This window comes from Vanellus vanellus (genome assembly GCF_965231255.1).
Source record: "Vanellus vanellus genome assembly, chromosome: 19".
Taxonomy (NCBI): domain Eukaryota; kingdom Metazoa; phylum Chordata; class Aves; order Charadriiformes; family Charadriidae; genus Vanellus; species Vanellus vanellus.
In genome coordinates this window covers 681,621-803,516 of record NC_138924.1, presented here as the reverse complement: position 1 = coordinate 803,516, position 121,896 = coordinate 681,621, and the positions used below count along the sequence as shown (strand labels likewise).

Below are 121,896 nucleotides of genomic sequence, written 5' to 3'. Positions count from 1 at the left end.
GCATCCCGCTGCCCGATGGGGAAACGTGGCTCAGCCCGAGGGGGCTCACCCCGAGCGCAGCCCTGCGGGCAGCCCCTCTCTTTTGGGCGCAGAGGCGGGCGCTCGGCCATGCCACAGGTGCTGCAGTTCTTCCTTGTGCCCCGTTGTGCCCGGCAGGACGGCGGGGATCGATGCTCTGCCCATATAAAAAGCTCTCGGGAGGTGGTTTTGGCACCCTTGATGTTTTCTGGTGCAGTGGAAGCCCTCCCCGCGCTCTCCAGGAGCATTGCCAGGTCGGAGCCCTCTGTCCCAGGGGTCTTTTTTGAGGCCACCCCCCTTGTGCTGCAAAGCAGAGTGGGCTGTGCCCATCCCTGAGCCTCTGTCCCCTGTTCTCAGAGGTGGCTTGCGTTGGGAACACAGTCATTAGGCTTCAGTGTTAACAGTGACATGACTGGGGCACAGTTCTGTTGGGGTCTGGCACAATGGTGGCTGAAAGATGCCACTGGCTGACTCTGTGCCATGGTGGCTCTGGACCCAGTGGCTAGCAAGCCCCCTTTCCCACTGGCCCCAGGGCAGCAGAGGGGACTCAGGGAGACTTTGGGTGAGACCACCCCTGTCCTCTTCCTCCTCCACTCCCACCAGCACAGCTCTCAGGCCCACGCGGCGCCGGGTAGATGGGAGCCAGGCGGGCACGGCTGGGCAGTGGGCGGCTGTCTGCCCCCGGCACAGAGCGGGCGCCGGTGGGAGTTCGTCCCCTTTAAACACGGCGCAGGCCGAAGGCAGCCGGCCTGGCCGCCACTTCCCCTGCGCGCAGCGAGCGCCGTGACCGCAGGCGAGGAGGGGAAGTTGCTGCAAGGCGCGATAAGAAATATCAGCGCTTTCGCAGCGCCCGGGCTGCACCGCCCGACAAGGGCCCTTCCCCCTGCCCGTGGGCCGGCGGCGCTGCCGCCCCCCGAGCCCCCCGCTCCCGCTGCCCTGCGCTGGCCGATACTGGGAGAGTTACTGGAAACGCAACAGCTCGTGTGCCGCGGGGAGTCGCGGTCCCGGGGGGTGGCGGCGGCGGCGGCAACGCGCCCTCGGTGCTCAGTACAGAGCAAAGGCTGGGTGGCACCCATGGGTGCACGGGGGTGCTGCGGGCGTCCGACCCGCATCTGGGTGCCCCGGGACGAGGGGAGGGAAGAGCCCGGGGGAGCGGTGCCACGGTGGGAGACGGTTTGGGTTGGGGAGTAGCAGCACCAGCACCCCGGGGGGGTCCATCAGCAAGTCCCCAGGTGACATCGAGCAGGGTGCGGAGAGGGGCCTGGGGAGCGCTGGGGACCAGATGCTCTCACGAGGTCCCCGGGAGAGGAAACGCAGCTATTTCAGCCTCCCCCAACCCCCCCCAAAAAAAGCCTCTGTGCTCTCAGCCCTTTGGGAGCTATTTTAGCCGGGCGTGCTGAGCGGAGCAGCACCAGCGACGGGGGGCCGAGGGCTGGGGTAGAAATTCTCGCAGCCTCGTTTGCCAGTCGGTAAAATTAGCCAATGGCCGGGGGATGCGGTAAGTTCATCATCAGTTGGAGACTTTCAGACGTCCTCGTCTGAGCCCGAGGAACCAGATCTGCTGATTTCCTCCTTTCCGAGAGGCAGCGCAGGCGGCGGCGGGTGGCCGTGGATGGCAGAAGGAAACCAGCTCGGGACACCCAAAATGTCATGTCCCCCCATCCGTGCTGGGCCAAGGAAAGAGGAAGCATCGCCTCCCCCACTTCCCTGCCGGGACGGCGCCTGCGGCCCTCCCGCACGGCTCCTCAGCACCCGGCGGGATGCAGGCAGCAGCGCGCTGCTGCACAGCCCTGTTTCGGGAGGGCACTGCTCCTTCCCCGCTGTGGTCCCCGCAGCGTCCCCCGGCACCGGCCACGTGCTTCGCCCTCCCCCTGACATCTTTCCCTCCACCGGCTCCGGTGCGGTCTCGCTCAGCTGCCTCTGTTAGGAAACACATCTTCATCTCGTTTTGCGACACGGTTAGAGTTAAACGGACTTTTTCTCTCCAAAACTTGTGATAGTCTGTAAATGGCCGAGTGAGGCCTAGCTCCTCACCGCCACCCCCTGCCGCCCGGCACTCTGTACGCCCCAGGGGACGGCTTGTCGTCGGAGCAAGGCACGCTGCAAGAAACGTGGTCTCGACCCCAGAGCACGGGGAAAAGTCCCTCAGCAGCACCTCTGGGACCAAAGCTCCCCCTGTCTGCCCCCAAAAAGGCTCCTCAGCTTCACTGTAAGAGCGCAATTGCCCTGTGCCACTCTGCCCCCCCCCCCCCCCATGATGGCACCCACCGCCGCTGGGGACCGTCCCACAGCACTGAGATGGCCGACAGTGCTGGGCGCTGTCTCCACAGGGGTCTTTGGATCAAGAACTATCTGCTCACTACATTTCAGGTGTCCCCAGGAGGGCTCATTCGGGGACCCCAGGAGGCACCTGGCCCAGCCCAGCTCCACGTGGGACCAGCTGCGCACGTGGTGGCCTCCGCTGCCGGCAAGGAGCTGCTCACCACATGGCTCCGGCGAGGCAGAGGGATGCTCTCCTGCGTGGGAGCTGCATCAGCCGCCAAACGGTCCCTGTGGAGACATCACCCATGGCTGCTTAGATTTCCCTGATGAATTTCTCACCGGCCGCAGGGAGCGCGATGTCCCCAGCCTGGTGCCCACAAGGGATGGAGATGGGCATGGGACCAGCGATGGGAGCCAGGCCAGCCCTCTAGGGGCTGGAGGGGGCTGGTTGAGCAGGCAGATGGGCTCTCTCCAGCCTTTCTTTGTTTTGGTTGTTTTTTTTTTTTCCTGGTGAAACTCCCTGAGTAGTTCAACCTTGGTTTGGAAAGAGTTTTCCGACCAACTCCCTCTCCGCCATTGTCCCTTCTACCCGCTGCCATCAGCGCACGTGCTGCCCAGGTCAAATCACTGTGCCACTGCTCGGTTATTTTTGACTTTGCTCTCCCCCTGCCTTCTGCAAACCTCACCAGTAGGTTGGTCTTTTTTTTTTTTCTTTTTTTTTTTTCTCACATTTCCATCCAGTTTATCGATGTAAAGAGTGAATCACTTTGGCCTAAAGAAGAGCCTTTTGCAGAGCCGCATGAAAACCACGGCACAGAGCGACGTGGTCTCATTTACAGTCACTTTTGGGGGTTCAGCTCATAGTTTTTAATCTAGTTTGACGGGCAGTTTCACCCGGCGCTGGGGCAGGGCGTGTTTCCAGCACGCAGCGCGGTGCTGGCCGTGCAAACGGCTGTGCTGTCCCCGCGGCTGCTCCAGCCCCGCTGCCATCGGGCAGAGACGGCCATTGCGACCCGGGCCTGCCAACCCTGCAAACCCGGCTTTCGGCTTTCTTCCCGGGGGCCTCACGTCCCGCTCAGCCGTTACAGCTGCCCGGGGCCGGGGGAAGTCTGGTGTTGCAGAGCGCCGAGCGGGTGGGAGGCTCCAGGAGGTCTCTTGGGCAACTCGTTTCCTAAAGAGCAGGTTTAGGCCTTGCAGCCCACTGGCACCCGCGTCCCCGCCGGCTTCACCCCTACCACCGGGCAGCACCCCAAATCCTGCAGACCCCCCCGCCACGGCCTGCCGGCCCCTCCTTAAGCTCTCTCCATGGTCAGGAACATCTCACTCCTGTGCAGGTCCCACCACCAGGACGGGGCGAGGGGACACGGTGGAGGCGCGCAGCCATCCTGGCCCCCACACAGCCTTGGGGGCGGGGGGGTGGAGGGGTGGATTCAGTTACTGTCACCCTGTGCAAACAGCCCTTTTTTTTTTTTCTTAATTCTTTCTTTTTTTTTTTTTTTTTTTTTTTTTTTTTTGGCACAAACATGTTTGTCGCTCTCAGCAGCGAAGCCCAGGAGAGCGTAACCGGCTGTGCTCTGCAACGGCCCCCGGTGCTTCCGGCGCTCGGCGGTGGCCGCCCCTCGCCTCACGGCTGGGCCGGCTGTGGTCGGGCTGCGGGGTGGCGCTGGGTGGGACTGTGCACCGTTATCTCCTCAGCAGCTACGGCTCTTCCTGTGGTCGGGGCCACGTGGGCAGGATGGGGTTAAAAGCGGCCCCGCTCCCCGCAGGGGCTCATTGCTCCCCGGCCACCACCATCACCCCATCCAGCACCCGGCACTCAGCACGCGCCAACGGCACCCGGCATGGGCCACCGGCATCTGGCATGCACCACCAGCACCCAGCATGGGCCACCATCATGCAGCATGGGCCATCGGCACCCAGAGTGGGCCACCATCACCCAGCGCGGGTCACCATCACGTGGCGTGGGCCATCAGCACCCAGCATGGGCCACCCACGCCCCAACTCGGTAATGGGGGGACCCATCTGAGGCACCCACATGGCGCTCGAGGAGCAGCATGGGGTCTCCTGGGGTGCCGGCGGCTGCGGCCCCAATCCCACCGCGATGGGGGCAGTGGGTGCCGGGGGCTGATGGCAGGTAAGGGAGTGCCCCCCCTCATGCCGGGGAGCGGGGCGCAGCGGGGCGGCGCGGGGGGAGGAGGCGCTGCGCTGGCGGGCGGGTGGAGGCGGAAAGTGCCCGAAGCAGAAGTGCCACCCAGGGGGGTTTTGGTGGCAGCGGGGACAGGACCGGGTGGACGTGGAGGCTGGCGGGGCAGGTGAGGTGAGGCTGGCGGGGCTGGGGTCTGCGTGGCCTTGGGCGTGGGGACGTCCGGGTGACCCCCACCATGTGGCCCGCCGTGCCATGGGGGTATGGAAAGGGTCTCCGTGTGGCTGGCAGATGGGGTGAGGTGGGGTCCCATGGGGAGCCCCAGGCCACGGAGCTCCTGTGGCTTCAGCAGCAGGGGGATGGGACAAGGGGGTCTTCGGTAAAGGGTGGGGGGATGAAGTGGGGTTCCTCCACGGGAACATTTTAAGGGTGATGGGGATGGGGTTTGCCAGAGGATCCCCACCATGGGGACAAGGGGAAAGAGTCCTCTGTGACCAGAGTGGCATTTAGCTGAGGTCTCCACCATGGGGACAAGGCAACGCAAGGGGTCCCCGTCACACGGCTAGAATTTGCCACAGACTCCCCACCACGGGGACAAGGCAAAGGAGTCCTCTGTGATCAGGGTGTCGTTTAGGTGGGGTTCCCTCATGGGGACATGGCAAGGGGGGGCCTCTGTGACGCAGATGGGATTTGAGGGACAATGATGGAGTTTGAGGCGAGATCTCACCCTTGGGATCCAGGCGAGAGGGTCTTCTGAGACCAGGATGGGGTTTGAAGGGCAATGAGGGAGTTCAAGGTGGGATCTCCCCGATGGGGACAAGGCAAGGGGGTCCTCTGTGAGTAGGACGGGGTATCCCCCCATGCGGGCCAAACAAACACATACTCTGTGCCCAGGATGAGGTCTAAGAAGGGACAATGGGGTTTGAGGTGGGGTCTCCATCAGCAGGGTCAATGTAATTGGGTTCCCTGTGACCAGGATGGGGTCTGAGGTTGGGTGCTCCACTTTGGAGACAAGCCAAAGCGGTCTCCTATGATGAGGATGAAGTATTAGGTGGAGACCCTCCTTGGGGGACAAGCTTGATCCTATGACCAGAATGGGCTCTGCGGTGGGGTCCTTCCTTTGGGGACAAGTCAAAGCTGACCTCTATGACCTGGATTGGGTATTAGGTGGCTTCCTGGCTTTGGGGACAAGGCGAGGATGTCCCTTGTGCCCAGGATAGGGCTCGAGATGAGATGATGGTGTATGAGGTAGGGTCTCACCCATGGGGACAAGGTGAGGATGTCCCCTGTGCCCAGGATGGGGGTTTAGGGGAGACGAGAGAGCACAAGGCAGGATCTCCCCCGTGGTGACGAGGATGTCCCCCATGCCTGGCACGGCTCCCCGAGGGGGCGGTGATGCTGGCAGAGGTTCTCTGACCCCAGGGCAAGACCAGCCCTGCAATTTGTGCCCCTGGCCATGCTGGTGCCGAAGGTGGCCCCATGGCCGGGCCACGTGGGGTGCGGGAGGTGGCCCCGCGCGGGTGGAAGCGAGCACTTCGCCGGAGGAGAACAACTGCCGGACACCGACTGAGAGACAGTGCAGTCACCCATAAAGTAGAAAGCACTACTAAACAGCACTGCAGGGTGTAGTGTTTCCTACTTTATGGATGAGTGTACTGTGGGCTACGGAGAAGAGAGCACCGCTGCGACCCACGTGCCCATCAGAAGTTGCGCGCGGTCCGAGAGCAGAGGGTGCCCGGCTCACGGGAGGGTGCCCGCGCTCGGCCACACATCCCATGGGCACCGCCACCCTCCCCAGGCTGCCGATGTTCTGCTCGTCCCCGCTGTCCCTCTGGCACCTGGGGACCGGCCACGTGGGGAAGAGTGGACGCGTGGCTCAGTGCCCCACGTGCGCGGCGGAGGGGCCCACGCTGGGAGGCCAGGTAGGTAGCAAAGACCCCAATTCCCATTTCCTCTCGCCCTCCATCTTCATTTTCCGCGTGGCGAAGCCCTGGGAAGAGCTGGGCAGTGGCAGCCACGTGCAATGGGGGGAGAGGTGGGAGGCGGAGGGGGGGTCCCGGGTGGCTTTGTGCTGCCGAATGATGGCTGGGTGCCGCGGGGCGAGGGGGCTGCTAAATAAAACTCTGTCAGCATTGACTCGTGGACTTTTTTATTCTATTCCTGGGAAATGCAAAACCGGGGAAGAGACACTTGCCGTGCCCAGGGCCGCGGGCAGCGAGGTTCCCCCACAGTGGCACCACGAGCTTGCGTGCTGCTGGACTCCATGTTTAAAGCCCTGGGGGAACCGTGGGGGGACCATGGGTGGGGGTGGTGGAAATAGCTCCAGAGGAACTGGCAAATCTCAGCCCATTGACAGGGGGGGTCTCACATTCTGTCCCCCAAAGCTCACCGGCAAAGCTGCTGTGTCCTGCGGCAGCCCTGGCCATGGTCATGAGGCCACGTGGAGCAAAGAGACCCTCCTGTGGTCCCACCAGCCACACACCCCTGGCCTGTCCCTAACTGGGGGGGTGTCTAAAACCAACCCAGCTTCCAGGGATGCAAGAGGAGGGTCCCTGTTCCCCAAACATCAGCTCCTGAACCCCTCCAGGCACCTTCACCCTTGGCTTTGACTCCCCATCTCCTGCCCGTGGGAGAGGGCATCTAAAAATAGTAGTAAAAACTATATTAAAAATGCACATTTTTTTTTCCTTTTTTTTTTTTTGAGCCCACCTGTTAATGGAAAGTTTCGTCATTTTGTAAAACTTCTTGTGCTGGGCTCAGGAGCGTTGGTGGGTGTTTCGATTGAGTTTGGGGTATTTTTCTTTCACTTTGACCCCTCCCCGGGCTGGCCAGAAAGGACTGGGGTGTTTTGCTTCTCTTCGCTGTCTCGGCTTTCCCACGTTCCCTGGTTTTGTGACTGTTCGAAGGGGATGCGGAAGGAAAAAAAAAAAAAAAAAAATCAAATCAAAACTGTCGTCATGGTCACAAGGAGGCAAGTTTTTAAACAGTAAAAATGAAAAAGGGGATTAAAAAAAACCCTCAAGCAGTCAGCGCAAACCGCCCCGAGCAGCTTTCGCTTTGCTGCGCGCTGGAAGGGAAAAGCAAACCCAATTTTTTAACATGCAAAAGTTTTGAAAGTTCACCCCCAAATAATGAATATTCAAGTGTTAGGAAGGATAAATACCGAATGGTTTTGGTCAAGGACTATTGCGGTTACGAACATTACAGCCACTCAGCCTTCACTGCCGGGAGAGACGTTTGGAAACTTGTTTCTTGCTGAGAGCAGCAAAACAGAAACTGGTATTTTTTTCTTTTTTTCTTTTTTTTTTTTTTTTTTTTATAAAAAACAACAAAACAAGGAGCCCATTTTTGAGTGCCCTCCCTCTGTCCTGAATGCATTTTGACAGGTTCCCACAAAGAAACGTGGCCTCTCCCTATTGGGGTAAGCTCCTGGTCTCCAAAGGACCTCAGCTGGTTCATCCTTGCCCCTGTTGGACGCCAAAGGGCGGGCGGGCGGCGCGGTCCCCCGTCCCTCTGCACACCCCGAAAGGCCCTGAGCAGGGCAGGGGCTGGGGCCGGGACCCCTCTGGGTGCTGTGGAGGGTGCGGGTGCCCATCCCAGGGCTGTTGGGGGGGGGGCTCTGGGGAGGGCTGTAGGCACCGACAGCCGCCCGGCCAGGATCTGCTGGTGTCCAGGGTAAGAGCCAGTCTCTCCCGCACCAGCCCCGGTGCATGTAATGGTGTTTCCACCCCACGTTGTGCCTGGCCACCATGTCTGGGGCTGCACCGTGACCCCCAGCAGGGCCGGCACATCACATCCGCTTTTCTTCCCGGGGTTCGGTCCCCACACTGCTCCACGGCATGGTCCCACCAGCGGCCGTGTGCTGCTGGGGGTGGCAGGATCGGGGGGAAGAGCGAAGTGTGGGCAACATGGCCACTCGCATCTCCTCCTCTGGGACGTGCCAGAGCAAACCTTGGCCACGGGGTGGGTGCAGGGAGGTGGGAAGTGGGAGCTGATGGACTCCCCTGGGAGAGCAGGTGCCCACTGGTGTCACTGCGTGTTCCTGCTGTCACCCTCATGCACCGAGGCAGGAGGGGCCGTCTCGCTGATGCCATCCCCTGGGATCTGCCAGAAAGAAGGTGGAAAGGGGTTGCCACCCACCCACCGGTCACCTCAATCTGGAGGTGCCCGTGAGTGCTGATCCATGTCACCGTCTTCTCCATTATCACCCATTTTTCATTGTTTGCTGTATATCATCACCTCTTTTCCCCCAGCCTGTGGTTTCCCCTGTTGTGGGAGAGCTTCAAGGGTCTCCCTGGGGAGTGCTTTGGCGCATCTCCTCTATAGGGAGCACAGCCCCACAGCAGATCCCTGGTCACCTGGAGGACCCTCGTAGCTCTCCTGAAGAATTCATTGACTTTTAGCTCAGACACCCCCTGAACCACAGAGTCTTTGTTTAATAGCCCAGATGAATTCCTCTTCACTCCTTTCCAAGGGTGGTCTGCAGCCATGGCTTACTCAGCCAGATAAATAGCTGTAGACTGGCCAAGGTGTGAAAGATCATCTCCAGCTTCCCACCTTCAAGGGCCCAGGAGACATTCTCTCCCCGGGGCTGGTGGTGGGAGGTGTGTGGACATCCCATCCCGGGCCTTCAGTGAAGGCTGTGGGAGATCCAAAATTGAGCCCAGGTTGGCCCAGGAGGTTGCCCCCATCCCCTCGTCCTCCAGGGTAGCAGGTCCTGGGAGTGCCATGGAGCCACGTCGGTCTGGCGCCGGTGCGTGGGAGAAGCAGAAAGCTGCCCAGGGGGCCGTGGTGGTGGCACGTCCCAGAGGAGATGAGCAGAGACCGTGAGCAGCACACAGCAGTGGAAGCACAAGACAGGACGTGCCGGAGCAGGGTTTCCAAGGAGGCTGCGCTGTGAGCGGCGTGCGCGCCGCTCGCAACCGCGCGATCTTATCAGTGCTGCATTTCCCTTCCCACTGCTGGCTCTTGCCTCCTGCTAATTAAACGCGCTTGTTCTGTCTTGTCAGCGAGCTGTGAAGTTCCTGGGCCTCGTTCCACGCCTGTGCAGCACCCGGAGATCCTGCCCGGTGTCTCCCTGGGGGGGTGGAAACAGTCATGGGCAGGGACCGGGGGGATCCCAGCAGTGGGAGGTGGTGGAACTCATTCTGAGCTGTTCCTGGAGGGGAAGGAGACACTTGAGTTGGTGTTTTGAAGGTACACAAGTACCAGAAAATGCAGGAAGGTGGGATCAATTGTCTGGAATCTTCCCTCTGGTCTGTTGGCTGCATTCGCTGCTCGTCACCAGTTTGGTGCTTCTCCCCCACCCCCCATGCACATGTACTCCTTAAAGAGTGATGGCTCGGAGATCTGGGACTTGGGTGGGACGGCAGGCTCCTGCGCACTGCGAGACTGTCAGACCCGGTGGTGACCCCCCACAGCGCAGGACTCCATCTAAGTGGGTCATCTGCACCCTTTGCAGTCGGCGGTGAGCAATAACTGTCTTAGCGGTGATTTGCCTTGCGCCGTCTCCGCTCAGGCAGAGGTGACACATAGCCAAAGGCATCCGTTTCAAGAGCTGACACATCTGCACCGCACACATCTGGATGTGCTGACAAAGCTCTCAAAGGAGGTGCTCACAAAGCGGTGTCTGAAAGCGGCACGGAAGACCCCCTGTGTGGTACCTCCCTGGAGCAGGAGGCCTGGATCAGGCTCTCCTGAGCAGGAGCTGTGACCACAAAGGGAACAACGCACTGTGAAATGCCAAACGCTGTCCCCAGCCCCAGCAGTGGGACTGGGAGTTGCTGCTTCACCCAAGGATGGGGGAGGCAGGATCTGGCCCCAGCAGCTCAGCAGTGGTAGGAGGCCTGTGCCACCCCTCTTGGTTTTGGGGTCATCAAACCTGGCCCTGCAGTGGGTCAAGCTTTGAACGGGGCTGGGGAGCAAGGACGTCCCCCAGATGTCCCCCAGGGTGGCCTGGTGGCTTTCCCCAGAGCACCGTGCAGCCTGATGAATGAGATGATCTTCCTCACAGATGCAGGGAGTGGGCAGAGAGAGACAGAACGCGCGTCCGCCTGCTCTGCGTGTGCTCGGAGACGCCGGTGCCCCTCTTCGCTGTAGCGTTGTGCTGCGGGCGTCCGTCTCCCTGCAGCGTATTTTGAGCAACCCGGGCTGGCGGGAGGTGTCCCTGCCCATGGCAGGGGGCTCGGAGCGAGATGATCTTCAAGTTCCTTTCCAACCCGAACCATTCTATGATTCTGTATCACCACCACCCCCCCCCCCCCTCTGCTCACACCACCCTCTGCCTCTTGCCCACCCCAAGCCCTTACCCTGGGCACGCCGCAGCCTGCGTTTTGGGCAGCGGGTTGTCTCCAGTGGGTCGTGTGGATGGGGGGCTGAGGTTTTGCTGGCCCCCCAATGTGCAAGCATCCCCCGGGGCAGAGCCGAGCTGCCCCTTGGTGTGCCCATCGGTCATGCGAGCGGGAGGGAAGGGGGCAAAAACCCGCTGGCTACTCCGGGAGCAGCCTCGCTCGCCCTGCGCCGGGTGCTGACCCCCCCCCCCCCCCCCCCTCCCCGGTGGGCTGCGGGGGACCGCGGGGCTCCGATGGACCCTGACCCCGGGGTGCGAAGGGGTGATGCTTCCCCCCCCCCCCCCGCCCCGCTGCCGCATCCCCCCCCCCCCCCGCCTCATCAATAGGCAGCAACCCCCATTCCCGCACCGTTGCCATGGAAACCGGCGGAGCCGCCGCTATTGGCGGCCCGGGGGCGCGGCGCGGTGTCCCCCCCCCCCCCCCCGGGGGTGCACGGCCCCGGCTTAATATTGATGACTCGGCAGCGTCTGCGCCGGGGGCTGCCCGAAGCCACGGTGAGGGGCCGGCAGCTCCCTCGGCCCCTCCGCTACGGCATCCCGGCCCGGGCGGGCGGCGGGCATGGAGCCGGGGGCGGCGGGGGGCTGAGGGCAGCGGGCAGCAGCCTTTGTAGGGGGTGGAGGGAGGGAGGGAAGGAGGGAGGGAGGGAAGGAGGGAGGGAGGGAGCGGGGGGGGGGGGGGGGGGGGGGCGGCAGCCGCCCTCCCGCCGAGCCGGCGGATCCAGGCGGGGATGGAGCCTCCCCCGGCGCAGGGATGCTGCTGCCGCCGCTGCCGCCGCCTCCGTCCCCGCCGGGAGGGAGCGCGGCCCGGGTTGCTCCCTCCGCCGCGGCTCTGATGCCTTCGGGGTTCCCTTGCCGGTTGCCGCTACCACGGGGAGCCCTCGCCGCTACCGGGTGAGCCCGACGCCCCCCACCAGCCATGCAGGAGCCGCAGCGGGGGGTGCCCAGCGCCGACCCGCCGCAGCGGGCAGCGGGGCAGAGCGGTGCCCCGGTAGCGGGCCACGCCGTCCCCGCCACCTCCGCCTGCCCGGAGCTGGACACGCGTGAAGGCGTGGGGGGTGACGGCGACAGGGTGAGCTGCCAGCTGTCCCCAGGGCCGGAGGGGACCGGAGCATGCCAGGCCCAGGAAGAGTCCCCAGGGACCCTCCGTGGCCCTCCTCCGGACCCCCAGCGGGTTCGGTCCGCACCGGAGCTCGTTAGGCCGCTGCGAGCGATGGACGGGCTCGGACGTGACCGGACAGACAGACCTCCCCAGGTAAGGCGGCTGCCGGGGTGCGGTTGCTGGCAGGAGGGTGCGTTTTGGGAGGAGAGGCGTCAGGGAAGATGTCACCTTGGTACGAGACGGGCATGGGAAATAGCTGCGCTCGGCCATGGCTGAGCCACCCACAAAACCTCCCCCGTGGGGCCGGGAGCTGCCAGAGCCGCCGTCACGCACGGGCATGCGAGAGAAGGAGCTGCTGCCCTTCCGCAGGGATTTCCAGCTGCCTCTCCCTTGGCTGGTGCCGGAGCTGGGTCGGGGTCTCGCCAGACCCCTGACGGGGCCAGCGCTGGGCAGAGCCCACCTGGTGCAGACACAGCCCCCGCACCAGCAAAGGCTGAGCCGTCCCTGCGGCGTCTCCTCGCTCCGGCAGTGTCAATGGCTCTGCAGGTAGTGGTGGGGACATGATTCACTGCCACCCCCTTCCAGAGGGTCCCCTCTGCACCCAGGGCAGCCCCGGAGGGCTTCGGCACCTGCACTGCAGGGGGAACCCATCCCTGCAGACAGCACTGGGGCACCTCGAGGTAACACAATGCCCGGCCCCTTTGCACAGCTCTAAAAACAGCCCAAAAGACTCCCTCAGAGTCTCACCTCCTCGATCCAGGCCACGAAAAGTTCATCAGCTTATCCTGCTTAGGACAGCTTGTCCTCCTTTCCCATGGGTAAAATCAGGCACCTTCCTGGGATCCCCTGGGGTCTGGGGTAGCTCCGCGGTGCTTTTAAAACAGGGGAGGAATAAGCTCTTGGCCTGTTCGTCTTGTGTACGAGGGAGAAGAGCTGAGCAGTGCTGCTCAGGGTTTAGGAGGAGGTTTTTGAGCCAAGCCTGCGCTGCGCTCCTGCGCCCGGCTGGAGAGCAGCCTGGAGCAGCCCACGGCAGAAACGGAGCCGCTGGAATCCCACCGAGAGAGAGAAAATGGTTTCACTGTAGCACAGTTTCTTATGTGTCTTTTAGGAAGGGCTGTTGATGGTGGTGCTTAGGGAAACACCACATTTAACCATCCACTCCTCGGTCTGCCCCTGCCCACAGCCCCTGGCTGTTCCAGAAGCATCCCAGCCCAAAAAAAGGGGCGGCAGAGTGGGAAGCATTTCTGCTCCCACCCCCACCCCCCTTTCCACCCATCCTGAGAGTCAAATTGGTTGCGCCAAACTTACTGTCCTCTCTCCAGAATTGGCTGGCGAGGGAGGGGGTGGGCGCCCTGTCTTGGTGGGGGACCCAGGTGGGACGGCTGGGAGCGGCAGGGGGGCAGGTTGCTGCAGCAAAGGGGAGTTTGTGGGTGCTCCAGCACCCAAACAGCATCTTGTGGGGTGGAGGCCATGCACCCAGCTCCAGCTGATCCCTGCAGTGGGTTCCCCGTGAACCATCTGGGCACACGGGTGGTGGTGGAGGGGGTGAGGACCCCGCTCGGTTTCTTGCAGTGGGGACTGCTGAGCAACCTGCCATTCTGCTTCCCTCGGCCCTTGGGCTGCTTTGAGCGCTTCCCCATGATCCTGGAGGCTCCCGGCTTGGTGTGGGACTAATATTTCCCTTCCCACTCCCATGGGGCTGTGGCAGCACCATGGCAGTATCGTTACGTACCAGTATACAGGGGCAGCATCACGGTGGTACTTGGTGGTACTGATGGTGCCATGATGGTATCAGAGCAATGGTACTGTGGCACCTGGTGGTACTGTGCTGTACTGTGACAGTGCCATAGTAGTGCCGTGGTGTTACTGTGGTGGTACTGGTGGTACCATCCTTAACATTGATGTTGATCCACAGAAAGGCTAACTTGTCTTTTCCTGGGGAAAAAAAAAAAAAAAAAATCCATCATTTCTTCCTGAAGTCAAGTGTCTTTAGTGAAGCGAAAGGCTTCCAGTTCAGAGCCCGGAGGGAGCTCAGCGCTGCTGTCCCTGGCAGAGCAAGCGCCGGTGCTGCCGGGCTGCGGAAGCCACATCCCCAAACCCACTTCCTCGGGAGCAAGGTGCCGTGTTACCGCTGGGGACGAGGGGACGCTAACATAGCTCCCCTCCAAAAGCACGGCTCTTCCTGGCCAGGCTGGGACGAGCACCACCGCGTGTCCTGCTGCCGGAGCTGGGCTTCCCTTGGGACATCTGTCCTTGGGATGTCAGCGCTGCATTATGCAAACAGGACGGCTGCCTCCAGGGAGTGATCTCCTAGTGCGGGGAAAAGCCTCCTGAGGGCTCGTCGCTGACAGGGTTGATTAAAGACGTTGATTTTATGATGAAGCTCTTGCCGTGCGTCCCAGCCTCCCCCACTATTGCTCTGCCATTCCCTCGGGGACACTCTCTGGGCAGATGTTAAGACTGTCTGTAGGTCAAGTTAATCTCAGTTTCGTTGCTGAGTGCAGAGGGTGGAGAGTTGTTGCCTTTCTCCCATTTGGGAGCTGGAAAGGGATCGCTGGAGTTAGAGAGGTGGGTTGGGGGGACACACCTGGACCCTCCTGCCCAGCCCCTTGCCCCGAGCAGGGCTGTCTCCAGAGCGGGAGGATGTTGCTCAGGGCCTGACCAGGCGAGGGTGGAATATCTCCTAGGGCTGGGATCCCACCACGCTGTCCTGAAGCTGCAGCACTCTCGTAAAGAGGAATGTTCTCCGTAAGTCTGGTGGGAAATTCCCTTGTTGCGACTTGTGCCCGTGTCTTCCCACCCGTTTGCTGTGTGCCTCGGCATCCTGCAACCCCAGGGTTTCCGAGCTCCTCCGCAGAGGAACGTGTCCCACCGTGTTACCACTGAATAATGCTACCTGGGGGCTTGCTGTCATAAACGTATTCTTGGTCCTGGGTCTTTGAAATCGCTCTGGTTTTGCCTTCCAAAATTTCTGCGTGGACACGGGAGGGAAGAAGTTACTTTCCTGCTGAGAATCTCCAGGCACTGCAGGTGTAGGATCCCAATCAGAATAATGAGAATCAGAGAAGGAGAAAAACGCTGCCTGTGTAGGAAGAATGGGGTTAAAGTGGCACAGACACAGCCTGGCTGGAAATTAGAAAGTTCCCATAATGCTGTCAGACGGATTTTAGAGCACTTCCCACAAGGGCTCAGTTGTCTGCATCTCTCTTATGGGATGCTGCTCCAATGGGATCTGCTTTGGACCTGGAAACCCGGGGTGGCTTGAGGATGGGTTGCTGAAGTGAAGGATCTCTCCTGATCCCCTAAATTGGTCGAGGGGAGAGGGGCAAAGTCATTCAATTTTGGCATATTCCCTGCACCCTTCACTCCCAGGATCACTCGCCCCCCCCCTCCCCCCCCTCCCCAGCTGCACTTATAGAAGGGATAAGCTCAGCAGCTGACCACGTCCCTGTTCGGGCATCCCATGAGCTGCACAAGGAAGCAGCCCAGCGAGGGTGCTCGGGGTTGGCTGTCGTGACTATTTCTTAATCTCAAGAGGTTGCTTTGGATCTGAATTTCTTAAACGCCAAGCCTCAGCTTCCCCTGAGGTCAGATGGAGCTGAGGATATTCATTAACCCTGTAAAACCCAAATGAAAACGCTTAAACCAAGGAGCCCCCCAGTCAGTAGGAATTTAAATATCCACAAAAGAACCAGTTGCTCCCAGTGGGTCTTGATAACACAAAGCATAGATACAGCAAGAATCATAAAATGCTGGTAAAGGTCCTCCATGCCAAGTGTTCAGGCCAAGCTGCATTTGACAACAAGCTCAGTGCCTTCTGCAGGAATTTGTGGCATTCTGAGAGCTTCAGATTTTCCATTGGCAAAGACGGAAAACTTAATTTAATGTCTGAGGGTGCGTAGAGCTGTACCCTTGACTAGAAAGAGTAGGTCAGCAGAATAAAAGATGGCACTAGGGTGAGAAAGTCTTCCTGGGCAATGAAGCCAGTTCTGGCTGTTACAGACACCATTTCCTACAATCCCAATTAGCAAAAGATCATACTCCATCTTGCTCAAAATCCGAGTAAATTAATTTTTCTTGTCTTGGCGACGCTCAGCCTCATGCAAATACCTTAAGTGCTGTTTCCGGCAAGCCCTACGACTGTACGGCCAACCTCAGAGAGCCGCCTGCCACAAAGAGCCGGTGCGACTTTATTTGTAGGAATGAATGGAAGAAAACACAAAGTGAGACTGTACGGAGGGGAAGGTAATTTTCGTTTTAACAGTCTTTCTTAGTAAGCTCCTACTCCATACAAAGACATGTCCAAATGGCTTGGCCAGGTCACTTGTGTGGGACATGGAGGACGAGGGACACCAGCCATTGCCTCCTCACCATGTCCTTGGCCCCTCTGGACTGGTGACGACGTTTTGGGACGGGGCTGTCACACCATCTGGGTGTTGGCCATCGCTACACCGTGATCTTTCGCCTTAGCATCTTTCTTGTTTCACCCTCTCAAAATTTTTGGTGAGCGGACTTGCCAATGCCTTCGCTTCCTCGTTTTGGGTGTCCTATGGCTGTCGTCTTCCTTCCCGCTGGAATAACATGAAGGGAACGGGCATGTGCGATGCCGGCAGCCTTGTTGCCCTCCTGCTGCTGCTGCGAGCGCAGGCTTCCTGCATCCCAGCCATCTGCTTAGCAGTTCTGGGAAAATACCCTTTTGGGCATCGGTTTGTAAGTCTTGTGCTGCTCTTGCCGTTCACACTTCTTTGCTGACCACTGAGCAGCACCTCTGGCTCTCACGAGTGGTGCAAGGGGATGATTTTTTTCCCTCCATCTCTTAGCTACTTGTTAAAGCCATTGGAGATTTGGGGCTTCTCATTCCAGGACAAAATCCTATAATTGCCCCAAATGAGTTCTTGCTTTACCGAGGGGTGCAAGGAACGCCATTTCCGACGCCTGGGCAATTAGAACAGGTTTTAGGTCAACGTGACCCAAGCAGAAAAGGTGCTCTTGGCCCCTGGGAAACTGCAAGTAATTTGGAAAACAGGTAGAGGCGGGGGAGAACTGTGGAGCGGATATCTGGGCAAAAGCTGAGCTGTGCCTACAAAATCTGCCGGCCCAGCTCCCTGCCGTATCTCCCAAGGTAGAAGAGAACACGTGTCTCTTCAGAGCTGACCATGGTAGGTACCCCAGTCTCCCCGCTCAATCAAACCAAACTGGTGAGACCACAAATACAGTTGCTGAGGCTCTGACATGGGAAGGACCCCCAGCGTTGACTTTTCAAGCCATGATCGCGTTAGAGGGCAGTGCCGCCTCTATGGGCAGGGGATTTACTGAGCTGCAGCTCGGTGGCTTTCCAGGGTGAAGCCCTGACACAGCCCGGGGCCACTCGCTGTGGACAGGCACTTTGTTCCCAAGCGCATCCGTCAGTACCAAAGTCTCACTCCTTTCTCGGGAGTGTTTCTTTGGATTAGGGTTTCTGTTACAAGAAAGATGAGATATCAGGGAACAATCGTCCCCACTCCAGCCATCAAAATACCAAACCTGGAAAGAGCTAAATTTTATCATTCTTGCCCAGGTTTTTTTTGTGTGTGTGTATGTTTTGGTTGGTTTTTTTTTTTTCTGTTTTGTTTTGTTTTGTTTTTCATGCTTACAAGCTTAGAATTATCTATCACATGGCATCCAGAAAGAGAGTCCAGATGCTCCCTGAAGACCTCGGGGCTGCCTGTTGCCTGAGCCTGCAGCGCTGGGACCTGACCTTTGGTCAGACCTGAACAACAAAAAGCCCCAACAATTTCTATAGGGAGCCAATACCCACGTCTTGGCTCAAATGATTGGCAACGGGCATGAGTATGCAAGAAGCAGAGGTTGCGAAGTCTTTCTGTGTTTGCACCAAAGATGTTAACACGTTTACTTCCCACTTCTTCTACGTTTTGCGTTTTTCTAGTGGAAATACTGTTGCTTGAGCCCACTTCTCTGCAGATTCAAGGACTTGCTCAGCAGCCCCCCAAAAAATCTCCAGTGGGGGAAACAGGAGGCTTGGCTGTCTTGGCTCCTGATGGGGCGCCTGAATTTTACAACCAAACTGGGGTTTACGGTCTATAGCCTGGTTTTCATAGATTTCCAAGCCACGCGATGAAACAGGGATGCCGTTAGTGTCCCCTGACTGTGGTGGGGACAGAGCACAGTCCTGCTCCACCGGAGTGGGGCTACGCCAAATCTTTCTGGAAGCTGATAAGAGACAAGGGAGAAGCTGATAGATCAGTGTTAAAGCTGTTGGTAGAACGGGCTTTGGACGTGTTTCTCGTCCTACGAAACGCAGACATCTTTCACACAAGGTGGGAAAAGACCCTCCAGGGAACAGAGGGGTGCCCAGGGGTCACAGAGTGACCCGAGGCAGGAAGGTGATGTTGTTGTCGTGCGTGAGGAGGAGTTTGCTTGGCACAGCCAAGGTCATCTGGTAACCAAGATAGATCACGTCCCAGCAAGCATCAGCTGCGGCTTCTGGCTGAATGCGTCCTGGGTGTGCAAAACGATTCGCGTTTAACGTGGAGGGAGGTCGGGTCACAGCTGGAGAAAGCCTGTTCCGGGGCCACGCACGCCTTGTCGTGCTCCTGCTTTAGGCAGGTAAGGGCAGCTGGAAGGAGTACGGCTTAGAGGTCTCCGTACCGCGCTGGAGAGCGGGGCGAGGAGCAGATGGAGCACTGACGGCACCAGCAGTTGTTCGGCCAGATGAGCACCTCCACCCCGAGCAGGACCTTTCCCATGCGAGGGTCCCCGCTGGGTCCATCCCCAAGACCCACTTGCTGTGGGTCTGCGCTGGGCTCTGTGCCGGCCTTGGGGGAAAGGAAAGGGTTTCTCCAAATCTTCCGTCCCTCTCAACTGGCTGCCCCGGTTTATGTCTGATTGTGAAAGATGAAGACGCGCGCGCGCAGTACGTCAGGAGGGGTTCAGAGCCGCCTTTCCAGCAGCCGGGTGGTATGTCAGTGTCATTTTCTCTCGTCTGCTTGCAAAACCTCTTGTATTTTGGATTTGCTGTTAAAGATGAGAAATCGTGCCGCATTGCACGCTGGACCCGGCTGCAGCCTCAGATTTTGGAGCGCTGACGCTGTGCCTCTGCCCTGGGAGTTTATTTTCCACTCACATTCCTCCTTGTCTCAGTTTTGCAGGAACATTAATTTCTCCCTGGTTGGGGAGGCTGGAGAAGCTGAGCTCATCAAAGGACAGCCAAGCCAGGGTGATCAGGGCTACCGAGCTGATTTTTCTCCTCCTGGAGTGACTGGGTTTGTTTTCCTGGGATCAATGATGGTGCTTTCATAAGAGGCTTTAAAGATAGAGAGGACCCAAATTCGTGAGACTCCAATTTTAGCTGCATATCTCATTTTAAACACACTGTGAGGAACAAATGCAGAGCTGGCAGTGGTCAGAGGGTGTGCAGGAGAGGACGCCTGGGGAAAGCGTAAGGAGGAGCGAATATAGAGCGAATGTTCCCCTGAATATCCTCTTAATATCTTGCAATTTGTGGCTCCAGCACTCCCCATGCTGGAGGCAGTATCTTTGAAGTTAATAGCCTCGGATGGATTTTTTCTTCCGTGAATTTGTTACATGGGGTGATAAAAATCAGATAAATGAGGAAATGGCATAAATACGGGCAAGTAGTAGGCTGGAAGAGGGATGGGCAGCAGGAGAAAATGCTGACTCATGGAAATGGGAATTTGGCACCGCGCAGGGTGAGGAGCTGGTGGGGAAGTGCCATGGAGTCAACGGAAGAACAGAGATGTTTGTGTCTGAAACCAGGAACCCCAGGGCAAAATGAGGGAAGCAGAGCAAGGACACAGACCGCCTCTCAAAGGAGTGGCAGAGTAACCGCGACTGCATCCGAGTCTTACTTCTCCCGTACCTTTAACAAAAATATCCCCTTTTCCCCCCGCTGGGATGATGCTCGCCGCGGCGCGGGGCGGGCTGGCTGTGCCGGCAGCGGGGGGGGTTTTGCTCTCGCTCACTGACCGAACAGGAGGTGATGCTATTTTTGTCTTGCTTTTGACACGCAGAGAGGGCACTGCAGAAGAGCAGCCTGTGGAAAATAACTTTGTTCCGTGAGGGAGCCGATTCCCTTGAAACTGGATGGAAGGGGAGAAAATGGATTGGCAGTGACAGGTTTCATTTCCAAGTGGTGCGGATCGAGAAGTTAAGGAAACTGATTACCAAAGTCGGCTGGAACGAACAGCTAAAGGGCTTTGACATGGTGGAGGCTTGGTGACAACGATTTCAAAGGAAGGAGGAGCGGTGGGTTTAATATATCCAAGGTAGCAGGAGAGCGGGTGTAGTTTCACCTCGAAATAGGTCTGCAAAGTGTTTGCAAAGGGGGCGGTGGTTTTCAGAGACGGCTTTTGCGAAGCACACCCAGCAGCTGGACCCTTATCTGCTGCAGATGGGGAAGTCACTGCAGGGACATCCTGAAATTGTCTACGTTTTATAGGTCTTGAAATCGCGTGTGTTTTAAAATCGGCCGTGAGACCGCCCGTTTCCAAAGGCCACCTGAGACCTCCCGCTCACGGGGCCACCTGGTAAATTCCTCCTCCCCGTCTGGCTCTCCGCAGGGATTTTAAAACCAGGCTGAGCTTAGACTTTGGCATGTTCCCCGGGGCTGGCGTGGGGGAAGCCCTCTCGGCCGGTCGGTGCCAGGCCGTGCCGCGAGGCTCCGGCAGCCCGAGCCGCATTGCAGAGCAGCCGCTGCCGGCAGCGTCTGTCGTCCTCGCCGCGGTTTGATTTACTGTCCCCCAAATGGCTTCCTGCAAGTTTTCCGCAGGACTTTAAAGACTGAGCTGGATGCCGGGTGCTCCAGGGGGATTTTTGGCTGTGTGACCCATTTAGCAGCCCGGCTGGGCACCTCTCCCGGCGAAGGCTGCTGCAGCTCGCCGCTGCTTTTTTGAAGTTTCCGGGTGAAAAAGCAGCAGCTTTCTCGCAGCTGCCACGCTGAGGCTTTTCTTTCTTTGCTCGTTCTCAACGCATCCTGGAGAAGCTGTATTTTGGGCTCTACCTGTCAAAAGAGGCGACAGATGACGACGGTTTGCCTCTAACGGGAGGCTTCAAAGCTGCGTGCCTGCTGCGCAGGGGAGCCGCGGTCTGCTCTCCGCCCTCAGCATCCCTGCTGCTCTCCTCCTGCCTTGCTCTGCTTTTAGAAAATTCCCTCCATCCCCCTCCCCGCGGCCAAAGAACATGTCGCTTGCGTTAATTTTTTTAGAGGCCAAGGATGCGCCTGACCCGGGGGAGGTGACTGCCCGGAGACCCTCCCTGCCGCCCCGCGGCGTCAGCTCTGCCTCGGCTCCAGCTCGCTGAAAGCCTCCCTCACCCAGAGATGCTTTTGGATTTTGGCTCCTGCCAGCAATTCTGCTTGTCTTTATCAAGAAGAGTCGCTTCAGGGGCAGCCTCGGTGCCTCTTCTCCCTCAGGATTTCTTCAGCTCCCTTCGAAAAGCAGCGGCAGTGGAGGCCATGAGCGTGGCCTGCAGCGAGGCTGCACCGCGCAGCGCGGGAACCTCGAGGAACAGCGGAGCGGTTAATAAATTAAAAGCTATTTCATTATAGGAAATGAATGTTTAATGAGCGTGGGATGACGTCTAGACAGTCCTTCAGTTCCAGGTTCTACGTGGTCTTGGAGGAGGGTTCAGCCGACGCAGCCGGCGCTGGCGGGAAGGTTTAGCAAAGCTTTCCCAGGCAGTGAGGTCCCTGCGTGGGACAGACGTCCTGGCACGGCAAGGGTCTCCTGTCGCCATGTCTTCTCGCTGCAGATGCCCCTTGTGCCTCTCTGGGCAAAGCCCCAGGGAGCTGCGGCCGCAGTGGGACGTGCTGGCAGGGGGGAGGCTTGGCTGCATGCCTGGCCCCAGCCCGGAGCACACAGCCACGCTCTCCTGCTCCGCGACACCTCGCCCGGGGGTCTGGCAACACCCAGGGAACTGGAAAGGTCTCGGCGTGGTATAGCACATCCCAACCTCTGCCACGTTGTGGGCTCTGGAGTCCTGGCAAGAAACCTGAGCTGAACTGGGGACAGCCCGGTGGGATAAGGGTGAGCGGTTGTGAGTCTTTACATCCTGCCCCGATGAAGATGGTGTTTTATAGCTACAGAAAAGGGGTTTTAAATACAGAAATTTGGACGTAAGTCCCCAAAAGGTCCCCCGGCCATGCTGGAGGTGCTAATCGTTCCCTGCAGAAACCCAGTGCTGACAGCGTCAGAAGTCCTGCCTGCCTGCCGGAGAGAGGCAGGAGCACATCAGCTCCTCCGCAAAGGCTCTCCAGCTCCTGTCCCAAGCGCAGAGGTCGCCGGCTGAGGTTGCGTGACCTGTGTCAGTGCATACAAGCACAGACAAGAAGCTCGAGGCCTCTTGGCTGCCACAAGAAAATGAAAATAACGCATTTTGACTTCATCCCAGGGGATGCCTGCTCGGCTCTGGGGATGGCGGCAGTGAACCAGCCCGAGGCGCTGCCATGCAGGGCAGTGGAGATGCTGGTGGGACCCCCACCCGCGTCCCCACCCTGCTCTGTCCCCCCATCAGCGTCCCCTGCGTGGGTGCCCAGCCTGGGGAAGTGCTTTGCTGTCCCTGGAGCTGGCGACGGGGGAAATATTCTCTGGCACACCTCGCTGTCCCTGCAGAGCTGCAGGAGTGGCACCAGTGCTGCAGGATCTGGCACTGGGTCTCTGGGCCCACAGCACTGCACCGGGCAGGGTGTGTGGGTCCCAGGGGACCTTCTTGGCTTCCCCCAGGCTGCTGAGTTTGGGGAGCTCCTTGGTTCCTGGGGCTGCCCCGACCACCCCTGGGATCAGCCCCGAGTGGCCGGAGAGCGGGAGGGGGCACCCGGGTGCCTGGGGGCCGCAGCAGTAACTGCGCCTTTGTGCCCGGGGGAGAAAAACAAAAAGAAGAGAGGAAAATTAATATATTTTTGCTTTGCCACCAGTGGAAAGCAGTACAATCTCTTCCCATGGGACATTTCCCTCCAGCTGCCTCAAACCCTGGGATTTCTGCAGGGCGGACAACTACAAACCGCTCTGCCCAAAGCCTGTCAACTCGTGGCACCTACCATTCCCTCCCGGTGGCTCAGAGGGCTGGGGGGACCTGGGGACACTGCCTGAGGCCAGTAGGGAGGGCTGGGTGTTATCTTTTGAGGGTGGTTTTTTTTTGATTTCCAATGTCTTTCAGCTGTGCTTTCCCTCCCCACTCTGCCATTTCCATACAGGCATGAGGGGTTGTGAGAGCTGTGGCATGAGCATGGCAGCCACACCAGGGGATTCGGTGGACTTGGTGGCACTGGTCTGCTGTCCTTTTTCTCCAATGGCCGTGACGGAGAAGCCAAAATACAATATTGGGTAAAGGTGTAGTGAGTTTTAGCCAGTCTCAGACCTCCTAGAGCATCGCGACACCTGAGCGCTGTGAGCTGCCTGTCTGACTTCTTGCTACCGAGAAAGCTTAGGCAGCATTTCTTTGGTAGCCAAGGGATGTTTCCACTCGTAGCCTTGGCTTGCGAACTGCAAGAGCAGAGCTGTGCCACCGGGAAGGTCGTAGCCGGTCAGCGGCACCAGCAAAGGCTTCGTGGGTGCTGGGCGCGGGTCCCGCAAGACCTGCCTGGCTGCTGGGAAAACATCTGGCCACATCTTCCCAAAGTGCGTGGCGTGCTGCTGCCACATGGCAGCTGTGAAGCAATAGCTTGGCTACGAGCTTTGCTAACGCGCAAAAATACTTTCTTGGGAGCTTGCTTCGGCAGCGAGCCTGCGGCGAGCAGCTCTGAGCAGGAAGCAGTAACCACAAAGCTATATATACAGCTCCCGGCAGAGCTGCTGCTGCTGCTGCTGCTGCTGCTTTTGATGTGACAAAATTAAGGTGGTGTTTTGCAAAGAAATCCGGCATGTCGCCTTCTTCCGGAGCTGAGGCTGACAGAGAGAGGGCAGAGCCCGGGGCCGGGCTCCCGGGCCAAGCTGGGGGAGCCGGCATGGGGAAGCAGGCGAGGAGTTCTTGTCGCCTCCGAAAGCCGTGCGGTGCTGGAGGCTCCGGTGTCCCGGAGCCATGGGGAAAAGCCCACGTGTCTGGGGTGTCATGGCTTGTGCTCTGCCCACCTGGCTCTTAAGCTGGTTTAGATGGTACCATAGCAAAATGCAAGGGGCTGGGCACCACGCGAGGGTCTGGGCAAGTCGAAAGCAACTTTAAAGCTATGGAGGCGGTAGCTGTCACCCACAGGTGATGTAGCCCAGCCCTGAAAGCCACTCGTCCCCCAAAGGACAGGCAGCCCCTCATCACCTCCGCATGCCACCGTGCCCCTTCCCTGCCCGCCCCTGCCAGCCTCCCCGCGCAGCCAGGCTGGGCTCGCCACGGCGCCAGGGCGGGTGGGCAGCTGCGGTGGGTCCCTCGCCCCGGGCAGGTGAAGTCTTGCCTTTCCTCTCCTGCACTGTTTTGCAGAGTGGGGCTGACTACGGCTTCCTCGTGAGCCAGAACACGAAGCTCCTGAGTGCGCTGGAGGACCTGCGGCACCGCTGCTCCAGCCTGGCCGAGGAGAACAGCTTGCTGGTGAGCAGAGGATGGCCCCGGCTGGGTGCTGGTATGGCATGCTCCATGGGGGGGAGTCATAGAATCATAGAATGGTTTAGGTTGGAAGGAATCATCTGGTTCCAGCCCCCCTGCAGGGACACCTCCCACCAGCCCAGGTTGCTCCAAGCCCTGTCCAACCTGGCCTTGAACACCTCCAGGGATGGGGCAGCCACAGCTTCTCGGGGCAACCTGCGCCAGGGGCTCAGCACCCACATAGGGAAAAATTTCTTCCTTATCTCTCATCTCAGTCTCCCCTCTTTCATTGTAAAACCATTCCCCCCTCATCCCATGACTCCCCTCCCGGATCCAGAGTCCCTCCCCAGCTCTCCTGGAGCCCCTTTAGGCACTGGAAGGGGCTTTAAGCTCTCCCTGGAGCCTTCTCCTCTCCAGGCTGAACCCTCCAACTCTCCCAGCCTGTCCTCCCAGCAGAGGGGCTCCAAACCTTGGAGCATCTTCATGGCCTCCTCTGGACCTGCTCCAACAGGTCCATGGCCTCTTTATGTTTGGGGTCCCAGCTGGGGCGAGCTGCCATCTGCTGCCATCTCCAAGAGATGCTGGCACATGGGATCAGCTGGGCAGAGCTAGGGCTGAGGAAGGAGTTGGGGGGGGAAGAGGGCCTGGGTGTTTGGGTGCCCTGGGTGCCTTTGCACTGCACCCATCGTTGGCTCGAGCAGGACCCCTTCCTCGTGATGCGGAGCGGACCAGGCCATCTCTGCCATCTTTGCCTGGTGCCATTTGCCTGCTGGAAACCATGAGAGGCTTTAACGCAGCCGCCCGTGAGAGCAGGCAGAGAGCAAGGCAGCGGCGAGCTGACAGCAGGGGAGGGGGAAGTCGCTCTTGTTTCCTCTTTAATTGGAAAAAGCAGAAACACTGATTCACTCAGCCTCGGCTTTGGGTGACAGCGCAGCACTGCCCCCTGCTCCTACGGGAGCTCAGCACCCGGCTGCTCCCCAGCTGCACCCCCGGCACCCAAAGCCAAGCCAGGCGGCCGCAGCCTGGACCACCCATTCTGCCCCGCTCCCCCATCCCTGGCTGCTCAGGCCCGTGGTGGGCAGCCAGGACCTCGGGAAATACGAAGAGGGGATGTTCCCCTCCTGCATCCTCCCTGGAGAGCATCAGCCCCTCGTGCAGCCCCGCCGCGTGGGGATGTGGCCACCCCGGGCCCCTGAAAATTTGATTGCTCAGCATTTGAGATTTATATCACCAAATTCAAAGCGCATATTTTAGATAATTTTCTTACACTAAAAGCATAAATCCAGAATGACCTGCACGCTCTGGGGTTACCCCTTATCTGTCATCTGGATTTTAGCGAAGCAGTACCGTGTAAGCTCTCATCAAATCTTACTCTCAAAAATCAGCCTCAGTCTTCCGGCTGAGGAAAAGCGGTGAAAGCAGCAAGCGCCCATGGTGGGATCTCACAGGGGTAGGGAGGAAAATAATTGGAAGGATCAGTGGACCTGACATTTTTGCTGATGTGAAAAGACAGAGCAACACATCTGGGTACGACCTTGAGAGAACGAGCCATCGGCAAGCGGCAGCTTATCGAAACGGACAGATAACAAATAAAAGGGGATTAAGAGTGAACAGAATCAATAGGACGAAAAAGGAAATTTGCCTTGCAAACATCATAAAGTCCTTCACCGCTTTCTTCCCCATTCCCCCCAACTCAGTCTTCGGTGTCATGAGAAAAAGGACAACTGCGAAGCTTGCAGTGGTAGCGCAGCACAAACCCGCAGCGATATGTTGAGCCCTGTAACCCCAGGGAAATCAACTGGGAAGACTTTGGAAGAGAAAGCCCAAAGGATGGGCGGCCAGGGTAGAGTGATGCTGGAGATGCAGCGAGTCCCAGCCGGCAAAGGCAGAGCCTCCAACGAGCGAGTTGGGGCTGGAGCGGGACCATGTGGGGTGGCCTGGGGTGGGGTGAGGGGCATCTCATGGGGAATGAGAGGTCACAGTAATAAAAATACCAGAAAAAATACAGGTTTCGGGGACTGGAGAGGCAACAAGAGCAGAGGCGGGTGTTCAATGGTTGGGATAGTCGTAGGAGAACAGGCTGGGAAAAGCCCTCTGGGCACAGAGTAGGTCAGGTTTCCCCTAACGGCCCCGGTGTGCAGCTTCGAGGAGAAGCAGGGGCTTCACCTCCAACCCCTCCTTCTGTTATCTAGCGCAGGAGCTGCTTCCCCCAGACGGAGGAGAAGGTGAAGCACCTGAAGAGGAAGAACGCGGAGCTGGCGGTGATTGCCAAGCGCCTGGAGGAGAGAGCCCGGAAACTCCAGGAGGCAAACCTCAAAGTGGTGAGCGCCGGGGGCTTGCCGCTGCTGGGACGCTGAGCTGGGAGAGCACCTCGGCACCGGGACTTCTCGCTCGCTACTGCTATTCAGCTAGAAAGGCCTTTTCTTTCCCCTTTCCCTAAACCTACAGCAAACACGGTGTGCACATCAGCAGCAGGGCAAGAATCACGAAACCCGGCCCATCGCCAGCTTCTTCTGCCCCTGCCTGGGGAAGATGGCTTTGAGCCATTCCCTCCGGCTCGGTTTCTTGCTGTAAAATGTGCTGACCTACCGTCAGATGTTAGTTTAAGGTAATTAGCTCAGCTTTCCCTGGGCAAGTCATGAAAATACTTCATCTGATTTCACCGAAAAGAAACAGGAAGTATTTGAATAAGGAGTGCGGTAAGGCAAAACAGGAAGGGGTGAGAGACTCTGCTCTGCCCCATCCACACCTCGCTTGCGTTGCTGCCCAAACCGCGTGGTTTTTGCTTTCTCCGGCCCAACAGCAGCTTGTTGCAAAGCCTGACAGGGTGCAGGAGTGGTGGGAGGCGGCTGTAGGATGCGGGATCCTGGGCACAAGCCCTCGCGTGAGCTGCCTACAGGTGGATTGCAGAGGAGTAAGGCAAAAACTTTCTTCCGTTGGAAGGATGCCGGGGATTGCGCGGGGGAATTCAAGCCCTTTAGGCTAGAAAGGGGGAAGTGAAAGCGTTGCTGAAGAGAAGGTAGGGGGTTTTCCTGGCAGTGCCTGCCCTCTCTGTCCCCAGGCACCACGCCGCCCGTCTGTCACGGGGTTTTGGTACTTGCAGGGCAACAGTTGCTGCCAGATGGACTTGTCAGATACTATGTTAAGAGAAACCATTTGATATACATCCAACAGCTATGCAGACCCTCCAGCAACTCCACAAATACTGTTTTATTTTTTTCCTGAGTGAAACATTGGGGTGGTGACAGTTTAAGACCTGTGCGAGCCCTGGGAGAACCGACTTGCCTGGCTCCTGGGCTGGCCCAGGTCTCCCAACAGCAGAAAGTGCTTGGACGGCTGAAGCTTGTGGAGGGTGGGCTGGAGGCAGGAGCAGGCAGCTGCCTGCCCAGAGAAGGGGCCCTAAGGAGCTGGGGTTGATCTGGCAGTGGTTACCTTCAGTGCTGGGTACACAGGTCCCATGGAGCCAGGGCCCGGCATGCAGCTTCTGTGCGTGGGTGAGATGCTCGGCAAGACCTGGGGAGGAAAAGTTTGCACAGAGGATGCCATGTTCCTGATCAGGCAGAGCCCCCCCCCCGCCACATTGTCAGGCTTTGTGCAGGCGGCGATAGCTGGAGAGGGAGAGGCAGGGTTTGACTAGATGTGGCCTCACTGCCTAGAGGGTTGGGATGAGCAGGGGTTGAGATCTGCCCCTTCGTCCAGCTCGGCGGTGCTGGTACCCACTGGGAGAGCCGGCCCCAGGGATGCGGGCACGTGCTGAGAGCCGGCATCCCAGGGAGACTGCGGCCAGGCAGCCTCGGCTCCTGCCTGGTGTCTCTGCCCAGAGCCCGTGCCCAGCCGGCTGCCTGTCCCCGTCTGCCCTGCTCCCCCTGGGGCACGCTGCCGTCCGTCCCCACCGGTGCTCTTCCCTCCCTCGCAAGGAAGCACGTGAAGCTGAACTGCTTCTCCTGCTGAACACCTCCCAGTCCTCCCCTGGCTGTGCTGGCCCTTGCTGGGCTCTCTCTTGCCTGTATCTTCCACCCATCTGTCCTGAAGCCCACAGGAGCTCCACTTTTCTTCCTGGTTCGGCCACCTCCATCCTTGCTCCCATGCTTATCTTTCCTGCTATCCTCCCCTCCTCGTCTCTGCTGCCTTATCCTGTCTTTCCACCTTCATCCTGTTTTTCTCTCCTCCCCCCACCCACTGTTGCCCTGCCTGCAGCCCCCCCATGCTGACCATTGGCCTCGTCTGCTGAGCACCTTCTCCTTCCCACCTCTTCTCTGAGCCGCTTCTCCATCCAGCCCCTCCTCTTTCCTCCCGCTTTTCCATAGATCCGGCCCAGACCTCTTCTTGTCTGTCCTTTGGGGCTAGGCTGCATTTTGTGACAGTGCTCCCTGTTGGGGCGATGGGGTGGTGGATAACGAACATGAACGCATGTGGCTTTCTCCCTTGCTTCTCTCTCTGGTGTAGGTAACTGCTCCGGTGCCTCTGAAGGGTTCCAGCCTGGAGCTGTGCAAAAAAGCCTTTGCCCGCCAGCGTGCCAAGGACCTTACGGAGCAAGCCAGTGCTCTCCTGGCAAAAGACAAGCAGATTGAAGCTCTGCAGCAGGAGTGCCGGGAGCTGCAGGCTAAACTCTTCGCAGGGAAGGTGAGACACTTTCTGGGACATCCCTCGGTGGCTGGGGACAAGCAGGGCAACAGCAGTGATGGGAACCAGGCTCCAGGAAGCGGTGTGAGGGCAATTAGTTCCACGTGCAGGCAGAAAACAGAGGGTATTTGATGTGTGAGCCGGATGGGGGACATTGGGTGAGTGTGTGGCAGAGACGGTGTCCTAACCCCTCCAGAACAGTTTTCTAGGGGTCACCTTGGTCGTCCCTCTGTGAATTCATGTGTCTGAGCTGCCATTTTCAGCAGTGACTAAAACTCTGCCCCTGGAAAGCCCCAAGAAGCCACAGATACAGGATGCCTTTTCACAGTGCTGAACTCAAGCAAGATGTAGAAGCAGGACCTCCTTTTCAAGTGTTTCTTTGGAAAGTAAACCAGCTGAGCACATTCCCAAGAACCAGTCTAAATCCCATGTCTTGAGCTGCGGCTTTCTGAGCGCTCACAGCCACCACAAGACTGGTGATGACTAGGTGCATCCTTGTACGACTATGACTAAGGGTACAAAACATTAGACAAGGGTGGGCGTTCATGAAAGCATCCACAATGCTGATGCCTGCACCTGGGCTGGTGACCAACGTTGCCATCAGCACCAGCACGGGACTTGCCGATAGAAACGGTGGGATAAAAGGGATAATTCAGCTCATCCTGAGACAGATATCTAAAACTGGTCAGACACGTCACTCCCTGAAAGCATTTCTCTGCGATGACTCTGAAAGGACTCTCTGCGGACATCTGAAGCTAGGTGAAATGATTGCCCGCTCAAGGTGACAAAAGCAACCTGTTCTGGGCATATCAGATACATCTTTTGTTCACGAGATGGACATTTTCAGTTTAGGTCAGTTAATAAACTCTCACGAGAAGCTCAGTAACGCTGGGGCTCGCACTACGCTCCCCGTTTTGCTAATGCAGGTGTGGTCAAGTGCAACTTTATGTTCCTGCACCCAGCTGAGCTCAATGAATACTTACATTTCTACCCTACTTACATGATATTTAGCTGACAAATACTTCCTTGCTGAAAGCAGCTTTATTTCTGTCCCTGAGCTCCCCATGTGTTCATTTTAAATATAGGTTTGAAGGTAGATTCTCAGACTTTCCCTAACGTAGATCTAGTCAGAACAAGAACCAGCGGGTGTTGTTTGCTCTTTGGACAGAGCTGCCTCGCTGATCCCTTCTGGCATTAAGCCACAGGAGAAAGCGACCCAGGTCGCTACTTTATCAGCAAGAAGAAATTTCCTTCCCATTCCCTTGATTTCTCACTGCAGGCCCACCCAGAAGGGGGAACAGACCCTTTCCAAAGCACTCGGATTTTCACAGCAGAGCGTGCTGGGCAACCTGAATCTGCCAGGGGCAGGAGAGTGACAAATTGTAGAGGAATGTGACAAAAGCGGGTGAGCAAGATTCGTTATTGGCCAAGGAAATACACACGGCTGCAATACTCAGGGTTGATGAATTCAGCTGCTGCCTTGCTAGGGCACGGGTGGCCACCCTGGCTCGGGAGGCGAGACCGTCTGTTTGTGTAACGGCCGAGGCCCCGGTGACTGGGGGCACCGACACGCGAGCCCGGAATCCGCAGAGAAGAGAGCAAGAGGGGAAATCATTCTGTCTGATCTTGGTTTTCCCATTTCTCTTCCAAGCAAGCTGCTCATTAAATTTTAATTTTCAGCTAGTTAAAATTCAAAATTCGGCTAATCTGTCTGCAGCATGCAAAATGCATTATGCCAATGAAGGGGTTTATATGCAGAGATATTATGTGCACGCTCAGAGTTTGTAACCAAATCAATTTTAATCTAGGGTATTTAAATCGGCACAAATTTTTCAGTAGCTACGAAATGGATCCGCTCGGTTCCTTTCCAGCGGCAGGAGGGACACCCTGCGCGCTGGGCTGCAAAAGCAATGGCCTTGTTTCGCAAAGTCAGGGCTCCGAGGATGGGATAAAGTGATTTCCTGAGATCACGCTCCTGGTGATGGGCTTCCAACCAAACCCCAGCTCCAGCTAAAACCAGGCTGCAGTTTCTTGCAGCAAGGATTCTTGGAAGCGGGGGATTGCGGGGAACAGCAAGGCAGCTGCAGGGGATGTGTATAAGAAAGACTGTGAGTGGAGGACAGAGTTTTTTTTTCTACTCCCTTGTTCCCCCAGGCTTCAGAGGCTGTCTGTTGGGACTAGCTGCCTATTTTTTGGTGGGGGAAGGGAGATTTTATACAGAGACATAGCCAATTTTGTTTAAAGAACTACTGCCCTGATAGCCTGAACACGGGTCTGGCACAGAGGAGGCCCAGCTGCTCACTTCTTAAATCTGTAATCACTTCCCATCAACGCTGCCTCAGTTTCCCCCTTGTAGCATGAGAATAACCATGATTTTCGACATAAACTGTATTTATAAAGCACGTGCTATTTTTAGGGCGAGTAAGAAGTGAATGGGGAAGCAGATTAAATTTGTCCTGGATACCAATTATGCATTGAATTCACTGGCTTAGGAGCTTTCCAGGGGAACGAGCAACGTCTCCTCCAGCAGCATATTTGTAAAGACAGGTTTTCATAACCAGCTTTTGTACGTATGCATGGACATGCAGGTACGTGTTTCTTCAGCTTCTTGAAATCTGAAAACCTTTGAAGAACTAAAGAAGCTGGTGACATTTTCTCACTGTTTTTGTGAGAGTAAGATTGCACTGGATTCCTTCAAAAGCTGCTACTTTTGGGTCCGGAGTGGATGGGAGTGACCAGTTGTGCTAAAGATAGGAGCCCATCCACACGTACTCTCTCTGAAAGAGGCTAGACATCAAGAATGTTTGAAAAACAAACATTATCCCGGGCGAGAACTGAACAAGTCCCAGATGTTCTTCATTCTTTCCAGCATTTAAAGCCCTAACCACCACAGGGCTGCAGAGAATGCCAGCACCCACACCAAGGAGGTAAACCAGCGACGGCTCTCGTTTGGCTGCGAAATGAAATTATATTATCCTCACACGCTCTCTGCTGGCAAGCACTGAGAAAGCACACTCTTAGAAAAGCCCTTTTGCTTTGCGCTGCTGCAGAAGCATTACTGGCTAGTTTTTATCTGTGGGAGAAACAACATATTTGCATAAGGGATGCGAAGTGACTGTTTTGGAGGCTTTGGAGACCCAGGAAACAAATCTTTGTCTGCCATATTACCTGTTTTTTGCCGGTGTCTCTTCAGTAAGGCTTTTGGAGTTTGCATGTTAAATCACCACCCTGACCCGTTCCACCTTTTAGAGCTTGTCAGTGACACCGTGTCATGTTTGCGTTTCCCGCAGGATGACCCTCGCTGCCTGAACGTCATTGAGTTCGACCGCCTGTTGCGGGAATCCCAGCGAGAGGTGCTACGGCTGCAGAGACAGATTGCACTGAAGAATTTCAAGGAGTGTCTACGTTCCTCTAAAACCAGTTCAGGCGGCGCTTTGCCAAGTGCTGCCATGCACTTGGGACCACCCGCACCAAGGCTAAATACCTGCATCACTGGTCCACCTCTACCGCAGGAGGCCCGCTTGGGAGACCCGGCATCGCTAGGAGGGGAAGCACACAGGGAGGTGAGACAAGTGGGTCAGCAATCTGAAAGTTTTGCTATTTAATTACTCAATTAATTGCTGTTCTTAGGTAACTTTCTTGAAGCACGTGAGCACTGCGATTTGCTTCTGCTGCAAACAGGTGCTGTGCTGGTGGCTAAAATGGCCGATTCAAGTGCCAGGTCTCACCAGTTGAGGGGGAACGTGGATGCTGTGGGCTCGGTCCTTCTTGTCTTCCCTGGCATGGGTTTCTTGTGCTGCAGTTTCGTATAGAATCATAGACTCATAGAATGGTCTGGGTTGGAAGGGACCTTAAAGATCATCTAGTTCCACCCGACCGCCATGGGCAGGGACACCTCCCCCCAGCCCAGGTTGCTCCAAGCCCCATCCAACCTGGCCTTGAACCCCTCCAGGGATGGGGCAGCCACAGCTTCTCTGGGCAACCTGCGCCAGAGTGTCTCACTGCCATCACAGGGAAGAATTTCTTCCTCATCTCTCATCTCAGTCTCCCCTCTTTCAGTGTAAAACTGTTCCCCCTCATCCCACCGCTTCCCTCCCTGATCCAGAGTCCCTCCCCAGCTCTCCTGGAGCCCCTTTAGGGCCTGGAAGGGGCTCTAAGTTCTCCCCGGAGCCTTCCCTTCTCCAGGGTTCCCAGGTTTTCCAGCCTGGGAAAGCAGGCAACACCTCTTTTTGCCCTCTTTTACTGAAAACACACATTTTTGCTGTTTGCCACCATTCGGACGCTGGTTCCCAGCAGGTGAGGGATGAGCACCCGTGTCCACGGTGGCGGTGGCCGGCAGGCCTGCTGCTCCGTCCCCATCCCCATCCCCATCCCCATCCCCACCCTCACCGCCCGCCGGGGACGGGCCCGGCCCCCGCAGGGCTCTAGGTCCGGCCCCCACCAGGGCGAGCCCCCGAGGCCGTGCTGAGGAGCGGGGCCGCGGCCTGGCCGCCTCCGGGCCCCGGCCGCCCCTCCGCGGCCGCAGTGGTACGGCCCGGCACATCCCGGCCGCCTCAGGGCGCCGCCTCCCCGCTGGCGGTCCGCGCAGCCGGCAGGTAAGGCCGGGCCCTCCCGCGGGGACCCGGGCCGGGCCGGGCCGGGCAGGGGGCGGCTGCGGCACCGCCTCCGCCGGGGGCCGGGGCGGGCGGGCCCGAAGCACCGCCGGGGAGCGCCTCTCTCGCCGCGGGGCCGGGCCGCTCCTCGGGCCGCCGGCCCAGGCCCGGCCCGCCGGGGCCTCCGCTGCCTGCGGGGTCGGGCAGCGGGGCTTTCCCTCAGCGCTCGGGGGCCGAAGCCGCGGCGGGAGGGCCGGGGCCGGCCGAGGGGCTCAGCCCGCCCGGGAGGGGGGGAGGGGGGCGAGGTGTGGGCCAGTGCCGGTGGGCGCCGCCGGCGAGGGCGCAGCGGGGCCGGGCCGGGGGCGAGGGGCCGGCGGAGGCCTCCGGGCTGCCCGCGGGGGGTGCGTGAGGCCGGGGCTGCGGTGTCCCGGTGCCCCCCAGCTCCGGCGGCCTGGGGGTGTCCCGTGGGGTGCGTGGGCGCCTGGGGGCTCTGTGCGGTGGGGGTCTGTCTGGAGGGGGTTCACCCGGTTTATGATCAGAATTTTCGGTACCCGCGGTGTCCTGGGGCAGAATTTTGTGTCTGTAGGCGGTGTGAGGACAGGCTGCTTGCCTTCCCTCTGATACCTCACCAGCTGCTCTCGTTTATTGCTCCCCGACTCTGATAGATGTATTGGGTATTCATTCATTCCTTGTTCATCCCTTCCAAGTCGCTCATGAGTTTATAGGCCTCTCTCCTTCAGCTGTTAGTTTTTTTTTTTTTTTTAATTTCGTTCTAGCCTCCTCCATTATTCAATGTTAATCATCTTTGTCTCCTTCCTTTGTACATTTTCTCTGTCATTTTTGTGTTGGGGGAAGCAGTGCTGCCCGCAGTATCCCAGATGCTGTGTCATTGATTTATATGGTGGCATAATGAAGTTTTCTCTCCCTTTCCCAATAGATCTCTTTGCCTTTTTGTCTGAGCACTGTGTTCTATTAAAACGTCATTTGTCTGACGGCTCTATGTAATCTCTCAGTGTCATGAGGCCCTCTTCACCATTTGTCTCTTCGCTACATGGAGAGCACAGATCCTGCTGCCTCTCTTTTAGTCCTCTCATTTTTACTAGATACTTACCCCAAAGAAAACCTTTACCCTCATCCCATGGTGGCTCAGTGTCTGCAGAAGCCTTTTAGAGCACCATAGCTGAACGTGTTCAGAGCACCCAAGCAGATTGTACCTGCTGGATCTCCCTCACCCATTTGCTTGCTGACACCTTAGAAAGACTCTTAATAGATTTGTGAGTGTGGGTTTTTTCCCCCCAGTGTATGTTTGGCGTTTTTTTAAGTATCTGCCTAATCTTTGTTGCATTTTATATCAAGTTGCCTGGAACAGGTGTCAAGTGTACTGGTCTGTGTTTCCCCAGATCTCCACTGGAATACTCTTAAAACTTGACATTTGCCAGCTTCCAGTTATTTTGTATTAAGGTGATGTCAGAGAAGTGACACACTGCACGTCCTGATTCAGTTACTGCTAAAGCGAGAGATTCAGTTCATGCCAAAGAGGGTTTTTGAACCCTTGGGTGAATATCGTCTAATCTTGGTGATTTGTTACTGTTTATTTTATTGGCTTCCACAGTTCTTCATATAGACAGTTCAGTTTGAGAGACATCCTCAGCGCAGTTCTTCATCGTTTGAGATCTCTGCCCTGGTGGCCCCTCAGCCCCTAGATTCCTCCATGGTGAGGAGGGACGCACAGACAGATGCTCTGCCCTTATCTTCCTCAAATGGCCCTTCCATACCTTAGTTTTCAATTGACCCTGCAGATTCTGTCAGACAAGAATGTGTATTATGGTCTTTCTCATGGATGCTCTTTATTTCTCTGATTCAGGAGAGTCGGACCTCGTTGTCACAAGATTTTCTGGCTGATAAATAGCAACAACACGAAGCCCAACAGCAGTAGTGAAGGGGGAGCAAGGAGGCTGTTGCCAGTCTCTTAGCAGAAACCTGTAGCTGAGAACACCCAGGGCTCCACAGGCTCTGTTCATGTGGGCACAGTGGTGCCATGCTGAGGATGAAGTTGGCGTCTTGGGGCACTAACCCAGTTATTGCAATTAATAGAAATTACTTTGCTCTTCTATCCTGCTCCCCAGCACAGCATGTCTGTGCAGTATTCCCTGGCTTTCAAAGGACTTCCTCAGAGTATAAAGAGCAAGCTGCTCCTCTAAGTGTCCTTGGAAAATCCCATTTCTCTCTTCTCCTTCTGATTTCCCTACTTCTTTATTTAGGGTTTTGGGGTGATGCTTATCTCTGTAATGACAAATCATAATTTAGTAGGGATTTCTTTCAGTGGTGGTGCTGGCTTAAACAGCCTCCTGTTCGCCACTGCTTGTTCCCGCTGCCCTTTCAGTTGTGTCAGTGCAATTCATGTTGAGCAGTGGGATGTCACAGATCTGAGTTAAAAACAACCTAGCAAACCCAGCCTTCCTCCCCCCTTGTCCCGAAACCTGCATCGGTTTCCTGGTCCAGCTCTGCCTGACATTGCACAGCTGAAGGAATGGGCCACAGTTAGGTGGAAAATGCTGTAGCACTTCTTTTGGGGTAGGATTGTGGTGATGCTTCCTGGGTGCCAAGGGCAGAGCTTTCTAGAAAGTCTACAACGTTTTTAATTTACTGTGTTGCGTGCTTTATACTTTCTGGTCATTTGCCAAAGTACAGGTACTTCTGTGCCTGCTGTCTGTTCGACTTGAGCTGGTACAGCCTGGGCTCTCGGCAGGGTCTCTGCCAGCGTCGGTGCACACCACGGGTAGCGCTGGGGGTGGAAAGCAGCTGTTGTACGGTGATTTTTAACTGTATGGTTGAACAGATTCCTTGCACCTGGCTCATTCATTGAGCATCTTCCAGTCCCTGCTGTGAATGAGGTGGCACAGCTCCAGGTCACAGCTTTCTTCGTGATGTGTGCCAGTCTCGTTTATCAGTTGTTTAATGCAGTGATGAGTCTGGGTTCTGCGGAAAAATAACAGTGTATGAGCCTGTGGCTGCGGGCATGTCTTTGTTCTTGGGGGGAAATTAGGTCCATGTGGGCAAATTTATAATTTTGTAATTTTTGTAAGTTGTCTGTAATTAGGAGTGTTGTCACTGTGTTTAGCTTTTCGCTGGGAAATTATCACAAACAAGCAAATTTGTCTTGCATATCTATTTGCAAGGGAGCATGACTTGTGAAGTATAGTGCATGGTACTTGTGCAGTGGATATCTAACCTTAGCTGGTGTCCGCTAGCGTTCCTTGGGACCTAATTTCATTAAATTTGACTAAAATGTAACATTTTCAGTTTGCAAGGAAGCATAATTTTGGAGGGGAGGTATGAAATATAGAGTTGAAACTTAGTATGTGCCAGGTAGTTTAAAAAAACACAAGTCTCGGAAACATTTACACGTGGATATTCCAGAGTTAAATACTGGTTTCACGGCATGTCTGGAAGCTCCCGAGGGCTGGAGCTCGTGCCCTACTGTGACTTGGGTGGAGGATCTCAAGATTTCCAGCTGCCACTTGGTTCTTGGGACTGCGAGGTTCCCATGTGAACCTTATTCCATGGATGGTAGGGAATCCCTCAACCACACTGCAGGGTGGTGGTTTCAGGATTTACCTTGTAGCAGAAAATCTGAAAACCTTGATAGCCTGGGCTTGAGTGTGGTCTCTTACAGTTTTCTGGCTTTCAGCAGTGGAGCCATGAATATAGACGTAGTTAAAACCAGGGTTTTGAGCCTAAAATAGGTAAAAGAAATGTTGCTTAGGTATATTGCTTAGATGCTGTCCTAATGGCTGACTGTAAAGGGAACTCAGACTAAGTAACGTAGACCCCGCAGCACCATAGGTGTTCAAAGTGAAATGAGATGTTCTACTGCTGACGAGAGGTCAACCGAAGGTTAAAAGCTGAGATGGAGTCACAAAATCCTGCTGCTTGCTCACTGTACAAGTTGGCTTTGATGATCCTAAAGATCTCTTGTCCCTAAAATCTATTTATTGAAATAAATTTCAATAAATTTCAATTCGATGTTTAAGATATTATCAAAGCCCTCTTTCTTCTGCTTACCTCAGGCCTTGCCCTGCTGACAGGGGTTACTCTAGGGAGACAATGTCAAGCCAAACATCAGTTTAGAGTACAAATTAAAGGTGTATTTGTCTGTAGCCCAAATTAAAAGGCATTTTGTTAAACTTGTGTACAAACATGTATGGAAAAGTACCACCTTTCATCTGGTTTGATGGTGGCACATAAGCCATAGCACTGCCATTTCAGTGCTTCTCAGCTACCAGCTGAGGTGGGATGCTCCATTTCTTGGTATTTTCTCTTGGCTCTTCCCTACCTTTAGATTCTAACATCTTCACTGATTTCTGCTTTCTGCTGTCTGTGAGTCTTTTGTTCTCCCTTCTGGCCATCTTCCATCTTCTTTCTGTTGCTTTGGAGAAGGCCATGAAAGGTGTTGCCGATGCCTCTCACTGAAACCTTAGGTGAGGCACGAATGGGTGCTCAAACCCGAGAGCTTTCTGGAGCCCACTATTGCATGGGGGTGCTTTAGTCAAACTGGGTTGGTTGACCCTGGGCTCCAGAAGACTCCCAGCACAGGTCTCTTGTGGCTGAGAGATCCTTGGCGTGGTGTCTGCCTGTCTCCATGTCCAGTTGGGCAGTTCAGAGATCAGGGGTTTTTATGTGGAGTGTTGCTCTCCCAAGGGGGACTGCCAGGAAACCTTCTTCCTCCTTGGTGTACACGGTGTGTTCTGTGGTCCCCTGAGCTCTCTAACATCTCGCTTGCTTTCCAGGTGGAACCAGGTGTGCAGCCGCTGGGACCTGCCTCTGAAGGACATGAAAATTTCCCTCCCAAAAATGCAATAACAGACCAAGAGAGCAGCCAACAGATACAGCAGCTGGTGAGTTGTGACCCTGGTTTTGGGTTAAGGAGTGCTGTGCGTTTTCTTGGGGGTTTCACCTGTGGAATCCATGGGGAGACTTTGGGGACTGAAGTCTAATTTTTAAGTGCAGCTGCTGTGCAAAAGTGGGGAGCTCGGGGAGTCAGTGGGAAAACACAGGCCGTCTGCATGGAGTGCGTTGCTGGGTGGCAGCTCCAGGCTGGTGGGGGAATGAGAGGGAAACACACCAATAGATTCTGCACTGTGTTTGGTTTAGTCTTATTTGAAGCAGGAACAGATATGACTGACCTGGGACAGATGTTATGTGAGGAATATGTCCCTTGTGAATTACTGCGGCAAACAAGGACAGTTCACAGTGAGGTTTAGCAGTTCTTAACTATCTGGGGAAGCAAGAGTGGTAGCAAGTAACTACAGGTAAAGGTACCTAACCAGAGCACGTCTGCATTCTGCTAGGTGACATTTGGATTAGAATAGGAGCTCAGCTAGCACAGCTAATATTTCAAGCTGAGTATTTTGCACAGCTCTGTCTTTTTGCCCCCCACATCCTGTCCTCCATCCTATTTTGTACAAACAGGACTAGTCTGTGCAAAGGGGAAATAGAGAACTGTTTCCGGAAGATGAAAGGCTTGGGGCAGAGAGGAATAGCTGTTTCATTTGAAAAGTTTTTTGGTTTTACTACCTTATAAAAAAAACTCCCTTGGTTTCTATATTGTTTGTTTGTCACAAAGATATTTTCTTAAGAAAATAAAAGTAGCTAATACAGCATTGGATCTGAGAAGCTGGGCTTGAGTTTCTTATGCATTGTAAGAATGCGGACTTGCTGATCTACTTATGCTTGTTTCGCCCAGGAATTTGAACTCAAGAAAAAGCGCAAAAAATGTGAAAACCTTGAGCATGAAGTGAGGAAAAAGCATAAAAGATGCAAAGAACTGGTAAGTGTTCTTGTTGCCTACTGTTGTGAGCATAACGGTAGAAGAGGATCTAGGTTGTTGTGTACCTCTCGGATTCTCTTCATTAAATCTTAATAATGAATCACCACTCTTTCTCTTAATTTGAACAGTGTCACAAATTTGGGGTTCCAGCCCTTGAGGCTGGAATTGTTTATTTAGTCTTTCAGGTAGCTCTGGGTTGACTATCGCTACATAAATCGCTGGATGAAAGTCCATGGGCTTTGCTAGTTTGAGGAGATGCTTCCCATTTTTAACATGCACTCCAGACAAGTGTCAAAAGATTTCTGCATCTTGAAGTGGTAATTACACAAACCCACAGTGATTTTCTTGTGCTTATTTGTTGGATGAAATCTTGCCGATGTTTAATTTCATGGGGGTTTAGCAGGTCATATCATTTCTCCCTTCTGTTTCTACTTTGCTGAGCAGCGCTGGTGGCATTAGTGACTGTGACAACGTATAGTTTCAGCAAAGGGTGCTTACCTTCTGAATAGGTGTTTTATGTCTTGCTCAAATCTCAGTTCAGGTCAGTTCTAGTGCATAGCTCAGACTCTTACACAGTTCATAGTGCATAGCTCAGCCTCGTTGTCTGGGTTAGAATGGAATGTTTAAGGCATAAGTTGGTCATTGTATGTTGTTAGACAGAAGCTTTTCAAGGTCAAGCAGGGACCAACTCACCTTGAATTACTGGGGCTGAGACTCTGCGCACACAGGGAATTAGCTCTTGGGATAGCCAGAAAATATTTAATGATCCATAAAACACTGGGACGGGGAAATGCATGTGTGTCTTTGTGGAGTCATGTGTGATCATGGAACAGTTAAATTTCTCTAATGCAGTACAAAGTTGGTGCAGATGGACTGGACCTGACAAATTCGGTCAGTGTCTCTCCGTATGTCCGTGGCCTCCTGCCTGCTCGGAGACAATATTCTCTAAGGCAGAGTGATATCTGGCTCATGTTGCTTTCTTAACTGCAGACTGAATCCCGGTTTCAGACTAGAGTCAGCCCTTTAAAACTCTTGAGTTTGCAGTCTAGAACTCTCTGTAGCATCATTCTTCCAAATAATTTTTCTTCCTTAACTGAAATTTGTCAAGAAGACTCTGTGAACCGACAGTGAAACTTGATGAATTGTTGTAGGTGGAGGTTGAGTTCTGGACAGCAGTATATAAATAATGTGACACTGGAACTGTGAAGTAGACAAGGAAACGTTTCTCTCATTCTGGGTTTAGAGGCTGCGTAAATGGGAAAAGAAACTTAACAGAACATCTGGCACAGCGTTGGTATCTGCTTGAGGAGTGCTGCACGCTGTTGCATTCCACCCCTCCAGCAGCATCCTGCACCGTCAGTCAACAGATGCAGCAGCGCCGCTCTGCAGATTAATTTGGGGGAGTTAGTCCGAGGGCCCCGGTGTAGTAATGCCTGTTGTTTCTGGACAGGAGATCCAGCTGCAGGAGGTACAAAGTGAAAATGCACGACTGGCCGAAGAGAACTTGCAGCTGAACGAGAAGGCTGGATGGGCAGGACAGGTAAAAAGCAGCATCTTTGTTTCTCAGATGGAGCATTAGCGTCTCTAAAATTTTGCTGAGAAGAACTTGCTAGCGTGCTAGGTTTTCAGGTTGCCAACTGAGTAATGGTCATATGCCCATCTATGTACCTCTCTGTCCTGTGTACCCCATGGTAACTGCAAGCAGAGCGGTTAACTGCCCTCTTTTTAGGACAAAGTTTCCCGAGACTTGAGTGAGATGCTTGGTCCTTACTTAAGTTCATACCTGATTTACCTGCGGTAACTTGTTAATGAGTTTATAACCAAAGACGGACAGTGGTTGGTGGGGAGCAGCGTGCACTGGTCAGAGCGATGGTAGAACAGAACACATCGCTGCAAGCGGTGCAAGGATATGGTGTATTCAAAAGTCCTCGGTCACGTCTGACATTTGTTTGTTGTCTTCAAAGAGGGGGTTTGGTGGCTGATGATGGGGTAGGGTCACCCCTGCAATTCAGAGCTGCCCTTGCCAGGTGGAAAACCCAAAAGCTTCAGGTCTTGGGATAAAGGCAGGATAGTTGCATTGTTCAGTTTGCCGAGCGGATTTCAGGGGCGGGTGGCTGCAGCTCAGAGAGTTATGTTCTAGGAACATGTTGTTGTGTCTGAGAATGGTGGAAGAATTTGTACTCCAATGAAATGGAGTACAAATGGTTTCCAATGGCTTCTGTTTCCAGCTCCTTCTCTGGACAAATGTAATGCACAAGAGTTAAAGTCACTTGTCTGTCCCATATGTCAATGTTGCCACCATGAATAAGGCTGTTTAATAATTGTTTGTTCTAAGTGGGAATGTTCGTCTTTGCTTGATAATCTGCATTGCTAATAGTTATCAGGCCACAGTGCACTCTAGAACCAAAATGCGTTGCTGCAACGTCCTGTAGCAAGGGGAGGAAGTAAACGTGATTTCAGCGGGCTACCGTGTCTTTCTGTACTGTTCTCTGTGTTTAATCCTACCGTCTGGGTTTAAAAAGGCTTGTAGACCTTTGTGCTTTTTTCGTATCTCTTTGGTATGTATCCTGTTCATATCCCAGTCCCTTCCTCCTTGCAAATGAGAAGGAAAGATGAGTCTAGTGGGAGAAGCAATATGTGCAAATCAAGTGCTGATCACATTGAGGACTGACATAAATGCACATGTATTTGTTTTGAGTGAAATCCCGAGGGAGAGGAGGTTCGTGATTTTGGTATCATTACAAGTAGAAAGCAGGTCTGCAAAATAACCTATTGAGATACAGAAATAAATTGCCGTTATTTATACAATAAATACCTATGGCTACTTGTGCTAATTGAAAATCCTTTCTCTTCAGGTTGAATCTGAGAATGCTGACCTGAAATTGCAGGTTGTTTTGGTTACCAAGGAACGGGATTCAGTAATTCAGACGAATCAAGGACTCCAAACCAAGCTGGAGAATCTAGAGCAGGTGCTGAAGGTCAGTAGGATCCACACGGCTGGAGGGACTGTCCAGACACTTAGTGCTGCTTTTGGATGGCACATGTTGCCTCTTTGCTTTTTTTGTCCATTCTTTTGTCTCTGTGCTTCTGCTGGGAATTCTACTTCTGCGGGATCCTGGAACACGGCCTTCCAAAGTGGGCAGAGATGTTTTAGAAAGGCTGCTGCAGGGATTTGGGTGGGAGGGGAAATAAGGTGGCCATCACTGATTTAAGGATTTTCTTTGACTGTTGCTCTGGCTTGTGGTAAGAGTTTCTTACTTTCTCTTCGGTTTAATGATGACATGAAATAGAGGCCATGTTTTGACTTCATGGCCCATGATAAGACCCAGGACAGTATTTCAGTAATGTCGCCCTTCAGCTGTCTGTGAATTGTTCTGCAGCACATGAGAAATGTGGCTGAGCGAAGGCAGCAGCTGGAAGTGGAGCACAAGGAAGCGCTGCTAGTGCTGCAGGAGAAGCAAGAAGAAGTCAGACGGCTGCAGCAGGTATGCGGCGTGTGGGAGAATGGACACTTTGCTCTCTGAATCCTGGGAAAGTCATGAGACTTCTGCTCCTTGTTTCCTTGGAAGTGTGGTGTATGGAGGAGGTATATGTGAGCTTACAGAATAAAGTAAACCAGGGAAGGGTGTCTTGTGTCTAAGCGAACTCTGGTACCTGAGCAAAGTTGAAGGGCTTTTCTCATGGCTGGCAGTTCTGATCTCTCTCTGCTCTTTGTCCAAAGACACTTTCAGTCTGTGCAGTGTTTTAAATCTATGATGGTCTGTCAGGGTGATGATGGTAGTAGAGGTGAACTTAGGTAGGTTGCTTTCTTATTTACTCCATTTCTTATTTCTTCTTAGGCACAGGCAGAAGCAAAAAGAGAACATGAAGGAGCAGTACAGCTTCTAGAGGTAAGACAGAAGAAAGCAAGATGGATTAGTGGCTGCAGATTTGATATCTTTTGTTCTTAATGTCAGTCATCTTGATGCTCTGGCTTTTGTTGGTTCTTGAGCAAAATGCTTTAATGTTGATCGGATGCAACATATTGCTGCCGTGAGCCAGTATCAGTTGTGCTGGCAGAGTAGTCTCTGGGGTCAAAGTTTTCAGGGATTAAATCCTGGCCTGCTTAGTCCTCAGATAGCTTCCTTCATTCAGATTGTGCCCAACAACTCTTTCAGGGATGCTTTAAGTAACCAAACTCAGATCTGCCTGTGCCGTTTTCCAGGGTCATCTGCAAGGAGGAAGAAGACTTGTGTCCACGTGATTTGAAATTTCTTTTGTGTATATGTGCTCTATGCTTTTTATTAGGGGGAAAAGAAGGATAAATGTGACCTTTGCCTGAGCATAAGAAGTGATGAAGTTTGAGGCAGCTCCCTTGTCCCATTTGCTGGGGACCAGCTGTGCGAGTGCTCTGCCATCTACACAGAACACTCTTTGCTGTGGTGGCAGACAGCTTAACGGGGCAGCCTGGCAGATGTGATGGTTTGCATTTTCTCAGTGTTTATCAGAATGACTTTGGAGACATCCTTGGCAGTGGATTCCTGGAGTTGCAAAGGCAAAGCACCAAACCCTGGAACTTGATGTGGTGATTTAGTGGCTGCCGGAGAGTTGGGTTAGGTGTGATGGCAAATGGGGCAGCTTTTGCCCTCTCAATTCACTGAGGTTTTCTGAGTACTAAAACATCTGAGACCGAGCTGAATGCCTCACTGTAGAACACCTGGGCAGTGAGCTCTCATGCTAATGATGCCATGGCCTTGTCTGTAGTGGTGACACACAGTCAGAGGTGACCTGTGTCCACAGCTCTGTGGCTGTTAGGGGTCTAGGAGAGTTGAGTGAGTTGGTAAGCGTCCTTGATGGAGGAGATTCCTCCATGGCCGCATATAGCGTGTGCTTTGAAGGGGACCTGACCTGTATCTGAACTGTAGAGCCTGAGAGTGCTGGGCTCTTACTGGATGGGATTGAAATTGTTGCAGGCTGGGTGAATGTTGTGGAGAGGCGACATGTATTGCCCCATTGCCATGTCCTGTCTGAGACATCTGCTTTGGGCTGCAGAGACAGGATCAGAGCTGATGTGGGTGCTGCTCTTGCGTCAGTTGGTATTTAGCTGGCTTCTTAGCAGCCTTTAAGGAAAGGGAGGTTTGACGCTTGCCAAATGTTTTCTGATCTAATTAATTGAAGGACTGGAGAAGCTACTTAGGTTTAAACTAGACATCTGCATGTGCGAAAGAAGAAAGGGACAGTCATTTTGTTCTGTGTTTGAGAGGCTGGTTGTGTTCTTCTGCAAGGGCCTCATCAGGTAAATATTCGTGCTTTCATGTTACTGGTACAGAGATGCTTTATAAGTCAATTATACCAGGTGGAATAAAGAAAGAGAAATTGTCATTAAGAGCTATGTGGTGCAACAGTCGTTTAGATGACTTAACTATAATCGTAGTCATTCGGAAACATCAGTGTAGGGCAAAATTAGGGCGCCTGGGATGCCTACACTGCGTATTGTCATTTTTACGTGTTTGAATTGCTTCTGGATGTAATACTAATGAAGAATGGGTGGTCTGTTTCCCTGTTGGAAGCATTCAGTCATATGATTGTCCTAAGTGGAGTCTCCTTCCTTGGAGATGTTCAAAATTTAACTAGACAAAGCTCTTGGCCTCCTGCTCTAGCTGACCCTGCTTTGAGCTGGGGGAGTTGGACCAGGTGATCTCCAGAGCTGCCTTCCGATCTCAGCTATTCCGTAGTTCTGTGACACGGCAGTGATGGGGGTGAGCAGAGGTATGGGATGGTTTCGATGTGCAGAAATGCTGTGCATAGAAGGACTGTCTCAGCTTAGAAAGAAAACCATGAGGGTTATTGTAATGGGAATGAAGGAGTTCAGTAGTGGTTCCAAAGTACATGAGACAAGATTCTCAACTGCCTTTTGCACTGCATAGATGCAGCCTGATTTCAGGAATCCACTGTAGAATTTTGTTGGGAAATATGGTGAATAGAGCTTACCTTTGCTTGTTTTCCCTGACTGAGGAGCAAGGTGCGTGACTGAGCAGGCAGTTACCTGCTTGAAATCATGCCAAAGCCAGGTTCTGAGCTGCGCCTTGACTCCCAGCACTCCTTGGGCTCAGCCCCGGGGAAAGGTCTGGTCACAAAGTGTCCGTTGTGGTGATTTCATGGGTGGTTGCAGTGTGTTGGGAAAAGAGAGCTTGAACTGACGCTCAAAAGTGTATTGTGATTTGGAGGCCCTCAAAAAGTGCACGGTTATCTTATTCATGCCTTTGTTATGTGGGATTTGGCTTCTGTTTAGCAAGCAGTGCTTCTAGGAATGAGGTGGGAATCTCAGTGTGGAACAATGCAGACACTGTAAGTTGGTAAGAAAACAATACGTCATGCAAACCGAGGGTTGGGTTATCTTTGGCAGATCGTTGGTTTTTGGCTGGTGTAACTGCTGATGTGGTTTTATATCTCTTTTTGCTTTTCTTCTTGCTACCAGAGTACTTTGGATTGCATGCAGGTACTGCTATAATCCTGTCAAACAGGACGTTTTTCTCCTCTGTCCTGACTTTGACAGTTGCTTGCTATTCTTGTTTTAACTATACTCTGGAAAAGATTGCAAGAGTGTCACCTCCAAGAAATAAATGTAATTGAAGGAGCTACCACTATGAATTTAATTGAGCAGCTGCTTTTCTGTTTAAATGCTTTGCTTTCTCAAACAATTAGAATTAGGAGCTTTATTTTTTTGGCATTTCCAGATTTTTAGAATTGCCCAACTGTGCACCTTCTCCACGTGTCACGTACGTTTGAAGGTCTTCTGGGAACTACTTGCAGTCCAAGAGCAAAGTGTTTCCTTCAAAACCTAAAAGCAGTGGCGATCTCATCACAAGTGAAAGTGTTGTGGAGAAAAAGACAGGTCCTGCTGACTTTGTAGTTGGTTGGAAGATGGGAAGCAGAGATTGTGCTTTCTGTTTTCACAGCAGAGGTAGTAACTAATGAAGTTATAGCCTGGAAGCTGTGCTAGCCGGGCTGTTCATAAATGGTTTGGAAAGAAGGCTTATGTGGAAGCGATGGGGTTTGTAGCTGATAGAAAACTGCTTTCAACATTCATCTTCAGCTCTGACTGCAAAGAGTTGTGAGAAGATCTCATGAGTAAATGACAGGTAACGCTGACTGTGCAAAGGCATGCACGTGGAGGGGAAGCAGCCCTGACTAAATGTGCACAGTGCGGGGCTCTGAATTACCTGTTGTGACGGGAAATGCAATGTTTGAGGTAGGGTGATTTATTTTATTTTTTTTTAAATCTCAGCTTAATTCACAAGTACGGTCAAAAAGGCAAGTACAGTGTTGGGAACTGATAGAAAAGGAATTGGGAATAGCCCAAGGACATTATTAGGGTAAGCCCGCATCCTGTACAATATCACCCACATCTATGTGGAGTTATGGATATTCCTTTAATCCTTAGCCCTGCTTTGAGCAGGAGTTTGGTCTGCAGACCTGTTGAGTTCCCTTCTAGCAAAATTGTGATTCTCTGATCTCAAAAACATATAGCAGAAGATACGGAGAAAGGTAACAAGGGACATGTGGATGGGGAACGTCATCTGTAGAAGTGTAATAGAGCAGCCAAGAAGGAGAGTGTCTAAGAGGTCAGGGCTGAGCTGGTGGTGGTTTGGTCTAGATAGGTGTGGAAAATCAGAAGTTCCTAAATTGGTGGTTAAACTGACCCCACCAAGCTCTGCTCCCTGCTCTTGCAGCCTCTTCTGGTAATCATGCTACTCAATCTCGGTTGGTGTGTGGCTCCTCTTTCTACCCCTTTTGGGTTGGGCATAGACACAAAAGTCTCTTCTGTGTCTGGGGCTCGATTCCTGCTGGTTCCCTGAAGCTCCTGGCCATGTCCTTAGGCTCCTCTTCCTTATCCCCCTGCCTCCTAGCACTGCCCTGGAAACTTGCTGCTTGCCCAGCTGTGTGTGAACCTCTGCAAGTAGTCTGCTAGAAGTCCATATTGTATATGATGTGGCAGTAATACTTACGGGATGTTTGTATGGTTTTTTTTTTAATAGCACAATATCTAAAAGGTACCTAAGTAATTAGGTATCTCAGAATTAAACTGTGGATTATCCAGGCTATTGGCTTGGCTACTAGTATAAATGGATTAAACTGTGATTAATGAATTTACAGAACCAAGGTACTATTATGATGCTATTAAACACAATATCCAGATGCGTCCGCTGGCTCAGGTGTCCAGGCAAGATGGGAAAACCCTCTCTGGTCCTGCAGTCGTCCTGTGCCTGTCCCTTGTCATAGGCTGCGTCCCAGGGTGAGATCAGGGACAGATGTTGGTCTAGAGGAATCCCTACTTTGATCCAGTGCAACTGTTTTTACTGTTTATGGTTTCTTGTCTGTATTAAGATATAATGTGTAGGGGAGGAGTATTTATGTGAAAAATCTTAACTGTAAGTAAATTTGAACCCTTATGATTGCAGAGGAATCCTGTACGACACAACTTGGTGAACAGGGAGTTGGCTCTGAGCAAGTGGAGAATGCAGATGCTTCTGGAAGTTGCCCATGGCACTTGATACTCTCAGTTCAGAGACAGTTACTTCTTCCCAGACTTCAGAGATTTCACCAGGCTTCCCTTAAAGACTGAGAGCTCCTCGCTAGTTGTGAAGGAAACAAGTGATAAACTGGCATGTTTAAAACAAATATGCCATAATAAAATCCAAATGCACGCACACTCAGAAGTTGGTAGGGAGCGGGCTAGAAAGACTTTTGCAGTACTCTGAGACCAGAATGAAAGCTTTTTCCAGGTCAGATATGTTATTTTTAGAGCTGCCTAAAAATCAGACTTTCTGTCTCACAGAATATTTCCAGGCATAATTTACTCTTTTTTTTTTTTTTTTTTTGAGTTGGAAGGAGAAAAAGACACTTCAAAAACATTTTGTAGAATGGAAAATTTTGAAGAGCACAATGCAGTCATCTGTTTTGATGCATCTTACCTACGCGAAATGATGAGAAGAGTGACTACAAAGCCTGGTGTGATCTCAGCCCAAAGAGAAAAGAGAGAACAAATGTCATCTCTTGCAAGGCAGAGCCTGCGCCTCAGCCAGATACACTAATGCCAAATTAAATATTTTCTGCATTAACTCAGTTCAAGAACTGCTGATTAGACAATATGTTCCCATCCAGCACTAATGCTTTTTGTTTACTTGTTACCTGAAGTACATGAGCAGGTTCTACACAGGGTATCTGTCTAGGAAGCCAGAGTAAGCTGCTGCACGGTGGAAAAATGAGAAGAGGGAAAGGAGCAGTTGTGTTCTCCTGGGAATTGATATGCCTACAACAATGGAGTATGTGGGGATGTGTAAGGACAGCCAGGATTCAGCAATATTCTGGAAGGGGAAGATCTAGAGGTGGTAGAAAGAGAATACTAGAAAATACAAATGGTTCTCTGGTAGGAATGTGTCCTTCCCTCTCCATAGTATTTCCCCAAGGCTCCCCTGCAGCTCATCTTCCTGAGATATGGCTTACTTGTACTCAGCATGCATTTTCCTGGAGCCAGTCATCCTTGTAGAACCTGGTGGCAAAGCGTGTGAGCTGCCCACAGCAAAGAAATGTTCTGCAGCACGGGCCAGGGTGCCGATGCCCTCTGCCTGTGCTGGGGTGCTTGGAGGAACCAAGATCTGGAGGCACAATCAGGAGTCCCGCCCAGAGTGGTGGGGAGGCCAGAGTAAGGCTTTGGGAGCTTTCTGGAGCCTCTGGAGTGATGGACAAGAGGAAGCATTGGGAGAGCATTTCCTTTTGGAGATGTGGTTTTAATGCTCCAATAAACTGACAAAGCGTTTTCAGTCTTTTTCTTTTCAAGGCTTATTTATCTTTGACTTATCTCATCTGGTCTTGTGCAGGGCCTGGATAGGGTATTGAAGTTCAAACACGGTATTTCAGGGATAATTCCTAATTGAGCTTGCAGTCAGTCTCCTCATAGATGATGAGTCTCAGGTTTTCAAAGATACTGTACGTGCGGAGCTGCCAGTTCCTATTGACGCTTCCTGGGCAGGGCACACATTTAGGTTCTTGGAGTCTGAGACCCACTGAAAAGACGCAGCAAAGGCAAATGCTGCGTTTGGAGCCTCATTAGTGTTTTTGTTATGGGTTTGTGCCTCATGCTGTGTCTCTCCTGTCAGGCCCGGGTGAAAGATCTAGAAGACCAATGTCGCAGTCAAACAGAGCAGTTCAGCCTCCTGTCTCAGGAACTCAAACAATTCCGGCTTCAAACAGGAAAAATCGACCTTCTCACCTCTACGCTGGTGACTTCTGAGCTTCCTCTTGCTCTGTGCAGCTCTACCCCACAGCCCCATTGGGAGAAGGGTAATTACTGGAGATACCAACGGGTTTATTGACAGATGAGTTGTTATTTGTGTAAATGGAAAGGTGTAAAGGAAATAATGCAAGCGTTTAGTTAACTTTTGGGATCTCTTGTCTCTCTCTCTGTCTCTTGAACCTTGGGTTCATTTTGTAGTCATAAAGAGAACTTGGCATTTCTCTGACCAGAGAGAGCCCGGGGTGTCCAGTCTGTTGCACTGTTAAATGAGTCACATTTTTAGAGGCTTGAGCTACTCTGAAGGGTGTTTGCTTGCTGTGATGCTCACTGCTGATCTTGTAGTCTGCCTGTGGCTAAAAGTAACGGACAGATTATTTTATTGCAGAATCGACTGTTCCTGGATTGCTCACTCACCAGGGCCCAAAGAAGGTTCACAATGAAGAGACTGATGAGTTGGAGTCATCACAGCGGGCGCCTGATGCCACTCTTGGCTCCCCAGTTGCTGCTACCAGTTCTCAGAAGCAAGGCAAGAAAGTGGAATCTCAGTCAAACTCTTCAAAATCAGAATCCATGCAGAACAGTCCAAAATCGTGCCCAACTCCAGAGGTCAGTATGGGAGTCCTCTCTGCGGCCCGTGCTTTCTAGTCGCAAGGGAATAAATGCATTGCTGTGAGCACCAGTAATGTTGCATTTATTCCCTCCTGGCTGCCTGAAGAAAATGGGGGGGAGAACAAGAGAAAAGCTGGAGGAAAAAATTGAAAAGGCCTTGGATGCCTGTCTGTAATGCTCATTTGAACGTAGTGCTGTGCTCCAGGAAGGAAACAACTGGCTAGACAGAGTGCTGGGAGCTTGGAGAAGGAGTGGGGTGGGGAGGTCGATTGGTGGGAAGTGTGGGAAAGGTCTTGCTAAGTTTCCTTGTGACATATCAGCTGCTGTTAAAACACACAGAGGCTACAAACTGTTATTTTTAACGTGCTGAAGAACTGTGTCCAGACTATTTTTGGCCTTGAGCTGTGGATGAGGAGCTCAAACTTCTTTGGTGGTGTTTTTAGGTATTAAAATTTTACTTGGTGAAACAAACCATGAAAAGATGCAGAGTTTGTGGTAGCAGAGGGATGAAATTAATAGGCTTTGCTATTTTTTTTGTGTCACCAAGGTCTCATGGACACTTGTTGCTTCTCCCCAGGTGCTCTGACATAGTGTTGTAGGGTTCACTTAAGTATTCTTTCATACTTTCTGCTGTATATCACTTGATGTGACAATTTAGGGTAAAGTAGAGCTGCGAATGTGTTGAACGTGATGGCATGGGAGGCAGCTTTTGCTCTTTTGATCCACTGATGTTTCCTGGGTGCTAAAACCTTTGAGGCCCCATGGAATGCCTCATTGTACGTGTGGAGGACACTGAAGCCTTGAGCTACCGAAGCCGGGGCACTAACGAAGGGATGCTGCTGTGGCAGGCAGTGTCCGCTGCTGTGCAAGAGCACTGAGGAGCTGTCATGTTCAGAGGCAAAGTGAAGGTCACACCCGGGAAGGAACAGATACGTGACAATTCTCTAGAGGGAAAAATTACTGGTTTTTAGTTCAAGAGAAAGCTTGGAAGTCACGGTGTCTCCATGGCCAGTAGTGCCTACAGAGGTCAGCGTGGGAACCCTGGAAAAGAGCCAATGTCTAGACCATTTAGCTTCAGCAACATATCATTATGGGAACACTCCAGGGTGTTCGTCAGGCTACTAAAAGCTACTCCATTTGGGTCTACCTTTGGATGTTACAGGGTGCAGGTGTTCGTTACTCTAGCACGTGATTCAAGATTGCGTTACGAGGAGTACGCTACATTGAAAAAGTGCTCTGAACTCTTTCAGACATTAACTTCAGCAGTTCCTATACTAGAAAAAATACCTACTTTGTATTCTGGTGCCTGTGATGGGTCTTCATCAATAATACATTTCCCTTGAGGTCTGCTTTAAAAAGGCAGCTTGAATTGGCACCGTTTCAAACAAACACAAAGGAAGTGCATTTCCTCAGAAAGTATGATTGCATTACATAACTCATTGCCACTGGATGTAAAATTCCAAAATGTCAATGGGATCAAAAAGACCGAGACAAATTTCTCGAAGGTACTCCTGCCAGTAGCCACCAAATGCGTTCAGGTGCAGCCTTCAGCTTAGGAAGTCCCTAAGTGGCTTATTGCTAGAAGCTGAGAGGCTGTACCAGGATGAGGAGAGTTTCATGCTTGCGCTGTCTCTTGTACGCTTTCCTGCAGCATATGCTACTGGCTGTTATCCCAGCCAGCTGTTTGGACTAGGTAGAGCTTTGGTTGGAACTTGTAGGACCTTCTAATATTCTGAAAGTACAAAACATTATATCGAAGTATTTACAGGTGATGGAGGGGAACTGCTGGAACAAAAACTCTTAGAGGCTTAGACATCTAACAGAGCTGTAAGGTCTCCTTCGTTCACATTACCGTTTGTGTTGCACACAGGAACAACTGCCATTTAGAGACAGCAAGAAATGAATGTACTGAATTATGGAGATGTGGGGTGGGAGGGCCCTCCAGAGCCTTTAGTCCAGGCTCCTACTCAAGTGGGACTGTCGCCAACGCTAGATCAGTGTGGCCATGGCTTTGCCTAGCTGAGGCTCTAAGTTCTTCAAGAACAGAGATTCCCCTCCTGAGTGGGAACCTGTCCCACGGTTGCATCACCGACCTGGGCAAGCAGTTTTTCCTAATGTCTGACTGGAACCCCTGAAGCTGCAACTTGGAGCGATTGCCTCTTATTACTACTTCTTCACCTTAAAAGTCATTCTTCCACATGGTTCTTAGCCCAGTGGCCAAACTGGCACCATACGTGAGCTCAGAGGACTTGTTCACTGATGTTCAAACCCTTTGTTCCTTTACTCTGATTTGGGCCTTATTGTATCCCTCATCTTTAATGTTTTTAGGTGGACACTGCAAGTGAAATGGAAGAACTGGATGTTGACAGCATCTCTCTAATGCCAGAGCCCGGCAGCCAAGGCCCTGCAAAGCTCCAGGTGTTCTTAGCTCGATACAGGTACTGGTCATTTCTTGTGGTCTATGAGGTTCGACAGGTTATCTCACAGCTGCCTGGTTTACCCAGTTCTCTACCATTAACCACTCCCTGTTGGGTTGGGTGTTGGGTTAAACCATGGATCTTATTCCTCTGTGCGATTTTTTTTTTTTTTTTTTTTGGACCTATTCTTTCCTGTACAAGCAAATCCAGCGTGCTTGGCTTAACAAAAACATAGTAAGCTCATCTGTTGTTCAGTGAACAGCACTGTGTGAAACTTTTAGTTACTTATTTAAGGTGCTATTGGACGGAAAATTGAGTTTGAATTGACGCATTCCTTGAAATATCTGATTTCTCCAGGATAGTCCAAGAAATTTTTCTCCAAGAAAATTTTATTCCAGCAATTAAGAAAATTTCAGCCCAGAAATTCCAAACTGAATTTTTTGACCAAAATGATTCTGGTTGTAATTTTAGAAGAAAAAAAATGCACAGAATAAACCCAGATTTTTCTGGTAACCGTTGGAGTCCACCGAGCAATAGCGACTACCTATTACAGTTCAGAGAATATATCCTTCAGCTGTTAAGTCTGCGGATTGGGATGATTCTGTGCTTGTGAGGAGCACATCAAGTGTGATCTGTGTCTTCATGTCAGAGTCTCGGGCCCATAAGGTCTCGCTCAGCTTATAGAGAGCATAACATTCCTTTGGCATGTTGAAATCCCTTTTAAAGACTAAAGAGCAGGAATTAGCAGGGCATGCTCACAAAGATAAAGGGTTTTTATCAGGCATTTTCCTGTGATAGGCCATCTGATTAGCTCAAGGATCCCTGGATAGGCAGGTTAGAACTACCTGGAGTCCAAATCCTATCACCAGTGTATTTATCGTTTTCACGCTAGTAGAGCTTTTGGATTGCTGTTTATAATGTGGAGTTATAGCACTGAGAGTTGTGTAACTTGGATCCTGATGGTTGGATAATTAGGAAGAAAAAGGCCAGAAACCTTTTCTTCACTCATGTAACTTTCTTCTTGCACAAATCAGCTCATTCTTAGGGTTTTAAACATAAGACTTTTGAAATTCTGCACTGTGCTTGTCCATGACAGCTGTATGGCTGATAAAGTGTACCTTAAATGTTTGGGGCATTTTCCATGTTTTGGGTTTTTTTTTTTTTTTTTTTTTTTCCCCCAAAAAACTATTAAGTACATGAAATGTAGAGAGCTATCTACACAAAATAGTTAAGAGCGCAGGTGAATTTAAGGATGTCTATTTTAGAAATGCGAAGTCCTGCAACTTATCTGCTTGGTACACTCGGAAACGCAGGAGGCACGCAGGTAATTCAAATCTTTTTTTAAACGCTTTCTTGAGTCACTCTGATCTGTTCCTTCTGACGTCACAAGACATCTGTTCCGCTACTCAGAAAATTATTCCTAGCTGCTATTTGAACATGAAGCAATATGTTATTAGTTATATATAAAACCATAAACTAAAGTCTTGACCTTTGTCTGTGGAATTTGCTGTTTGGAAAAACGGGATGCAGTCCCAGTGAACTGTAAGCTGATGTAACATCACAGCTTGAATGTGTTGCTGTGAAAGTTCCTATATATAGTAAGTCTTTGTATTGTAAATATTTCAGCTACAATCCTTTTGATGGACCTAATGAAAATCCAGAGGCAGAGCTTCCGCTGACTGCTGGAGAATATATTTACATCTATGGAGACATGGATGAAGATGGCTTCTTTGAAGGTGTGTTTCAGTAGAATGAAATGTGAGTGAACTGCTGTGGAGAGTTGATCTCTTTTGAAAAAACAAGAGCGGAATTTAGTGAATCCTGAAACCTCGGGATAAAGTTTTTCTGCCCAGAGTTAGTTTGTTAGAGGGAAGAGCAGACTCTGTTGAAAAAGGGTTTATTTATGTCATGATTAAATTAAGTCTAAAACATGAAACCCTGGTTTAGTGAGTTGAGTGGGAATTTTGCCACTGCTTTCAGCAGAGCTCCAGGTTTCATCCACATATGGTTCCTCCCTAGCTATGGAGAGGAGCACATTCAGCCCTGGGCACCTTCTGCAGATGGTCTGTTTCCCTCTTTCCAGTGACTGCATAGTGAGCCAGAGACCGTAGGCAGTCGATGGCCCTGATTATCTCTTGCTCTTTTGGCAGAGTAGGGTATAAGCTAAGCAGCCGAAACTACAGTCGTTATCCTATTTGGTGTCGTACAGTGTGTTTCTCTTTTGGCACCTTTGAAAACATGATCCTGGTTGACTAATAGGCAGATGGAACTGAAACCAAGAATTGTGGACTGTAAATTTGTAATGATGTTTCTTTGTGGAGTTGCCATACTTAATGGGATGAAGGATCCTGATTTACTGAGGTGCTTTGCAAGAGCTGAGGCAAATGCATGCTATGTTGCACTGCTTGCTCTTTGACTGTTCTGGCTCTTTCTTTCTATTTCCAAGCTTCTCGTGTATTTATTTATTTGTTTGTTCGTTTATTGTTTAAAGAATAAAAAGGTTATTCTTTACTAATGCTTTCCCTGCTTTCAATTGATTTGCTCTAGGTAGAGTTTGAAAGGGGAAAGTAAGTGCAATCCCTATGCACTGCTCATTTGACCTTTGGTTTGATGGTTCTTGCATGTACCAAGAGTGCTGGGGTATCAGTCATCCCCGTGGGTCCTTTTGGGACATCTTTATTACAGAAGCTAGTGTAACAAAGGAGGGAAATAAAAAGAAGGTGAGCTGAATACAGAGCTGGAAAGATGGACTTTCTTGAGGAAGTACTACAAACCCCAAATCTGTATGGCTGGGAGAAGACGTAAAGTCATCAATCTGCATAGTTTGGGAAGGCTAGAAAGAGAGACTTAAGTTAGTGAAAGAGCTGTGATGAGGAAAACCCCTTAAGCTAATTACGCAAAACACTTTTCTAGTTAGTTGGCTCCGGAATGTGTGGAGCAGTGATTCTTCTTACTGTGGCCATTAGGATCTAAGTAGGGCAGCCTTAGGAAATGCAGGAAACTTTGCTAGGAATAACGTCCCAGAGGTTTTTCTTCATTGCTGGCTGCAGTGCAGTTATGACCTAGCGTAGATATCGTCACATTGTCTTCAGAGATGGGTTGGAAGCTGAACAGTAGGTGCAGTGGTAACAGGTTTCCTGTTTTTTGTTTAGGGGAGCTGATGGATGGCCGGCGAGGGCTGGTCCCCTCCAATTTTGTTGAGCGAGTTTCAGATGATGACCTCATGACGTTTCTGCCTTCGGAGCTGAATGATCTCACCCATAGTTCATACCAGGAGAAAAGTTTTGTCAGTGCAAGCACCAGCAGTGGAGATAAGAGTGATTTCTCCATTGAAGAGAGTAGTATCAGTCCGTTGGCCAGTAGAGCAGAAGGAGACCAGGAGGAGCCCGTTAGTCATACAGCAGTGCCTTACCCAAGAAAATTGACTTTGATCAAGCAGCTTGCCAGAAGCATAGTTGTAGGCTGGGAACCACCACTTTTGCCAGCTGGCTGCCCAGACATACAAAGCTACAACATCTATGTGGATGAAGAACTACGTCAAAATGTGAAGAGTGGCTTTCAGACCAAAGCAGTGATTGAGAAGCTGGATTTAAAGGCAAAGGCTTACCGTGTATCCGTGCAGACTGTGACAGAGCGAGGCAGTTCTGATAAACTGCGATGCACGTTCTTTGTGGGGCAAGATTTTTGTGTGGCACCAAGCATGTTGAAAGTCAGAAGCGTCACTGCCACGTCAGCAGAGCTCACGTGGCTTCCCTGCAACAGCAATTACAACCACGCAGTGTATCTCAATGGGGAGGAATGTGACATAACAAAACCCGGGGTCTACTGGTACACCTTCCGCAACCTGCAGCCCAGCACTCAGTATGTTGCCAAGCTGGAGGCCCGGCCCTTGAAAACACCTTGGGAAGAGGTCCCAGAGGGGCAGGAGCAGAACTCAACTGTGATACACTTCACTACCCCGCTAGCAGGTATCAGAGCAGTTGTGCCCATTGCCACCGTGCATGGAGTGCTTGGAGCAGTGCGCTCCGTGGTTACTTTGCTATGAAGCCTTGGGGTGAAGGGAAGCAAGGTTTATTAGGTCCAAAAGCCTGAGATGCTGTCCTGTTTTGTCTTAATGTTTTTCTTCCTTTATTTTAAAAAATTATTCTCTCTTTTGTTTTCTTTCATTTGCTCTGGGAAGACATCCCCTTTGCTGATTTGAACAGCATGCCTCTCAGGGCATGGAAGATCTGGTTTGCCATGACCTTGCTCTAAGGGTTGCTGCATCTTGGCCTCTGCTACCTTTGCAAAGTTCTGTTTTCTGTGCATTAAAGCTGTCACAGAACAGGAGTGCCTTATTTTCTCTGGTTCTGTCTATCATTTCCCAAGACTAGCCTGGCTATTCTAGTGTGGTTCTGCAGTAGCAAGTCTGGTGTGAGAGTTTCCTCTTTGATTCAAACCAGGGTTTAGTTTAGCTTTAGGCTAAGAGGAAAATCTGTTTGGTCTCTCCTAGGCACACCTGATGCTCCTTTGGATGTCCAGGTAGAAGCTGGTCCCTCGCCAGGTATCCTCGTTATCAGCTGGTTACCTGTCACCATTGATGCTGAAGGATCTTCCAATGGAGTTCGAGTCACCGGTTATGCTGTGTATGCAGATGGACAGAAGGTATTGTGCTGACGCTGGGCAAGGCTGATGTTTGTGCGGGGGTGGCTGACGGCCGGCGCAGGGGTAGCGGGCAGTCGCAGAGCCTTGAGACCTGGAAAGCAGCTGGTGACCCTTCAGCCATGGGATGAATATTAATGTCAAGTGAGGCGCTGCTGTGACCTAGCCAGGACTGGGCAGTACTGTGTGTATTTGTGAGAGGTAATGACAAAAGAAGGCAAGGCTGTGCTCTCAAAGGCAAGGAAACGTTTGTTTTTTTTTAACCTGGAGAGGACTTTTCTAATTAATACGTCATTAGCATGGTGGATGGGGGCCAACTCGGCTGCAGGTTGGTAGCTGATCCAGGCTTGTGGGATCCTAAGTTGGAGACGCAGTAACAGCAGGACGCAACGACTGTGGTTAAACGGTGTTTCATGCTCTTTCAGCAGGGAGATTCTTTGTTCCTCGTTAGAGTGCTTAGTTTGTTAATTTGCTTCTAAGCTCTTCCTTGCTGTTGACTATCTTTCCTGTATATTTTTAATGCTGGTAGTACAGTGTCTTCCTTCTGCCGTGTGTCTGGTGCATCCACCTGAAACACCAGTGGGAAGAGGTGTAATGACACTGCCTCACCGCAGTGGTGACAATAAGCCTTGGGAAAGCTACCGAATAAGCTAATCACTGTCAGTGGCGTTATATCCAGAAGTTGTGGTTTGTTTAAAATTAAGAGCAATAAAAAAATGCCACTTTTCAAAAACAAATCTTCCCTGGCTCTCTATGTAGGAAATGGACAGTGACAAAAAATGGAGAAGGTAGAAAATATGGAAAAATCAAAAATATGTGATAAAATATGGAGAAATATGGAAAACGCTTCAAAAAGTAAGCATGCCATGAGGAGGGAGTGACGGTCCTTGGCCTGGAAAGGAATGATATCCGAGGAGGGATAATGCTCAAGCTGTTTGTTTTGACTGATGCACACCAAAAAAGACATCCGTCCAGATTTTTGATGCGTTCTTGATATAACTAAGCTAAGAACGTTTCTGTGGCGGGACCATTCAGTAGCAAAACAGGCCAATTAGTGTCAGCCTCCTCTGTCTCACCCTATGCGCTAGCTTGATCCTTGGGAAGCAATGATCTCGATGAGCAATGAGTCCACAGGGCACGGACAGAGAGAAGTACACAACCTTGCCACCACTTGGGGCTTGTCTCTGGGCTATGAGGAGCGAGGTGTAGTTTTCTCTCCCTTTCACCCCACAGACTGATATGAATACTGGTAAAGAACCTCCAAGGATATTCTGTATGAAAAGTGGCTTGCAGTCTTCTGCACACATGATGTTGTGCCATTGGCCGTGGGAGAGGCAAACCACGGCTGCTTAAAGGAGCGCAGTGCAAAACAGTGATGCTGTGTTGGATAATTGCTCTTTTATCACGGAAATGCTTTTTCCTCTACACAGGTCAAAAAAGGAGGAGTCTGGGAAGGGAGATGAAAGGGAGGCCAAAAAAAGGGATGGCCTTTTTAAGCTCAGGGAACAAGGAGAGTTAAAACCTGGAGTAGAAGGGAATATAGTCTTATTTTATATAACGTCCAGTTTCTCAAATGGTTATGGTAACAATTTCTCTTTACTATTCCTTCTTCCGTGATATTGTGCAGAAGGGTGGGAATCCTGCATCCCTGCTGTCAAGAGCTTTGGGCACAGTTGTTAACTTTGGGTTCAGGAATTGTCGTACTCAGAAGGGCTGAGTTGTGCACAATAAATAATTGCTCCCTGTTTTTTTGCTTGCAGGCAATAGAAGTTACTTCTCCAACAGCTGGGAGTGTCCTGGTGGACTTGTCCCAGCTTCAGATGTTCCAGGTGTGCCGGGAGGTTTCTGTGAGAACGATGTCTCTGTACGGGGAGTCAGTGGATTCAGTTCCAGCCCAGATTTCCTCAGTGTTGCTGCGAGCCTCTCACCGCTCTTCACCTTCAGATTCTGCTGTTTCTACCACTTTTACCTCTAGACTGCCCCGTGGAGAACCCAGGGGCTCTCTGCCTGCACGCAGCCCACCTACACACCAAACATCTGCGCTCCTGCTTCGACAAAAAGTTCCCACTGATAGTTCAGATGCCAAATTGACTGATCTCTCCTCCAGCCGTGATGGCTCAGCGCGATCTCTGCCAGAGAAAGCCTCTTCGCCACCACACCTCTCCTCTCCCAGTGCTTCCTTGGTGCAGGTTCTAGGCACTTCCCCACAGGGATCAGATGCTGCACGAGACAAGAAATGCCTGACTGTGCCTCCTCAGCAAACTGGCAGCACAGTGCTCCCCAGTGAGGCCACGGAGCCTGTCCCTTCAAGGGAAGCAGAATTGCAAGGCCTGGGCGAAGGGACGGAGGTGCAGGTAAGTGCTTCCGTCTCCCAGTGCCGTGTGTACTGGGAAGGAGAATGGATCATTTTAGGGAATGGCACGCAAAGCCACTGACTAGCTTTCTCTTTCTGTGGCACACTGTTGCCTTTGGGCCATGGCTCAATGGTTGGCAAACCAGCAGGGAGCATTGGCTGCTGTTGTGGACCTGGAGGAGCAGGTGAAGCTCACCGCTTGATCGCACGTGTGCAAGCAGAGCAGAAATAGAGCCAGGAAAGCAAGAATTCATCAGAGATTGAAGGTGAAAAGGATGTTCCCACTGATGACGATGTCAATGTTACTCTGGCATCGCTGTCCTCTCTGACTTGAAGGGGTCTTCTCCAGTCTAGTGGGCTTATGCAAAGCAGAGTAGGCACTATAGCATGAGGGGGAACCTTAGTGGACTGGACAGCAAGGTAGACATGTCTGGAGAAGAACTGGCAAGCTGTCGTGACATTGGGTATTTGGAGTCCTGTAGGGTGGGTGAGTACTTACAGGGCTTTTTTAGGGCAGTGGTGAGGGTATCGGACTAGATGATCTTTGGAGGTTCCTTCCAACCTAAACTATTCTATGATTCTATGATGTCAGAGAGCCCAACAGGAAAACAGGTGAATGATCTCTAAGATGCTTGCTCCGTGACAGGAGGAAAGTGGATCTTGTTGGTGTGTGATGTATTATATCAGGAAAAAGGATCTTTTTCCCATTGTGACCTTTGACATCGGAGATCTCAAGGGAGTGCTTCAAACTGTCGAATTCAGCATGATTGCATTAATCATGGCAGCATGAACTTGCAAAGCTCAGGGTTAGACAAAAGCAAGGATGACTTCTGATAATTGCTGGAGCATAGGCAGCTGTGTGGGCCCAGGACCATAGACCAGGGAAATACACAGAAGTATTGAGATGTTGAGTCCAAAATTCCAATCATCATTCTTCAACCTCTGGTAATTTGCTGCTTATGGTACCTCAGGTCAATTGTTGTGATTCATTTGCCCACATTTAGATGTCTAGTGTAGATGGCTACACATGGGTGGGTCACTTTGCCTCCTTTGTAGTCAGTGGAGTGAAATGGGTGCTTCCAGGATGCAAATCATCCTTCTTGCTCGACATGTGTGTCTTTGCTTGGCTGTCAACAAAGAGAAACAGGGCAGAAGGATCCTAGCTGTTAGATTAAATATGAGATCTAGACCTCTCTGGCTTTTTTTCTGAGCCCAGGGGACATTTAGAAGCTAGGCGCTGCAGTGTCTAATCTCCCTCCTGTGAATATTTTCAAAGTATACCTGGTATGTCAGGACAAGGTTGTGCTCCATTGCAAAATACAGTGCAGGCTGCCTCATTTTAGAGTGAGGGTTAGAGAAAGGGGTGGTTGATGAAGGCTCACCTGCTTTCCCCTCCTTATTCCTGGGGTTCCACTCCTCCGTCTCCCAGAGGTTTTCTTAAAAACCAGGCTGAACTGACTGAAAAACAGACCAAAATTTAAAATTTCTGTAATCCAACTAGGTGACCTAACCATGAGTCTGTGCAGTTGCACTCTCTGTGTATACTATTCTTCATTAATTCCCCATTTCTTCACAGCCCTTACCAGCTCCAAGAAGTACTGGGGTGGTGTCCTCAGCTCCAGCTAACCTGCAAGCTGGTGTGTAGGACATTCCTCTGGCACACGAGAGTGGGAACTGGTCTCTTTGTATAGGTTGGGCTCTTCTTGCAGTTCTAAAACCAGTTATTGTTAACGCACTCCTGTGACTATTGTGAACCACGTGTGGTGGCCAGAACCACAGCAGTGGAAAGACCATGTGTCTACTTGCAGCTAACGGCAGGGAGGGGTTTGTTCCAGAGCTGGCCAGCCTTCCCAGGTGCAGGTTGCCTGCGAAAATCTTTGTATGCCAATGGTGCAGAATGCATGGTGTTTCTCTGAAAGTTTTGGGAGGTAAGGTTCCCATTTTGGTTCCCAAGTGGTGGATGACATCTCTCCCAGGTTTCATTGTTTGCAATGATCATTTTTGGGTTGTTTCTCAGATGGAGCAATCTGTAACCAAATCGCCAGAGCTGGAAAGCCCTTCTAACAGTAGTCTGAAGATACGTATGGAGACCTGCCATGCGTGCTCTGTGGAAGAGTTACCGAAAGGTCCCAATGCTGAAAGAGAGAAAGAGGAAAAGGAGAAGCACTTGAACCCAGAGCCTCTGCCCTCCCCCGGCCAGGCTGAGGTGACAGAGGGCACCTCCCGAGACGCCAGCGCAGGTGGGAGCAGCTGCCAGGAGTTCCTGAGGTTGTCCCCTGGCAAGGAGGCGATGAAAGAAATGTCCAGAGTGAAAAGAGAGGTTTGTTTAACCTTGGTGTCTCTGCCCATGGAGGGATGCGGATTGTATTTGGCGCCCTTAAGCTTTATAACCTCACGCAGTACTGTTCTTCTGCAGGCTATAAAGCGTGTCTGCCAGTTCGGTGTGTCTGTGTGTGTACACACGTGCCGATCGCTGCATTGGGTGCTGCCCAGTTTATTTCCTGCCATGCTTAGCTGCGTGTGTGCTAGAGAAAGGTAAAATGCTACTTTATTGCTGAAATAGGTGCCTGAGAGGACTGAGGAAGTCTGTTTTGTCTTTCAATAGCAAGAAGAAAAGATGTCTGAAATGGGAAGACGACAGCTGACCCTTTTTGCTGAGCACAACCGTAGTTCTGACCTTTCAGATATTTTGGAAGAAGAGGAAGAAGATGAGCTGTCTTCAGAAGCTCTGGAAGAGAAGAAATGGGACCAGAGAGAGCCATGTTACCGGGAAAATGGGGAAAAGGTAACCTGTCGCGGAGTAATGCTTGCGGGGAGCGCCAGTGCAGCCATCCCATGTCATCAGCTCACAGGAGGAGGTGCCGGTCTGGGCCCAGTGCTCTCAACAGTGCTTGGCTACGTGTCTGCCTGCTCCGCTTGTACTCCCAGTGTTGTCTTCAGCTAGTGAAACTGCAAGTTCTGTGTGAGAGGGAAGGGTGATTACATGTAATGAACGTACCCGGGGTTTAATTAGTTGGAAAAACACACAGTGTAACGTGAACTTTAGAACCCAGGGTTAAAAATCAATCCTATTGATCAAGTTTTTAACAGAGATATAAACAGTGAGCACATAGGAATCTGTGAAGTCCACCCATCTGTTGGTCCTGTGCCAACCCACCTTCTCTCCCAAGGCAAACCAGACGTGTAATATTTTGAGGCCTCAGTCCTGCAAGCACTCCTGAACGTGAATAACTTAGGGCAGGTTATTTTGCTCGGGCCTTGGTGCTCTGGGTAGGGATGGATGGCTTGTAGGAGCGGGGCCGTGGATTTGCAGTTCACGTGTTGCAAGTGAGGAAGTACTGGTTGAGTTGAACTGTGAGCGATCATGTTAATTCATGTTACAAGTTCGGAAAGTAAAGCTAGTTAGTGCGTTTGATGCATCTGTGACAGGTAACGTGCTTAAAACAGCATGACTGGAAAGCGGTGTGTAATCATACGAGTTATGGCAGTTGAGATGAATGTGCATGAAGGAAAGTATTGAGGTTGAATGAGAAATTAGAAAGATTTGCAGGAAATATGGTGTGCCCATATAGCAAGAAAGCGCCCTCATTTTTTTGTGTGTGTGTGACCAAGGAACACCTGTGGTTCGTTGATGCTGACCTGTGTGGCTGCTAGGCTGCAGCACGGATGGGATGGCTCTGGTGAGCTTAAATGGTCAGTACCAGACAGTGCGATGGTTCTGGAATAAATTTTCTGCCGCTCCTTTTCTCCTTCTGAAGGGGGTTCTGCTTCCCAGGTGGGGAGGTTGGACCTGCAGCGCAGCCTGTCAGGAGCCGCAGGCGAGCCTGGTGGCTGGAGATGCTGGGGCTGCCTGGGAAGGAGTTGTTGAAAGAGCTTCCAGTTGTTGGGATTGCACTGGAACAAAATGGAAGAAAACCAGTTTCCCTGGAAAGAGAAAAGAGGAAATAAGAACAGTCAAGAATGCCATTCTTTGTCTCTTTTTCCTGTATGCTTATTGGCCTGAATGTTTGGGGGTTTTTTGTTGTTTGTTGTTGTTTTTTTTTTTTTTCTGAAAAAGAAACGGCAAAACCCCACGCACATCCTGTTGAGTTGAGCAAAGTGGTGCTTCTTGACCTGATAAAGTGATTGTTTTCCGTTCTGGCAGTGACAAATCTAGGGTGTGAGCATGACAAGTTGCTGAATGGGGAGAGGGCATCAGGGGCAGGAAGCTTCAGGGCACAGAGCTCCCAACACTGCCTTGCAGAGTGAAGGAAGATGGTGACTGAAGCGGGCCAGGTCCCAGCAGGGCTCTTCTCTAGGATTCTGCGTATTTAGTAACATTTTGGGATATCTCAAGACTCCTCGGTCAACTCTTTCAGGATTTGAGGGATGAAAGAATGGAGGTGTGCTGCTTTTAAAATGTTTAACCTCAAATAAGTTGTTTAATTTCTGAAGCCATTTATTCTATTAAAACTCAAAAGTGAAAGCCACAACTTTGTAAACAGCTAAAATAAGTCTACTGGACTTATTTTATGGCTGCATTTATACATTCTGCATATTCGTAATTGGCGCTAACAAGGTAGGAGCCTAGAGCACATGTCCGTAAAGAGAATTTGAGGAAGCTGAGCTTGTTTGGTCTGGCAAAGAGGAGGCTAGCGGGAGATCTTGTAGCTGTCTACAACTATTTGAAGGATGGTTAAAAGGATGAAAGAGACGAAGTTTTCTAGTTCGTGGCAGATGATGTAAAAAGAGGCAGCAGTCACGAGTTGTTATTTGGGAGGTTCATGTGGAGATGAATACAAACTTCTTTCCAGATGGGTGGTGCAGCCTTGGGAGAGGTCCCCAGAGAAGTGAGGATCTCCATTCTTTGGTGTTTTCAAGCCTCAGCTAAGCAGAGACGCTGATTTACTGTTGACAACAGTCCTGCTGCAGTTAGGAGATTGAACTGGAGACCTCTGGAGGCCCTTTCAACCAATTCTAAATATAATTCAAGACCAGCTTTTGCTTGGAAAAAGTTATGGATGTTGGAATAATCAATAAGCAGCTTATACTGCTTTCCCTCCCCTCCCCCCTGCGGTTCAGTTTTTAATTATCTCCGAGCAGGCCTGCTCATGCCTGTAGCTTAAAACGTCAATAGCTACATATGCTTTGTAAACTATTGTAAATGTTTTTAGAACACGTCGTGATAAAAATTGTCAGGCAAATTGAACAAGAGACCTTGAGAGGTATCTTCCAACCTAAATTACACTGTGCATCTGGGATTCTACCTTTTTATTTTAGTATAAATGTAGTAAAAGACAAAACATAAATTCTACAGTTGGTCCAAGACAAATTTTAAAAATCATCAGTGTTTTCCCAGAAGTTATATGTAACCTGGTAGGCTTTTACCCAGCTGCAAGTGAAATACAAGTCTGTGTGACCCCTTTTGAGGTGAAGGGTTTTCATGTGTGTTTGTGGCAGCTCTGTTCAGCTGGATTTGCAGACAGTAAACTGGTGTGGAGCTGGACCTTGACAGATGATGGGAAGGGCCTAGGGAAGGTCCTCCCGTAGCAGCCACATCTCCAAGAGGTGTCTTGCTGCACAGGGTCACTTCCTTCTGTTCAGTGTGAGGGAGGACTGTAGGTCCTCGTGCTGTAAGACTCATCCCTGGGGAGGGGGGAACCCAACCAGCTCCTAACGTGCAGTCAGTGGCCGTTGAGGAACTGTGCCTCTTCTGCCCTGCCATCCCAGACTTGGGATGCTGAAGCTGTGGGGGGAATCAAGTGGGCAGGATGAATGGTGCTGCAGATTGTTGTGTGTGTAGAGGCAGAGGCTGGGAGGGAGCTCTTCCATGCATTGGCCTTTCTCGCTTTCCGCTGCATTGCTAGTTCATCCGATTGTCTTTTGCCAGAAGACCCATTGCTCTCTTTTGCTTCCTACCCTTGCTTCGCTGCAGACCACCGTCGCCGCTCCATACTGCTGTGCTGGGAGGGAATCAGCTGTAACTTTGCCTCTCTTTTTAATGTTTATTTCCTCTCTTCTTTTTTTTTTTTTCTTTGCTTGTCCTGGCTGTGGCTTTTCTCGGGGGCTGGGTACAGATGGATCTTTGTGATACTGACAGCGATGAGGAGATTCTGGAGAGGATACTAGAGCTTCCACTTCAGAAGAACCACAGCAAGAAATTGTTTAGCATTCCTGAAGTGACTGAGGATGAGGATGAAGATGAGGATGAGAAGTGTGTTGTGGAGGAAAAGGCAGACCCTCAAGACTCCTTGGAAACACTTACCTACCATTCAGGAAAGACAGAGAAGCCTCTCAACATCAAGGAGCCATTTCTAAAGGCAGATGGGAGTAATACCTCCACAGATCTATCTGCTCAGACTCCGCGGGAGGAGCACGGTGTTCAGGAGAGCAGAGGGGATGCTGACCATGTGAATCCCGCCTTTGGCCAGCTGGCCTGGAGTCAGAAGAAGGCAAACTGGAACTGGGGCTACCAGGAGAATGATTCAAAGTCTGGGATTGGGGCAAGTCCTGCTTGGAGCAAGAAGAAGGGAAATAATTATCGAGAGAAGATCCGGAGTCGGTCTGAGATGGGTAGGAAGAGACAGAACGATTTAACGGAGCACTGCAGTCGTCTGCTGGGCAACTGCAGCCAGATGGGAGGCGGGTTATACAGAGCTCCTAGCCTCAGGGAAGAGCTGAATGTTGTGAGCAGTGCTGGTGGTAAGGAGGGGTTTGATATGTACAGTCGTGCCAGACAAGGCACCTTACGGAAAACCCACAGGAAAGTGGCAGTTTCAGGGCTTGCAGAACCTGCTGTGATGGCAACACACTGCTCCAGCACCAGGAGCCTGGAAATAGACATTGAATATGACTCAGAAGACGATCAGGATTCGACCTGTGCATCGCCCCCTGAGAGCAGGCTGTGGTCAGAAAGGTCCCAGAGCTGCCAGGGGGACTGGAGTGATTGCTCCAATCAATCTGAGGTTGCCCACATGGATGGCAGAAGAGACCTGACCAGACTGGACATGATGGAAGAGCAGAATATGGAGTGGGCTGGGTCTCCAAGCAGACGCCTGCAATTCTTCTGCCAGGAGAAGGAAGCACTGAGATGTGAGAGCAGTTCTGAGGAGCAGGGCTGGGAGCTGGACTGTAAGTCACCTGGCTGGAGAAGGAGGCTCGAACATCCTTCGAAGGGGATACGTAGCACCTCCTTGCACAAAAGGGTTGGGTGACTTTTCCTATTCTGGCTTTGAAGCAGCTTGCAGTGGCGTTAGCTTCCCTCTGCTTCCCTGGCCTGCCTGTATCTTGCTTTGTTCAGTGTTGTCCAGAGAAAGGACCCTCCTCTAGGATTGTCTGGAAGAATATCTGAGAGATTCTGTAGTTCTGTGCTGCTCCGTGGCTTTTCTTGTATTAGCTGCTTCTGCTTTTCCTGCTAACTGACCGAGTGTCACCGATGCAGTATTCCTTTTCGCACTGGGTCTTCCTCCCCACGGCAGGAGGCTGTGGGACCCAAATGAAAATCCCTGGTGAAATAAGCTGATTTGTGAAAGCTTTGTGTAGATGATGACCGTGATGTCATTGCCTCCCCTCGAAATGCCCTTTCCTGCATCCTCACGCTCACCCAGGGGATCGTCACTGGTGCCTGGCAGGGTGCCTGCCTGTATTTAGTTTTGTTTGCCAACTCCGTTGGTATTTTCAGCTCTAGTGTCCCCGAAGAGGAATGTTGCATTTGGATGCGCTGCTCTTTGTGGAGTGCATTTGGGCTGAGCGCTGTGCAGGCGAGTGGGAAGGCAGAGGCTGCTACTAACTCTCTGGTGGTTCCTGTTGCAGGCGTCCGGTAATAAAGACCCTAGGGGCCAGGAGCTGCCCGGCACGGCCGCCTGGCAGGCTCCCAGCAGAAGAGGGAACAAGAGCGTAAGAAGAAGCCAAATGCAGAAACCTTTGCTCTCTAGCCCAGGTGAGTGGCAAGGAGGAGAGAGCTGGGCAGCGGCAGGGAGGGAGGCTGTTGGAGGGGCAGGGGAGAGGCTGGTAGGCAGTATTTGAGCCGTGCAGGGCTATGGCAGGGGAATGGTGCTGACGTCCTCTCTGCTGTGTCCCCTGTCTGCGCACAGGTCCTCCGAGGAGCACCGCTTCAGAAACCTCTGGTAAAGATGATGGCATTAGGATATTTGTGGCTCTCTTTGACTACGATCCCGTTTCTATGTCTCCTAACCCCGATGCAGCGGAAGAGGAGCTCCCATTTAAGGAGGGACAGATCCTGAAAGTAAGAGCACACCCTAGTGAATGTCTCCTACTCTGTATGGATCCATCTGACGTTCCAGGGACAGCATAAACCTTGGCAGGCAGAGCTTCCTTCATCTGGGGCGTTTTCTTGGCTTCCCTTTCTCCTTTCTCTGCGCATCTCAGTCCCTGGCCTGTCTTTTCCCCTGCAGGTATGTGGAGACAAGGACGCTGATGGCTTTTACAGGGGTGAATGTGCAGGAAGGGAGGGGTACATTCCCTGCAACATGGTATCAGAAGTCCAGGTGGAGAATAATGAAATCAAGAAGCAGCTCCTAAAGCAGGGGTTCCTGCCTGCCGACACACCGATGGAGAGCATAGGTACTGTATCTTCTCTTTATGTGTGTGCTGTGCTATTGTCAGCGTGTTTCTTCGCTGAAATGCGGAAAGCTCAGTCGTGCTATCGAGCTGTGTGGCCAGTGCAGCCCCCCTAGGGCTGGTCGCCAGGACCTGAAGGCTTGTTTAGTGGCTGCTGCCGTAGCAGGCAGGGAGGTCTCGAGGGATGAGGGAGGCAGGTGTTCTGAGGTCTCAGTTTGTACCTGACTCTACAGCAGCGCAGCGCTGCCCGAGGCTGCATTTCCAGCTGCTGAGGCTGCTCCTGTGCTTGAGGTGTTATGTCTGTGAACTCAGCACGGAGTGTGAGCACGGCTGATCCTCGCTAGAAAAGGGGAAACAAAAAAGTAAGAAGAGCAGCTGAAGGATGTGAAGAAGAGCTTTCACTTCTGTGTTCTTTCCCCTGTTTTGCGAGTCTTCAGTTGAACCCATAGGGGTGACCCTGCTCTTGGGTGGGAGAATCTGTGACTTGGGAATGGAGAAAGATGGGGAGAAACTTGTGGGGAGGGGGAAGGAAGGGTGTGAGACAGCAAGGTGGGCAGCCAGGAGTGTATAAGGAGCAGACCTGGTCCTTGGGCTGCTCCTTACTCACTCCCTGAAGCGCGTTGTTCCATGCTTTATGTATTGCAGAGACTTTCCTCTTTTTTCCCACTCGTGCACACAGAGGAGAGGAACCTTCCCTGGGACGTGCAGCCATCACAGCTCGGGCTGAGTTAGGCTGCAGTTCAGTGGCTCTGAGCTGCCCCGAGACTGCTGTCAACACACTGGTGTCCCAGTGCCTGTCCCTTTTCCCTCCCATCTCTCATCCTGCACCTCTCAGTGTGCTCTCTGCTACCAGTGGCAATTGTTTGACCTGCTCCATTTGTTGAGACAAGAGGAAGTTCTTGTTTTGGCTGGCCACTGTTTCCCCACCAGTTCAGCATGGTAAACCACCACAAGTGTGGGCCTGATGGCTGCTCAGAGAGGTTAAGGTAAACCCTGACATTGGCTGAGCTGTTCCACTGCCTCTCACAGGCAGTGGAGGAAAAACAATAAAAGAAAAAAAAAAAAAAAAAAAAAAGAGGAGGGATCAAACATCTTTCCATTTCTCTGCGGTGAGACCCAGTATCCAGCCCCAGAAGCAAAGGGGCTGCTGCTCCCCAGCTCTTAAATGTGGGTCTCTGGAACGTTGATCCTGAGGAGCGCAGGGGTCAAAGGAACCTGTTGCTTTTACTTTGTGGCTGTGTGATTTTTTTGGTAGGTGTTTGTCCTTTGGCCTCTCATGTCTAGGGAGAGAAGAGAGTTGAGTAAGGCTTTTTTCACACTTAGGACATTTATAGTGTTTCTCCTGCATGTATCCTCTGGTGCCCAGAGATGGCTGGATGCCTGTGGTGGCCTTTGTCTCTATGGGGATAGAATCATGGAGGCATAGAATCACAGAGTGGTTTAGGTTGGAAAGGACCTTGAAGATCATCTCTTTCCAACCCCCTGCCATAGGCAGGGACCCCTCCCACCAGCCCAGGTTGCTCATATTCCCATCCAGCCTGGCCTTGAACACCTCCAGGGATGGAGCTTCCACGATGTCTCTGGGCAAACTGTTCCAGTGCCTCACCACCCTCAAAGTGAAAAATTTCTTCCTAATATTTAATCTAAATCTCCCCTCTTCCAGTTTAAAGCCATTCCCCCTTGTCCTGTCACTACATGCCCTTGTAAAAAGTCCCTCCCCAGCTCTCCTGGAGCCCCTTTAGGTACTGGAAGGCCGCAGTAAGGTCTCCCCGGAGCGTTCTCTTCTCCAGGGAACAACCCCAACTCTCAGCCTGACTTTCTGCCCCCTGCCCCACTGCATACTCTCAGAAGAATAAAGGGACTTAATAGCTCTGAGACTTGATGAAACGTAGTGGGTTTGAAGGTTTTCAGGAGGACGGTGCTAGTGGAAAAGACATACCTCGTGCGTGCATGCAGAGAGTAAACCTTGTTTCCTTAGGCAGCTGTTCCCTGCTGCCATAAACCCATGTTACAGCCTCGTAACTAAGAAAATGCCTTGGAGGGGTTGGTCTGGGAACTCCTTCTGCAGGATCATCTGCGGACTCGTCCAGTGCTGACCCTGCTAAGTGCAGAAGCTTTACCTAGAGACCTGCCCAGATCCCTTCCCACCTGAGTGAGTTGATGGGGTGCACTTCACCTGGCGTTTTTCAGGTGTTAATGGTACAAGGTTTTATTTTATCCTTATGATGCTGCTTCTGAAAGATAAAGTGCAGCAAAGTTTGTCCGATGTGCAGTGTGGTATGGCTAATGGGCATAAATACAATGTGGATTTCTGTGTATTTGGGATGTGGATCATGCCTCATCTGAGTCCACATACGAGAAATGGAGATTTGGGCTTTGCCCATAGAAATCACGGTGTCTGCTTCCCAGGGGAAGCATGTCATGCTACTCTGTTGCTTGTTCACTCTTCAAGATGCTTTGCACTTTCCATTCACTGTCTGTTTCTCTTGTCTATTTATTTGCTTTTTTGGATTTTTATTAAGGAAATGGCACATTTTCTCCACCTCCACGCCGCCAAACCGTCCCTCCTCCAAAACCCAGACGCTCCAAGAAAGGTCTGTGTCACCCACTGCTTCCTCTTTGATTTTTGCGATAGGATTACAAACTGCATTGAATTTTTACTACTTGCTTACAGGACCCTCAGATGTTTGTCTCTGTACGACTGCTAGGAAGTGGAAAGAGAGCCCATCCCTGTGCTGGTGTTAAGTTTTTAACAACAGTGGTGTCTTTTATAGTTTTGGAGCTTGACCTCTGCTTCCTGTTACGTCCCTGAGTCATGGTTACTGGCGTAGACTTTGAGTTGCATGAACAGTTTGCTTCTGTTGTTTGCTGCCTTGGTCTTTGTTCTTTTTATGGTCGTTTGTCAGTTGTGTCGTGTGGTCACTGTTGAAAGATGAACTCTCAGTGATGAGACGTTTTCTTCCCTCAGCAGGGCTGGATAAACAGGAGAAGTACAAGTCTCATCCAGGTGAGAATTGCTCTTTCTTACTATGAGAAGAGGGTTGGTACATTTGCACGATCGTAATACAGACACATTTTGCAGTCAAGACCTGGTGCAGGATCCTGCAGTGCTCCTTTAGAGCACTGGAAGAAAATGGTCATTCTCAGGAAAGAAGAGGTTTAGTTCTTTTATTTAGTAGTGGGTGCAGTGGTTTTTGACTAAACAGGGGGTGTTTGAATGTGGAAGGCATGCATGGTTGTGCTTTGGATGAGCAGGGAAATCTCTTACTCCTCTGATGCTGCAGTCCTTAAAATCCAAGGTCACTTGAGGGGGTGCTCGCACAATCATCTGTTGATGTCCAGAGAGGCCAAGCCTGCAAGCCCCTTGCTAACCCATCCAATGTTGACCCGAAGCCACAATTAAATGCGTAAGATGAAGGATTGGACAATGTGTGTTTTCTGTAACACCAGACTTCACTTTTGTAGACTCAGAGCAGGTCTGTAAGTAATGGGGCTGAGCAGGCATGTGGTTGTGAAAATGCAGCGTGTTCCCTGGACGATGAGGCCCCTTTGTGCTGAGCTCTGTGCTGCTGTGGCTGGGCTGCCAGCCGATGCTGTCCAGGGCTCTTGCTGTTCCCCTGGCACTTGGAGGATAAAATTTTTAGCTCGATAGCAGAGCATTGCGTGGAATGATTGGAAATGTCCGTTTGAGACATTGTGAAGAGACTGCTGCCCTCTGTGTGTGTTATGTGTGTGTGTGTATAAATAGGAACCATAAAATAAAATATTCCTGTATATATAGGCAGGACACCAGGATGCTGGAATGAGGGCATCTCCCCAGTTCTGTGCTTGTGAAGGTGATACAGGAGATCAGAAAACTGCTTTACCTGGGGCCTCTTCCCAATCGATTTCCATTCAATTTCCCCCTCGTATTCTGTTTGCTCAGTCCATTCCAAGAACAGTGAAGGAGTTGCTGTGATTTGGGATTTGTCTTAGAACTTCCAGCTCAGGATATTTTGCTTTATTTTTGTCCTGCAGGCCAGAAGCATCAGGATGTTGAAGCTGAACTGCTGACCCCTCGAAGTATGGTGGCTGTCTTTGACTATAACCCTAAGGAGAGCTCTCCAAATGCAGACGTAGAGGTAACAACCACCTGCTCACTCCTCTTATAGGTTTTTTTTTCCTCTCTCTTTTCACTTCTGTCCCAGGACACTTAGAGTTTTGGTCAAAACCAAGATGATTATAGCTTGGTAATATAACTGCTAAAAGGGGTTGGCTGAAGTCATAAAATGTAGTTTGCTGATAAGTTCTCTCATGCATTCTCTGATAACAGTGTTCAGTTATCTGTGAAGCATATGAAGCAACATACCCCTAATGATTTTCAATATGTGTCTCAAGCGAAACTATGTGAGCATCTCGCGGCCTCGTAGCATCCTCTAGTGCTTAGACAGGATTTAGCAGTTCTGGGGCGGGAGGAAGCAGCACCTGCTGTCAGCAACTGATCCAGAGCACCCACCTGCTTAAGAGTGTGAATGGACTTCTGATACTTCAGGTGAGCACGTCTTGGAGCAAGTCTTTTGTGTTACCTACCTACGTAGGTCTTTGTACAAGCAAGAAGACTTAGTTCCAATTTAATGGAGTCGTCCTCTTTTCAGGCAATCCCTACATATAATCCAAACAGTATTTTTGTGGATAAGTCTGTTTCAGGTGGAAAGATTGCAATGCAGAATCCTTTCTGCAAAAAAAAAAAAAAACCAACCAAAACTTTCTAAATTAGAACATGCTCTGTTCTCTGTTCCTCCATGGCAGTGTTAGTCTGCCTTGAGCAAACATAAACATGGGGTTTACATCCAGAAAGGAGTGTATGGCCAAGAGATTGCACAGTTCGGGTAATGCTTGCCTCCCAAACTGGGTGTCTCATGAGCAACAGCCTGCTTCTGAGGACAGAATGTTTTAGGGATGGTGGATTAGCTTGGGAGAGATACAGTGAGAGATGTATCAACCAGCATCTGTAGGTACTCATACATCTGGCCAAAGAACACTTTTGAGCCTTTGTCAACAAGATGAGTATTTTTTGCAGTGATTTGGTATTCCTAGAGCCCTCCCTGTGAACAGAGGTCCAACTATTGAAAGGAGCTGGTGCAGTTCTGTTGCATTGTTGGAGGTGCGCCCCATTCCCACTGCCAGAAAATTTGGTTGCCTGTTTTGCTAGAAGGGTGCAGTGCTGTTTGTGAACTTGCACCAAGACGTTAGGATCAGCTGTGCTGTTCCATATGTCTGAGTGAAGTTCCTTACAAGTGTCTTTCTGCTAGAACAAAATAATTCACAGCCAACAGGAGAAACCTGCAGCCTCCAGAGATAAATTGAGTACTAGGGATGTAATAAGGTAAATATATTAAAGTTAGTTCCTTTCCAGCTAATGCTCTGTGAAGTGCATATAAAGCCCGTGTGTCTTGGGTGGGACATGGCCTGTTTGGAGACTCCACTTTTTCTATCTTAGAGCAGCTAGCAGCTTTTTTTTTTTTTTTTTTGCTGTAACCTGGCAGTTTCTTCCACTAGAAGAGACTACTTAGACCTTTGTCCTTCAGTCTTGTGCTCCATGGAGCACATGCTGGGGTGGCTGACAGGACAGATGGATCTGACGGTGAAGGGTCACGTGTTTTGTGCAGTAATGTTCTGTTTCCAGGTCATATCTTCCCGTTCGTACACATTCCTGCTAGTGACTAATCCCTGAGCGTTGCATACAGAACAGGCTCATCCAAAGGAGCAGGATTTAGTACTTATATTTAAAGAAACAAAAGGTATTTCTCATGCTTGTTCAGCTTGTTCTCAACATACCTTTCCAGAACAGGTGGTAGATAATATTCTGAAGCCTTTCAAAGTTGGTTTAAGAAACAGGCTTTGCTCTTGTCTTAATTTATGAAATGCTTCCTTAGCACCGAATACCACAGTTGCTCACTTTGGTTGCTCTTCTGTGTCCTGGTCCTGCAAGTCTTAAGACAGTGGCCTACCCCCCTCGTGGTGAGATTGTGCAAGAAGCTCTGGGTGACCTTGTGTTTCTGCTGAGTGATTCCAGGCAGTGCTTCTCCTGTGACCATTGGTCTCTTGCTCTTTGCAGGCTGAACTGACTTTCAGTGCAGGGGACATTATCACTGTGTTTGGGTCCATGGACGATGATGGATTCTATTATGTAAGTTACAGGGGTTGGGAAGGTCCTGTGGCTACATCTGAAATCGTGGGAGTCCATCTAGTGGCAGGAGAACAGAAATCAGGGAACAAAATATTCTGCTTTTGGAAAAAAGTAATTCCATATCTGCTTAGTGCAGGGCAGATTGTTTCTGGCAGTCCATGCTCCTCCTGTAAACCCAATATCCAAATGGTTCTGTTTGTCTTGGCATAACTTGACTGCAGGTTTCCTAAAGCCTAAGATGCATTTTTCTGTACATACATCAGCTGAATCAGCATCTGCTATAAGCTGATTTGTCTCCAAGCACTCAGACATGTGGTCTCATCCAGGGCAGGAGGCTGACATGGTAACAGATGAATAAAAATGCATGATGACCCCCGACCGGCCACACTTAGTGTATCAACTTCAACAAGCACTGCTATCTGTTTAATTTACTGGGGACTATGCCTGCCAGCGAGCTGTGTGCTGGACACGATCCTTGGCCCTTGCATCCACCTCTTCCTGCACAGAAAGCAGTGTAACACATCAAAGTTGAGGTTCAGCTCCAGGTATGGTCTGGAGGGGATCATTGTGCATGTTTTGTTTGACCTCTCTTTTAGTGTTGGCCAAACAACATTGCTGGGGTGCTTTTTGTCTCACCCAACCACCTGCTCTCGGACTGGAGACAACTTTTTAAGAATACAGCCAAACTTGGTTTGCAGCTCTGGACCTTAGCGAGCACAGAGACAATACCTAGAGGCATTACCTAGTACCTCATTCTTTAAAAAAATAAATAAATACCAGAGTGAATCAAATGCCTTTAGAAAGCCTGTGGCACAGTCGTGTTCCAGTTGCGTCTGGGGTAGCAGTGGAAATTTTTTGAGTTTGTAGAAGTGAGCTGTTGCTGGAAGACATTTGTCATGGCTTGCTGCCACTTTTTCTTCCTTTACTCTCCTCTGTGTTTTTGCACTCTGAATTGTCCCACAACTAAGCCAGAATGTGAGTCATGAAATTTGCTGAGGATCCTTCCAACATGAGTGTGTTCCTGGGTTTCTCTCAGACCACAGCCTAACCATCTCTGCACGGGATGGCTCCTCTATTTGTTATTTCTCCATCAGCCAGGAAACCTGATGTGAGAAATGAACGTTGATCTTGCAGGGAGAGTTGAACCAACAGAGAGGGCTTGTCCCATCTAACTTCTTGGAAGCTGTAACTTCGGATGGAGGCATGGTTGAGGAAATTCATTCGAAAGATAAAGAAGCTTTTCCACTGAGTGCTGAGAGCCAGGTAAGATTGTGTGACTCTGCATAGTACAGACATGCAGACTGTGATGTGGCTGGAGATCGGGCGTTGCACCGCATGCAGCATCTGATGGAATCATTTGAATTATTGCATGCGGCTTGGTTCATCCCATGGGAGACGCTCGAAAGTTTAGAGGGGAGTGCTAGCAGCTTGAAGAGCACCTATGGTGCAAAAAAGAGACACAAAGCAACAACATGCACTGGGGCCTCAGTCTCATTATGGTCAGGTGAGCAAAGAGCATCCCAGGTCCTATCAGCAAATTCTTTAGATCCACAGAAAGGTCAATGGTGAAATCCTGCTGCAAGCAAAGCAGTTCGACCTCAGACACATGAAATTCCTCAGATGTGCTCATATCCATGCCAAAGAGTTCTGGAGTTACTGACACCCAGACACCAATGCTCTTCCACCCATCCTGAGTTAGATATATCTTAATCCAGTCTGAGGTGCTTCCAAATAAAGTCAAAACACGTTGTGGAGTTTCCCAAACAGATCCGTGGGATGGATCCTAAGGCTTTGAAAGCATCCCACGGATGCAGGGAATTCAAAGGTTGAGCTAACTCCTTGCATTATGTTGCTGATACTCTTGAAACAAATGCTTAAGTGGGAGATTTAGGTCATCTGCCAGATTCAGTCAGTCCTCAGTGGGTGAGGCCAAAAGTGTAGTGCCTCCCTGGTCACTCCTGGACCTCATATGCTGTGCCATTCTAGAGAGTGGGAGGCAGGGAGAGAGACAGCTTGGTCCCAGCTCACATGTGCTCAACCTTCCATTCTTCTTGGGAGGTTATTGGCACTGTGAAGTGGTGCCAGACACTTAAAAGTGTAAGAGCAGGGCCAGGCTGGTTTTGAGCCAGTCCTTAAGGAAGTATGTGGCCCTGAATCCTCCACTGGTGCCACCCTAGCTTTCCTGCTCTCTGCGGCCTTTCTTGTCCTATTTTTTGTGCTCAGCTCTTCCTTTTCTCTGTACCCACCTCCCATCTCTATCTTCGAATGCTGCCTGATGTCCCATAGGCTTCACCTGCAGCCCCTTCTCTTGCTTCCAGGCAGTTCAGGCTTTGTGGGCACAGGCTCTGCACTACCGCCTTGGTGCCTTCTTATGAAGAGCAGGTGGCAGGCCTGACTCAGAAATAAGGTTTGTGGTAGCTTGCTGGATCATCTTCTAAACTCAGAAGTTGTCTGGGTCCCTTTGTGCTTACCTGCTTAGCATACTCAGTCCCGTTCCTCCCAGCCCATACGTGCTGGTCCATGCTGGGGAATCACTGGTTAATAAGCTGTTCCTGCCAGGGTTTAAGAACCCTGAGGTTACACGGGTCTAACTTTCCCAGGGGGAAACAAGCGTTCAGAGTGGGTTCCCTTCTTTAGTTTCTGTCTCAAAATGATTTACTCTTTCCAAATCACTCATCTGTTGGAATAGAGGGTGCCAAAGGAGATGTGAACCAGTAAAATTAATACAGGTTGAATTCTGAAGGGTTTGGCTTAGCTAATGGTGTTTTATTAAGGGCGAGTAAAAGAGAGTAACTTGGCTGATAAATAGGGTAACATATGCAACAAACCCACCCTTATTTCCAGTATTCCTGTTTGTGTCCCCCTCTTCTGTTTTACTGGTGAGGAAACTGTGAAGCCAGTTTGACCTGCCGTGTCCCAGGCTTTGTCGCAGACCTCACAGGGTAACAAGGTCCTGTCTGCTCTGCTGCTCAGCTGGCGGCACGAGCTGATCCCGCTTGCTGCCCTGCAGCTTGTGGCTGCTCCGCTTTCCTCTCCGCTTTCTCCTGGTGCTGGGTTCAGCAGTGGGTGACTGTTCCCCTGGTCACAGCAGTTTGGCCCAGATATCCCTGCATGCTCAAGGCTGTAAGCTTTTTTCCTAGGGTTCATGACACCTTTTTTTTTTTTTTTTTCAACAGAAGTACCCTTCAAATGTGATAAAAACAACCCATATAAAATAGACGTGCTTTTTTTTTTTTTTTGACAGAAATGCCTTTCAAATGTGATAAAACCAACCCATGTAATATAGTTATATTTCAGACTTGCCTGTCCTACAGAGCTTTCCATTTGTCTCTGCTTCTCTCTGCCAGAGATCCAACAGAGCCTTGCCTTGGCTCTGGCTTTGGGTCCACAGAGCAGGAAGCTGTTGCCTTAGGGTCGGGATCGATTTGCTAGTTCTGGTACTCGGCTGATCCATGGGCTGCTCTTCTTTGTAGTCTGAAGTCTGGGGACTTGGAAAATTCAGTGGTGATTAAGCCAATTTTATATCAGTGGGAATCCACATTAACTGTCTAGTCCTGACTTTGTGTTGGCTGCTTCTGTGTAGTGACAGACTGCCTCCTGTCCTGCTGCCTCCCTGCTTCGCCTGCCCCGGGGGGGTTCTGGCTTAGCGCTCTACCTGTGTGCACTCCTGCCTCCTGCTTGCGCTTTGCAATCCAGATCTATCTAACCAGCTTCCAAATATGTTTGCCCTCTTTTAAAAGCAGTACGTTTTACCCTGCTTGTACCCAAGATTGTATTACATGCATACATTTATATACACACATATGTTACATACATGCATTTGAGTATGTGTAGTGATTACCGAGGAGAGACAGAACCTGACCCCACTGAGTTTTTGGCTCTGTCGCAGCAATCGCAGCATCCCTACCTATGGGCAGAACACCTGATGGGTAAGGCAGAAGGAAGACCTCCTCCTGTAAGACGCACATATTCTAAGGGCCATCCCAGAGCTGGAATGAACTCTCACAGTGATACAGCCGTGCCTGGGGCTTTCCAAACTCCACCAACACACTCACTCCGCACACTTGAGGAACTTGCTTGTTGAAGTGTGTTGTTGGCGTATACAACACAAACAGAAACACCTTTGCAGCCGCTATTCGGGATGTGGGGAGAGGGGGGTATGCAAAAAATCACCAAAGGCAAAAGATGCGCGGCAGCTTCTAGAGAAGTGTTGTTTGAATATTCTGAAAGAGAACGTGGCAAACCAGACTCCCATCAAATCTGCCAGTCCCAGCCTGACCTCACACGTCAGGGGGCACGCGTATGCACCACGGTATCACGGCAGAGCTTTGGACTTGTATTAAAGGTAGTTCCAATCTTAACAGAAGCTTCTCCAGCATGATCGTGAGTGATTTTTTTTAAATCGCTTGTAACTTCTTGGATTTGGTGTTTTCACCCTCTCTGTTCTTCACACCTCTCTTCTCTTCACTGCTACACCGAAGGCCTGAGAATAAGGCCAATTTACTTTCCAAATTGAACTGGGGAAGGTGGATCATTTTGAATTATTTCTGAGTAAATTTTAAAATGCTGGCAACTGAAAAAGGTGAAGCGGTTTAACTTTCAAACTGACAACATTTGGGGATTAGACTAAGCAATAAAAAATACAGCACGAAGAGGAGTATCCAAGAAGTTACGATCACAAGTTAGGGCCCTGAAACACTCATGTTCACCAACTTAGAGCAGTTGCTTTAATGCTGCGGCTGTCGAATATTTTTGCCTCAGTAATATGCGGTTTCTGTCAAAGACTGATTGTAAAGCACCTTCAGAAAGTGTTTGATTCTAATTTCATGTATTTATTTCTGCCCGTATTATGCACCCGTGACGGTTCTTTTCTTCAGAGAATGAGGAAGAGAAGAGTCCAGTGATAGATATGAATGATACATAGAGAGAGAGAGCAACCATGTAAGTTTGTATGAGAAGACCTCTTCAATCTCCCACCCAGCCTAGCGTATTAAAGGGTCCTGCACCTGCACTTCACTCCTTTTCTTGCTTGTAGTTTGACAGGCTGGTCTGGGGTTCTGCTAGCAAGTCCAGCTTCAAATCCTCTGGTGGCAGACCTTTACCTGCCAGATTGGTTCTGTATTAAAGACAGGCCGTGATCTGGGCGGCACCTGAAGTGCAATTGTTTGGAACAATTATCTGGTGGTTTTGGGAACCGTGGTGGGACTGTGCTGGATGTTGAGGTTCGGAAAAGACCTGCTTTGTAATTCAGCCTGGCTGTTGTACCACTGTTCAAGCACGTCAACAGCCAAAGCTTCGTTTAGCTTACGCAGGATCTCGCTCAGGCTGAGCACACCCCATGTTCAGCCTGTGGGTTTTTTTTTCTTCTTGATTTTGCCCTTTCCTGAGTATACTCCTGAAAAATCCTCGCACACCGTCAACTTAAGAAAGTACTAACGTTTAGTCCCTAAAACCAACCTTGTGTGGATAATTGTTCTGTCTGATAGCATGTAAAGAAACAATTCTGGGGCTGGGGGGGGGGGGGGAGACCCCTGTTTTGGGGGGCAGTGGGAGGAGATCTGTGTTTTTCTTAATTTCAAACATTGTTTTCCTGAAATTGCACAACTGAAGAATACCTGAGACAGCACTGAAAACCGCCACCTGAAAATTAACATGACTCTTCTGTTTATCAACAGTAGTAGCTTTTATCAGGATCTTGACAGAGCAATTTTTCCTTCATGTTTCCCTTGGGGAAGAAACCCTAATTTTAGTATCATTTGTCTCTTACCAGATGAATCTGTGAACTTGTTCTGTTGCTTTTTCTGCCACATACAGACCTCTGAGAATATCTCCCCATGCTTGTGTGTGAGAGTGCCTCTGTGTGTGGAAATCTGCCCGGGCATCGTATACCACAGCTGGGAATCAGCAGGACTTTCGGCCACAAAGACAGGAAACTTCCTATTAACTGTTGGATATTTGATAATGACGTTGATACTGTGGTATCCTTGTTACAGTAAATAATTGTGACACTTGCGAGTAGGCCAACGTACCTGCCTCTCATTTTGCGTGCAGTCTTTCGTGCATAGCTCTACAGGAGAAATTCTCTACGGTTTGTTGGGCCACTTCAGAACTGCCCTAAAAATGTCCCAATTCAGCCAGAAAAATGGTTTCCAGTGGCTTGTGGGCACCAAGCCTCTGCTGCCCTGACTTCACATCGCTTTACGCCCTTTGGGGCTGCAGAGCCAGAGAGCCCAAGGCTGGGGCTCCACAGGGGAGATCACTCGCTGCATGTTGGTGAGAGCCCTTCTGATGTTACCCCGGTGCTTTTGTACATTTTATCGATTCTTCGTTGCGCAATGCATAAGTAGTTTCTGGAGCAGAACCCCGGGATTCTTACTTTTGCACGCAGCTAACCCAGTAGGCTACCAAGTTAATCCTCATCTGGCTTACTTTTTCTCGTTGCCTCCATAAATCTTGCGTTACCGGCTGAAAATGGTTCGTCTAGATTCATTCAGATTTATTTCCAGACTTCTCAGACCTGGCCGGTGCTTGGGCCATCAACACCAAGCGTGCGCCTTGCGCCTGCGTGCTGCCAGGCGATACAGAGATTGCAGCTGATGCTGCAGCATTAGTTGGAGGAGTGGAGCTTGCAGGCAGAGCGCAGCTTTCACAAGGGCCGGGCTGTGCCATCGAGCCCTCTGCAGCATGTCCTTGGCAGTAGCTGGCTTTTCAACACAGCGCTGTATATCTGGAGAGTCATAGAAGTACCTCCGAAAGTGCGCGGAACAAGATTTCCAGGTGAAAATAGAGCGCGAGTTCAGGAAAAATCAGCCGCTGAATTGTTTACTGTAATGAAGAGGCGTGGAGAGGAGTTACGTCTCTGTCCCTGTAGCCAGGAGACCTTAAGTTCAGGTAAGAGAGAGTCTGATGGCACTGTCACCTGAGACAGTTTAAAGTGATTGCTGCAAGACAGTAGTTGACTCTCAACTTTCTGGAGTTGAGAGGGGTCATATATTCACACCAAGACAGAGCTCCCTAAAAGTCCTTTGCTCCTGTCTGCTCAGAACTGACTTTGTAGGTATTGCATATACTGAGTGTGACTCTTGAGAAGAGGTTTCTGCTCAGCTTGTACCAGAGGTGCTTTCTTCCCGCAGCAGAGCGAAGCGACTGGAATGCAGCAGCATAACTTCAGCCTGTGAGGGGAGGGGAGATCACAGCCGCTTTTTGTGCTCTTCGTCACACAGGAGGTGGGGTGCTGAAACAGCAGTGGGGTGCTAGAGCAGTGCTGCAGGAAACTTTAACTAAACTAACCCACAGCACATAAAGTATGGTTGTGCTCTACCTACGGCAGTAACGTTATGTCTGTGCATCTGCTTGACTCGGCAGCTTTCCCCAGGCAGAGGGGGGGACCGGGACCGGGACCAGAGCGCATCCGCTGCGATGATCGCTGCCAGTGAACTGCAAGCGGCTGCTGTGATTCTCCCACATTTCCTGTGCAGGGCTAATGTCTTTGCTCTTCAGTAATGCTTCCTCCCCAGGCAGAGCATCCTGCTGCCGCTGTTACTAAATCTTCCCTGTTGGAGCTGTGGCTGCTTACAGATCCTTAAGAGACGTGCGCTCGACTCTCCCTGACTTAGTGGGACGCGAGCAGAGAGATGACGAGAGCATGATGTTTCATGCTCTTCCTTGGCACAGCTCCAGCCTCTGTCATGTTCTGTTTTGGGGAATGCCAAGATGGGATGTACAGCTGGGAGCCTGGAAGATGCTGGTTTGTGAAAGCTGTGTGGAAGAGAAGGCAGTGGGACAAGTGCTCTCCTACACGTCAGAAACCCAGAGCCTCTTTCCTGGTGAGCTTTGCGGCTTCTTGGGAAAGCTTGCCCTGCCAGAGCAGAAATGGTCACTGTCCGGACACCTAAACCCAGCGAGAGGAGATCATGGAAAGAAAGCTGCTATTGGGAACTGACCTCCCATTAGTATTTTGTGAAGAGGAAACAGAGCCCGGGATTAGGGCGCTTTCTGATTTCCGATAGCCCTTTCCAAAAGGAGCAGCATACAGTACATCATTTGGGACTGTGGATCCCAATTAAGACTCTCAAATGCTCAGGTGACTTAGGAACGCACGTCAGTTGCTGTGTGCCACTTGATCCAGGACTTCTCCATGTACTGTTCCATCATGAGCTTTTTCTCCATTATTGTTGCCACTGCAGAGCATCAGATTTTGCTTTCTGCCCCTCTTGTGACCAGATCTGATGCTGAGCAGCTTTGTGAGACTCCACATCTCTCTTCTTACCATGACCGACCGTGGCCACTGTTGCAGAAGCCTCTCGTCTTAGTGAGCCTCCTCGAACTTCTGCAGGTTTTGCACAGCCCTTGTTCTTACTAGGTTGGGTTTTTCTTAACGCCTTCTGTCCCGGAGTGTGCTGGGAGCCCCGCAGGCTGCCCCAGCCCAGGCAGCCAGCAGGCGTATGTGACTGCAGCAGTATCTACCCATCCCTGCTCTCAGGAGGTGCTTCATTTACAGCGTCTTCAGCTTTCACCAGGTCCTCAGTGGGGCTTTTCTGCTGTCCTATTCTTAGCCCAAACAAATTTCGGCATGTCTGAACTCAGGCAGGATCTGGGTAGTGGGTACAAAAAAAGTTTAAATCCACTGGAAACGTCCTAACTGGATCTGCAAGTGCATAGAGCTGAGCCCTGCAGGGCGAGGGACAGACTGGCGGGGAGAGGGCAGGGTTCTCTGGCTGGGGTTTGTGTTGGCGTGATGTCCTTCATCAGCTCTAACTTCTGCTATTTTCTTTTGTTTTCTCTTTTTCCTCCTCAGTTAAATCCAGATGGGTCTGTTGATCAAAGCGACTCCTCACCGACTCCTCCTACTCTACCGCCTTCCTGCCTTGTCATGGGCGAGCAGTGTCCAGAGCAGGCATCACTGGCTGTTCTCAAATGCAGTGATGTACCTGGTCAGAGTAAAAAGAAGAGAGGCTTCTTCTCCAAAGGAAAAAAGCTCTTCAAAAAACTTGGGTCCAGTAAGAAAAATTAACAAGGGATTTATTGTTCTATAAAGACTGACCGTGCAGTCCACACAGGGACTGAAAATTCAGGAGAAGCCCTCTGCAATAAGCTGATTAGAGTATTTTCATAGGGAAAAAGTGTACGTTGAATAGAGAAAACTCTTCAGTGGGTGTGTGAGCTGTGGTCTCTGCTGAGAGCCCAGCCGTGGGCGCCCACGCAGCGTGGGCAGTGACTCTGAACACAGTGTCATGGCACTGGGGCGTGTGAGGCCTCAGCTCTAGGATACAGCTACCTCCGCAGTAGTGTGTCCTGCTCCATGCAGCCCTCGATGCACCCGGTTCCCTGTAAATATTTTAATTTAAAAATTATATTTGGCTGTAAGTTAGCTAAATGGCTTTTCCCAGCAAAGCCCCGGCCCTTTAGGAAGATATCCCTTGTACTACACCCCCTGGTATTTCTCTGGTCCAAAGGAGGTTGTGTCAACTCCTTCACTTCCCGCAAAGAAAATTTGCACTTTTCTGTTCCCATGAATCCCCTTTGCTGTCTCTGGGCTGACGAGTGAGTTATTTGTACTGTAAACCTGTAAATACGCAGCTGTGCCTAGGAGCATCCCACACTGCCTCAGTCATGTTTCAGCACGAGGGTTCCCACGGAGGAAAGAGCGATACCCTGAAGGGGGTCCATACTTCTGCCTATAGGGTGAGCTGCTGGAAGCGGCTCTTGGCTGGTTCACCTTGACCACACGCTGGCTGGGGACTCCGCCTTATTTATCTATCTATCTATCTATCTATTTATTTAATTTATTTATTTATTTTTCGTCTGCCTCTTTCACAGTTTTGTTTGGCTGTTTCAGTGGGCTGCTCCCGAGTTGGGGCATTTGGAGAGCAGAGCTGGGGATGGAGAGTTTGCAGCTATTTTCATACGAGATGATGTGTTCCCTGAGTTAAGACACATCCCTTTCTAAGCCACGGAGAGTTTTGTACTACATGGTTTCTATCCTTTTCAGTGTTTCTTTCTTTGCATGTTTCAGTGGGGTACTTGTTTTGAGAAGGGCAGTTACGTGAGGTACGTGAATGATGCCAGCACAGTGTCCACGAGTGTTGGTGATACGGTATGTTTTTATTTAATATCAAATTTTATTATAATAAAGTCTATTTTCACAAAAATACATTTTCCTTAAAAAAGCAAAAGATTCAGTGATGCTTCTTCGGGGGGCAGGGGGGAAGGTGATACCCATCGCTTGCACCTTGAGGATGCTCCACAGCACTTCATATAGGAGCCCACCTTTCCTGCGGTTGTGGTGCGAGCTACCTGCTCTGGGAGTGAAAAAATCTTTGCCTCTCCCGTTTCAGAGACCTAATCCTGGAGGAGAAAGCGCCGAGGCGCGGATACATGCTGTTATACTGCGCCTGAGCACGGTTATACCATGTCCAGACCTCAGCTGGACATGCGCGTAGCCCTGCTGCACTGCCCGGGTGGCTTCAGGCAGCGTTAGTCCCTGGATCTGGGCACTGGACCCCTTCACTGTGGGTGCCACTGAGCCCGGGGGGACCTTCCCACCGTCCTCTTCTCTGCTCTTTGGTGCTCCTGGGTATGAAGTGAAGGGCAGGAAGCTGAAGTGGCTGTCCTGATCCCTTCTGCAGAGGGATTGCAGGTCAGCAGGAGGGGTGCCTGAGGCTGCCAGGAGCAGCCGGGCCATACAGCTACGCTTACGCTTCCCTCTTGTGAAAGCAGCATCGGGTATGGTGGCTACATCCAGACCGCAGTGTTCCATTCCCCCATGATTTCATTTTTAGAATAGAGCAAAAGTTAAGAGGTGAACGATGAGTTTTGTTAGAAGTACGGCTTTTACTTTTTAAGTTTCAGGTGCTTTGGTGTTTTCCATTTTTTAATCGGCTCCTCCACAGCGAGCCACGCTCAAGCTGGGCTGGGAGCAGATACCTGTGGAGACAATCTGCGTATCCCTTGCAGATGTTGGCTTCTTTTCATGCTGTGCTGACCGGGCAGGTTGGCTGGGGTACACCAACTCTGCAGTTACTGTGTCTTCTGACACAGCCACTGCTGTGCTCGGGTGACAGACTGAAACGATAATCTGCTTTGTCAGAACAAGTGGCCCCAGTAGAGACCAGCTTCACCATGATGATCTTGTAGGTGGAATCCACAGTCCACTTGCAGGCTTCCTAAACGTCTGGTGCAACTTCCAGAGAGTCCGTGCACATCTTGTGCCAGCGGTGAGTGGTCCTGTCCAGCCAGCAGGACCTGTCCAAGCACCGCCAGCAGCTGCTCAGAGGTTGTTGCAAGGGTCTTCTCCCATGTTTCTTACCCAAGAGATGAACTGCCTCCTGCCAGGAGCCCTGAATCAGGGCTGTGCCTAGAGAAGAGGCTTTGCTGCCTCTGTGTCTCCCAGTTTGGGTTGCTCCGGGGACTGCTGCCCTGTGCAAAAGTCTAAATGTGTATCATCAAAAATGCCATTGTTATTGGTGTTGATTGTTGTAGTGCCACCATGGCAGACACATGAGTCTTGGGCTACTCCATGTCCAATCCTCCTGTGTGGACCTGCCCTAGTGGCTCAGTTCTGCCGGGCCTCAACCCTGTGTGGTCTCTGATCTGGCAAGAGAGGGGTGGAGATGCTGGAGACAGACTGAACTTTCCTCCACTCTTGCTAGGAGTTGCCGGTTTTCTGCCTGTTTGCCTAGAAAATGTCTGGAACTGAGCAAAGCTGCTGTCTGTGGCAGCTGACCCCAAGAAAGGAGAAGAACACGGGTGGTTTTCCCCTCTCATCCATCTGGAACAGTTCAGCTGGATGACATTCTTTACATGCTTCAATATACTTTGGCTAAAATAAGGGAAAAATCAGGAACACACCAAAGCTTTGAGGTCAGACCACAGGTCTTGGCTCTGTACTTTCCTTTTACGACTCATCGAGTAGTTGATGCCTCGTAGTCCCATCAGTGGAAACGTGGCACTTGGAACTGGGATCTGCGGGGTTACGTGGGCTCTGCGAAGGCCACTGCTGCCTAAATGTCAGGTCAGTTGTGTGGAGTGGCAGTCTGTACCTTGGTCCTCTGGGAATTCAGCCAAGGTGGCAAAAGTCACTGTGGGCTTTTCTGGGGATTTTGCAGGATTCCCCTGAGAGGGGGGACTCGGTTGGGAAGCTGCTGCACCTTAGAGGGAGACGTTCCAGGAGGATCGTGTTAGTGCAGTGAACCACTGTCTCCTATGGCGGGCAGGAGTCGGGGCAAGGACGGACTGAAAGTTTGGAATGAAGGTGGGGCAGCTATGAATGCTGGAAGGAGTTTCCATGGCTTCTGAAGGACACTTAAGCGATGAAAGTCACCAGTGACCCAGTAATTTATCTTCAGCTTGCCCTGCTGCGGAGGAAGTTGGTTGCCGTCCTAACTGAATTTACCAGCTGGAGTTTCCTAAGCGAGTTGTTTAAGGTCTTTTGAAAGAAACTGTCGTTGCTTTTATCAGTTCATCGGAGGATGAGCTGAAGAACAAAACCTCTTGGAAGAAAAGCAGCGGCTGTAACGTTTGGGGTCTGCCCAGAGCCAGAGGCCGGGTCTGCAGGATGGCTCCCTCGCTCCTGGTGCTCCCTTCCTCCCTCCTCAGCTGAGCCCCTGTGACCAGAAGGTGCACCTTGTCTCTCCGCTCCCCCGGCACGTCCTGGGCTGTCTCCCGGCAAATTTTGCTGTGATAGACACAGATTCTCATCGTTTAGCAAAGTCACCCAAATTCAGTTTGTTCCCCAACACCAGACAGGCTTTACAGCAAAGCTGGGAGAAGTCTTCTCGAGAAAGGTTTAAGACCTTCAGGCTTTGGTAGCTAAATGCAAAAGGCTACAAGAAACAAAAAAATAAGGTAAAATGCAAATATAATCTAGATGCAAATATAATCTAGATAATCTAGAAAATAACCTAGTTGGGGGTGTTCAGCCTGGAGAAGAGAAGGCTCCGGGGAGAACTTAGAGCCCCTTCCAGGCCCTAAAGGGGCTCCAGGAGAGCTGGGGAGGGACTCTGGATCCGGGAGGGGAGCCATGGGATGAGGGGGGAATGGTTTTACACTGAAAGAGGGGAGACTGAGATGAGAGATAAGGAAGAAATTCTTCCCAGTGAGGGCGGTGAGCCCCTGGCGCAGGTTGCCCCGAGAAGCTGTGGCGGCCCCATCCCTGGAGGTGCTCAAGGCCAGGTTGGACGGGGCTTGGAGCAACCTGGGCTGGGGGGAGGTGTCCCTGCCCAGGGCACGGGGGTGGGACTGGATGACCTTTAAGGTCCCTTCCAACCCAAACCATTCTGTGATTCTATGTTCTGCTTTACACCCTCTGCTTTCATTGCTGTGCTGTGTCCCAGATGTTGATGGCACGTCTCTTCTCTGAGGCGCAGTTGCTTGTGTCGATGTATTCTTGTTTCCTTTCTCTGGAGGAGCAGCACATGGTCTCTGCCGCTGAAGGTGGGGGAGCACGAGCGCTTGGCACTTGCACTGACGCTCAGCAGAAGGCTCACCAGGTACACGGCCTTTCCCACACACGAGGAGGGTCACGGTCTCTGGGGAAAGGGACAAAGCATCTCTCAAAACCTCCCGCTTTCATGGTTTCTGAAGCAGTTTTGAGAGCAGTTAAGTAAGTTCCTAATTGTGAAACGCAATTATCAGCACAGATACGCAGTAACTGCCTCGCTGGCCTTTGAATAATCCTTATCCTCTTCTAACCGGTGAGCTGCCTGCTGCAGCAGGGGGAAGCTCGCAGATAATGGCTTCGAAAGTCTGCCGGCTCGGCCCCTTTGCACAAGAGCGGTGCTGTGCCCACCGTTGTGCAAGTGATGGTGGTGGTGGTGGTGGTGGTGACAGCTCGGGCGGATACGCTGCTTCTGCCTGGGACACGCTGAGCTCCCGGCATCACCGAAAGGTGTGGGGTGGGGGCACCTCCTGAGCTGCCGGTCACCCCCTGCCCACAGCAGGGCTGCTGCGAAGGCCGGGGGAGGTTGCGCAGGGTCTTGTTGAAGCGAGCGCTGTCTCCGAGGATCCCAGCCCTTTTCTGGGCACCGTCCCACCACTCCACCACTCTCGGGGCGGGGGTTTCTTACGTCTAACGGGAGTTTTCTTTGCAGCATCACGTGCCCGTTGCCTCTCGTCCTTTCCCTGTGTACTTCAGAAGAGGCTCTGGCTCTCTCTGCTCTACAGCCCTCCCAGGAGATGGTTGAAACCAAGAGTGAGGTTTCTGTTACAGAAGGAAAAGCACAATTGCAGTGTGCGATTAGTTGGGAGCGAGCTGAGGAGCTGGTGAGCAGCTCCTTTGCTTCTCCATCCACCAGCGTGTTCAAGCGCATCATTGGCCCAACCCAGCAGCGTCCCAGTGCCCTGCTCATCGGCCCAGCTCTAACACGGCGAGGACGTGTCCCTCAGCGGATTTGCCCCCAGGCAGGGAGAGGGGCTTTGGCCACATCTGGAGTATTGTGTTCAGTTCTGGGCTCCCCAGGTCAAGAAGGACGGGGAACTGCTGGAGAGGGTCCAGCAAAGGGCTACAGAGATGATGAGGGGACTGGAGCATCTTTCTCATGAGGAAAGGCTGAGGGACATGGGGCTGTTCAGTCTGGAGAAGACTGAGGGGGGATCTCATCAACGCTTATAAATCCCCAAAGGGAGGGTGCCGGGGGGATGGGAACAGTCTTTTTCCACTGGTGCCCAGTGACAGGACAAGAGGGAACGGGCACAAACTTCACCATAGGAAGTTCCATCTCAACCTGAGGAGGGACTTCTCTCCTGTGGGGGCGGCAGAGCACTGGCACAGCTGCCCAGAGAGGGGGGGAGTCTCCCCCTCCGGAGCCATTCCAAACCCGCCTGGACATGTCCTGTGCCACTGCTGGAGGTGCCCCTGCTCTGGGGGGGGTGGCACTGGGGGAGCTCCAGAGGGCCCTTCCAGCCCACACCAGTCTGGGATTCTGTAGGAGGTGGGGGGCTGTGTCAGATGAGCTCCCAGCACAGCAGCGGTTTGGGCAAGGGTGAGACCCTGCCTAAGCTGCCCTGTGCTCAAGACCAGCAGCTGGAGGTTGGTGAAGCCTCTTCAAACCATGATCCTGGTGCCTCCTCCTGCTGCTCCTGTCTATGCAGGGAAGTGCGCAAGGAACAGCATTCGTGGACCCTTCCTGAGCACCACAGGGACCGTGGGGTACGGTGGGTCAGGGAAGTGAGATGGGGAGCGCTGAGCAGAGCAGGCACTTTGTAGAGCTGATGCCTCCACAGGTGGATACGAGGACATAATTTTTGACCTTTAAGACCAGCAAAGGATGAAGAGCACTGTGGGAGAAGGAACCCCATCCCTGTAAGACATCCCCAAAAGGAGTCAAGATTCTCAGACCATGGCAAAGCGCTGCCTTGCATCTCGCCCCCCAAAAAACCCCTGGGGAAACTCTGTGTGAGCCTCAGGCTGCGTATCCAGGGGGGTGCACAGGAGGGTCCCTGCCAGGGGACTGGGGTGGGAGGTGGGTGCTGCGCTGCCTTGGCACCTGTGGGGGAGTTTCCAAGCCTCGTGGGTCAGCCCCACGGCCGCCTGCCCACTGCAGATAACGCTCTGCTGCAGATAAAAGCGCAGGCGTGGAGGGGGCGGTGGTGAGGACAGCAGAAGATGGCAGGTGAGAGCCTGGCCCGTGGCACGCTTGCTTCTGCTTTCGTGGAGCACTTGTTTCTGTACCGTGGGTGGGGGCCGGGGGTCCTGGGGCCATGTTTGGAGCATCCAGCTGAGGTCGGAGCTTCCCACTGCTTGTGTGATGGCTCCCCTCACCTTGGACCAGGGACGGCAGAGCCACTGTCCACCCGGCACTGGGCGCAGCGGGAGCATGGCGAGGATGTGGCTGGACCACATTGCTGCTGTCGCTGGGGGCTTCTTCTCCATAGGGAATGGGTTTAGCTTGGGATTTTAGGGTGGTGTCTGGGCTACCTTGGCCGGCAGCTCCACGGTGGGGGCTAAGCAACGCGTAGTAGGCTCAGCTCACAGCTCTGCGCTCATCCTGATCGAGCTGGTCTCTTTGGAGCCACCTTGGGAGGTGAGTGGGTCAACTTTGGGCAAAACCACCCCAAAATGTCCAATGTGTCGAGGACCTTCCATGCTGCCCTGGCTGATCCCTTTTGCCCTCTAGCCCTTCTAACCCCAGGCACCAACTCTCCCTGCACGCTCGGTGTTGCTGCTCGGGCTCCCTGGCCGGCTGCCTGCCTGCAGCGCTGGCAGCGTGTTCGGGCCCCCGTTCCCTTTTGTGTTGCCCCCACACTCCCAAAGCAGCGTGCTCCCACCACCGCCTGCGGTCCCCAGGGCAGGAGGCAGCTCCCACTCCACGTGCCGCTGCAAGGACATCCCAGGCAGCGCGCTCGCTCTTGGGGAGCGTTGCATTGGGAAAGGGACACCTCATGAGCTCCCCGACACGTGCCACCAGCCACGTGGGCACTGACCTTTCCAATACATGGCGAGATCCACAGACTCTTGGTTTTCTTCACTTCTTGCATTTCTTTGCAGGGATGAAGGCAAAAATCTTCCTGGAGTTGCTGGTGATCCTCAGCCTGTTCCAGGCGTCTGTATCTTCCTCCTATGGTATTGTCCTTTCCTCAGGTTTTGCAGATCAGGGGCTTTTCTGAGCAGGAGATAAAGTTCAGTCTAGAAGAGCCTGAATTATTCTATTGTAGGCAGCAAAGTCTTGAAGAGGTGCCAGGAGGAGCATAGTCAGTTTGTATCTACTGTGGCAGCAATCCTGGCTGTTTCACGTTTTTATCAGTTAACGTCCCATCTGATTTCTTAAAAGCACGTTCCAGGAGAGGTCTGTTCTCAGAACCGCTCCATCCCCACGGTCCAACGATCGCCCTCCCCGCACGCCGGGCAAAGCGGCGAGCGCAGCCTCTCGCTGGGGGCTGCAGCACCAGGCAGCGCCCCGACTCCATTCGTGATGGATTTTATGGAGGCTGAAAATGGAACTCTCCTCTTCTCGGGGCAGGGAGGGCTGGTTCCTGCTCTCAAAGCCAGGCATGAACTATTGTCTCTTAAGGGAACTCGCTTCAGCTGCTGCAGCGTTTGGCGAATTGGAGCTACCAGGGGCTGTGGAGTTTGGGGATGGGGCAGCCGCTCGGCTCTCTTCCAGCCCTGAACCGCTGCTCCAAAATGTATAGAGACTGCCGCCTGTTAATTTACAATGTAAAATCCTTATGGAAAGCACATGCCTGACTTTTCGTTTGTCTCAAATGGTGGTCCAGGCAATAATTTTTCTCACCAAGATTGTCCAAGAGATGAACTCTGGGTTGATCAGGGAAGATATTTTAAAGAATCCGGGGAGAACTTGGAGATATTTATCCCCTCTGTGCCAATTTTTGAAGATTTCTTCTTCCCTTTAAGCTGTAGGAAAATGCTGTCACTCAGAGTAGCCCACCAGGGGCTGTCCCCTCCTGTTCTGTGACCCGCCGCCAGCAGAGGATAGGGACGCAGTTCATTTTTGGGAGCTCCCCCGAGTGGGGAGGGGAGCAGTGAGGGTGACAGGAGGCTGCAGGATGGACTGGGGGAAGCAGTGGGGAAATAGGGCTGTGTGTCCTTCTGCCTTGAGGTGCAGGGGGATACAGACGGGCTCTGGCCAGCTGGTGCCGTGGGGAAGGACCCAAACTCACCATAGGTGTATTGGCAATGTGGCTATAGCCAACCTTGGATAAAAAGTGGGGGAGTACAGACAGTGATGAGAAAAAACAGCAGACGAAGGCTCTTAATGCTTGTTACGGCAGCCAGCGGTATCTGCAGGCTCTCTGAAGGCAGCTATGGCTGGAGGCGTAGCAATAAGATGAATCACATTAATTGGGGCTGCAAAATATCTTGAAGAAATAGCAAGTGCTCCCCTGCGAAACGGCAGGAGGGATGATGCCCGCATCTCTCACGGTGGCTATTTGAAGCCTCCGCTGATGGAGGTGATGCCCTTTCCATGCCCGGGAGTGACTCTCTCAGACTCCCCTGAGGAATACACGCACGGACAGCTGTCTCTCTAGAGAGCGAGCAGCAGCAATTACTTCCAGCACTGCTGTGCCGATATCCCGGGGCGCTGGAAGCACAAAGCGAACCCCACAGCGGCACAGGGATGCTCCCGGGTGGGAGACAGCTCTCACCTCCGCTCTTCCCTTTCCCTTACCGAGATCTGCCAGAGGAGCTGTTGGACGCGTCCCTCCTGAGCAGCGTGGACGAGGCCAAGCGGATGGTGGATGCTGCTTACAAGCGCACACGCGACCGGTGAGAGTCGGGGCTGGGCTCGGCCGTGGGCGTAGGCTGCGTGCCCTGCTCGCACTGCAGCACCGACGGCTTTTCCTCTGCGCTCTGGCAGAGCGGACAAGGGCGTGAGGTCCTCTGGGAGCACAATGGGCTGTAATCCAGCATTTTGCTTGCTTCCCCCCCTCCCCGCCCTCTTTTCACACCCTGTCTCCCATCTTTTGGGTCACTAAGAGCTGTAACTCTGCCCTCCACGCATGCCGTCCCTCCCAGCTCAGCACTGCTTGGCTCTGTCCACCCCTCGGGGACACTCCGAGGAGGACTGGAGCCAGGTCAGGTTCCTGCTGATTTCTAGTGGTTCCCTCCCTACCAGGGAGCAAACCGCTGTAGGCTGCAGTGAGGACATTTCATGGGATCCAACAGGAGAACCCAGCTTTTGCCACTGTGGTTTGGGAGCGTACGGCTTCCTACCAGCCCAAACTCATCCTCCTTCAGTAGCCATCCTCTGAAACCCCTTGCTGGCTGAGGCGCCCCTTCATCTGAGAGGAGGCTCCAGCAGCATTAAGACAGGGTGACTTCGAGACGTTTGGGGACCTCTGGACGGAGGCTGGCACCTGCAGATATTGATGAGCTGGATAACAGCTGGGTGAGGTGTGGTTGCCTCAAGGATGTAAAGACCTAAGATTTGTCTTCTGGCAGGTGGAAGTGGGCAATTTAAGAGATTTCCCTCCTGGAACTCACTCTGCTCCTCTGCCGAGACCAGGAGCCGCTGTGGTTTCTTCCAGCTACCGTGCAGGGAGGCAGATAACTCTGCCTTTGTTTGCAATTCAGGCTCGTAACACACCAGGAGAGCTCTCCCGACACCCGGCGTGTAACCTGCAGGAGTCTTGGCTTTGCCCCATTTCAGTTCTGCAGATTTGGTTTTATTCTCCTTTACAGCATAAAGGACCACCTGCAGAACCGTGCCTTGACCCCAACAGAGCTTCTGGGATATTTCAAACAGCCGGTGGCGGGGACTCGGGCTGCCGTCCGGGCTGCAGATTACATGGAAACCACCCTGGCCCTCCTCAAGGAGAAGCTGAGATGGGCTGTGAGAGGGGACTTCAATGTCACAGGTAGAGATCTCCCTTTGCAGGGGGGAAGGCAGAGGAGGATGGTGCGGGGCTTGGTCACAGGGGCTTTGTGGGGATGAAAGGGGGTTACGATGGGCCACGACTCAAATCCCTCCCACGTGACTGCGGTGAGGCAAAGCTGAGTTATTTTTCTGTGCTCTCTTTCCATCTTAAAAAAAAATATTTGAGGGTTCGCCAGTTAATGGAAGTGCTTTGTGCACTTCCCTGGTTCTCTCCGCAATATAGTGGTTAACGTACCAATGGGTCGAAGCTTGCAAGACTTTGCTAGATAATATTCTTTTGCTTGAGCAGGGGATGAGCAAACACAGAGGATGTGACTCACAATAGCTCAACCCCAAGGTAAGCAGTTTTTCTGCCAGACTTCAGCTGGCGATAGTCAAAGTCACTGCCAGACTGTTCTGTGTCGGGAACAGGATGCTCTGAGAAAGGCACAAATAGAGAATGAGATCAGAACAATGTGAAAGGACATTTCAAGGAGCACTGTCCTCCATGAGGTGGCAGTCCTGGTCTCCCGGCAAGACCAGTTTGCTGAGAGCAGAAGACAAATTAGGGGCGGTAAGAGAAACAGCTCAGGGAGGCACTGGGAGGGCTCCTGCCCCGTAAAGATGGACTCATGGGGATCCCCAGCACTACAGCAAAGCACTGGCAGGCCAAGACACATGTCATGGGATGCTCCAGTGTCGCTCCAGCACGGGGTGTGCGGGAAGAGGGGCTGACAACGCTCAGCTCCTGCCTCTGCATCCAGCACCGATGCTCCAGCACTGCTCCAGACACTTGCTGGACCATCCGGCTGCCACCTCTCACCTGCTTGCCCAGGAGGCCACAATGGCTTATTGAACCATGCTGTGACCCAAACTGTTGGTGGCAGCAGTGACTAGGAAACCTCCAAGGGACTTAGGACATGCTGTGCTGGCGGCAACAGCCAGGAAGGTTTTGCTGGTTGAGCTCAGCCGCTTATCTCCCGTGCACAGGGAAATCTGCTCGGTGGAAATGCAAAGCCAACGTCCCCTTGTGCTGCCCAGCCGCCCGGTGGATTCTTCTCCAGGCAGCTCAGAGGGTGGTGATACACGCTGGTGGCTGCTTCACAGGGGGGAAAACTTGTAACACACCACTAAGGTGACTGTAGCTGTTAGCAATTTATGGTGGAGATAAAAAGGGGAGAGAGAGGAAGGAAAAAGGATTGCTAATGCTAGAAAATCATTCTGCTGCTGCACAGGCCTAACATGTAGTTATAAATAAGATTTCACCACAACTTTGTTGGCTTTAATGCTTTCCAAACCAGAAAAAGCAATCATCTGCTGCTCTTGAGAGCATCCTCAGCACAGCTTTGAGCAGGAATACCCTAAATGGCAGCCCCTTGTGCTCTTCTGGACCATACTGTGATAAGAAACCATCTCCAGGGTACAAGAAGGAAAGCTTTTTCCTGATCCTGGGGGCCAGCGCAGACCCAGTGGGGCCGGTATGTTCCTGCATGTTTATTCCCTGTTGTTACCTGGCAGACTTGCTGACACCGGCTCAACTGGGGATGATTTTCAAGGCAAGTGGATGTGACCAGCAGGATAAGAAAATAAATTGTGATGTTTCTCACTTCTACCGAACGATCACTGGCGAGTGCAACAACAGGTGAGGGGTCTGCGTCAACAGGAGGGTGGATGGATGGGTCCTCCATCGGTAGAACTAGACCCACGTCCCCAAGGATGATCCATGCAGGATGCCTTCTTTAGGGTTTCACACCCCACAGTGTTGTTTCCTAAATGTGTGGGGATTTTAATTACAGTCTTGCTTCGAGGGTTCTTGGTGTTGTACCCAAACTAACTCTTTGGCCCGAGTACGAATAGCTCTGCGCTGGGGACTGATCCTGCAGCCCGGGGTCTCTGCCATCAGGCTGCATCTTTCTGCTTTCTCCTGGGCTGTGTCTGGCTCTGCCCCTTTGCAGCGTCTCAAAGTGCTTTCCTGACCCAAACCCACCCTGTGGCATGATCTCGCCGTCTCCGTGTCCTTCGATGTGCCTCAGAAGAAACCCAGGCACACGGGCTGGGAGAGAGCGCCTTGTGCATGTCCCATGGTTGGGCAAATGGAGGGGTATGACAGTAATGTGGGACATAAGAACTGTTTCTCCGTGTATCCGGAGCTTTCCCAGTGTAATGAAAGAGAAGCTGTGCTAGAGTAGGGTGTTTTAAAAGGGACAATATAGGAACATTCCCCATCCCTCCCCTATTTCCAAGAACCTGGTAGGCAGAGCATCTTCTGGGAGCACCTGCAGCACAGGAAGGGGTTCAGGCAGGTCTGCCTGCCCTGGGGATGCTTTAGACTCCAGGTATCTCTACAAGAAGTACCTGCCTCCTTCCGTTTTCAGACAGCAGTGTCCTCATTCAGGAGGGCGATCTGGATAAGGACAGGTCCATCACACCTGAACCAGACCCTGAAGCCCTGGAGGAGGTGGGCTCAGCTGAGCCCTGTGCTCAGTGTCCTTCCATTGCTTGGCTCTAGGCAGCGTTACACCCACGGGGTATGACAGGCAGCCAGAGAACACATCTTATACATGCACTCCAAAATTAAATATATATCAGTCTAATTAGGGCTTCAATGGTCTAATCAAACTATAATAATCACTTAGTCCAATTACAGCATAGTAACACTCCCAATCCAAGTCGCCCCATTTGTATTAAAGATCACTGGTAATACCGCTAAATGAATGGGCATAAGTCTATGCCCCTTTTCTCTGACGTTAAGCTTTCACCTTTGTTTTCCACCAACGGTCTGGGGTTAAGGGCCCTTCTTCAGGCTGGATGACACCAGGAGTCACCAGCAACCTGAGCTCTTGCCCGGGAGAAGCTGAATCTTGGTCTGAATTATGAGTATTGTTGTTATTATTATTAAACCTGTTATTATTATTAAACCTGTTATTATTATTAAACCTTATTGATAGCACCAAATCCACAGGGCTGCAGCAGCTCCCCAACCACTGTACATCACCGTGTGGTCCCATTCCAAGGTTCCTGTCTCTCTCCACATCCAGGAGGTCTTGGCCCTGCCGTGATCCTAATGACAATACTAGTTTGCTGTTCTTCCATTCACTCTGACAGGAGAAACCCATCGCTAGGAGCTTCAAACAGAGCCCTGGTCAGATGGTTGCCAGCAGAATATGAGGATGGCGTGTCGCTCCCCCGCGGGTGGACAGAAGGAAAGCGTTTCTCTGGATTCCGCGTTCCACTGGTATTGTTTTAACAGTCATCTGAAAACGCAGGATCAGGGCTAAGGGATTGCCAGTCCTTGGACAGATGACAGGTGTCAAAGTGCGTGTCCACCGACTGGCGTGGTGGTGATCAGGAGGAGCAAGTTAAATTCACCAATTTCACGTTGATCATATGAGAATCCCCAGGGTGATCTAACAGAAATGTTTTCTAATGCCCATGCTTTCAGGAAAAGCAAAGGATAATCGATCTGATTAGTGCAGAAGCACGTGATAAAGAAAGAATTACAAAATGTGTTCTTTTAAAATTAAGTGCACTTAAGCCAAAGTAATTTGCTCAGCTGTTTTGGTTTGCGGAAGTTGGTCATCTCCTGAAAAGCAATATGGCAGAGGATAAAATGAACAAGTGAATCCCCAGAATAAAAAAATATCCAGCTAGAAATTCTGTGCATGGGTCCGCGGGTGGGGTGATCTGTGGGGTGCTTGTGGCTCTCAGGGCGCCTGGATGGGAGCTGGGACGCTGTGGTGTGGTTTCTGGTTTCTTGGGCTTGGTGCAACAACAGCACTAATGAGGAGCTCTGCGATTTTCTGAGTTGTGTGACTTACATTCATGTTTTCATGGTATTTGCTAACTCTGCTCTACAGCAGGGCTTGAGCAGAGTTTTGACCACTTTTTCTGTAATAATACATGAAAGAAGAACTGGCAGGTGAATTATGGTGGATGGGGAAGGGATGAGAAGAGAAAAGGGCTTTGGGAGAGTGTCCTGCTGGAAGGAGTTCACTGAGATAACTCAGAAATTCCCAAGGACTATTTTTTTCCACACTTTATTTCAAATGGGTCTTTTAAAATGTTTTGCCTCCCTTTCCCAGGCTATTCAGTATGGCTCGCTCTTAGTTTCTTCCCTATGTCCATCAAGGGTTATTCTTGGCCTAGAGGCTCAGAAACCTGGCTAGAGCCAGAAAAATCAGTGCTCAGCAAAGGGGCACTCAGTAATGCCTTCCAACTCAGACAGAGATTTGGTGTTGTTTTTTTTTTCTGTGAAGTATAAGGGATACCTTGTGAATTTTTGCTGGTGACCCTACGAACTGATGCACCCATTCGTACAAGTCATTTCCTAACGTACATGTTCTGCCTTCATCCCCTGCAGGTTCGAAAAGTGTCAAACGAGATTGTCCGCTTCCCCCCTGAGCAGCTCAAGATGGACCAGCAGAGATCACTCATGTTCATGCAGTGGGGCCAGTTTATTGACCACGACCTGGATTTCAGCCCAGACACCCCAGCCAGGGTCACCTTCAGTGGCAAGGAGGACTGTGACACCAGCTGTGTCAAGCAGCCCCCTTGCTTTCCCATCGAGGTACAGCCAGCCTTCTTCTTGCAGGGGAGAGGGTATCTATTTTCCTACCAGGAGATGTTGGTGGCTCTCCTGGTCCTTGGCCATGGAGGGACACCTTTCGAGAGCAGGCCAAAGGGGTCAAACCGTCTCTGTAAGGTGGCGGTGCTGGGTCCCAGGGGCTGTCCCCAGATGCCAGGCACGGTCACAGCCTGTCTTTCCCCTGTTTCCAAACATTTACCTTTCTCCATCAAAGATACGGCTTTGCTTTGGAGGTATGGTGCAAAGGCAACATGGGTGATGCCTGGTTTATAGTAAATGTGGCAGAGGCAGGAGCTGGTGGCTGTCAAGACCCCAGCAAATCCATGATGGTTATAAGCTCAGTAGTGCAAGAGGCAAGGAAGTGACAACTGTGACAGGGACAACAGTGAAGGGATGGAGCATCACTGAATATTTGCCCAACATGCATTTGAGAATGCAGGCAGGGTCACAAGTTCTGGATGACAACTGTCCACAATGTAGATATGGACACTAGACTCCAACATGAGATAGGAACACCTAAGCTTTAAAGATTCAATCCCTTATGTATATATTCAGGGGGAAAAGTGTAGGTATCTATGATCCGTAGGACTTTATGGTAATTAAGGCATCTCCAGGCTTTCATCCATATTTGGGACTTGGACTCCTGAAATAGCATCTCTGCTGTCAATCTGACCCTTCAGGTCTGGGATTTATGACTGATCTCCACCCTCTCTAGCACAGGAACTGTCTTTGACATGGCTCCTCCCTGTCTTTTCTTATGGCTGTAGTATCACAGTGCAGTTTCTGCACCCCTGAACTGGTGAAGAATTATTCCTTTATGTTCCTGCAGATCCCACCCAATGACCCACGAATTAAAAACACGAAAGATTGCCTTCCTTTCTTCCGCTCAGCTCCTGCTTGCACCAGCGGCAGAGCAATTCGAGATCAGATCAATGCGCTCACCTCCTTTCTTGATGGCAGCGTGGTGTACGGCAGTGAAGTGCCTTTGGCCAACAAACTGAGGGATCAGACCAACCAGCTGGGCTTGCTGGCTGTGAACCGGAATTTCACTGATAATGGGAAGGCATATATGCCCTTTGACAGCATGCAGAAGGACCCCTGCCTTAAAACCGGCGGGGGAGCTAAAATCCCTTGCTTTCTTGCAGGTAAGTTGAGTGCTGGCGCCCCTCACCCCGAAATCCAGAGCAAACAATTCCACCAGCTCCAGTTCATTTCTTTAATTGTTTTCCTTATTTAAGTAGAAAATAGAGCGTAGCAAAACATTGTGAAAGACTGAGGCAGGCTGTGCTAGGTAGGAGAAAGGTCTTCACTGTCTCCAAGTCTTCTTTGTGACTATATGCCTGGAGTGAAGGCGTCCCATCTGTGCTCAGCAGTGCTGGTGTAGGGCCCGGAGAGCACATGGGGCTGCCTGGAGGTGCCATGATGGAGCCGAGCAAACCCAGCAACGTCAGACTGGCCTGAAGGCAATGGCTTCTCCGTACTTGTCCTTTGGTGGCTGTCTCTTCCATCAGGATGGGTACAGGTGTGTTGATGCTGGGCTGGGTCACCTCCATGAAACTTTTTGCCTGTGCTGCTGCACATCAGTGCGTCTGCTGCGCTGCGAGAGGAGCTCAGATCCCAGCTGGACTGAGAATGAGGCTAGCCACAGACCAAGGTGACCTTTTAAGACATGTCCCCACCATGGAGAAGGCTGGGCGTGTACTGGCAGAACACCAGCCAGGACATCAGCACAGGCCTTCAGTCCATCAAGACAGCCTCTTGGCTCCATTTATCCTTTGTCACGCTTTTGGTATTCTCTTGACCACTCTTTCAGCCCAAAGTAAGCCCTTTTGTCCTGGGCACAGCCCCCCAAGGCCATGCCTCCCCTCCAGTCAAAACACTGCACAGCCACTGCAACCTTCCCATCTGCTACTGTTTGCTGTCTTCTCCAGTGTCCAGCACACAGAGACAAACTAGCTGACCCCCTGAGCATTCCTCCCTTCTCCCTGGCTTCTGCTAGTGAGGACCTGAATGTTGCCACAAGCCTGTGGGAGCCCGGAGAGGGATGTTTCTGATGCACCTTATGAATTTGTCTGTCTCTCCCTCGTCCTTTTTTTTTGGCCAGCAGCACCTCCTGGCTAACTCCTGCCGGCTCTGGCCACACTGGGCTGCTCATGGCACTGCCAGAGAAAGCTTGAGGGCACAACAGATCTCATCTGCTGCGGAGCTGATTTCTGTTCCCTTGGACCCCTACATATCTGGCCCAAACTCCTCTGAACAACATCCCCATGGTCATTGGACACCATCAGGACCTGGCGGTGGGACCAGTGGGAGAGCTCTGCTTGGTGTCATCCTCCAGCGCCCTCCTTTTAAGCTCTTGGTGTTTTATGTTTCCTGCAGCCTCTCACACCTCTCCATTTGTCCCATCCGTTGTTCTGTGTCTTCAGCTGCTTCCAAAGTTCTGTGCAGGTCTCTCCTTGGTGAGGACCACGCAGGACCCATGGCCAAAGGCTGGTGCCCAGTGAGGAGCAGAATGGGCAGGCATACGGGATGCTTCCCAGGGTGGGCTCCCAGCCCCCAGGACTCTGCAGCTAAGGGCTGCTGGAGCAGTCGCTGTTCCATAGCTGGGCACAGAGCCACCAATGAATTTATAGTGAACAGTTCAGGCTGGCTCAGAAACTCCTTTGAAAATTCAGTGTCTTATTTGTGGCTTTTCCGGTCCCTGAGAGCTGGGGAAATTTTATGCGTGCAGTTGCCTAACAGGGTTCAGTGATTTCCTTGCTGGAGCTCTGTTGGAAGCCCTGGGTGGATGCATTCTGCTCGAGGAAACCTCACAGTGCTTCTTTTGTTTCTTCTTCCGCAGTCTCTTACAGAAAGCCTTTGACAGTAAATGAAAAGGGCTCTGTGCTGAATGCAAGAGCAAATCCCTCTATTTACTATGGGACTAGGGGACTAAATACGACATATTTACTTTTCTATGAGTGCCTTTTTATACTCTCATCACCTGCTTGCTCTTCGGTTTCCTGCCCTAGATATTTGAAGAAGGATTGAATATTTCATAGTGATGCCGTTTGTAATTTATTCCTTCAAGTTGTGACTCATTTTGCTCCTACTTTTACTCACCAGAGAGCTTGATTGTGACTGTCATCTTGCTTTGGCAATAGTTTCAGCTGGTTTGAAGGATGCCTTGGAACTTACAGGACTCCCTTGGCCATCCTGACTTCCCTCTGCACATTTTCATTTCTCTTTTGAGCTGTGAGACTGTCTCTCTGATATGGGAACCTGGAGAACTCCTACTTGTATTTATCTTCTTAAGTTAATGCTCCTATCCCTTATTTGAAAAAAACCCTCACCATCTCTCCGCGATGCTAAGTGCAGCGATGGTGGCATCTTGGCTTTTGCTGCTTCAGCAGAAATTTGGCTTTTCACTGGTGCTCTCCAACCCTTGGAGCTCAGACCCTGGTTTTCTTCTCCTCCCGTGTGTTTCTGACCCATCTTCTTCATGATGCAGATATCGAGACATCTAAACATTTCTCTGTGCATGCTTCCCAACGTGACATTCGCCTCCTTCCAGTAGGAAGCAGCCAAGCACGGGCAGGTCGCTGACAGTACAAGTCCACTCACTTGTCATACTTCTAGGTGATTCTCGAGCAAACGAGATGCTGGAGCTGACGTGCATGCACACACTCTTTGTGCGGGAGCACAACCGCCTGGCTAGAGAGCTGAAGACACTAAATCCCCACTGGAATGGAGAGCAGCTCTACCAGGAGGCACGGAAGATCCTGGGAGCCATGATCCAGGTACCAGTGACCGTGTCGTGTGTCCCTGCTCTGCTGCCTTGTCTTGCAGTCTCACAGAATTAGCACGATGGGTTTTATTAGTGTGAGGTGTCCAAAGGGTGCAATATTTTGGGGTGCAAATGACCAAATTATTTTCACCAACCCCTTTAGCCCAAAACAAAGTCACCCAGGAATACCTGAAATAACAAACAGGGGGGTCTCCCTGAATCTTGGATGGCCCCTACTGTTAAATTTCCAAATTGCTTGATGGGTTTTTAGCTGCACAGTTTTGTTTGAGAAGCAAAAAGTCACAGGAAAAGTTTTTCTAACCAGTGTTTGGCACGGGATAAAAATGGTATTGGAGATTTGGATTAAAATTCCTCTAGCTTGTGAGCCTCCTCCTCTCAAGAAGCCCCATGTGCTGGTGGGTGCAACCAGCCATGGCATTCCTCTGTCTTTACCACTATGGGGCAAAGATCCCCTGGGGACTGTGCTGCACCACAGACTTCAGCCTGGATGAGATCCTAAGGTCACAGAAATATTTCTGTACTTGGAAGGGACCTCTCAAGGTCCAGACTCTGGTTTGGAGCAGGACCAGCTTCAAAGCCAGACGAGGTTTCACAGCCAACAGAAAAGGCCAACAACTCCTATGAGAGAAGACATGGAGTTTCCAAAGGCAGTGCTTATCATACCTAACTGGAAACCTGTCTTCTGAGTTGGCTCAACAAACAAACAAACAAACAAAAACCAGGAACATCAAAACGTTTTAAGTTTTTCAATCTGTCATTTTAAATATTATAGTCTTGTTGAATAAACATGTTGGGTAAGCCAATGTGGAGACACTCAAACAATTGTACTAAAAGCGTTGTCTCCATCACCCCATTTAGATCAATGGTTTCATCTTCTTGCAGTTTTTAGACAATGAAGACATGTTCCCCTACTGACAAAGAATTTGATTTTTAAAATTAAATTGTGCAGCCTCCTCAACATCCCAAAGAGACATGAGACCAGGGTTGGAAACCTGTACTATGGGAGGACTAACACAGCTGTTCGTGGGTGGTGATATCATCTGTGCCAACACTGTTGACTTTTTCTTTGTCATCTGAAGCACGCAGGGCGGGAGGGAGGAGGAAATGCAGTTCTACCTGGCTGATGGGAATAGCTTCTACCTACAGGACACGGAGGGAATGTTTGGAAGGATTTGGCAGGCTTTCACCTTGCTGTGACCTGCCAAGCTGTTGAGGCAGGAAGGAGCATGTCTGGGGACACCCCAGTGCCAAGTCCTGAGCACCAACAGGCAGAGGATCCTGGTGCACAGGTGGAAGGTGTGCGTAGGTCAGGTACAAGCAGTGTCTGTGCTTCCTGATGTTCCTGGAACAGATATGTCCACTTTGCATTTTCATGCAAATCACTGCACGTTCATGCAAATCTCATCACTGCTAGACAGTGCAGAGATCCCACCACGCATGGCTGGAGAAACCAGGAGCCCAGGCTGTGGCCTGCAGTGCCTGTGTCTGTGCCCAGAGCAGCACTGCCTGTGCAGTGGCCAGGTGCAGAAGATGCTTTGAACCAAGGCCATGGAGCTGAAGAAACAAAAATGTCATTTAACAGTGCCAGAAATGATCCTCACTGGGCTGCCAGAGCAGCTGGGTGAAGGTCTGATGAGGTGAAAGAAAGGTTGGCCCTGGGGAGTCTCTCTGCTCGGCAGCTGTGCTAGCAAAATCTCCTACATAATTCCCATCGAAGAAGTTCAGTGTGACAGCTCGTGTAGTCTGAGACACGAACAATGACTTTGCTTCAAAGGAAATTGATGGCCAAGAAATTAAGGATTCGTACTTCCCTTGTTTCCCCTTAGATTATAACCTACAGGGACTACCTGCCTCTTCTGTTGGGAACCAGTTTCCAGAGACTGATTCCTCGATACCGGGGTTACAATGAGTCTGCGGATCCTCGGATATCCAATGTCTTCACCCTGGCTTTTCGTTTTGCTCATGCTTCGGTTCCCCCAACTGTTGACCGCTTAAATGAAAATTATAAGCCCATAGGTCCCAAAATGCTACTCAGAAACACCTTCTTCGCTGTCTGGAGGATCATTAATGAAGGTAAACCTTTCTTGCACCTCTGCAGTGTACACTTATTTCATTCAGCCTTTTGTGCCCTCTCTGGATGAGCTTCTGCTTCAAGCCAAACTTAAAAGCAGTTTGCATTAAATGTATTAAATGATCTTTACCACCAGCCAGAGTTTTCCCCAATGTAGCTGTTCTCTGCAGTCTGGTGCGGCCCATCTTATTATGAAGCGCGCAGTCTGATTGCTTAATTGCTGTAGACTCTAAGAACGTTATCCAAAGTATTTTCTTTTTAATTCTTTGAGTGCGGGAAAATTAATTCTCATGTAGTAGAAGCTTATAATTAAACATGAGCTGCCTTCAGCTCTCCGGAGCCTCTTACACACCCTTGCCACCCTGCCCTGCTCACCGGTCCCTGTGTAACCATTGCAGGTGGTATTGACCCCTTTCTCCGGAGCCTGATGGCTAATCAGGCCAAGCTGATGACACAGCAGCAAATGGTCGTGGATGAGCTCCGGGATCGGATGTTTGAGCAGGTTGAAAGGATCGGGTTTGATTTACCCGCGCTGAACATGCAGCGTAGCAGAGATCATGGCCTCCCAGGTAAGTTGGCTGTGTCAGCAGCGCTTCCAAAGGTAAACAAGTCGAAACGAGGTGCTCTTGTGATTGAACATCGAGAAACATCTCCAGCCCACGCTTGGCTGAAATTAGTCTTTCCCAAACCTTTTCATAATTGCTGTACGATCATAGGTAAGCGGATAGGAGGTTGAGTGACAAAGTCAGAGCCTGGCTGGAGCAGGAGGAGACACGTGGAGACACACGGCCAGAGGAGCACGGGGCATTGCACAGACCAGAGTCAAGGGTTCAGTAACCGGCTCATTTGTATTGCTGTTCAAATGGCAAAATTGGGAAAGTAGCTCAGCAACAAGTTTGCAGGAGTGGCATTAGGGCCAAAAATCCCCTGTGGCTTCTCTCCAAGTGTCTGCAGTGGTCCAGCCCAGCCACACGCGACTGGACGAGCAGATCGCAATATATGAGAAAAATCTCCTTGTAATCTCTCTATAAAGACTGTGTCCCAGAAAAAAAAAAGCACGTCAGAACCACTCTCAGGGCTCTGCCAGATACAAAACCAGTGTAATGGCGTTGCAGGATGGTCTTGAGAAATAGATTGTTGATAGGACTTTACACCCGGCTCATGGGTGGGTCGTTGCCTAACAGTGTTATTAGGCTGATGTAAGCGCCTGGAGCTGCCGTGTCAGTAACGTCCCGGGAGATGCAACAGGGCTCACTTTGAAACTGTGATGAAAAATGTTCTGGATTCACAGGTTTTCAGACAGAGGCTTAGCAATGCATCCAGGTGCATGGTCGGGTCACAGGATTGCTCTGCCTTTGCTGCAACAGAAGGTTGTGATTTTTTTCCACGTTTTGTTTCGGAGCACTGTTGTGCAGAACCTGATCTGAATCACAAATCCTGAATCTATAGCTTTGACTGCTGATCTGCGGCGGTGGAACTGACGTGTATTTCTAGTGCGAATTTGTGTTTAGCTCCTAGCCTTTGGGTCTCAGCCCACCCCCGAGTGCCACTGTACTCCTTGATGTCAGGCAGCCTATAGTGCCCTGTCCACCAAGATGCAGAATTATGCACCCGTTGTGGTCCAGTGGTCTGTTTGCAGTACAGAAAAATTAGTTCAGCTGGCAAACTCCAGTGGTCCTCTCCTACCTGAAGTAACCCGGGCTACGTAGAGTTCTCTTTGCAGTGTGAGACGGCTTGTCCCTGTGGGACAGGGACACAAGCGAGACCAGCTGTGGGGAAGTATTTGGCCACTATCCTGTTGTACAGAATAAAGTAGCATCAACTTCTTCTCCAAATTCACTTTCAATGTAGGCAAGATCAATGAGTTTTGGGAGGACCCGTCTCCTGTGCGTCTATCCGAAGGTATCTGAGACTGTGTGCTCCCTGAGCTCCCTTAGGGTTCCTGGGTCACAGTGAAGATGGGGCAGCCATTAGGCATGTGCAAACCCTTCACCTGAGCGAGTCACAACACGTGGAGGTGCAAGTGCCTGAACATAGGTCTCCTTTGCTGTTTGTCATGCCCCGAGGTCACTCCTCTGTCTCTCTGCTGCAGCTTCAGCAGGGCTTGGGTCTCCCCTAGTTCCTTAGTCACATCACCAGGAGGTTGTTTCAGACACACCATGGCTTTGGAGCCCTGTGCACAGGCACCTGCATTGCTGCTGAGCGGAACAGCAAAACGGCACTGGGAGGTGATAGAGCAACTCCCGCTAGCAGAGATCACTTGCAAAGACATGGTCCTTCCACAAACAGCACTGAAATGCCCGGCAGAGCCAGGATGAACTGGCTCTGGAGGAGTGGAAAGTCAATGGCATTAACAGAAGTATAGAAAAATTTAGAAAAGTGTTTTAAAGATATTGGGAACCTACCTGTGCCCTAGCTCTGGGAAAAGAGAGGAAAAAACTTTTCCAGGAGGGGAAAACACATTACTGACCTCTGTCTGCTCTGATACCCAACTCCTTCCAGGTTATAACTCCTGGAGACAATTCTGTGGGCTCTCACAACCTTCCGAATTGGAGTCACTTGCTCAAGTGTTGAGGAATCGTGTTCTGGCAGAGAAGTTCATACAGCTGTATGGGACGCCAAAGAATATTGATATTTGGATTGGGGCACTTGCAGAGCCCTTTGTGAATGGAGGCAGAGTTGGACCTCTCATGGCTTGTCTCATTGGCACCCAGTTCAGGAATGTTCGTGATGGAGACAGGTGAGAGAGCAGCTGGGTGTACAAACTCCAAAGAACAGGAGGAGACTGGAGTTTATGCGGATTTCCTCATGTAGATTTGGGAACTGTTTCAACTGGTTTGGAGTCTTTTTTTCATTACTCTTCCAATTGTTCTTTTCCGTTTCTGGTGATGTTCTTATTCCCTGTGTAGATCTATCATGGTTGAGATCCTAGGCTCAGCTACCTTCCCAGCCAAGTATTTTCACCCTCAGCTTGTTCCCTACTTGTCCAAATGGGATTGCCCTTCTCCTCCCTCAGATAAGTGGTTTCAAGGAGGTCCATGTTACTGTCTGTCCAAGCAGCAGCTCACTCCAGCAAAAGGAAATACATAAATACCTTAACAAGAAAAACAGGTACAGCTCTAAAGGTAGGACAACCAGGATGGTTTGACTTCACCAATTAGAACAAAAGCTGTCAGGTTTAATCAGCCTAAATGGCTTGCACTGACAGTAGATGCTCAGCATCTCTTGATGCGGTGGTTCATGCTCTGGGTAGTTTCGGAAATTTGCCTGCAGACCAAGGGATGTTGCTGAAAGACTAACAGACTTTCAGGCTTTGCAGAGAGTAAAAGAAGTTAATTGTTCTCTCTTGGTTAAGCCCCATCTCAGCCTAAGCTGCTTCCCCGGCACTGGCAGCATCCCTGGCCCTTCTCTGTGGGACTGCTCCTTCCGGGCTGCTGTGCCCTGCAAAAGTCAAACATCTGTCCACCTTCCCATCTCCTGAGTTCGCAATACACAGCTTTGCACCACTGCAGTGGCTTATGCTCTTGTCAAGGGTCTTAGAGATGATATTTTACTAGTTCTCCTTTCCATCCCAGTTGTGAGCTGGAACCCTGCGGTCTGACACGTGGCTGTGTTCGGGCTTCACTGGCACCAGGAGATGGGTGGGTTGGGGTTTGCTTGCCAGCCAAAATCATTTGAGCAGTGCTGTGCTTTCAGTGTACCTGAAGTTGTCCTCTTCTTTGAATTTGCTCAGGGGCGTCAGGTGCAGAAGTGAATTATGTGCCCCGTTTTAAGCTGCACTTCTGAAGCAAGGTCCTGCACTAGCTAGCAACACCACCTGAAAATGGGATCATGACCAGTGTTTCTGGGAAACTTTTCTGCCTAGAAAGACTTACTATGAGCTTATGAGCTCAAAACCCAGTATGGGGAGCTTAAAATCTACTGCAAACAGTCCACTGCACATCTAGAAATCCTATCCTTATGGCAGGAGACAAAACGCCTTTTTTTTTTTTTTTAAGACATTAATTATATGGCTGGTTCCAGCATGGCAATCGTGTGGATGTAACCACAGTCGGCACTCAGTATGTGCTGACTTTTGTATTCGAAAGAAGGTGCTTGTGCCCCATTTGAGGGAACACAGGGAAAGGCTTTAATTCAATTGTATCTTGATTATATATCCATGGCAGAAAAGCAATTTAAATTATCCAGCTGGTGAGTCAGGACTTTTAAATAACAGAATATTTAAATAACAGAAATTTAAATTTGTTCTTGGCAAAAGAAATGTGTTACTGGTGTTAATGGGAAATAATGTTGCAGGAGCCTTGACCGTGAAGAAGCCAGAAGTAAAAAAACCTGTTGTGTCATCTTTTTTCTCCTGCAGGTTTTGGTGGGAGAACAATGGGGTTTTCACTTCTCAGCAGCGTTGCGCACTGGCCAAAATCTCCTTGTCACGAATAATATGTGACAACACCCGCATCATTAAAGTACCAAGGCATATCTTCAAGGCCAACAGATACCCTTCTGACTTTGTGAGCTGCAACCAGATCCCAAAGCTGGACCTCAGAGCCTGGAAGTCGAAGGGGACCGAGGAGGTTCCAGAGCGAGGTATAAGCTTCAAACAGCAGACAGTGCCTGCCTGCAAACACGTGGGGTAGCCAGACCCCGAGGCTCTAAAACAGAGCTGCCTCACACAGGTCTGAACATATGCGTCGGGTACATATCTAGCACACGTTTCCATACTCCATTTCATCAGGTCCACTGTGAGTAGCTCCTCCAAGCACGCAGATGTTCCAGCATCGGCATAGCGAGACCAAGCTAAGGGCATCACTCTGGGAGTTTTCTGATGAATGGACTTTTCAGTTTGGCTCTTCGCTGTCGATGCTGGTGCTTTTCTGCATGGGAAGTGATGCTCGGACCGGGCAGGCTAGTCTTTCTGTCTAGATGGCTGGTCTGTCTTTTGGGCAGCTCTGAGCAGGCTGTAAGCACATCCTGGTCAGGCCAAAAGCAGCTCTGTGCTTGAATAGAGATTCCCACTTTATGGAAGAGATCGTGGAGTTTGACTTCTGCTAGAAAAGTTTTTGCATATATTTACAGTATTTCCCTCAGCTGCCTTCAGGATTTGTAAAGTTCTTGAGGTTTAATGCTTTTCTTCAGAAGTGCTCTCTGAAATCTCTGGGAAGTAGATGTAGGCAAGAGTGGCTCTCCCCTGGGAAAGGTGGGCTGCTTCAGTGCCTTAAACCATGCCTTTTCCTAACAAAACACTGCCTTTCCTTTGCTCTGACGGTCAGGCCCTACTGTGGTCTTATGGCGATGTCCAGGCTGTGAGAAGGAAAAAATCTCTGCAATCTAACAACAGTCATTAGCAGCTCTGACAACTGCGTCTGCTGTCAGCTCCCACTTTCCACGAGGATGGTTCGTTATATTCTCCGTGGGGCTATGGGGTTATCAGCTTGACAGTGTGGCTGGGTACAACCATAAATGCCATCTTCATGGTGCCAGAAAAAGTGAGACCTGTAGGATATAGTAGTCAAGGAGGGATCCCCACAGGTCTTTAGAGCAATAAAGACTAATACCAGAGTTATTGGTCCCTCTTTTCCGGCTTAATCTGTGCAAATAAATCACACAAGTTAACAGGGAACTATGGCATATCCTTTACTCTTTTGTTAACACTTTGCTTTTTATGCCCTGTAGAAGAAGCATCTGGTGACTTCTAATGCTGAATATTGAGGATTCCCCAGAAGTCTGGACTTGGGAAGCTACGGAGATGGATCTATTTTTTTTTTTTTTTACTGTATGTATGCTTTTATTGCCTGAAATGTTTGGGCATGATTGCTGTCGTTTGCTCAGTTTAGTTTGCATGAAGCTTTTTCAGTGAGATGGAGTCCAGCGATAAAAGACCTTCATGAAAAGATGTCCCAAACCCATGCAAATCACTCAACATCACAAAACAAAGCAAAATGAGTTATCCAGAGACTGACTCCCAATCAAATCAACTGCTGGCTTAGGCAATTTCACTTACACTGGGTTTCAGTAAGGTTTACTGTCAAAACCATGGTTTGGACCCTCCTTTCAAAGTTTCCAACCTGCATAGAAAGAGACTGGGCCATTGGAATGACTGCTTGTTCTTGCTCTCCACTTTTTGTTGTTGTTGTTGTTTAAAAGAAGGACGTATACTTTAGTTTCCAGAGAAAATCTACTAATTTCATAGTACCCGTGAGTGAAGCACCAATAGCTGTAATGCACCCCAAATAGACTTGTTTAAAATGTCCTGTTTCAGGTTTTGCTTGAACATGGAGTGAAGAAATTGTTCACGTGGAAGAAAGATGTTCTTTCATCATTTTTTGCCCTTAGTCCAGAATGCCTAAAGCATCACATAGTGTGATGGAAAACTGTGACAAGTTACTCCTGCAGCCTGGCATGAGCCGAGTGACTTATCCCTGGGCTGTGGAGGTGGTGGGATGTGTCCTGCAAAGATAAGAACAGTCATAAAGCACAAGAAAGTTAAAGCTAATGTAGTCTTACTTCAACCTTGTTCCCTTAATATCTTTTCTTGAAAGGGAGCAAAATGGCTTTCTCCTTCCTCTGTAGTTTGTTGTGTTACTGCTATCAATCAATAAATTGCAATTTTGAGCTGAGGCCAGAATGTTCCTTGCACTTTGTGAAAGGTGCAGTAACCACAGGTGAGTGGAGGATGGTGGTAGGTTTTGTATGGGGATGTTGGACACAGAATATTCAAGAACCTGTGTATTTTTAACGAAAGAAGATATTTCTTGCTGAAGTCTCTGACCCATACTCCCGTGTTGTGTGGCACTATGAAATATTCCCCCAAGAAAGGGGCTGGTGCAGGATTTAGTTCCAACAAATATTTGACAATAATCTCCTTCTCATTGCCCCCGAAATGCAAAGAGTCCCTGTGAGATCCTCAGAGAAAAAAAACAGGCATAGATATTGACTTCTGCCAGCACTTGCCCAGGGTGGAGGGGCGATGCTGGGGCTATGTAACACCCCAGGGGTGTAGATGATAAACATAAGCCTGGACACGTTTTGAAGGCAGAAAGCGTGCAAGCTTGCCCTAGGAGTGGGCTGAAGCCCACTGTTTCTTGGGTGAGTTCTTGGTGCTGAGAGATGGAAGGGCTTAGGCAACAGCTTTGATGGGTGTGAGATGCCTGAACAACATGGGGGATGCGTGGCTCAGTCTCTCTAGCTTTCGTTTTCTAGTATTAGTTGTCTGATGTCTGCACCTCCAACTTCTGTTCAGCCCCTTGGGGACAGAGGCGGTGTCACTCATTACCTTCGGACTGCAGCAATTAACTTAAGGGGGAGAAAATGACCGTCTCGAAATCTTTCTGTGTGCGCTAAGCACAGAGGACCTCTTTTTCCAATTTTAGCTGAAAAGGCTGGAATTTGGAAAATTTAATCTAGTTTATCGGCTTGATTGCTTAACCAAACCCGTGAAATGCATGTGCAGCAGGATGGGGGCTGCTGCAACAGGACTGCCCGGGGCATGCCTTCCCTGGCTGTGGAGCCACTGAGATGGGGAATACATCCTGCAGGAGGTGGGACGGGATTGTTTGCCCTCCTCAGCCTCTGCTGCGGATTTCAGAAACGCAGCTCTCCCTCCCAGCTCTGTCAGGGCCTCTCATTCACTTTCTTTCCCACCTGCAGCCTCCCCAGCTGTTTCAGCTCTGGGGATGGATGTCCATCCTGAGTCCATCTTGCTCAGGACCTTCTCCCAGTGATGACTACACCTCACTGGAGTGGAGGTCTACCAAGGTGGTCAGTGAGCTGGAGCACAAGGTGTATGAAGAAAGGCTGAGGATGCTGGATTTGCTCAGTCTGGAGAAGAGAAGAGCAGAAGGGGGTGATTTCAGTCGTCAGCTTCCTAGTGAGTAGCTATGAAGCCAGACGCTTCTCAGAGATGTACAGTGAAAGGCTGAGAGGTAGTAGACACAGGTTGCAACAAAGGAAATTCCCATTAGACAACATTATTTCCCATGATAGTGGTGCAATGCAGACACAGGGACCAGAGAGCTAATGGGATCTCCATCCTTGGAAATTCTCCAAACTTGCCTAGACAAGGCCCCAAGCAAGCTAATCTGGTTTTGAAGTTAACCCTACTCTAAGTAGCTGATTGGACCGCAGACCTCCAGGAGTCCCTTCCCACCTCAATTTTTCTGTGATTTAAAGTGATAAACTGATTTATTTTCCAGCCCACGTTTCACCTGACTGTACTACCTCCTTGGATGTAAGGCTATTCTAGCCTGTCACATTATGTTTCTGTCGGGGCTGTCTGGATGCCACAGAAATCTTCATTAATTGGGACACATTTTCTTGTAGAAACTCTTTTTCTGCTGTCATTACAAAAATTTTCAGCTATGTCTTTGCTCATAGGTAGGTATCCAAAGCAAATCTGTGCCTTTGAGAAACTGAGTGATGCACGGATTCATCGTGGAGCTGCAGCCGGAGCGTGAGAAACACAGTTTCCTTAGTCTTGATGACCTGTCGCTACTATGCTTACCCTGGAATCCCTCTAAAGTTTTTAATATCAGTTTTAATGCCTCTGTTTAACTGTGTAGTAACCGTATGCGCTAGATGAGTTCCTTTTAGTACTGTTCTTCTTTTGAAGACTGGGTGGCTGATGTGAGCAGTCCCAACACTTTGCCCTTTGATAGCTTGTTCCGGTCTCTTCCAGTGGAACTATTTTGTCAGCAGTTTCCAGTGCTCCCATTTTAGAATCCAGTCCCCTTATTTCTCCTGAAATCATTGCTTTTGCATTTAAAAGTCAATTGTGATCTTTAAGAAACAATTCTCTCTCTCTCGTGTTGCTGTATTGACAGTCCGTTTTCTTCTGAGCCTTCATTTGCTTACGGTGAACAGGACAAATTTCTTAACTTTTTCCCATTAGATTAGATCACCTTCCCTGCCTCCACCTCTCTCTTCTGGCCAATGTGTGGCTTAGCAGAGTTGGTGAGTAGGAGAGTCATTAAAGCTGCGTGGTGAAAGCTCATGATGTGAGCAAGCCCCTCCTCTCCCTATCTAAGATTCACTTAAATTGGGCCAGGCTCCGGAAAAGGTGCAAAGACCCAGGGGCAAAAGGGAGTCAGCTGAGCATGGATACGTTTACTCTGGAAACTGGGAGCTTCATTAGTAGTTTCTGAAAACGCCTTACAGGTTAGGCAAGACCTGGCTGCTTTTGCAATGGAAGCACGATGGAACTTGGTGCTAGGGAGCCTTGCAACAGAAGAAAATTATAGCTGAGGATTTTGGTATCTGTGGGTTTGGAGCCTACGTGTTTTGTTAGATCTGAGCTGACTGTCTCTCCGTGGCAAGTTGGGAATGGCATAATTTTTATTATCTCGTTATGGCCTTGCCTTTTCCCATGCTCATGAGAGATACCAGCTGTTGAAAGCCCCAAATAACCATTAGTCAAGCTTCAAGATCTTGCGTATCTGATGTCTTCTTGAGACTGTGTCCGTCTCAAGAAGCATCAGTGCATCAGAAGCATCAGAAGCATCAGTTACCTTTCTGCACGGAGCAGCTCAGTGATGCCTAGCCAATGTTGGCTATTCCTCAGTTTGGTGGTGCCATGGAGAAGTATTCCTCGCATAAACTGGCCACGCTGAAGGTCTAACAGATCCTCACACTTGTAAATCTGGATGAGTTTTCATGTGCAGAGTTGTGTAAGATGTTCCTCTTCCATTAGGAGCCTGACAATGGCCAGCTTGATTTGAAAGCTATGGCTGTCCTTCCAGCCTTTTGCTGTGTCATGGTTTAATTCCAGTCGGCAGCCAGGACCACGTAGCCGCTCGCTCACCCCCCAACTGTGATGGGGAAAAGAATCAGAAGAGTAAAAGTGAGGAAAAGCTCATGGGTTGAGATAAAGACAGTTTAAGAAGTAAAGCAAAAGCTGCACACGCGAGCAAAGCAAAACAAGGAATTCATTCACCGCTTCCCATGGCAGGTGGGTGTTCAGCCAGCCCCAGGGCAGACGGGCTCCATCACGTGTAACGATGACGTGGGATGACAAATGCCATCCCTCCGAATGTTCCCCCTTCCATCTTCTTCCCCAGCTTTAAGAACTGAGCACAACATGGTGTGGAACATCCCTGTGGTCAGCTGGGGACAGCTGTCCCGCCTGTGTCCCCCCCCAGCTCCGTGTGCCCCCCGGCCCGTCGCTGGCGGGGCGGTGTGAGGAGGCCTTGGCTGCTCAGCAGGACTGAAACCACCACTGCGCTACCGACAGTATTTCTCATCCCAAATCCAAAACACAGCGCTACACCAGCTGCTAGTAAAAAAGTTAACTCTATCCCAACTGAAGCCATGACACACTGGCATTGCATTTTAGGAACCTCTCTCCTGGTAGGTCAGGATGAACCAGTTGGATGTCAAATCAACATCCACCCAAACATGAAAGGCCATAATCGATACAGGTGAGATATTAAGAAGGTAAATAGGCATTAAGAGAGTAACTGTTTGCTGGATCAGGCCTTGGATAAGCACAAAGCAGCCATGGCTAGTCTCTACGGACCAGCTCCAAAAGGGAGCTAGTCTCTGCAGCGCCGGTACAGAGGGGTCCAGTGTGCACAGTGTGCTTGTCTTTTCCATGTGCTGGTGCAGAGACAGTGAGGAGCTGTGGACGAAGCTCTTTGCTCTGGCTGCCTCTGTGGTGGCAGGGAAGCCTTGGGAGAGCCCAGCAGCAGCATGTTCAGTCTCTTCTCTCCGGTTTTTCCATGAAAAACAGGCGAAGATGGGTCCCTGGCTAAGCCAAGGGAGCAGGGAGCACCACCAATGCCTTTCTTTATTATCATGCCTTTCCTCACTTTCTTCATTAAATATTGCTGAGCCTTGTCCATTTTACTGCTCTTGGGGATTTGATGTTGTTCTTTAGGTTGCAGGTGACTATCGATGTGGTTTTATGGGTTGTCGGACCTCCCCGTTCCCTTTTGAGAATCTGCAGCTTTCAGTCCTGGCTGGAATTTAATATTGTTACTCCTCCCAAGTGCTGGCTGCTTGAACAAGGCCCGTCGTGCCGATGATGAAACATGAAGCTTTTTGTTTTTCAGCCTAGTCGTTGTACTTGTTGCAAAGATCTTTTTCATGCAGTGGTTTTAGGAGATGAAATGCAGCTGGAGCACTCCCAGGTTATAGTGACATTTTCATGATTTACTTCTTACGTATGCAGATGCTGTCTAAACATGTGCCTGCCTCTGGCCATGAAAACATCAGGAGTAGCTGCTCTTGCTTTGTTTATCTTTTTGTCTAGACATGTGGCACTTTTTCCACTTTTGCCACTCTACTTGAGCAATGTCCAGCTGCTCAACTTGGTCCCTCTAATGGCCAGATGTATGGGGCAGCAGTTGGCTGCTTAGATCACTGGTTTTCTCTTTCTTCCATAATACGCGTTTCTGACTCCCTGGACATCTTGTAGCCTGCTCACTTGTTGGTGAAGTTCTGTGTTTGCACGGAGAGTGACACAGTCTGGTGTCTGTGCCGTCTGACACAACACACTCCCTCCCATTAAAGATTTTCTTAGAAGTTCTCAGGGTTCCTATGTACAGAGCTCCCCCAGAGGTGGTGGTGGGGGGGAGCATCTCTCCAAGCAGTCAACGCTCTACCAGCCCAGAGCCACACACCCCCTGCACATCGGCAGCCTTGCTATTGCGTGTCTGCCCCTGCTTGCCAGCCGGCTCCTACACACAGTGCCGCTGGAGATCCCTTGCTAAACCGGCTTTCCATGGTTCGTTTAGCACCGAGCAGCGAACACAGCCTTTCTGAAGCATCGCTCCCGAATCTCGTTCCAGCCTTGCGCCACCCACATGTAGCTGATCAAGGGAATCTAAACTCTGCTCCACAACATCGGGTGCTCGTGACTCATTTACTGCTCTGTGCAACGCTCCTCTGGTTGACTCTGGGCTGGAAGGATGGAATTTTTGCTCCTTCACTACCCATTTACTTTTCTCTTCATCGCGTTTCTAGTCCTTTACCAGGTGAATCCTGCATTCAGATACTTCTGCAAGATGACCTTCTATAAGTTGTGGCTCTTCACCGTAAGCATTCTGATTATTATGCTGTCTATTCCTCGTGGACGTAATGTGGAAAACATGAAGTAAGTTGTCTGTGGCTTCTTTCTGCTCTGGGCATGGATAGAGGCAACTCGCACTCTGTTTCAGAGCGTCCTGGGAGTTGCACTGCAGCGGGGAGGAATTAATTGTGTATTGCTGTGGAGAGCTGCCAGGCTCTGTAATTCAGAGAAGGGATGTGGGTTTCAGTATTGTATTTTAGTTGATAGAAAGAATAACGAATGATGGAGAGAAAGGATGTAAAAGGTGACATAAATTTGACAAACGAGATAATGCCAACAAATTGTATGTAATGCACAGGTAAAGTAACTTCAGCACTGTATTTCCCTCCACCATGTGGCTGGTTATCCCTTTCTAAGTTGTTTTGGGAAACCCTCTGCAGGTGCTCTTCTCCTTCTCCACTTTACTCTGAGCCAGTACCCACCTGAACAGGCACGAGCAGACATTGCCACAGTGCAGCGCTGGCGCCTGCGTGGTCACTGGTGTCCCCATCACTGCAATGACAGCCCGGTGCCCCCAGGTCTGGCAGTCTCTGAGCCCGTCCCCTTGCTGCCCATCCCCTCTATCCATCCGTTACTGCCTCTGCAATGGGCTGCTGGACCCACCCAGAGGCTGGGCAGCCGGTGTGCACGTGTGATTAGCTGCAGTGGGCATTAGTAACTTGGGGTGTGGGTTGAGCAGGGGCTAGAAGCTGACTCGGCTATACGGCAACACGGTGCTTGTAGCCTCCTCAAGTGCTGTGGCAGAAGGATTTACTACTTCACCCTTTTATGCTTCAGTGGAAGTTGGTATCTCTTAATTGAGCACCAGCTTTTCACTTCAAGAAATTTTCTTTAGTTTTTGGCCTTTGTGCCTTTTATTCTTTTCTTTATTTTTTCCAGTATTTGTTAATATATGGCTGCCAAAATTACAGTCTAATGACACCCACAGGCAAAATCATCACTTTCCACAGCGTGGGCAATAGTGGAGTTAGGTGCATGGCATGTTCATGGCAGCCTGTGATCACTATTCAGCAAGGTGGGCAGGGAATTAGAGTACCAACAGGTGCACTACGAATTTGGGCATTATCTAATATTTGGCTGATCCACAGAATTGCTGTAGCTGAAGTTGTTTGGCCATTGGTCTCACCTGGCTTGAAGAAAATCTACGAGGTGTATTGGTCTTTAATGAAGTGATGAGCTGAAAAGACTTACTAGTTGCTCTTCTCCAAGCCCTGGGTCAAATCTGGGAGTGTGGAGAAACAGGCTGCTCTGCAGAGGCAGTCTGAGATGGGCTGGTTTGGAAGAATGGCGTTTGGATCCTTTACCCAGTTTCACCATCTCTTTGGCTGATGTCTGCTCCCCGTTTCCAGGTATTTCTGCATGTCATTGTGGCCTCTCAAATACATCTTTGGGATGAAGATAGTGGTGAAGGGCAAGGAGAACCTCAGGACTAAGAAACCTTTTGTCATCGTGATGAATCACCAGACCTCCCTTGACATCATGGGTAAGCGGTGATCCTGCTTCCTGCTCCTGGCCCCCGTTGTCTGTAGGGGAGGGTAGTACAAAATCCCAAGCACCACAGGCAGAGGGGCAGGAGTGGCTGGTACATAGTCCATTACCAGCAAGCCCCAAGCCAGGGCTGTTCTTCAGGGTGTTAGATCCCAATAGGTATTTTCAAGCTAAACCAGCTTCATCCTTTCCAAGAGAATGGGGATGAGAGTGTCAGTGGATCACAGCTATGTCACAGCTGCTCTCATTCATTGTCAGTAATAATCCTCCTTAGAGGTTGGTCTGGAGACCCTCAGAATTCCTTTCCCAACGTGTTTCTGATCCTATGAAGCTGGATAAGCGCCTGCAGCGCCTGCAGCATGGCATCTCCCAGAGAAAAGGGCTGTAGCCCAGAATCTGGAGGAATCCTCAGTGCAGATGACAACTTGTTCTGTCCTTGTTGTCCCCTTCCAGTGATGATGGAGATGTTACCAAGTCGCTGTGTGCCCATTGCAAAGAAGGAAATCCTATACATGGGCACTTTTGGCCTAGCGTGTTGGCTTTCAGGACTCATCTTCATTGACCGCAAGAAGAGGGAAGAGTCTATCACTACCTTGACAGAAGTGGCACACTCCCTGCACAAAGAAAATGTGAGTGGGAAGGACTCTTTGGTGAGGAGCCACTGGAAAACATGGACCTTGACTCAGCTGGAAAGGGATCTTTGTCTCTGGGCTGGGGACTGGGCAGAACAGAGTAAGAGCATCTCTGGTGGGTTCAGTGTGTTTTGTGTTCTTAAGGTGCTTGAAGTGGAGGAAGTGGATGTCTCTGCATGGTCAGGAGCAGACAGATCAGTCCCAGGGGAGTACATCTGTGCAGCGGCTTAGAATAGTAACTGGAGGTCCCTCTATCTCAATGTCTTCTCTCTCCTGCAGTTCCGTGTCTTGGTCTTCCCTGAAGGAACTCGCAATCATGGTGGTTCCATGTTGCCCTTCAAACGTGGAGCCTTCCAGCTGGCTGTGAAAGCCCAGGTGAGAGCCACCTTCCTCCTGCCCCTTGGGGTGTGGTTTGCCTACCATGGTCTACCAGCAACCAGGGTTTCTGGTCCTTGACTTCCCTTTGGATAAAGCACATATCCAAGAGCCCAGCAGGAACTTGCAGATGGCACAGGAGGGGGCTGTTTCAGGGACAGGTGAAAAATCTTCATGACTCAGCTTGGGAAAAAGTGGGGGGGACCTTGACAAGAGCCCTGGGCCTGCCTGGGGGGAGTTTCTGCTGAACAGTCCTCTGTACATACTGATTTGGCAATCCATGCATTGTTGGCCTAAATACAAAGGTGGAAGTGCAAAAACTAACAACGAGGATGTTGGGTGATACAGTTAAATGTTCTAAATACCCCTTTGAGTACCTACTACGAAGGTGACTGGGATAATTATCAGCAAGGTGCAGGATTCACCTAAGAACACTAGTTCCATTTTGGGGGAGGAATGGGAAAATATGTAGATTCACTGTAGATTGCCTCCCCTCCAGGTCCCCATTATTCCTGTAGTGATCTCGTCCTACCAGGACTTCTATAACCAGAAGGAGAAGAGATTTACACCAGGTAAGGATGACTTGGTACGGCGAGCGGGCTAGGTGTTAGTGCAAGCTTAGTCCTTGGAGGGAACCATAAGGTGGGTGGGCAGAGGACCATGCGTGGTGTGGAGATAGCAGCCAGAAAATGGCAGTTTCTGTCTTCTCAGGAAGGGGAGGTAATGGGGGATTTCAGGCATCACTTTTGACTCTTCTCTTGGATGTCAGTCACAGAATCTTAGAATTCCAGGTTGGAAGGGACTTCAAGGATCATCTGGTCCAAGCTTTCTTGGCAAAAACATGGCCTAGACTGTTCTCACAGCTTGTCCAATACTCATATGAGGGAACCTGGAGAAGCAGCAGAGTCCTGGGGCAGGTCCTGCCCTGGTCCAACCACGCTGTGCTTGGATCTGCAGGTGCATGGAGCAATGGAGGCTCAAAGCAAACATGGAGCTCTCAGCAAAAGTCATGTTGAGAGCATGTCTCCTCCCGGTTACCCTATTCTTTTCATGTTTCATCCATTTATGGTGACAAAAATTTCTGCTGGTCACTGATAAAATTTTTTTGGGGAAAAATGCGTAAGTCATGGGCTTCAGATGGAAAATGCAGGAAAAAATCTTTCAAATTTGAACAGAGAAAAGTAACCCACTCTGTTCCTCCACTTTCTTCCCTGACTCCCGTGCCAAAATGGACTTCTGCCACTTCCCACCCTCCCTCAGGCCAGTTCTGCTCCTTCCTAAGGGGAGGATTTGCATCTGAAATTCTCATTCCTCCCATTGTTTGTACCTGGGTGTAGTCATTCCTTGCAGGCAGACACCTGGAAGAGAGAGTCGGTGCAGATGTTTAACACTGCCTTGTCTGGTTCTACTCATCTTTCACCCGCTGGGTCTATCCTGTCTCTGTTGGCCACACACCAAAGGCTTTTGGTACTGGAAGCACTCCCCGACGTGGGGGTCCATAGGAGCATGAGCAGGGATGTCAGCCCTGCTCTACAGCCCGCTCCCTCCCCGTCACTTCCCTGCTCGGTTGGGCAACCAAGACAGAGCACTCCTCTGGGAAATCAGAGAATAACGCTGTGGGGAGGGATTTCTGGAGCAGCTGAACATTTTGATTTAAGCAAGGTCAACTGCAAAGATAGATGAGTTTGCTCTGTGGCTTGTCCAGCCAAGTTTGGAGTAACTCCAAGGAAGGAGATTCCACAGCCTCCCTGAGCTTTTTAGGAAAGGCTGTTTGCAATTGCATGTACATTTGCATTTATAATAACCTCACCCTTGGGAGTTTGTGGTTAGCTGACCCCTAAGCCCTTTTCCTAAGTGCTGTTAAAGTAGGACCTTCACTGATGAAGAACCACAGTTCGCTTTTCCTATACCTCCCCACTTTTCCCACCTGCCAGGGCTGATTCTGAAGATGTGCTACACATGGCCGGGATTTCTGCACGTTAAGCAGGCTATTCCTTTGGTCAGGACAGCTTGTCATGTCCACAGTGGCTCTGGGCATGCTGATGAGCTTCTGGAAAGCCCAATTCTGTGTCCAGTGTGCGCGCACTGTCATGCGTGGAGGAAGTCTGGTGCTTGCTGGAAGTCTGTTACGCCCCAACAGACCTGCCTTTTCAGCACAGCCCCATCCTCACTCAGCTCTTTCTGTAGGACCAAGTGAAGCATAGTAGACTCCTGAGACACCAGACCCAGCTTTGGATGTAAGATGTGCAGGCAGGGAGCACGCCCCCTTCTTTTGCGAAGCTCTTCTCTACGCTTCTGTTTTGCTTCCCTTGCGTGGCTCTGCTAGCAACATTTCTGGATCTCGTTTCCCAGCACACATGTAAAGGCACGTAAGAAAGTTAAAAAATAACACAGACACTCCCCGGATCCGTAGGTGGGTGTCTGCACAGGCAGTGTCTTGTCTCCGCTGGGCAGAACAAGGGCCACAGATGCAAGAGCAGAAGAGCACAATGATAGCTCCCCAGTATATTCTTCCAGTTTGCACCAGTCCATTGCTCAGGTCCTTCCCAAGAGTATTGACAAACCTTGGCCAAACAGGGAGTCTTGGGCACAATTTATCTCATCCCGAAGCGTGCTTCTGGAAAGAGGGACCCTGCTGAATTTGATACGCGTAGATTGGAGTATGGCCAGTTTGGATGTGTTGTTTTACAGACATCTCGTTCTCTTTGCCATGATCCAGACAGATCCTGAGGTCTTTCCGCTGCAAAAACTTATTCAATGTGAATCATTGCATTGAATGTATTTGGGGAGAGATTCACCTGTTTCTCTATTTATGATTTTTGCGGTCTCTGTGGGTGGGAAAAGTCTGGTTCAGGATTTTGCTGTGTGCATCTGGGACATGGCTGAGTTGCTGCACAGCTGTTGGTGTATGAAGGAGGGCATTTTCCCTTCGTTTCTGTCTTTTTCCTTCATTTGCACTGATCCCTCTGCTATATCTTCTCTCGCTCTTCTACACCACTCATATATTTCCTTCCCCACTCTCTGACCCTGCTGTCTCCCTCTTACAGGGAAAAGCATCATCCAGATCCTGCCAGAAGTGGAGACCCTCGGCCTGGGCCCAGATGATGTTCCCAAGC

At 50.9% G+C, this 121,896-nt stretch overlaps 3 protein-coding genes across 3 annotated transcripts in view; all 3 read left to right on the top strand.

Moving 5' to 3' along the window:
• Positions 1–11,688: 11,688 nt before the first annotated feature.
• Positions 11,689–79,369, top strand: TSPOAP1 (TSPO associated protein 1; the record flags this gene model as incomplete). The annotated part of the gene is made up of 31 exons (XM_082493071.1): positions 11,689–12,024; positions 24,295–24,402; positions 26,589–26,717; positions 28,843–29,019; positions 32,310–32,582; positions 38,402–38,509; positions 39,358–39,441; positions 40,892–40,981; positions 42,297–42,419; positions 42,822–42,926; positions 43,281–43,331; positions 45,899–45,919; positions 49,581–49,764; positions 50,103–50,323; positions 52,655–52,764; positions 54,370–54,479; positions 55,896–56,711; positions 57,236–57,387; positions 59,145–59,738; positions 61,755–62,057; positions 62,343–62,522; positions 65,794–66,921; positions 67,529–67,655; positions 67,810–67,961; positions 68,131–68,299; positions 70,819–70,890; positions 71,265–71,303; positions 72,314–72,417; positions 74,394–74,465; positions 75,600–75,728; positions 79,343–79,369. The coding sequence occupies 31 exons, from the start codon at positions 11,689–11,691 to the stop codon at positions 79,367–79,369; spliced, it is 6,294 nt and encodes a 2,097-aa protein (XP_082349197.1).
• A 10,679-nt stretch (positions 79,370–90,048) lies between these two features.
• MPO (myeloperoxidase) lies at positions 90,049–110,838 on the top strand. The gene is made up of 14 exons (XM_082493229.1): positions 90,049–90,076; positions 90,952–91,026; positions 92,598–92,691; positions 93,607–93,782; positions 95,300–95,423; positions 96,887–97,016; positions 98,142–98,348; positions 99,196–99,511; positions 101,985–102,145; positions 103,980–104,226; positions 104,623–104,793; positions 106,727–106,964; positions 108,585–108,808; positions 109,895–110,838. Exons 1-14 carry the CDS (start codon positions 90,070–90,072, stop codon positions 109,915–109,917), a joined length of 2,193 nt encoding a protein of 730 aa, XP_082349355.1. The 5' UTR covers positions 90,049–90,069; the 3' UTR covers positions 109,918–110,838.
• Positions 110,839–116,115: 5,277 nt separating this feature from the next.
• Positions 116,116–121,896, top strand: part of LOC309679801 (1-acyl-sn-glycerol-3-phosphate acyltransferase alpha-like) — a gene marked incomplete at its 3' end in the record, with an annotated part of 5,858 nt that continues 77 nt past the window's right edge. The window contains exons 1-6 of the mRNA XM_082493209.1: positions 116,116–116,309; positions 117,635–117,768; positions 118,227–118,402; positions 118,685–118,780; positions 119,280–119,352; positions 121,828–121,896. The exon at positions 121,828–121,896 is cut by the window's right edge and continues 77 nt beyond it. Of these exons, the coding sequence (XP_082349335.1) occupies positions 116,125–116,309; positions 117,635–117,768; positions 118,227–118,402; positions 118,685–118,780; positions 119,280–119,352; positions 121,828–121,896 (733 nt within the window). The 5' untranslated portion in view covers positions 116,116–116,124. The remainder of the gene's footprint in view (positions 116,310–117,634; positions 117,769–118,226; positions 118,403–118,684; positions 118,781–119,279; positions 119,353–121,827) is intronic.

What these genes read in the sequence shown, in the direction of transcription:
- MPO (XM_082493229.1), top strand. An exon ending in GTCTGTATCTTCCTCCTATG is followed by an intron (nt 91,027 to 92,597) that starts GTATTGTCCTTT and finishes TCCCTTACCGAG; the next exon opens with ATCTGCCAGAGGAGCTGTTG. An exon ending in ACTGGCGAGTGCAACAACAG is followed by an intron (nt 95,424 to 96,886) that starts GTGAGGGGTCTG and finishes TCACTCTGACAG; the next exon opens with GAGAAACCCATCGCTAGGAG.